This window comes from Manis pentadactyla, chromosome 9 (assembly GCF_030020395.1).
Source record: "Manis pentadactyla isolate mManPen7 chromosome 9, mManPen7.hap1, whole genome shotgun sequence".
In the NCBI taxonomy this organism is placed as follows: domain Eukaryota; kingdom Metazoa; phylum Chordata; class Mammalia; order Pholidota; family Manidae; genus Manis; species Manis pentadactyla.
Genome location: NC_080027.1, coordinates 99,604,498 through 99,748,676, shown reverse-complemented (window position 1 = coordinate 99,748,676; position 144,179 = coordinate 99,604,498). Strand labels below are relative to the sequence as shown.

Here is a 144,179-nt window from a genome sequence, read left to right as displayed (position 1 = left end):
CAAACATGTAATATCATCAGTGCATCATTACAGTATCCTACAGAATAGTCCCACTATCTTGAAACTGCCCCTGTGCTCCACCTACTCGTCCCTCTTTCCCTTTTCCCAAACCCCTGGTAACCACTACCTTTTTCATGTCTCCCTAGTTTCCTCTTTTCCAGAATGTCAGATGGTTGAATTTGTATAGTATATAGCCTTTCGAAACTGGCTATTTTTATTTTCACTTAACACCTTTCCCTGAATGTGCACTTGAAGTTCTTCCATGTCTTTATGGCTTGACAGCTCATTTCTTCATATTGCTGAATAATATTCCACTGTCTGTATGCACCACAATTTGTTTATCCATGAACCTATTACAGGACATCTTGATTGCTTCTACTTTTTGGAAAGTAGAGCTGCTACAAACTTTGGGTGCAGGTTTTTAATGGGGACATAAGTTTTCAACTTACTTGTATAAACACCAAAGAGTACAATTGCTGGATCTTATGGTAAAAAGTATGTTTATCATTGTAAAACGCTGCCAAGTGGCTGTACCATTTTGCATTTCCATCAGCAATAAATGAGAGTTCCTGTCACTCCACACCCTCACCAGAATTTGGTGTTGTCAGTGTTTTGGATTTTCACCATTCTAATAAATGGTTACAGTGTCTTGCTGTTTTATCAGTCACAATATAATGTTAAACATCTTTTCATATACTCACTTGCCATTCGTATACCTTCTTAGTTGAGGTATTTGCTGAGATCTTCTGCCCACTTTTTAACTGATCTCACTGTCCTAAAACTGCCCCTTGTTTATTGTTAAATTTTAAGAATTCTTTACATATTTTACTTTTTTAATTTTTCAAAATAAAAGTTTAAATAATTCACAAGTGATTTAAATAATTGACCAGTAAAAAAGTATAAATAATTTTCATCAGATCAGAAATTTTCACTAGCAATAAAAATAAAAGTAATCTCTAAGTGAGGAAATGAATTGCAGTTTTCTGCACTGTAAAATATGTTGGCTTAGATGAGATTTTTTTTCAAACACCAAGAAACTTACAATATTAAATCACTAACCAGTCAAATAAATAATTTTCCTCCTTCCAACTTCGGTTAATAAAGATTGATTATTAATTGATTAGTGGTCAGAACCAAGTAAAATAATATTTGCTCATTAAACAATCAATTTATGTACAAAAAAAGAAAGAATTTAGAGAAATACATACAGATAATCAGGTAGAGAGCCTCATCTTGTATATCATCCAGTTGTATCTAGAAAACCAAAGCAGTTGGCAGGTTCTGTCAATTTCTCGAAAAGCAATTAAAACTACTTACCAAACTAATTGTTTAACTGAATTCAATGGCCAGTTCTTTCTACATCATTATTTGGGGGTATTTTTCAATTTCTCTATATGCAATTTATGTAAAATAGGACTCGGTATTTTTTATATAGCTCCTATGAGAACTTATTTTGTTTCTAAGTGCTTTAGTAATTTAAAGTGTTAATTATGATGAAATAGAAAAACCTAAGTCAATTTCTGAGAAACAGAGGTCATACCTCTTAACCCACTTAAAACTAAAAGGTATACAACAAAGTAATACAAAAAATAAGGTTATTTCAAAGCTCAAAGTAGTGTGAGCTAGACATCTAACCCAGCCAAACTATAGATATAATGATGGAAAGATGGCCTTCTACTATATGGAGAAAAGTAGAGCCCTAAAGTTCACACACCTTCCCCTTCCCACCACTGCCATACCTGTAGAAGCAGGTGGAGGTCAGGGATGAACAAGGTTTAGTTGTACACATATTGTTGGTTATAAAATGAAACTGAAGGCATATGATTTATTTTTCAGGCTGCTTCAAGTGTTCATGAATCAAAGTGCTAAGTGCAAAATATATGTGTATATCAGTAATTTAGTTTGAGATACTGATAATAGTTTTTAATTAAACAAAATTAATGAATCACCATTCAGGTCACCTTCCTTGGCTGTCCTCAAATCCTTGACCACCCCCAGCTGTGAGAAGTAGTGGAAACAAAGTCACTACCACTAGATGTTCCATTTGTAATTCATTTTCCCACTAAAAAGTGAAAGTCATAATATTGTGTTGTATTTTGATGTGTTATAAGATAACTAGGGAAGCTATTTTAATTCTTACAGAAAAACTATTTGATCTATTTATCATGTTTGAAAACAGCTCTTCTGCTCATATTTTTCAATAGCATGCTATGCTTTATGGATGCAAATGCTTTACTAGTCAACCAACACTTGGTGTCTGTCTCCTCTGGATGAAAGTTTCTAAAAGCCTGCTTACTATGTCCTATTTCAATAAGAGACTGAACCAGATAACTTTATATGTGTTCCAGCTTTACGCTTTTGTGGCATAACAGAGCACATCAGGGCTTATATCCAGTAATGGTACTTAGTTGTCCTGTAGAGTAATCCTTCCAAACCACATTCATCATACTGGGGAGAGAAAATTGAATTACTAAGCTATGGAATCCAAACTGCTTATCCCTGAAACACAGGACTGCACACATCTGGGCTAGAATAATAGGGCAAAACAGGGCAGCTGAGCATTGATAGATCTGGAAATCAACTTTTTAAAAATTTGCTTTAAAACTGTGATTAATAATTCCAACTTTAAGATTAAGCCAGATTCTTCTCACTATGAACATTTCTTTCCACATCTTGTCCCCCTGCCTCCCTCCACAGTAATGGTTTTGTGACTAAGATTGGTGTCACCATAATGTTCTTGAGACAGAATGATAGTCCAGTGACTCATCAGGCACTTAGAAAGGGAAAATATTCAAAAAATGTAATGTCATTGGCATTTGAAATATTTCAATACTGTGACTGTCTTCCTAAAAATAAGGGCAACTAAATAACTTTATTCGTGGACAAAAGCCACAACTCACAACAACTGTGACAGAGTACAGAACAAATTATAATTACTTAAAGAATCATCATGATCACTCATAAAAACCTTAACACTTCCAACCAATTTTTCTTGTCAAGATACATTGTTTCTTCTGGGGTTTGAACCCTCCATTTACCCAATTACTCTCCATAAATGTTCTTTATGGTGCCTGAGACACCCAATAGTATTCAGATTCTAAAGACTTCTTTCCATAAGAACAACCCTTGAGAAGCAGAGGAGTACCTTTCAAAGGCAATTAATTGTAGTTGAGATTGTGGGTGAGGCCTCCTGTCCAGGCCAGCAGTTGAGCAGAGCAAGATCCCCCTGAGTGTGGTCAGGGAACCAGCTGAGGCAGGTCTCAACATTGCCAGCCTGCTGTTGTTTCCTCTCCCTTGTTTTTTCCTGCTTCCCCCACCCTTCACTCTGCCTAAGTGTTTGGCACGTCTCCTTCCTATCCCCTCTCCCTCCTCCTCCTCCTGCTCCTGTGCTTCTCTCTGTGAATGTTGGCCTCTGAGGTCCACTCTTCAAAGACAGCCTGGTTGGGGGACCTGCAAAGTGGTGTCTAGCCATTTCTGAATGCACCTCCAGGAAATACTGACCACACCCAAGATATGATTAATTCCATGATATCTTAATCCCTAGTAAGATAGAGACTCAAACACATTCAAAGTTGTATGGGCACAAAACTCACCCTGGGAAATTGTCCACATTTGCTTTAAGTGGCTGTTTTCAGAAACCTCCTAGTTTTGAGTGCTTCTCTTCCAGTGCAGCCTCCACTGCCTCCCTATGGGCTGCCCAGCAGCTGCAGGCCCTGACCCCACAGCCACACCTGCCTGATGCCTCAGTATCCCATGCTCCAGGCCTCCTTTATCAGAACTGTATCCCATCCCCCTGAGGTACCTCTCCAGTAGGTGTCACTTCGGATTCTTCCTGAGGCCCCTGGGTACATGCCAAGCAGATCAGGCATGCCGTGCCACTTTCCACTTCTCCACTGATGCTCTCCATTCTCTCCACTGAAGAGATAAAGCTGCACGGCAGTTGTAAACTCTTATTCCTGCAAAAAGCTCCATTTTATAACGTATCATTCTTACAGCATAAAGTATGCTGGCCAGCCCCATGCAGCCATCACCCACTACCACCTCATTACCTTTCTATTTGTATTAACTTACTCTATTCCTATGTTTCCCCCAAAGTGTCAGCATTGAGGGTTGATTCCAGGTGGTCTTCTTCTGTCTGGTATTTTATCTCTAGGCTCAGATCTGCCATCCATTACTTACCCTCCTCTGCGTCGGCTGGTCAACAAGTTGCTTAGCTTCCCTCCAGCCCACCCTTAATCGCTCATCACGGTGGTGGCACTAGGGACAATGCAGCATGGAAAGAGCCCCTCCCTCATAAATTTCAATTTAATTCATGAGAGATGGAGCAGGACATTGATTTTTTTTTTTTAAGTTTCCAAAGAGTTTCTAATGTGCTGCTCCTAGCCCACCAGCCAGGGTGAGAATCACCACCACAGTCGCTTTTTGTTCAAATGTATTGGTAATTTGATATGCAAGATAAATACTGTAATCAAAAATTACATTTTGGCAAGATATACCATATTTCAGTCCTTAAAGCAATATTCTTGGACTTTAATAAAAAAGGATGCCAGAAAATATGCTAAATAAATTGAATCTAAATGATTGAAGTATAAACATGACCAAAAGATGATTAAAATAAGAATTTAGTTTATTGTTATCTCATCTCAGGAGAATAAAAGTTCACCCTATTTCATTTAAGATGATTTTGGTATTAAAAATGTGATCCATTTAAATGCCACCCTCAAAAGGATGACTACCGGATATAAATCTAAACCTGTATTTTTGTTTTGTGTGTCCATCCATATATCAAATAAGAACCATGTACAGTTACATAATCCAAAATCCAGAATTCATCGGTTATACTGGTAATTTTCTTGATTAATGCATTGATTGAAAAACAAAACAAGGGAACAATTCTCTACTATGTTACTTGTTTGCAAAGCACTTGCCACCTTGTAAAAACCGTGAAATGTAACTGAAATAGTTTTAATTAAAATTAACGCATCTTTAGCTACTGTTGGGAGAAGGGGACCATTTCTATCCTCATTGCTGATTGGTTTGACAATTACAAGAATGTACAAGATTTATTTTAAAAAGCCTTTACCATCCTCCCTGTACACAATACATGGAGGTGATGTTGATAAGGAAAATATCAACACAGCTGTCAAGGTCACCAAACCGTTTTTTTCCTCCAGTGGGCAAAGCACTCCCAGCTCCCTACTGCCCTCTTCCAGGCTCCTCTTTTGCCCTGCGCATGCCGAAATGCCACATATCAAAATAACATAAATTGCTCCCCTTGCTTGTGCTCAGGGCTCAGACCTTGGGAGATTACTCCCCTCTGAGCCCACTGGTGTGAAATAAAACCTCAGCACTCCAAGACCTCCAAGTGCCACTTGGTTCTTCCATCAGTGATCCAGTCCAGGCTTTCCAGTATTTTCTGTAACATTTGGTTCCCTGACCGGGAAACCAACTGCGCTGGCCCATTGTTACCACCGGTTTGGGGCAATGGTGGGGCGGTGATGGAACAGGAGATGGCAACGGAGAAGGGGCGCCCTGCCTGATCTTTCTGCAGTCCCCCACCTGGTCGCCCTGGGCCAGCCCCGCTCTGCTGTTCCCGCCGGACTCTAGGAGGCTTGGCAGGTGAGGACCTGGTTCCAACGTTGAATCTGGTAAGGCCCCGGGGCCCTGAGCCAGTACCATCCACTGGGGTGAAAGGGGAGCCTGATCACCTCCCAGAGACTTCTTAGAAGTCTCACAGGTAGACATTCCCGGCGGGGGGACTGTTTAAACTCTGGTCTGAGTGTGCGTGAGTCAGTGTGCAGGGTGGCTGAAGCCAATCAGTCTGCACTGAATGTGTGATTCCAGGGCCTGCACTACGGAATCTGAGTGGGCCCTCACCCGCTTTCGCCGTCAGCCGTCATGACGTAACGGTGATTCAGCTTCGGCTGACCCGGCCCCGGACTTATACGGGTGCACCTTAGTCAAGGCTGGACAAAGTGTCCAAGAGGAGCGTGAATGGAAGGGCATCTGACTGGTCTCCTCTCTAGAGGAGGCACCCCTCCCTTTTCTGTTGTTGTGGCACTGTCCTCGTACATGTCACGGGGTCAGGGCACAGTAAACCCACAGTCCTTTACACTATGATCAAGAATTTTAGTAAGGGATTTTCAGAAAACTACAGAGTAAAATTAACTCCTGGCAGGTTGAAAATTTTAGTAATCTTTTAATGTTTCAGGAATTACTTTGAAAATCAACTTGTGTCCTACAATGGTATTAAACTTGTTTTGTAAACAATACTTTTAAACTTGGGTTACATTCTGTTTAAAATCAACTGAAAATATTTAATCAATTTATTAAAGAAATGGAAAAACAGAAAAAAAAAAGGCCAGCTTCCTGGCAACTGCCCTAAAAGAAAGAGAGATGACCAAAAGGCAGAGAAAAGCTGGCTGCCAAGAGTAGGGAAGCCTAGGATGCTCCTAGCCAGGGACCAGTGTGCTTACTGTGAAGAGAAAAGGCATTGAAAGAACAAATGCCCCAAAGGAGGCAAAGCCCTGAAGCCTGGTAGCTGCCGGGAGGAGCCCCACGGGGAAAGGCTCATTAGTCTGGCAGGAACAGACTCAGATTGACAAAGACCAGGCTCTCTCACACTCGGCCGCCATGAGCCCACAGTCAGATGAAAGTGGGGGGACAACAGATGGCTTTTATGGTTGACACAGGGGCAGAACACCCTGTGGTCACCCTCCCTGTAACTCCTTTCAGTGAAAAAACTGCAACTATTCTCAGAGCAACTGGGACATAAGCAGTCCAGCAACAGTTTTGCCAAGCCCGCCATTGTGGACTTGGAAGCCACAAAGCCCGACATAAGTTTCTCTACCTGACAAAGTGCCCATTACCCTCCTCAGCTGAGATATACTCTCAAAGCTCGGAGCCCAAATAACTTTAGAACCAACTGAATGCACCAGCCTCAAACTAAACCCAGGCCAAGAAGAGCCAGGGTCCCTCATAGTGGCAATAACCGCACTTAGGGAAGAGGGGTGGAGGCTATTCTGTGCCCAGACCCTCTCAAGTAGCCCACCTGAATTCAGAGCTGCTTTCCCCTCAGCATGGGCTGAAGACAACCCACCTGGACTTGCTCATAACCAAGCCCCTGTCATTGTAAAATTGACTCTGGGGGCTGAGCCACAAAGACAGCAGCAGAAACCCCTCTCACAAGAGGCAAGGGCAGGCATCCAGGAACACCTGATCAGATTCAGAGAGACAGGCATTCTAACCGAGTGTCGGTTGCCCTGGAACACCTGGCTTCTACCAGTCAAAAAGCCAGGAGGTGGGCACCAGCCTGTTCAAGACCTGTGAGCCATTAACATAGTGACTGTTTCTTTACACCCAGTGGTCCCAAATCTGTACACCATCCTCAGCCAGATCCCGGAGTCTGCCAAATGCTTCACTTGCCTAGACTTAAAAGATGCCTTCGAATGGACTGAACCAGATATGGGGCAGCAGATGCAATTAACATGGATGCGGCTTCCGCAAGGGTTCAAGAACTTACCCACTCTCTTTGGAGAGGCACTGGCCTCAGACCTTGCCAGCTTTCCAATGGGAGCCATGCACTATGCCCTCCTGCAGTAATTAGATGACCTTCTCCTTGCCAGTGACACTCAGGAAAATTGTGCAAAAAGCACAAAGGCCCTCCTCCAACTCCTGTCAGATTCAGGATACCAAGCCTCATAAAAAAAGGGCACAAATCTGCCAGCAGCAAGTCCAGTACTTGGGCTTCCTCCTCACCCAGGGAGAAAGGGCACTAGGGCCGAAGAAGAAAAAGTCATTATCTCCTTAGCCCAGCTCCAGATGAAGAAAAGCATAAAACATTCCTGGGAGCTGCCAGGTTCTGAAAAATCTGGATTCCCGGATTCTCAGTAATGGCAAAACCCCTCTGCAGCCTCCTGGGTGCGGGGGGTGGGGGGCATACCCAGAACCACCTGTCTAGACAGAAGAGGCAAGAGCCACCTTCCTGGAAATAAAGGCTGCTTCAGAACAGGCACCAGCCCTGGGCCTGCCAGATACAAAAAAGCCCTTCAGTCTCTTCATACATGAAAAAAAGTAGCCCTTGAAGTTCTCACATAAACTGTTAGGCCCTGGCAGCAGTCGGTTGCACACCTGTCTGAAAAAAAAAAATCTAAACCCAACTGAGGCTGGGCACTGCCTCAGGACACTGGCAGCCACAGTTCAAATCTTAAAAAAAAACAAAAACAGATAAATGTACTTTGGGAAAAAAAAATAAATGTCAAGGTCCCCTATACAGTTGTGTCCCTCTTAAATGCACAGGGACACCGATTCCTCTCCAACTCTCAGTTGGCACAATACTAAAACTCCTCAAGGGCTGTCTGGATCCCAGAAAAAGTAGCAATTCTGCATTGCAAAGAACACCAAAAAGAAAACAACCCTATAACACAGGGGAACCAGCTGGCAGATAAGGTAGGTAAAAGAGCAGCCAATAAAAACAGATAAAGTGAGCAAGAGGATTAAAGATGGCAGCATGAGAGGTGAGACAGACGTTTCTTCCTAAAACTGCATATAGTATGACAATATAATTAACACAACTAATCCTGAAAGAGTAACAAGAAAGAGGACTGCACCAGACTGCATACACCTGGAGAAAAGAACAGACCTCATGGAACAAGGTAACATACAAAGCCATGCCCTGGCAGGGCCCAAGCCCTACCCCCACCCCAGCTCACCAGCAGGAGGAAGAGAAACAGAGTGGGGAGGGAGTGGAGGCCTGGGACTGCTGAATACCTAACTCCGGAGATCTGCTCTGGGAGCACAAACATACATTTCATGGTGCTTGCATGGTACTCTCCTGATTAGGGGATTGGAAAGCTAAGACAGGCAGAATTCCTGGAGAGACTGAGATTCACCTGCTGTGGAAAGCACGGATCCATATCATATCCAGCTGCTCTGGGGCAAAAGAAAGGCAGGCAGTCTGAGAGACTTCCTAACAAGGAAGCCCTTAGCAAGAGGGCTGCTAAAGGGGCAAGGATTGCACAGAGCTTGCTGCTCAGGAGTAAGGACAGGTAGACAAAATTGTCCAGGTGCACTCTGCCCAGCAGGTTGGGAGCTTTCACAATCTTCAGGTGCCCCAGCTCCCTGGCTGGCTACACAGCTCCAAGGACCCCCTCAGTGATACGCAGCCTACTGCACCTTTCTCCCAGCCAGCCCCACCTGGTTTGCAAACCAGCAAACCCTACCCTGGTCTTAGGCCAGCCAGAGAGAAGACCTGTCTACAGCAACTACAAACGCAAAGCATAGAGGCTTATACCTGTGTGCGTGGCCCACTGGTTCAGGCAGTGGAGACAGGCATAGCAGCCAGGAAGCAGGAAACAGCTCTTTCCTACCCCCAGGCACCAATACCACTCCCCTGCAACCCCCAACATTGCTTCAGGGGCTGAGCACCTCCACAAAGTAGAGCTTCTGGACACTAGAGGTCTCCATATACAAATATGAAATGCCAAAGGAACCTAAAAGTAAAATTATTACTACAACTCCTGAGAAAGATTTAAATGACATCGACCTCATGAATCTTCCTGAAAGGGAGTTCAAAATAAAATTCATTAACATGCTCATGGAAGTACCGGAAGATATTCAAGAACTCAGGAATGACTTCCGGTCAGAGATCCAATCATTGCAGAGCACAATGGAGGGTATTAAAAGCAGATTAGATATGGTGGAGGAGACAATAAATGAAATAGAAACTAAAGAAGAAGAATACAAAGAAGCTGAGGCACAGAGAGAAAAAAGGATCTCTAAGAATGAAAGAATATAGAGAGAACTGTGTGACCAATCAAAATGGAACAATATTCACGTTATAGGAGTACCAGAAGAAGAAGAGAGAGAAAAAGGGATAGAAAGTATCTTTGAGGAGGTACTTGCTGAAAACTTCCCCAATCTGGGGAAGGAGATAGTCTCTCAGGCCATGGAGATGCACAGATCTCCCAACTCAAGGGACCCAAGGAAGACAACACCAAGACATATAGTAATTAAAATGGCAAAGATCAAGGATAAGGACAGACTATTAAAAGCAGCCAGACAGAGAAATAATATCACATACAAAGGAAAGCCCATCAGGCTAACATCAGACTTCTCAGCAGAAACCTTACAGGCCAGAAGGGAGTCGCATGGTGTATTTAATGTAATGAAACAGAAGGGCCTCAAACCAAGATTACTTTATCCAGGAAGATTATCATTTAAATTTGAAGGAGGGATTAAACAATTTCCAGATAAGCAGAAGTTGAGAGAATTTACCTTCCACAAACCATCTGTACAGTGTATTTTGGAGAGACTGCTATAGATGAAAGTGTTCCTAAGGTTTAATAGCTGTCACCAGAGGAAATAAAACCATGGTAAATAAAGTAGAACAGCTAATTACTAAGCAAATGCAAAATTAAAAGAACTATTCTGAAAGTCAATCAAGGGATAGACAAAGAGTACAGAATATGATACCTAATATATAAAGAATGGAGGAGGAAGAAAAAGGAGAGGAAAAAAAAGAATCTTTAGATTGTGTTTGTAATAGTATATTAAATGTGTTATATTAGACTCTTAGATATTAAGGAAGTTAACCTTGAACCTTTGGTAACCATGAATCTAAAGCCTGCAATGGCAATAAGTACATGCCTATCGATAATCACCCTAAAAGTAAATAGACTGAGTGCACCAATCAAAAGACACAGAGTAATAGAATGGATAAAAAAACAAGACTCATTTATGTGCTGCCTACAAGAGACTTACTTTAAACCCAAAGACATACATAGACTAAAAGAGAAAGGATTAAAAAGATATTTCATGCAACTAATAGGGAGAAAAAAGCAGGAGTTGCAGTACTTGTATCAGACAAAATAGACTTCAAAACAAAGAAAGTCACAAGAGACAAAGAAGGACATTACATAATGATAAAAGGGTCAATTCAACAAGAAGATATAACCATTATAAATATCTATGTGCCCAACATAGGAACACCTACATATGTGAAACAAATACAAACAGAATTAAAATGGGAAATAGAATCCAATGCATTCATTCTAGGAGACTTCAAGACACCACTCACTCCGAAGGACAGATCAACCAGACAGAAAATAAGTAAGGAGACAGAGGCAGTGAACAACACATTAGAACAGATGGACCTAACAGACATCTACAGAACTCTACACCCAAAAGCAGCAGAATACATATTCTTCTCAAGTACACATGGAACATTTTCAAGAATAGATCATATACTAGGCCACAAAAAGAGCCTTTGTAAATTCAAAAAGATTGAAATTGTACCAACTGGTTCCTCAGACCACAAAGGTATGAATCTAGAAATAAATTAAGCAAAGAAAATGAAAAATCCCACAAACACATGGAGGCTTCACAACATGCTCCTAAATAACCAATGGATCAATGACCAAATAAAAACAGAGATCAAGCAATATATGGAGGCAAACAACAACAATAATTCAATACTGCAATATCTGTGGGACGCAGCAAAGGCTGTGCTAAGAGGAAAGTATATTGTAATACAGGCCTACCTCAGGAAAGAAGAACAATCCCATATGAGAAGCCTAAACTCACAATTAATGAAACTACAAAAGGAAGAATAAATGAAACCCAAAGTCAGTAGAAGGAGGGACATAATAAAGATTAGAGCAAAAATAAAAATAATCAAGAAGAATAAAACAATAGAAAGAATTAATGAAAGCAAGAGCTGGTTCTTTGAGAAAGTAAACAAAATAGATAAACCCATAGCCAGACTTATCAAGAAAAAAAGAGAGTCTACACACATAAACAGAATCAGAAATGAGAAAGGAAAAATTAATACAGACACTGCAGAAATACAAAGAATTATTAAGGAATACTATGAAAAATCATATGCTAACAAACTGGATAACATAGAAGAAATAGACAACTTTCTAGAAGAATACAACCTTCCAAGGCTAACCCAGAAAGAAACAGAAAATCTGAACAGACCAATTACCAGCAACAAAACTAAACTGGTAATCAAAAACCAAATAAGAACAAAATCCCTGGACCACATGGCTTCACTGCTGAATTTTATCAAATATTTAGTGAAGACCTAATACCCATCCTCCTTAAAGTTTTCCAAAGAGTAAAACAAGAGGGAATACTTCCAAACTCGTTCTATGAGGCCAGCATCACTCTAATACCAAAACCAGGCAAAGACACCACAAAAAAAGAAAATTACAGACCAATATCCCTCATGAACATAGATGCAAAAATGCTCAACAAAATATTAGCAAACCAAATTCAAAAATACATCAAAAAGATGATCCATCACGATCAAGTGTGATTTATTCCAGGGATGCAAGGATGGTACAACATTCAAAAATCCATCATCATCCATCACATCAACAAAAAGAAGGACAAAAACCACATGTTCATCTCCATAGATGCTGAAAAAGCATTTGACAAAATTTAACATTCCTTCATGATAAAAACTCTCAACAAAATGGGTATAGAGGACAAGTACCTCAACATAATAAAGGCCATATATGACAAACCCACAGGCAACATTATACTGAACAGTGAGAAGCTGAAAGCTTTTCCTTTACGATCGGGAACAAGACAAGCATGCCCACTCTCCCCACTTCTATTCAACATAGTACTGGAGGTCCTAGCCACGGCAATCAGACAACACAAAGAAATAAAAGGCATCCAGATTGGCAAGGAAGAAGTTAAACTGTCCCTGTTTGCAGATGACATGATATTGTACATAAAAAAACCCTAAAGAATCCACTCCAAAACTACTAGATCTAATATCGGAATTCAGCAAAGTTGCAGGATACAAAATTAATACGCAGAAATCTGTTGCATTCCTATACACTAACAATGAACTAGCAGAGACAGAAATCAGGAAAACAATTCCATTCACAGTTGCAACAAAAAGAATAAAATACCTGGGAATAAACCTAACCAAGTGAAAGACCTATACTCTGAAAACTACAAGACAATTATGAGAGAAATTAAAGAAGATACCAATAAATGGAAACACATCCCATGCTCATGGATAGGAAGAATTAATATTGTCAAAATGGCTGTCCTGCCTAAAGCAATCTACAGATTCAATGCAATTCCTATCAAAATACCAACAGCATTCTTCAACGAACAAGAGAAAATCAGTCTAAAATTCATATGGAACCACAAAAGACCCTGAATAGCCAAAGCAATCCTGAGAAGGAAGAATAAACCTGGGGGAATTATGCTCCCCAACTACAAGCTCTACTACAAAGCCATAGTAATCAAGACAATTTGGTACTGGCACAAGAACAGACCCATAGACCAATGGAACAGACTAGAGAGCCCTGATATAAACCCAACCATATATGGTCAATTAATATATGATAACGGAGCCATGGACATACAATGGGGAAATGACAGCCTCTTCAACAGCTGGCGTTGGCAAAACTGGACAGCTACATGCAAGAGAATGAAACTGGATCACTGTCTAACCCCATACACAAAAGTAAGCTCAAAATGGATCAAGACCTGAATGTAAGTCATGAAACCATAAAACTCTTAGAAGACAACATAGTCAAAAATCTCCTGAATATAGGCATGAGCAGCTTCTTCCTGAATGCATCTCCTCGAGCAATGGAAACAAAAGCAAAAGTGAACTCATGGGACTACATCAAACTAAAAAGTTTCTGTATGGCAAAGTACACCATCAACAGAATCAAAAGGCATCCTACAGTATGGGAGAATATATTCGTAAATGACATATCTGACAAGGGGTTAACATCCAAAATATATAAAGAGCTCACCCACCTCAACACCCAAAAAGCAAATAACCCAATTAAAAAATGGGCAGAGGATATGAAGAGAGAGTTCTCCAAAGAAATTCAGATGGCCAACAGGCGCATGAAAAGATGCTCCACATCACTAATCTTCAGCAAAATGCAAATTAAAACCACAATGAGATATCACCTCACACCAGTAAGGAGGCCAGCATCGAAAAGACTAAGAACAGCAAATGCTGGTGAGGATGCGGAGAAAGGGGAATCCTCCTACCCTGCTGATGGGAATGTAAGCTAGTTCAACCATTGTGGAAAGCGATATGGAGGTTCCTCAAAAAACTAAAAATAGAAATACCATTTGACCCTAGAATCCCAGTCCTTGGAATTTACCCAAATAATACAACTTCTCAGATTCAAAAGGACATATGCACCGCTATGTTTATTGCAGCACTTTTTATAATAGCCAAGATATGGAAGCAACCTAAGTGTCCATCAGTAGATGAATGGATAAAAAAGAGGTGGTAAATATACACAATGGGATACTATTCAGCCGTAAGAAAGAAACATATCCTACCATTTGTAACAACATGGATGGAGCTGAAAGATATGCTCAGTGATATAAGCCAGGTGGAGAAAGACAAGTGCCAAATGATTTCCCTCATTTGTGGAGTATAACAACGAAGCAAAACTGAAGGAACAAAATAGCAGCAGACTCAGAGACTCCAAGAAGGGACTAGTGGTTACCAAAGGGGAGGGGTGTGGGAGGGCGGGAAGGGAGGAAGGGAAAAGGGGATTGAGGGGTATTATGTTTAGTGTACATGGTGTGGGGCATCGTGGGGAAAACAGTGTAGCACAGAAAAGGCACATAGTGGATCTGTGGCATCTTACTACAATGATGAACAGTGACTGCATTGGGGTATGGGTGGGGACTTGATAATATGGGTAAATGTAATAACCACATTATTTTTTCACGTGAAACCCCTCATAAGAGTGAATATCAATAATGCTTTAATAAAAAATAAAAAATATTTAAAAAAACACAGAAAGCTCCTTCCCTCACCATGCCCTAATGCCCCCAGTGGAGGCCCCTCCACCCATGTACACTGAAAAAGAGAAAGACTGGGCCATGGCTGAAGGAGCCACCCTAACTAAAAAAATAAAATAAAATGATGGTTGCTGCCCGATAGACACATCTTTGTTCCAACTGCAACTGGAAGACATCTAGTCAGCAGATATCAGCTCACCCACCTAAGAAAAACCACTAGAAGACCTCCTCAAAAAGCAATACTAACCTGCCTTTGTAGCAGATGCAGTACAGATTTTAACTAAATCTCTCAATATTACCTGGAAACTCCACACTGTATACAGGCCACAAAGTTCAGGGGAAGTGGAGCAAATAAATTGCACCCTCAAAGGGACCCTAGCTAAGTTTTGCCAAGAAACTGGCCTCCTGTGGCCAGACCTACTGCCCCTGGCTGTCCTGCATGCTCACTGCACAGCTGGGACTCAAGGCTTTTCCCCTTTTGAATTATTATATGGACGCCCTCCCCTGTGTCTAGGAAGCCTCCCAGGGAACCTACACCAGATAAGAAATAAGAGAGTAAGAGAACAGCTCCAAGCCTTAAAAGCCACCCTAAATAAGCTGCAGCAATATACCATAGAAAGAGCTCTGATCTCCTTAGGGACCCAAGTACATTCCTCCCAGGCTGGGGACTCAGTCTGAGTCAAACATTGAAAAGGGACCCCCTCAAACCTCATTGGACTGGGCCCTACATTGTTGTTCTAACCACTCCTACTGCCCTCAAAGTTACAGGCATCATTCCGTGGGTCCATCATTCCAGAGTGAGAAGAGCCCATATGCCGGACAAAAAAATACATCAGTAGAAAGCCCAGCCAGACCTCTGGATCCTCTCCATCTCTGCATCCAACAATTACCCTCTGACTAAGGAAGACGTGCATGCCATGGATCCTGGCCCTCGCCGGAATAGAATCTCATCCTGGGCATTAAACTCTCTGCTACTGCCCCCTCTGACTAAACTGTTCCTCAAAAAGTTGCCCTTTCTATTGTCTATTGGGTAATCATTAAGTTGTTTTGCTGTGCTTACCTGTCTCTCCTAGCTGAACTCAAGTCTTAGCCTGCATTTCCAAAGTACCTCACAATATTGTTTAACTGTACCAAAGTTACAAAGTGCATGGTCATCACCCAAGGGAGCTGCCCTCAGTGGCCCTACCCCCCTAGCACCTGTCCTCTCACCCTCAAATAAACCAGTATGAGTGTAATGCTCAGATGCATAAAAATAAATTAGGACTGAAAAAAACTGAGTATTTTTTCTTAAGCACAGGCTTATCAAGGGTCTGAAGGACTCATTTCAACCTGTACACACAAGGCCCATACAGACAAATGCATAAAAACATAATCATCTGTTCTTCAACAGCTGGTATTGGCAAAACTGGACAGCTACACGTAAGAGAATGAAACTGGATCACTGTCTAACCCCATACACAAAAGTAAATTCGAAATGGATCAAAGACCTGAATGCAAGTCATGAAACCATAAAATTCTTAGGAAAAAAACATAGGCAAAGTCTCTTGGACATAAATATGAGCGACCTCTTCATGAACATATCTCCCTGGGCAAGAGAAACAAAAGCAAAAATGAACAAATGGGACCATATCAAGCTGAAAAGCTTCTGTACAGCAAAGGATACCACCAATAGAACAAAAAGGCATCCTACAGTATGGGAGAATATATTCATAAATGACAAATCCAATAAAGGGTTGACATCCAAAATATATAAAGAGCTCACGCACCTCAACAAACAAAAAGCAAATAATCCAATAAAAAAATGGTCAGAGGAGCTGAATAGACAGTTCTCCAAAGAAGAAATTCAGATGGCCAACAGACACATGAAAAGATGCTCCACATCACTAGTCATCAGAGAAATGCAAATTAAACCCACAATGAGATATCACCTCACATCAGTAAGGATCACCACCATCCAAAAGACAAGCTACAACAAATGTTGGCGAGGTTGTGGAGAAAGGGGAACCCTCCTACACTGCTGGTGGGAATGTAAATTAGTTCAACCATTGTGGAAAGCAGTATGGAGGTTCCTCCAAAAGCTCAAAATAGAAATACCATTTGACCCAGGAATTCCACTTCTAGGAATTTATCCTAAGAATACAGCAGCCCAATTTGAAAAAGACAGATGCACCCCTCTGTTTATCACAGCACTATTTACAATAGCCAAGAAATGGAAGCAGCCTAAGTGTCCATCAGTAGATGAATGGATAAAGAAGATATGGTCCATATACACAATGGAATATTACTTAGCCATAAAAAATAAAACAAATCCTACCATATGCAACAACATAGATGTAACTAGAGGGTATTATGCTCAGTGAAATAAGCCAAGCGGAGAAAGACAAGTACCAAACAATTTCACTCATATGTGGAGTAAGAACAAAGAAAAAACTGAAGGAACAGAACAGCAGCAGACTCACAGAACCCAAGAATGGACTAACAGTTACCAAAGGGAAAGGGACTGGGGTGGATGGGTGGGAAGGGAGGGAAAAGGGGGGGAAGAAAGGGGGCCTTACAATTAGCATGTATAATGTGTGTGTGGGGCACGGGGAGGGCTGTGCACCACAAAGACAAGTAGTGATTATATAGCATCTTACTACACTGATGGACAGTGACTGTAATGGGGTTTGTGGGGGGGACTTAGTGATGTCTAGTAAACATAATGTTCCCCCCCCAAAAAAAAAACATAATTATTTGTGTTCTTCACAAAGTACTCAGGTCTTTGATGAAAAAGTCACAAGGAAAAAAATCCTAGCTCAAAGCAATTAAAAGTATAAATACAAGCCATTATGACCCTATCATAAACCAAAAAGATGATGCACCCTAAAACAAAGTGTTTAAAGGGGCATCAGAGGGAGGAGTGATAAGGAAAATATTCAACCCAGCCATCAAGGTCAGCAAACCGCTTTTTCCCTCCGGTTGACAAAGCACTCCCAGCTCCCTGCTCCCCTCCTGCAGGCTCCTCTTTTGCCCTGTGCATGCCGAAATGCCACATATCAAAATAATATAAATTGCTCTCCTTGCCTGTGCTCAGGGCTCAGACCTTGGGAGATTACTCCCCTCTGAGCACACCAGTGTGAAATAAAGCCTCAGCACTCCAAGACCTCCGAGTGCCGCTTGGTTCTTCCATCAGTGATCCAGTCCAGGCTTTCCAGTATTTTCTGTTACAATGTGATACATCGATCTGACTTGATCCACCAAATCCTGGGTGGTGACTTTCTCAGCAATTCAGTCTACAGTACAGAGCCAAAGTCCTGTAAGCCAGTCTCTGACTGGAAAGGCAGTTAACTTTCTGCCATTGAGCAGGTACAGCCTAACCAGAAGATGTTTCCTTTCACTCATGGCTTCTAAATAAAAATATAGGGGATAACAATTGCAACCAAGACTTTTCATTTCAATGAGCTAACAATGTACCTATCTATGGTGCTGTTTCAATCACTAAAATACTCTTTCACATACTCACTGGGTATGGCATGGCACTCAGACACAGAAAGCTCTTTGTACTACTGGAAAAAAAATGTTATACCTCAATACAGCTGTAATTTTTTTTTTTAATTGTGGTCTAACAAGAGAGTCCTTGATCATATGCTATGCCTTCAACCTTCAACTGCTGAAGAATTGGTTGAGCACCCACCAGCAGGCGCCAGGCCCTCTAAAGAACGGAAACTCCAGAAAAGAAAGATCTCTCACCTCAGGCCACCTGATTGATCTGAGCTTCACCACCTGCTGTTTAAAAGATACACTGTGTCCTATTTCTTGCCACATCTAAATTGTCCACCACATTCGTTCTTTATTCTGGAACATTACTTCACCCAACACACTTTCCCTTGTAGCTTTGATCTCTTCAGATCAATTTCTCTGTTAATAGAAAGTTCAAGTTTTAGCATCTCTCTGTTCTCAAACTATAGCCCTGTCTTTTATCTCTGTTTCCAAATATCTTAAAGGATTCTAAGGGAAAACTTGATGGATTTGAGAGCTTCTTAAAAATGCAAACTTCCTGCATGCCAAAACATTTTGCAAATTCAGCTGGAAGACAAATGAAAACTGGGAAAAGATATTTATATGAAATGTGTCAAAGAATCAGTATACTTGATATATACAAAGCTTGCTCAATTTGATATGGAAACACTAAAATCTAAATACAAAAATGGACCACGTTCAGGAACAAAAAATTTATAGGAAAACAAATTACTAGTAAACGTGTAAAAAAAAATTCAACTACAGTTATAAGAGAAGACATTCCAACTAAAACAGAGGCACCTTAAGAAAAAAAAAACAATTCAGCAATGTTTTTGAAATGACAATGCACACTGTTAGCTGAAAGAGTACCCCATACAAATGCTACTGGCAGCATAAATTTGTACAACTTTTTTGGAAGACTTCGGTAGGACAGCCAGTTCTCATTATTTGTGGATTCCATGTTTGCTAATTCTCTCACTCTCTGAAATTTATCAGGAATCTCTGAAAAATCAGAACTGCCAACATTCGGGCACAGGCGTTGAGTGACGAAAATTTTGGGTTGCTTGATGTACATGTTCCTAGAGAGAGTCAAACAGGGTGAGCTCTGCCTTCAAGTATCAGCTCTTGTTCTGTAAACGATGTCCTTTTCATGGCCTATTTAGTGCTGTTTTTCTCATTTTTGTGCTTTTTTGGGTAACTTTGCTGTTTAAAATGTCCTGCAAGCCTACTGCTGTCTGGTGACCCTGAGTGCGATAGGGCTATCACGTGCCTTAGAGAGAAAGTGCACGTTAGATGAGTATCATTCAGGCCAAGCTACAGCGCTGTTGGCTGTGAGGTCAATGTTCATGAATCAATAATATACATGAATAAGAGGTTTTTAATCATAAACCCTTAAAACAAGGTTATGTATTGATTGGTTGACAAAAACGTGTTGACCAGAATCTTTCAGGATCCTTTATATTTCTCATAGGAGCAGTGGTTCAGTATTTACTAACTCCGTCTTTGTTGTGACTCTATAGGACATAACTGCCATGAATACTGAGAAGCAACTCTATATAAAATAGATATATGTAAAGTTAATGTTTTGACCCCAAATCCTCTCCTTACTGCTGTACCTAAGAAAATAATTAGAAAAATACCCCAAATGTAATGTATGCAATAGTTCATGGAAGTGTTATAATAATCAAAATTGAAACACTTACTGGTGGTGGGAAAATATATTGATGCAGCCATCCTTGCCAGGATAACTAGTTAGGAAATGTGAGACAGAAGCCAAAGGTTGGAGCATTTTGAAGAAGGGCCAAGGAGCCAAGGGGCACAGGCTGCCTCTAGCAACTGGAAAAGACTAGACAACAAACAGGTGTTCCCTGGAAGCTCCAGAAGCTTCCACTTGTCTTGCCAACAAGTGAGACTGATTTTGGACTGCTGACCTCCATAACTACAGGAGAATAACTTCGTGTGGTTGTAAGCCACTAAATGTGTGGCGATTTGCTACTGCAGCAATAGGAAGATAATACAGGCCAATCTCATGCACATGCGAGAGACTGAGCAGTCTTGCCACAGTGGACGGACTGAATAATGTGAGTGGCTTTGATGCTTATTACATAGCATAAATCTACAACTACTTTTTTATTATTTGGTAAATTGTTTAAAAATTTTTCATGAACCTATTTCATAAACTCAAAGTACATTTTGAATAAAAAAAAATTCTAAGTACTGATTTCATTTATCAAGGGTGTTAAGGATGAACATGGCAACCCCATTTAACATGCACCCTGGAGATATCACTGACCATGTGAAAACCAGAACACCAGTCCTGCTTAAAAAGGTTCCGCATCTATTTTAAGAACTAATATTTACTTTAAGAGACAGTGTTTAAGGATGACCAGTTAAAGTATGCAGTCGCAAAAAGTGCATTTACACGTTCTGTGAAGCATGGCTTCTTCGAGGTCTGCTGACTATCCTACTGAATGAATTTCATTTGTTTCTGCTTGCAAGTTTTCTTGTGCACGTACAAAAAGTGAAGCCATGATACATGTCATTATACATTTGTGCAAACCCAACGGATGCACAACCCAGAGTGAACCCTGATGTAGACTATGGACTCTGGGGGATAATAATGTGTCAGGGTAGGTTCAACTGTAACAAAGGTACCACTCTGATGGGGAATATTGATAATGGCGGAGGCCACACATGTGTGGGGACAGAGTGTATGTGGGACATTTCTGTACCTTCTCAATTTTTCTGTGAACCTCAAAATACTAAAAATATTAAGACTTTGAGTTAAATGATGCTATCTTTATCTCAGTCATCAAATGTTTCAAATAGAAGATCAGTTTCTCCAACAGTATCATGAATATTATTGTGAATTCTATTAAAAGTTCAACATTGAAGATAAGATTATTTGACCTTGGGGTAATATGGGTACTTCTTTGGTGGAGCAAAGTGTGGTGTCCAAAGACAGTGTTTTCATGAAATTAAGAAGCCTGTGGAGTAAAAATGTACTTGGAACTGGTTGTGGTCCACACAATTCAAACAAGCTGTGTTATTTTCCCAGCTAAATAGAAGATGTTCTTGTCAAAATGGTTAAATATTTCACATATTTAGTGAGTCAGACATTTTTGTGAAAAGGCTGACATTGAGAAAAAATTATGTAAGCTGCCGGTGCACGCATTTCCTTGAGCTTTGAAAGAATTTCTTTATGAATCATCCTAAGTGTCCTCTTATAATGGAATTGAAATTTTGTGAATGCATCTTCTAAATTGGAATTGCATTTTGTTCTATATGATTTGGTATAGTAGGGTAAATAATGATCAAAGATATCTAGATCTTAATTCTTAAGAGCCTAGAAATGTCACTTTATATGGCAAAAAAAGGACTTTGCAGATGTGATTGAGGATCTGGAGATGTCAGCTTTTCCTGGCTTATTCAGGTGGACCCCCAATGCAGCCACATATATCTTTATTATTATAAGAGAGGCAGTGGGAAATTTGACACGTTTAAAAGAGGAGGCAGTTTCACCATACAGCCGTTGGCCAAGGATTGCTGGCAATCACTGGAAGCTGAAAGAGCAAGGATTCTCCTGTCTTGGTGGAGCACAGCCCTGCAGACGGTTTGGGCCCCATAAAACACATTTCAGACACTTGGCCTTCAGAGCCGTGAGAGAATAGATTTCTGTGTTTCAAGCCACCAAATGTGCAGCCATTTGTTACAGTAGCCACAGGAAACTAATAAAGTTGGAGATCTTTGGTCAAGGTACTTGATGAATGGAGCACCAACTGCTTCAGGTGGTTTGGCTTTAATGGCAATGAGTGAATGGCAATGAGTGAAAACAAAACTTGGGAACAGGAAGGCATTGAAATTTGTCCCAACAAAACCAAGAGAAGACTAAGCACATTAACTGATGAGACTTCAAAGCATGAATGATTTCACTTGGACTGTCTCAACTTTTCAGAAAGATCTTCCTACTTATAACCGTGCAAGTTTATATTCTGCACTGGACTTGAATGAATTGAGAAATCCAACGGTTTCACAGCATCTAAATCAATAAAACAAATCATGCATAAAACAACTTATTGGACAAGTTTTGCTTTTAAAAAATGTTTGTCAAATAAAGCTAGTCTGAATGGAGGCCAAAAGACAGAGAACATTGGGTTAAGATATATATACATGACAATCAAAAAAAAAAAAAGAGTTAAATCTCCATTTAGGAGAATTTGCTCTGAGCTAATCAGGTACATTGGCAGATGTTGAGACTAATTGCTCAATTACAAACATTATAGTCTACAAAGAGTCAGTTGAAAATGTCAGAATTTCACATTATTAGCCATCAATGCAATTTCTAAAAGATTACAGGCAATTTTATGGAAAATTTGAAAATAATAAGACCCTACTAGAAAAAAATACATTCTTTAGAAAAATACAAATGACTTTATTAGAGACATAATAAGAAAGAGATTATGCAAATATGTACCAAGAGTAATTGTCATGCTTATTATTTTTAAAGTTCAGGTAATCAGTAGAAGTTTTTTAAATTCTGCTTTTTAATGTACAAATGCACATGGCTCATACATATGTTTTTATTATTTTGGAGAAAATTCCATTTTTGAAGTTAGCTTTTGAGCAGCACAACTTATTGGCCCACCAATATGATAAAAGCCATTTTTTGGTCAATAAACATTTCAAAAATCACAGTTTTAATCATTTTAGTACCCCCTTTCATTCTACAAAGCATTCCAGTTTGGATGATAAATTATATACCTGAATGCTCTTAAAGGAAAAAATGGCCTAATCCAATTTTGCCTTAGTCTCATCCTTCTAAAACCCATTAAGTATTTGGTGTTTTTGCCAATTCTCTTCAGGGAACGAAACTCAGAAGCTAATTGAGGCAGGCATTGTGCCAGGTGCTGCATATAGACATGAACTTGGGAACCCAAGTATGAAATAAGAACCATTTAGAAAGTGAAGGTTCCTGTGGCCAGGATTCTCACCTGGTCCTGGTTGACTAGCTCACTACACACGTGTGGAAAATACATTGCTATTGACTCTATATAAAAGAGCTCCGCCCAGTGCTCTGGGTGACATGGTGGCATGGCCACACGGGTGCAAGAGAGCAGAAACTGGAGTGGTGGCAGCACTGAGGACAGAAACTGAGACGCCTGTGGGGGCAGAGGGGCCCAGAGGCAGAGCAGCAGACTTGCTCTAGGGCGGGATTCTAGTGACTGACCTGGCACTGTGGGAATAAAGTTGGGTATAAACCCTTTCACCCCAAAAACATTCCATTGTCATTCTTTGGTCTCATTAAATCCATAGTGAACTTCGGGGCTGACACCCACTGACAAGTCATACCAATAGCTCCATTTTGAGGGAACGGAATGGCTTTAGAGCCATAAATTAGTGGCCAGAGCCCATGTCTTGCCAATGAGTTCCAGCCCCGGGCAAGTTCACTATGAATTCTATGTGACCAAAGGAATGACAGTGGAATGTTCTTGGGGCAAAAGGGTTTTTATTCAGCTTGTTCTCCCAGCAGTAGGTTGAGCACTAGCATCTCTGCCTCCAGGCCTCTCTGCCCACACAGCCACCCTCTGGGCCTCTGTCCTCAGCACTGCCACCACTCCAGGCTCTGCTCTGCTTTCCTGCAGACTTGCAGCCCTGCCACCGTGTCGCCAAGGGCTCTTTATATAGAGTCAATAATGGCACATTGCCCACATGTGTGTAGTGAGCTAGCCAACCAGGGCCAGGTAAGAATCCTGGCCACAGGAACCTTCATTTTATCCACAGACCATAAAGTAGCTGACAGCAGAGGTGGAAGTGACCTGCATGGACCACCAGATTTCTCTCCTCCTCCCTCATGTGTCCAGAGCACCAGCCACTCCACACTGACCCCCACAACCACATCTGTCTCCCTCAGTGGCTCCTTTCATTTTCCTTCCTCGTCAGCTTCTGCCATTCTCTTTTATAGCTTCAAATTTCACCTGTTTAAATGTCTTCATAGAATGAATAGCCCTGAATTACTGATGAAAACATAGCTCTCATCAAGAACTTGAAATTCCTTTCTTATCCAGTTGAAGCAAAATTAAGCACACTTGACCACGGGTCATAAAGGGCAGGCTCATCTATTAGCATGAATGTGTACATAGGAAACCCTTTTCATTCTCCCCTACCCCTTAACTGGGACAGAGGCCGCTTATTCTCAGGTTCCATGGGCTCGAGTGGACGTGTGATAGGAATATAGCAGATGGGGTGGAATGAGGTCTTTTGGTTCTCCTCGTGGCATGCCAGCCTGTAGCTGGGTTCCCACAAGTAGTCTTTTGAGAAAAGCCCTGGAGTGCAGGGTGAAGTCAGCAGTGGCAGGGTGATCAGAGGACACCAACACAATGGCCTCATCTGGCTGGCTTGGCTCGTTTGCTGCCCACCATTTGTGATGTTCAGAAATCTGCAGCTTCTCTCCTCACCCAGACTGCACATAGGAACACCTGTGGGTCAGCTGCTCAAAGGCTGCTTACTGAACAGCCAATGTAATGAATTTGCTTTAAAAAGTTTTTTTTAATGATGCAGTTGCAATTAGCATTTCTTCCAAGCTTTTACAAAATTATTGAAGCTTAACATTCAATATCCAATTAGCTCCAGGTGTACATCATGGTGATTCTACATTTATATACATTATGAAATGCTCACCACACTAAGTAGTTACCATGTTACCAAAGTTACTACATTATTACTGATTATATTTCTTATGCTGTACTTTTCATCCCCATGACTTAGTTAATTGGAAGTTTTACCTCTTGACCTTCTTCACATAGCCCACTGGTCTCCCAATTCCTCCCACTCTGGTAACCAGCTAATTCACTTTAGTTTATGTTTTAATCTTATAACACCTTATAAATATATTAAAATTTTCTCTCCCAGATTTCTTGCTGTTCAAGTTATAAATCAAAAGGACAGCTGAAGAGGAAATGGAAGAGGTACAACATAGCCATGATCACAGAGCGTGATCTTTAACGTATGTGGGAGTATGAAGTATTCTCATAAGTTTTTTGAATATCTATCTTTTTCTGTCAACCAAATTGAAGTTACATGAGTAAATCTGGCTTTCCATGAATTTCTCTGCTGCTTCTGGGCCGAGAACATTTCCAGATTGGTCAGTTCTTAAATCCTATGACTTTCTTCCTCTGAAATTTGTTTGCTCAAGAAAAGTCCCTTGTCATTCTACATGTTTGCTCACGGGGATCAATGGATTGTTTTTGTCTCCATTTTAAACATATTTACCTGACACTTTCACAAGTCCTTGACCCTCATCATCATGTTTATCCAGCACAAATCTTTGGACACGCTGGGTTGGGTCACTTGAAGGCAAGAGAACCAGGATCACTTGCTGATTCATTAACACTTTCCTGTCCATGTGCAAATCTAAGACACCTCATAGTTTCAATTACTAGTCACTGCGAACATGCACATACATAAACAAGTAGAGAAGCACAGGTAGAAAAGCCTAACTAAATGGTGAGCACCTCCAGAGATGCTTTTTGGGTTTAAGGTTCTTCGTTTGAGCACTATTGATGATTTAGGCTGGAAAATCCTTTGCTGGGGACAGGGAGTAAGGGGAGCTGTTCTGTGATGGCAGGATGTTAGCAGCATCTCAGCGTACCACCCGGCAGATGCCAGGGGCACCCTTCCCCAGCTGTCATGACCAACAATGTCTCTGACGCTGCCCAATGTCCTGAGAGACAAAATTGTCCCCGTGTAAAAACAATGAAGTTGACTTTCATACAAGCCTTCCACAGGGATTCAAAACCCCAGCACATCATAAAACATAATTTTACTTAACTAACATCACACAAAGACGACTGTGAGCCCAAAGGATTCAGTGATGCTGGGATATAGGAGATAGCTGTGCAGAACTCTTTGTGGCAGGGACTTGACTTGGACCTATCTTCATTACCTAAGTAGTTCTGTCTCTAGCTGGACACTCACGTAACAGCCTGTTTTAGTTTGGGGACGTCTGCTATGGCAAAATGTCCAACATACAAAGTTCCACAACTACACAATAGTTGCCAGTTTGGTTGCTGAGTTCCCGGTACTGTTAAGCAATCAATTGATTGTGTTTTATGTTACTTTTCAATAAAAAAAAGCCTGACGTTTTAAAGCAAATTACACAAGCATCACATAGCACACGACAAGAAAAACATCGGCACAAAGCACATGGTGTGGGCTGCAGCGTAGATCACGCAGGCCTAGCAGCTCCAGAAAAAGGTTTGCAACCTTTTGTTCACTGTGAGGAGGCTTTAGAGATGAGTTACAAGAATGTAATTTCATCTTTCATCACAATGTTTCTAGAACTTTTAACTACCTTTAAATGCTTTATATGCTATCTTCTAAACACCATAGGGGAGTTAGTGTTAATATAACTAATTTTCTAAGACTTTTTAAAACATACTTGATAGAGCACCACTTACAGGGGAGATGCTTTAGCTGGTGGAAATCTCTCTTCACCATCCTGTTGTTATATACGTAGGAGGGGAAAAAAAGCACAAACCAAATTGTTCCAACACCCCACATAACTGAGGTGGTGCCTATGCTAATAAAGCCTTTAGCTTCAGGTTTAGATCAACCAGGCTGGGATCTCCCCTGAACAGATAATCCAAAATCCCGAGGGGTATCAGATGAACTTCTGTGGTGCAGTCCTGGCACTGGCCGAGATGCAGCACTCCTTTCTGACCCTCATGCCTGCTCCCTGCCCTCTGACTCCTGACCCCAGTCTTTGCATGGTAACTTAAGAGCAGGACAGGGGTGATCAGCATATAGGATATACATGTCCCGATTTTTTAGCCGATAATACATGTATATATGTATGCAGATGTGTACGCACATGCACACACTCACACACACGCACATTCCCACGCAGAAGGCCAAGGGCTCCGTCAGCTTGTTCCCAAATCACAGGAAAACTAAAGATGTCTGAGGTTTAGGAATGAGGTAACAAGTAGTTTTTCATTACAAGAGACTTTTTTTTAAGTACCACCAACCCAAAAAACAAAAACTCTTTAAAAATTGATATGGCTCTTTTATAAAACATGAAGTGAGAAACGTGTACAAAAAAATCAGAAATTCAACTATAATATAAGCCAATTAACATAAAGGAAAAAGAAAAAGGAGTCTGTTTCCTTTTTTACTTTACACAATTTAATTTTCTTATTTTATACTTTTTAAATTCACTTTGGACATAGCGCATCCTTGGGTTTCACACACTGACCAAACTGCTCTGCTAGAGATAGTCAAGTACAATTTATCCATCTTTGTTTAAGAAATATAAGGAGGTATTTTTATTTTTTCATTTTATACAACATAATTATCTCTGTCATAAGTTTATTTAGATCACTTTGGACCCAGCATGTCCTTAGGTTTTACCCACTCCTCAAACTGCTCTGCAGTGAGATAGCCAAGCTCCACAGCAGTGGCCTTTAGGGTTGACCCGTTTTTGTGTGCTGTTTTAGCAATCTTTGCTGCCTTGTCGTACCCTGAGGAGAAGAAGGCAAAGAGTTAGCAGGGAAATGTGGTTTTAGTCATTAGTATTTACTTGGTACTGCTGCTAGGGATCTCTTAAGTAACACTTTTTAACCTTAACAACATTTAACAGTGATTATGTTGATAGTTGCCATTTCTTACATAAAATTAAACCTTTACTTTTCTTTAGTATAGACTTAAACACATCTCACTTTCTACAACAGATTTGTTCCTAAATTGAAACTGTCCCGAACTCAGGTTATTTTCACAGGGAAGAGAAAAACCATATAGCACCCAGACATGAAAATGGAATCTGAGTGATACAGATAGATGTCCTCTCAAACTACACGTTTGACCAGAATTCCCTTCTCACGAAACCCAAACGAGCTAAATGCTGCAGGGCTGCAGGAAGCAGCACCGTGTGCCCAGGTGCTGGGTGGCTGGCTGGAGGTGCCAGGAGGGTCCGCTCACAGCTGGGAGGACAGACACACCCTAGAGCTGCTCCCAACAGCTCGCTCTGCCTGGCACTCCAGGCCCTGACTTCTTTGCAGACACTGCAAAGACGCAGGCGGGGAAGCGCTGACATGAATAGGTACCAGTGACCACAGGGGTACTGTTTACTTCAGTATTTGTCTTCACAATCCATAAAGGCAGGGCAGGGCACTTACGCAAGTTCTCTTCACTTAATGTAATTTTAAAAAGTCAGAAGCCAAGAGCAACAAAGAATAGGAAAAACAAAAATCAACCCTATGAAGGAGAGAAAAAAACCCCAAGACCAGAGAGCTAGGATCACAGGGAAAAAGCATGGTGAGGAAGTATGCTTGGCAACCAGGCAAGATGTCACGTGTCAGTATGCAATTAGGCATCTATAAATCAATTATGGGCACAGCTCATTTTACTACTTCACTGAATTTGGGAATGCTAGACATGCTGAAAAGGGCATTTACTGACTTTGAGGAAGCATTCTCATTTTATACTTTTGGGGTCAATATTAGAAACTCTGTACTTTCATGTTAATAATGACATTAAAGTCAAATAAGCATTATGCAAACCACTTTCAGTTCTCTTTAAGTTCCACAGAACGATTACTCTCAGCCTGTGACACAGCAACACACAGAGAAGTCACAATGTGGAGACATGTGGCTCACGCTGGCACAGGGAGGGGCAGTTTGCCCGCGTGTCCCTGTGCGGCTCTTCCCTCACATCGGGCTGACTCTAAGAAAGACTGAGCATCATTCTGCTGTCAGAGCACCTCTAACTGACACGCTTTGGCAAGAAGTTCTGAAGCACAGATGTAATGAAACATTTCTCACGTGTGTCTTTGGGTTTCCCTGTGTATCTCTCTATCTGAGTGCTGATGGGCACTAATTTTAAAGGATCAAAACAGCATTACCAATTTCAGTATCACACCAAAGAATAGTATATATATCATATCAGGCTCAGAGTTACCTGAAAAACAATGAAATGAGCTCTAACTTTAAAAACTGAAATTACAGTTTGATGTGAGGCCAAGAATATACAATCTTCCTTGAAAGGTCAGGATTACAGAAGTAAGAATGTTAAAGTAGTAAGCATGTCATGACAAGTGACTACATCACAACTTGTTCTAAAATAGGAAATCAGAGTATGTTAAACAGGAGGTGGGAAAAGATTTTCAGGACATCATAGCATAATGTAATGAATACCTCTGAACCTACAAGTCAAAGCAATGTATTTAATGGGGATCACTGGCCAGTCTATAATCCAAGTTCAATATGTGGAATTTACATAATATTTACAATTCTGGAAAAGGTTTGTAATACAAGAGCCATGGTTTTAGACAAAATATTTACATTTCCCCCCTTTCCTTACAAGCAATGAATACCTAACCCTTTTTCTTTTGTTGCAACCAGTAACATTCTATCTCTGAACTGAATAAAACAGCAAAGTGTAACAGAGCACCTAGAGCATATAAAAATGAATTCACTCCACATTGCTAGTCAGCCAGTGCCACCTAGTGACATTACCAACTGAGGTCTTACATCTGAAAGAAAGCGTCTGCACAGAATATTAAGCATCTGAATTCCATTATGATTACAATTAACTTTAAAATACTACTTCTGAATTTATTACATTTCAAATAAAATGAAGCATAATCAATGAATTTTTTGAAAGAACAATGACACTAGAAGTTATACATATATTTTTTTGTGTATATGTATATATGTACACACATATATAGTACCTCTCAACACAATTTCAAATATTTTAAGAGATTTTACTGAAAGAAACTGCTCAAAAGGAATCTGCTGGTCACACAGTAGTCTCTTAAAAATGTTTTAGCTCTATTATTTTGTATCCAAATGACATTATTCCTTAAGTCCTTACCTATATGCGGATTAAGAGCTGTCACCAACATGAGAGATTCACTCATTAGCTTGTTGATCCTTTCTGTGTTGGCCTGGATTCCCACAATGCAGTTTTCTGTGAAGGAAACTGATGCATCTCCCAGCAGCCTGGCTGAGTGTAACACATTTTTAATCTGAGAGAGAGAGAGAGAGAGAGGGAGATATATATGATGCCTACCATTTTCTGTCCAGTATCATATACTGAATAAACCTAGAGGACTCCTACAACCGGTAAAGCATGGTACCCATGAAAACAAATTATGAAGGCAAATCTGAACATGTGAACATAGAAATCTAAGAGGTGAAAAGCCATAAACACAAGTAAGTAAAACACAAGGGTGCCTGTGGAGTTATAGAAAAGGTGTGAAATGCTGGCACAGAGAGAGAGAAATTAATTCCAGTTGCAGGAACTGGAGCCCAGTTGATGGGGAAGCCTCCAACAGCCAGCGGTGGAGAGGCTCCCACACAGAAGGAAGAAAGGCAAAGAGGCAGAGGTCAGGAAGTTCAGCACATGCTCGAGGCAGTCAGTGAGGTCAGGGCCTCCCAGTTCTAACGGCCTCACCGGAATTGCTCCTCCCCTTTTCTGTAACATTTCTAATGTATGTAAAGATATGTCAATATTCTAATCTCTTTCAGTCTAAAACCCCAGGTTCTAGAAACTATATTCTCAAGGATGTACCCTAGCAGAAGGCAAGGAACTTCAAGGTTTAACTTGACATTAATAGCTTTAATATATAGAAAAAGACGATTGCCTTGATGTAGTTACTATTAGAAAAATTAGATTTTGTTTTTTAAAGTAAAAAGATTAGCAAGACATTTGTTATACACCCATATTTGCCAGGCAGTTGGAGTTACTTGGAATCTGACCCAGAAGCAAAAGCTTATAGGTCTGAGTTCTGCTTTGGCTCATCTGTTCTTCCACCAGAATGCAGTCCAGGAGGGCAAAAAAAATGTCATTTACTGTCCTATCACCAGTACAGTGCCTGACACAGACTACTTATATAAATACTTGACGAATACACTAAATGAATATACTTAATATTTGTCATCTGCATGTTTTTATCAAATTAGGATCAGACTTTACACCGGATGCAAACTGGAAATAAGCCTCTAATCATCTTAGCTACAACATTCTACTCCATAAAGAACTCCAGATGAGGACAACTCTGTTAGCTGAGGCTGAGGAAACTGGGTGAAATGATACTGTCTTGTGCCACCTTCACAGATGAAGGAAAAGAACAATTTTAGTGGACACAGTAATGTTTTCAAGGTATATAAACAAGGTTAAAACCGGTGAGAGAAAGCCTGGGAGAAAGGGCAGTGAGCTGGGGACAGTGCTGAAGAAACCAAGGACGAAGAGCTTCAGGGAGGGAGGGGTCGAGGTCAGACGTTAGGAGGAGTGGCTGTCCGTGGACCGAGGCCACAGGTGATGTGACCGTGGCTCGCCCATGGATTGAGGTCACAGGTCACCCTGACGCAGCTCACAAACACGTGGAGGGTGTGGCAACTGCCACGTGGATGAAAGTGAAGACGGGTTACTCTTCTACGACGTTCTGCCCTTTATTTAGCAAGAAGAAAAAGGCAGTGTGAGAAGGACACAGGGCTGATGAAGGATATTTTTTTAAACTGAGGAGACTTGAACTTATTTCTAATCACTGGAATCCCCAGTGGTGAGGGACAAGGAAGAAACATACCCTACTTCCAGAATTTTCCTTCCCATTAAAAAATTCAAAACCATCAGTCACATTACTTGAGCTTAAAGTCACCTAATTAAGTATCTAAATTTAATTATCTTATATTAACATATGCTTGACTTCCAATTGCTACTTCTATCATCCGAGTACCTAATGTGGAATCTCTAGAAATCTTTATGAAAGGCAAAAACCAAGACAACTTTCAATGAAAAACATTAAAAATCAATCTTAAAGCTTACCATCATTGGCTTGAAAACATTCAGCTCAAAATGTCCATTGCTGCCTCCAACAGTGACCGCGACGTGATTCCCCATGACCTGAGCGGCAACCATGGTCATCGCTTCACACTGGGTAGGGTTCACCTTCCCTTCAAGAAAGCCACCAGGCACATTCCACATCAAACCTTCATTCTGCTTCAGGCACCAGTTATGATCAGGTATTTTATCAGATAAGCAAGAATGAAACCTAAATTCATTAAATAAAGCCAAATGTAACAAAGCAAGGCCCCAACCATCAGTGCTGGCTTAATGAAACCAACCAACGGACCAGAGGGGGCTACTTAGCTCTCCCCCTCTAAGGGCTGATGGGGGGACCCTCAGCTACACCTTAAGTATAATTCTCTCCACCTCCACAGCTTCCATTTGTTGTAAGGACTTACGGAGCCAGGCACTGACTACACATCAGTGAACCAAGAAAGACGTAGCCCTTGTCCCCACAGACCTGAAGCTAGGAGAGAGAAGTGGTGACTGCAGTCTGCATAGTAAAGACAGGAATGCGGGCCGCCACAGGGACCACCTCACGAGGCTTCCGGGGAAGCTGCCATGAAGCTGGAGTTTTCTCCACCGCAAGAATCTCCAGACACACCACCCTGGTCACCGTCCTCTGACAAGCTCCCGTTTGATCCAAACATCCCAGATCCCTCTGACCCTTGGGCAGGTGACTTACCTGTGACTCTACACCTCTTTTTTAGGCAAATCACCCTGAATTTGCAATCAATTAAACTCACATGACATTTCCACCTGAGGCACTCTAAACTTTCTCATTCCATACACATGCACAGATTTATAAGAATCTATAGTCACTGGTTTTTTCACTGTTGAAAGTCACCTTGTCAGTTTTAGACCAACCTGCAGAGGCCTTGATGAATCTCGATTCTGTCACGTGGCATATTGCTCTCAACTGTTACTAATATGATCTGCACATACCCACCAGAAGATAGAGAAAGACAGAACTATTACACATTTTCAAATACGGAATCAAAAGATATGCTGCGACCTAAAGTTCCTTTTTCCTGTGTTACTGGGTGATGTTCCCAGAAGTCCTGATCAAAGGTGGCCCACAAAGACATTCTGAAGGAAGTCTGCCACACGAGTCCCCACCCATCTTTGGGACTGTGTGAAACAGGAGCCGTGCTCTGTAGGTGAGAACGCCTGGGTACTGGTCGAGTCCCAGCTCCCGCACGCACCAGCACTGTGATTACCTGGCATGATACTGCTTCCTGGCTCGTTTTCAGGCAGGATCAGTTCTCCTAGACCTGAGCGAGGCCCGGAACCCAGGAAACGGATGTCGTTTGCTATCTTCATCAGACTGCAGGCAGCAGTGTTCATGGCTCCACTGAGTTCAACCAAAGCATCATGAGCAGCCAGTGCCTCAAATTTATTTGGAGCTGTGACAAAAGGCAAGCCTGAAGAAAAAGCAGTAACTTATATATGAGTTAAAAAGTAAAATTAAACATTTTTTCTAATATCAGCCAAGCTAAACAGAAAGTTGCAGCATACGGAAAGCAAAAACAGAACATGATAAAAATTTTACTTCAGAAAAAATGCTTCTTTCAAGCTTTGTCTACAGGCTTTTAAGAAGTCATGAAGGAGAAGGAAGAGCCTGGTGCTACTAACACATTTAAAGAATGAAAAACAAATACAATAAATATATCAAAAGAAAAAACACTGACTGCGAACATGTATATGATGCCTGACTTCTCTTACATAAAAGTGAAAAGTAGAGGAAGAAACAGATGAAGGGGGTAAAGAAGTGTAACCTTCCAATTACAAAATAAATACATCATGGGGATGAAAGTACAGCATAGGGAACACTGTCAATAATACTATAATATCTTTTTATGGCAACAGATGACAACTACATTTTTTGTGGTAAACATTTCATCATGTATATAATTGTTGAATCCTTATGTTGTACACCTGAAACCAACATAATATTAAATGTCAACTATACTTCCATAACAAAGGGAAGATTAAAAGTTGGCAAAATTCACTTTATTCCAATTCCTTTTCCAGTACTATTTCCCCATCTTGTTCTCTTCTTTCTTCCAGCTGGGGGCTCCACGATGCCCCAAGAGAACAGGAAGCCAAAATCTGTTACATGCTCTCAGTCAGCTCTCCCTGTTCAAAATTTTAAAGATATACATATTCTAATCTCTGTAATATAATTCTTCTCAATTAAAATTCGATTTAAAAACAAATTTCTTCGGGAAAGCCATGAGCATTATATTTCTACCCTGGCCCTCTGGTAACACATGCATCTTAAGAGTTTTCTGGAGATGATAGCTTGGTTCTAACCATAGTTACCATTATCATGAGCATAGCACTCTCTCTTCTAAAGGAAAGATGGGATTCAAAAGGGTGAGCCATTCAAAGCAGCAGCACAGCAGGGCACAGGAGAAACAGCCAGTCAGTATCTACACCCCATCATTCACATGAATTTTTCTACCATCAGCTGGTTATGCCTACTTTGAAAACAGGTATTTTAAAGAGCTTAAAAAGAAAATAATTGAATACTACCAGATGGTAACCAAAGTTAGCATTGATAATTATTTGCATGATGTATGACCTCATATATGGAAAACTTTAAAAAGCAAAAGGATAACATTACAACTTCTTAAGTAAGCATAAAACACACCTGATGGGAAAATACTTCTAATTTTAAATTTAAAAATTTCAAAGCAGAAAACACCTAGAAAATATGTAGAGAGCATAACAAAAATGAGTAACAACTCATATCACGGCTGACCTGTGAGGGCAGCCACTTTTGCAGCAACCTTTTCCGCAAAGCCGACTCTAGTGTTGAGGCCAGTACCCACGGCGGTGCCCCCGGCGGCGAGCTCATAGATTCTCGGCAGGGCGGCTTTTACACGCGTCATTGCATATTTCACTTGTTGCACGTAGCCACTGAATTCCTTAAAAGAGAAGGAAATGAAGGTGAGAACATACAATTTCCTAATGGTTTACAAGTTCCTGTCCTTAAACACATATTGCTTCAAATACATTTCAGGTACTAAATTATAAGTTACTCAAGCACTATTTATACTATTTTAATTCAAATGATGATCAAAGGACAGGGAACAATGAGAATTTATAAAACTGTACAATAATACCACTCATGATAACATGCAGTCTATTTATAAACTAGACTTTTAACAGAAAGCAAGCAAAACAACACAGGAAACTAAAAAAAAAAAAAAAAAAAAACTTCACTACATCAAATTATTGGTTTATTTGCAAGTGCTTTCTTTTTTGTTGGTGTATCCCAGACGACCCTAAAAAACAAGTGAACTGAAGCCTCTCCCAAGAAAAACACAAATATAGAAATAGTCTCCCTGCAATTTCACTTTAAAAACCTGATTGGGACATGAGAACTTTTCCAGGTACTCATGAAACTAAGTGACTCACTGACCAGCCCAAGACGGTAACAGGATGGAGTAAGACAACAGCTTCAAGCTGCATTTTCTTCTCCTATTAATGTCACATTTGTTCCAACAGTATGACACACTCTGAATAAGGTAACCACAAAGTTTGTTTTGAACATAGTGAGGCTCTACTAAGAATTATGCAGGGACAAAGACATAAACTGGGACTCAATGGGGCAAGCTGCCATGTAGAGTGACACTAAATCTTTTTTTCCTCCCTAAAAACACTGGAATTCTATGAAGACTTTTGCTTAGTATTTGGATTTCATACTATTCTAAATAAAACATTTTAGAAGCTACAACTCCTTCCAAGTAGCCCTGATCCACCTGCTCTTTCAATCATACACATAACAGCTGGGTTCACTTAAGAAGTATATTTTTACTGGGGGTGAAAAACTGCACACATTCAATAGATAATTCCAATAAAGGAAGTATAAATGCTTCCAATAAGATGAAGTCCAACAGAAAAATACAAGTTTCTGTCATAAAAGGTGGACTGATTACAAAGGAGGCTGAGTCATGGCTCAAGTGGACTTGAGAACAGTGGTTTTCCAACATGTGACACACACAAAAAAGGAAAAATTAGAAACCAGAGGGACACCCAAAAGTTTCAGACGTACACTGTTCTTCCTGAGAAACTCTGCACGGTAGTGAGAGGCAGTGACGCAGAGAGCAAGACGCAGCCTCAAGAGGCACCTTATTCAGCACGTCTATCGGTCACATCATTTGTATTTCAATTGATCATTTGGCATTTTCCTCATTATTTCTGTAAGGAAGTTAAGCTAGGCAATCACACCTTTTCCAACATTTGCTACCATCTGAACAAAACTACAAATGAGGATCTTCCCAAGTCTGCAGTGGCCAAATCACCTTCACCTCAACTTCTACAAAACTGGCCCCTGATAACCATCACTTGATACTTGCACAGAACCACCTCTGATGTATGATTTGTTTACGTCCTGCCTCCCAAACTGGAGTGAGCTTACAACAAAACTGCTCCCTGTATTTCCCCCAACTCCCTTCATGATGCCCAGTGTTAGACAGTCCTTAAAGTCAGACACAGAAACACAAACACACTTTCTGGTAGTCTGGAGAAGGGAGTCATACCTCCTTCACGTATGGTCAACACAATCTTACAGAGTAAGGTATGCTTGTTTTAATCACTTTGAAATTAGTTTTTAAATAACCTATAACGTACAGTAAGAGGCAAAGGAAGAAACTATGATAATGATGTTGGTGAGGGTGAGGATGACGACAGCTGAACAGAAAGTGCTGACCGGGCATCAGCTCAGTTCTAAGCACTTTACACGAACCAGCACCTCCCCAGCCATACAGTGAAGGAGCTATTCTGCTCATCTTGTAGCTCAGAAAACTAAGGCACAGAAAGGCTACATCAGTTTTCCAAGGTCCCACAGCTTGTACATGGCAAAGCTAAGACTTGAACCCACGGCTGCCCTGGAGTCTGGTTCACAGCCAGCCTGCTCTGCTCCTGCTAAAGAAAACTTACTGGCTGGTTAGTGAAGAACAATCTGTCACTGAACTGAACTGCTGCAAACTCAGCCTTTTTAACCAGTGTGATTTAGAGGTAAGAATGTTGGCCATTTGTACCAATCCCTAAACTGAATTAAAGCTAGTCATGCTCCTATACCTGCCCAAGAGTGAGTGGAACAGCATCCTGCGTGTGAGTTCGCCCAATTTTGATGATCTGGGAAAATTCTTGAGATTTAGCATCGAGAGCATCATGCAGCCTCTGCAGTCCGGGCAGCAGCACTCTGTGGACTTCGACGGCTGCAGCAATGTGCATCGCAGTGGGAAAAGTATCGTTTGAGCTCTGTGGCAGAATGCACAGAAATAGAAAATGTTACATCAGGGGCAACAAAAAACAGACTTGAATGTTTTCAACTAAAAATCTCATTAAGTGACTATTCAAAACAGCCTACTTAGTTACCTTTACGTTTAAGGTAAGTCAAAGGTGGCTTAGGGTCAAGTGAGAAGGAACTTGATTTCCTATATGGAACATACTGAATTATATATACCACCCACATGGAATGTCCTATATGTTATTATTGTATCTGCCTGCTAATCACATAGAGAAGTATAGTTAACAAGTCCATGTAAGATGTAATAATAAAATAGTTATACAGTGCATACAGGTTCATAAACATTTCTTCATTTATCAAACTTGAGAATTCTATGAGGCAGGTCACCACTGTAAAAACAGGAAAGCCATGCTCTCAAAGAAATTATGTGACTTGCCAAATACTTAGGAACTGGCAGAACTGGGACCTGGACAGGTAGTCTAAACTCCCTGCTCGCTCTTCAACTGCAACCTCATATTTTAAATTATGATGCTATTTAAAAAGGTGTATTAGTTATTTATTTTTTGACTTTTTATTATGGAAAATTCTACACAAGCAGGATGAATGGTACAATGAACACACACCTACATTTAGGTGCCTATCACCTAAATCCAGTGACAGTCAGTACACAGCCTGTCTTGTTTTGGCAGCAACTGCACTCACTCCTCCACCCGGCTACACACACTGGCTTATTCTGAAGCAGATTTCAGACTTCAGTGCATAAAAAAGATAAATTTATATTTAACAGTAAGCACTGGGTTTGCAAAGTCCTTCATACAACAAATTAATGTGAAAAAATTTCCCCTTTAATAGTTAAAAATATATTAAATTACATCTAGCACCCAGATCTTGGTTTCTGGGTAGTAACCTCTGGGAGTAAGATCCTCCAAGAGTTCCCTGGAGTAATGGGCGTTCATGGGGACTGGGACAGGGAACATAAAAATGATGAGCCTGCAACATCTTGGATGTGCAAGAAAATAAAAAAGCACTTAAAAAAGGTATGGTGGTGTGTCTAAAGGATACAGTGGCCAACAGGGAGGGTTCCCAAAGCTGAGGCAATCTGAACAATAATATAAATGACAGAAGTATTGAATTATAACACTAAGAATGAAATAAATATTCATGAATCCATATTGACATACATAAATAATTGCATAAATAAATGTGGGGGAGAGAGAAAGAGGACAAATTTTCTTTACAATCAATCAATGAAGGCAACAGAAAGTCACTGTTAGAATATCAAAGTAAGCAAAATAAAAACCTTATTTACATAGGTAAAAGGCCACATCCTAAAATGAAGATGTGTCAACCATTAATTTAAAGGCATTTACATTAGATTTTCATTATTAAGTAATGAAATAAGTGATCTAAGCCTCTTAAGGAGAAAGAGCATATTTACATGGCCTCAAAGTTTTCTATTAATTCTGTGGAGATTTTAATATATGCCCCCAAATTTCTTGATATGCCTTCCTTTAGGAAATGGAACATAAGTGTCGCCCCTGCCATACAGGCAGGACTTAGTGACTCAGTTTTAACAGCGGAAGGTAGAGAAGCCTGGCAGGCACCACCTTGACCAGGTGACTAAGGGGAGCATCACTAGCACAGAGTCATGTGGCCATTCTGCACCCAAGATGAAGCCATAAGAGTCTTCACTTCTGTTCAGTCTTCACAAAACCCCACACTCTCAGTCTGATGGTGAGAAAACATCAAACAAACCCAAGCTGAAAGACAGGCTACAAAACACCTGACCACCATTTCAAAAGTGCCAAGGTGAAACGACAGACTGTCCCAGGTGGCAGGAGACTAGGAACAGGATGCCTCTGCACCACACACCTGGACAGGGCTCTGGGACGGGGGAAGGACATGGGCAGGAAACTAGGGAAACCCTGATAAAGTCCGTTAGGAGTACTATACCAATGTTGGTGTTAGTGTGACAGATGTACCAGGTGTGTAAATTGTTTAACATTAAGGGAAGCTGGGTGAAGGGGATGCAGGCACTCTTAACTATCTAATTCTTTTATCAATCTTAAACTATTTAAAAATAGTTTTTTTGAAAAATAAACCAAATCAAAATCTATGTACTAAATTCAGTGTCCTAAAAGTGACTTTTATGAAGTTTAAGACAGAGAACCAACATTCTTAAAAGAAATTAGAACATATAAGAAGTCCTTTCCATTAAATAGTAAAAGTAGAATGAACCCTCTTTGTCAAAAAGCCAATGCCTGTTTTGTAAGAAAAACCTCGGCAATTCTTTTCAATTTACAACAGAGAAGAGATCATACACTGACCTGGCTTTTATTGACATGATCGTTGGGATGCACAGGATTCTTACTGCCAAGTTCACCTCCTAGTATTTCAATTGCTCTGTTGCTAATGACTTCATTGACATTCATATTTGTCTGGGTTCCTGATCCAGTCTGCCATACCACAAGAGGAAAATGATCGTTTAGTTTACCTTCAGCTACCTGCAGAAAAAAAGGTTATAAAAAAATGAATTTTTAAAAATAAGAAACATTCAATATTCATTTAGCTATTTAAATTGAGTATGATAAAGAAACCACCATATGTGGTGCCATTTTAAAGATGTTCAGTTTTTTCATAAGCTAAATGGCTTATTGATGGTGCCATAGTTTATAGTTGTCCAGGAATCCAAGATTTGTTCCATTACTTTAAAAAGTGAATCCATTCTAAAAGATATAACAATTTTACTGATTCCAAATGAAAACTGAATCAAAGCCATCTTTCTTCTATTTCTCTAACTGCCTTTTCTGATAATATCCAGATAGACCACCTGTTACGGCTGGCAAATGTGTTTAGTCTTTGGATACATTTCCCAATAGCACTCAGCAGGAATATCCAACAGATATTACAGCTGGAGTCAGCATGATAATAAACTAGGGATTGGAAAGTGTGAGTTCTCTAATAACTATTTCCTCACACAGCTGTCCAATGAGCAGCAATTGCCAAGCAGAGACAAACACAGTCCAGATCTGTCCCATTTTTGTCATATTTTTATACTTTCAGCTAATGTGTTAGCTTTTTAACTGTAAGCTTTCTGAGAGTGGGTGCTTAACTTCATTTATTGGAATGACTTTAGTAAAGAAAATCAGCATGCAATTTAGAAAACCATTATGTTAAACAATTGGTTCATTTTAAAGTAAAACTTTTCTCCCAGTTATATAAAAACAATAATTAGTGTAGATTTTGAAAACTTAGAAAAGCGTAATAGTTATATAATATAGTTCTACCCTCAGAAATAATGACTATTAGCATTTTGACATTTTCTCATCTCTCCTCCAAACAATTCATTCTTATATGCATATATAAAAAAAACACAGGTTTTGTGTTCATTCATTTTAAACAAAATTATGATAAAAAAATACAGACATTTTGCTACCCCCCAACTTCTTATATGGTAGGCTTTGTTCTATTAGGAAACATTCTTTAAGAAACTCATTTTTGATGGCTTCACAATATAACTTACACAAGCAGCTGTTGCAGTTGGATACTGTCTGTTATTATTATATATAGTACTGCAATGAACAACAATGGATGTACAGTTTCTTAACTCTTACCTCTGGGTGCTTCCTTAAGATAATGTTGTTAGTGGATTAGTGAAATTACATTCTCCATACACATTATCAAATAACCAACTAGTTTTAAAAGGAACCACTTAAATAAGAAATCAAATATGTAAGTTTGTCTCTTTAAACTATATTAACTTAAAAGAGGTCAAGAGAATTAAGAACAAAAGGTGTAAGAACACCAGAATTTTTGCCACAATCTTTTAAGCACCATATTAATATCCTCATCAAACCATAACACTGGCCCCCTTTCCTCCTGCCAGAGCTTATAATCTCCTAGTGGATAAGGGGGTCTGATGCCATTAAGTAAACACATTTAGCACCTCCTACCTCATCTGCCGCCTTCATTATTGCATTAGCAATCTTTGAATCAAGACCATAATCCTGGTTGACTTCAGCAGCTGCTCTTTTCAAGATGCCAAAAGCTTTAATAACTGGGATCTGAAATTAATCAAAAGCATTATCTCAAATTTGCAAGTTTAGTTAAGCATGAAAATTTAAGATAATTATTTCATGCAGGTGCAAAAAAACGGTACACAGAACAATAACCTAAGTAATACAATATCCTAAAATGTTTAGAATATAGAGAAAGATAGGTATTGAATGAACCAAGATTCATCACATATCTCTTTCAGAAAACAAACAAAAGAAAATACATGGATTCTTTGTATGTCTGTCTGCTTCACACACACATCATACACGCAGTTACACATAGTAGCACCCACCCTTTTTTTAAATTACAAGTTACAGTGTATAAGTGTTTATTTCATATATATAAAAACAATGGTATTCAATCATTTCACCAGCAAGCACCATTATTTTCCCTCTTTTGATCCCATGCTACACTATAATTTTTCTTTTTCTTTCAAACAAAAAGAACATACTTAACTGCCAAAAAGTACAAAATGACAAGTTACTGAATAAGTATCATTTCATGCCAAAGCCAAAAAATATGACATTCTAGTTAGTGAAAACCTGAAACTTAAGAAGTCACTGGGATTTTTTTCAGAAGTTTTTTTAAAATCCAGGGTTCTACAGAGTTAAAGTTCATAGCTTCTGATCTACATAATCACATTTCAAACCTTTTTGGTTTGCAGGTATTTTCTACTCCAAATTTTAAAGGATAAACTGAATAACTTTTGATGAAGTTTCAATAAAATGGTACCTGGTTTTTGTAAGATAAGTGAAGTATGTATTCTTGCCAAAACTCATAATCCAGACTGTAGTAGAGATCCCACACCAGGTTTCAAAGGGGAGAGTGCAGAAAAGACAATATATAATGAATTTACAGAGAGAGGTTGCAGTCCTCAAAGGGACTCAAAGCATGACAATGAAGAAAGGTAAGGAACAACACACAGTCACCCTGGGTCACACAGAGATACTGATGGCAAAAAGCAAAGGAAATGAAAATAGGACACCTGTATTTTAATTTTAAGAAACTAAAATTAAAACATCTTATGTGCTTTACTTGAATGCAATGGAGACAAATGGCACATAGGATTAGAAAAGTAAAAGCTTTAAACATGAAAACAAATGGAATTCCGATTGGTGCAGAAACACTGCAGTGGGAGCAAGCCTCTGCTGGGGCCTCCGGTACGAAGGCTGAGGTGTAATCACGCTACTCGGTCCAGGGCACACCGCAGTCTGCTTAGTCTGCTTTACATTGTAAAAACTTCAGGAAATTAATCCAGATGAAACCAGATGTGACAAAACTAGTAACCCATGTGTCCATCTTTACAAATGCACAATTCAAACAGCTGCCCCTGCCCAAAGCGCCAGTACTCAGTGCCCGCAGAACCACACCCTGGCTGGTGGAAGCAGGGTGATCCAAATGCGGGCAGGCTGACTTCTTCCCATATTGGTTAGGACTGACCTCCTGAGTCCCAGGGGCTGAACTATACGAGAATATTTTAAGATCAGCCACTACTCTCTGTCTCCCCACCATGTAGTCTGGCCCTGTATTTATCTTCCCACCAGGTGTGGCTGTAGATGGCAATCACAAAAAGATTTTCTTCAAGAACATCAGCTGCTTGTTGTAAAACTGCAATAAGCCTGTCAAAATTTGGTCTTAAAAGCTTGGAATGAGCTAATTAGGGAAGTTAAAATTATTTAAAGATAAAAAGGATATTCAGAAAATAACTGTTAAACAGTATCTCACCAGATGAAGCCTGGCTACTTCCAGGCTACTTCTAGGCTATCCTGCATTCCTGCACAGACTATCTGTCATACTCCAGTGGGGTTCCAGTAGGATATGTAATGTATTCATCAACTCGTTTCATACTTTGACATCACTGACATCAAGATGCATCTTACAAGCAATGGCAGGTCACAACTTCACTGGGCAGCCTCTTTCTTAGTGGCACATATTGGTGCATCTTCTAACTGATGCTATCTTAGATTTAATGAAATATGAGAGAAAGTTTTCTAATCATTAAGTCATTCATGTGGTGTTGAACGAACACTTATATATTACCTATTTATATGTCAGACATGGTGAAGAGTATTTTTATGTATGTGTGTATGCTTGCTGGGAACTAAACCAAAATAGATAGAAAGTACAATATTATAGAAAAATCCGTTTTCCTTTAAACCAGTTTTTAAAAAATCAGTTTTAAATCTAAAAAAAAAAAAAAAAAAACTTAAGTATTGAAACTAAATGTTTACAAACTGTAAAATCCTGGTAAAAATCTGAAAAAAATCCCTGTGAGAATGAAGATAAACCACTTAGTTCTAACAAATAAAAATCAAATATTCAGTCAGAGCTCAAAATAATATTATACTGAACTTCAAAAACTTGACATTTTAATGGAAGAGAAACTTATTCAGAGTTCTTCAATAACTTTACATTTTAACTCTGTGAAAACTAGTTATAAAGTGACTCATTTGAATAAAGCCTCATATTTCATTAAATCTAAGATGTCATCAGGTTTTATTCGCCCAAAACAAGCCAAGATTTCCACAAAAGCTACTCACCGGCATGCGCTCTGTCACACCTCCAATCTTAAAGTTCATTGTAGATCTTACAGTCTGGGCACCATAATACTTATCATTTGGGACCTGGAGTTCACCAAAGGTATCATATTCTATCCGAAAGGAATTTTGGCTTGCCTAAAGACAAAGAAAAGACACGGTTATAGCTTGAAAACAAACCAAGTATCAAAAACAGTATGATCAGCTCTAAGGGGAAAGAAACCTTAACAAGTAGCAGAAAGACAAAAACTTCCATTTGATTCTCATTTAATTCTCCAGCTCTTTCTCTGGGGAATTTTTGTCACACAATTTTTTAACTGTAGACTAAAGTCAGACTGCAGAGTTCATTCACTACACAGATGATAAATACAAAGAAAGCCTTTGAAGTAAAAATAGTAAACTTTTCCAATTTGGGAGGATGCATATTAAGGGTCAAGTTTGGGTCAATTCACTGTACTTAGGTTACTGTTATTTTACCGGGAACTTTGGAAAACAGTTGAAGAATGATACTTTAGAATGTACAAATACCACATATTTAAATGAAACTTAGCTGTGCTCTACAATACTGTGCCTGAGAGCTACAATAGGCAACATAGATCACGCAGGCTTTGCAGCTGGACAGCGCTCTCCTTCCCCAGCAGCTGTGCCAGCTCCAGCAAGTCAGTTTTTCTCATCTATAAAGTAAAGGAAATGTACAGACCAGGGTGGTGGGTGAGGTCAGTTCCCAACCTTTTCAGCCTGACAGAACCCTTTGAGACTCTGAGGAAAGCTATAAATCCTCTCTAGAAAAATGAACATTACATATACATGCAAAATCTTACATATGATTTTTAGGGAGTTTATTTCACAAAGCCACCAAAATAAGAACCTGTGACCCAAAGTCGCCTTTATGGAGACCCTAGGAGTCTACCAAGTATATCAATTTATACTAATAAAAAAATCAGTTACTGCAACAAGTATTTTATAATACTTATAAAAATTATAAACATTAGAAATGTGGAATTTACTATGATACTTTATATTAAGGAGACTTGAGAAAGATACTCAAAGCTTCAATGTTCATCTTGCACAAATTATAAAATAAACATGGTCAGATGATTCAAAAGACAGTCTGTAAGGCACCTGGAATTACTTGCCTAGCCAAGTAATTCTGATTTAGTAAACAGTCCTCCAACAAGAAAAAATTTATCTTGTAGTCAGACCCTGGGACTAGGTAGATTTACAAAAACCCTTTACATGTTCTAAAACATTTTGTATTGCATTAAAAAAAAAAACAACACTGTTTAACACTATCTAAAAAGCCAAAAGTTCTCTAACTTCAGGAAATAGGCTGCGCACATCTGCAGAACAAAACTGAAGCCATGCCATAAGACACTCTGTAAGGCACCTGGAATTAAGAGAAAATCATCTGTCAGAGGAGGCTGGGCCTATGCAGGGCTCGCATCTGTTAGACAGGCACACGTATGTATATGGGGAGAGGAACAATGAACCAGGTGACATGGCCATATCTCCTCAAACGTTCTTTACAATGACCCACAGAAGAAAAACCCCTTATATCATGACTTGGTACATACATAAAAACATGCACACACACACAAGCCTGAAACAGAAATTTCATGAAATGATGTATGTCATGCACTCCTATTTTCTATTCTATGCTATTCTGTCAAAGAAAAAACAAAAATGCTGGTAACTACCCACTACACTGATTTCACCATCCACTAAGAGGCCACCTGAAGTTTGAAAAACACTTGTGTGGTTTTCAAAATCTTCTGACATTATCATGTATATTACCTCTTCCCAATGGTTTGGGGAAAAAGAGGAGGGGTGCTCATCTAAATCATTAGAAAATTATCAAGTGCCTTCAGTGAAAAACTGATGAATGACATCTCTTAAATATAAATATGTTTTTAGTACATATAATATAATCCTTTGCTACAAAGAAACTAGTCTTTTGAAAACCATGTTTTCATATCCTGTAATTCAGCGAGCAGAGTTTATGGGAGAGGGTGGTTTGCCACTTCAGGGATTAACACCATGGTTTAAAGAGTTTAACCATGTAGGCAGTGGTTCCTGGGAGATGGGTGCTCATGCACAATCACTTCCTCTCCTGCATGGGTCATGTGTCCAGCATTCACTGCAAGATGACTGCTCGTGGGCCCTAGAAATATCAGGTACTTGTAAGCAGCCACTAATCTAGGAACCTCAGGATTGATGGGGTTGTCTCGAAATCTGCATGTCAGTCTAAACTAGAAATGTCAGCCAAACATACAGGTCTTGGGGCCTGGAAGATGTCCCCGTGACATTCATGTGAAAGGTAACAATTAGCTAAATGATGGCATCTCCTAAAAAAAAGTTAACATGCCTTTCAGATCTCAGTCTAAGGTGGTTTAAAAGAATATTTCAGAGTTCAAGAAAATCAAATAATTTCTCATGCAAAAAGACTATCTCAAGAGATGAAAATCCAAAACTTGACTCGTGTTTGGGTTTTCAGTTTCTTTCTGAGAAAGTCTCAAGTCTTGTCTTAAAACACAGGGTGACCACCAAGTCTTTGAAATACTGGCAAATATATAAATAATGGTTTATTGCTATTATATTGCAACACAGAATAAGATATTATCTACGTTTCCAGACTTTATGTCCATCCTGAAGATCATTAAGGAAATAAAAGTGATTTTTAAAAATGTTAGATCTTCCCTATCATGCTACCATGGCGGTATCATACCTGGTCTCTATTATTGTCATTCTTACAGTACTTTTTCTTCTCTGTAGTATTTATCACACTGCAATTAATTGGTTTCTTTCTTATTTAACTGCTTTGCTTAATCTCCCCTAGCAGTCCCTAAACCCTATGCCCACAGCGACTGTCCTACACAGAGCCTGAAACAGCAGGCATTCAATAAGTACGCTATCTTCTTATTGTGTTCTTTCCATGTGTTCTTTTAGATAAGAGGTAACCTAGAGCAACAAGGTGAATTTCTCAACACTAGCAACAAGGATAACTTTGAACAAAATCAACAGACTTTGGAGCTGAGATTAGAGGGCAAAAGATGTATTTAAAATTATGGAAAAAAATATCATCTGCTGCTAGTTCATTTCAACACTAAATGCAAGGCACTGCTATTTTTTTATATTTACAGTAGAGTCAGTCCTCCAGTCTCCTGTTCCTTTAACAAACCACTAAGTAAAAAATAAATAAAAATTCTAAAGACTCTAAAATGCACTAAAATTAGAGTAGGGCCTTGCCAGAATATAAAGCCCCTCTGATTCTGTAGTTTGAGATACGGTGATGTCCTCAAATTATCTTCAAGTTTCTAGCGCAGAAAATGTCCAGGGCTTGTTAACACCATAGTTGAAAGCATTTATTTAACAAGCGCTCACTACTTGGCAAACTTGATCTTGGGAGTAATTACTTCCATTTACATGCGGTAACTGAGGCACAAAGACAACCTGCCCCAAATGCCAACTTTAAGTAGCAGAGTGAGATTTGAAATCGCACCTCTTTAACTGCAAAGCTCACACTATAGCACAAAACTGCAACTCTTGCTAAACTACCATTATTCCCCAAATTTTCCCTAAGGGTATACATTTGTGCACATGTATTCAGTGCCTGTTAAAGCCCAAATTACCACTCTAAAGAGCAAAAGGGCTTAAAGTTTGCCTGTCAGAACTTGAACTTGGACTTTTAAGTTCCTTAGGCGTCCTCTCTGAGTAAAAGGCACTGATTCAGCTAGTTCGGCCCCATCCCTCCTCTAACACACTTCAGGGCCCTCTGCCCACGTTTACAAACTGCAAGGTCTTAACAAATTTATGTGGAAAACCATCTCTGCCTAGCAAAGTAAACAGGCAAGTTCATGAGAAGTAAAAATTCTGATGTTCCTAAGAACCTTCGATCCCACCTTTAGGCCAGAGAGCAGCGCCGTGCAGTGGTGACCCAAGTGGCCACAGTTCAGGGGCGACTAAAAGAGCACCGGCTACAGCTGGTCGGGCGCGGCGGCCCCCCTACGGGAAGGGGCAGGGGCAGCGCTGTTCCGCCCCGCACTCTGCCCCTCCCCACACTGCGCCTGCGTCCCACACGGCCCTTCCTGCGGCCCCGCCCCGCACTCTGCCCCCCGCGCCGCGCCCCGTTCCCGCACCTTGTATCTCTCCCCACACGCTGCTGCTTCGCGCAGCGCCCCGGGGAGGGCCTCGGCGAGCAGGAGCGTGGTAACGCCCGATGAGGTGAGCACCGCCGAAGCGCACGAGGCCGGAGCGCGCAAAAGGACCCCCAACCCACGGCGCTCCCCGCCCCGGCGAGGCGGTCTCCGCGCTGCAGAGGGGCTCCCGGCCCGGGAAGCACTCCCGCCAGCGCCCCCGCTGGTCAGCACGCCTGAAGGTGACCCCAGGAGCCGGGGACGGGCGGCCCGCGCTCACCATTCCAGCGGTGTTCGGAGGCAGAGAAGGGCGCACAGTCCCGCCACCGAAGCCGGGAGCCGGGGCGGGGGCTGAAGGCCGCGCGAAACGGCACGGACGCGCGAAGAGCCAGAGTGCGCGGTGCATTGTGCGGTCCGCGGGCAGGACTTCCCGGGTTGAGATCACGCCCCCCGCCCGCTGTCACTCCCAACGCCCCTCACTCTTACCCAATCGGCAGCCTCCAACCAAGCGTGTGGGGCGGGACCAGCTGTGAAAAGCCAGTGAAGAGAGAGGGGACGGGCTCACTCCTCGGAGCGGGTCCTTGAAGCCCCGGGATTCGAAGGGGACGTGGGAGAAGGGAATCCTGGGAAGGAGGTGGTCTTTGGAGCGCGGAGGTTTGTGTGGCTGGCGGGACGAAGCGGCCACTAGTGACCAGGTGGCGTTCAGTGGGCGCGGTACCCCAGAGATATTCATTCAGTAATTTATCGTGTGCACATGTATTCAATGCCTGAATATCATGTGCTCATGTATTCAATGCCAGAAACCTTGTGGGACAGAAACTCATTGCGAATTCGTTCTGTTGGAATCTCTTTTCCTTCAGATAACATATTCCGTGTAGATATTTGCCGAGGCAAAATATAGAGAATGAAATAATTGTCTCTACTGCCAACTTTTAAGACAAGATAATTACTCCTTTCTTTTAACTTGTCATTTTGAGGCCCTTACAGTGTCTTTTCTCTCCTTAACAGGCACTCTCAGAGCTCTCTTTTTAAATGTAGTGTGGAAGATGTTCACAGTTATAGGTGATTTTGGAATTTTCTGTATTTGCATTTAGGTTTTCCAAGTGTTTTGCATTGATAATATATACATTTCAAATTAAAAACATTGTTTTAATATGACAGGTGATGATAGAGAGGCAGGAACTGATATAAAATTGCATCTAAACCACACTTAGATCCCCTCTCTTCTTTTATTTCATGGAAATAGATGACAGTTAAATCATGAAAGAGGACCACTGGATGATGTCCAGGAGTCAAAGGTCAGAACCTGCAAAGCCATGCTTGTAAGAGTTAAGTATCAGAGCTCTTGGTAACACCTTATATTATTTTGTGGCTTATGAATTTGACCTACAGATATTTAAAATATGAAAATTCAAACGAGTGATCCTAACAATTGAACTAGAATCAAAACACTCCAGAAAAACTACCTGAACTCTTTTTATATCAGTATATCCTCCCTCTATGAACTGGTGATACAGAAATTACTAAAATACTTGATGAAAAGTGAAACAAAGAATTATACAGAAGTTGAAGTTCAGGATCAAAAGGTAATTTAATGGTTTTAGGAAAGAAACAAAACCTGTCACATATGTTTATGTTTTCCATTATTAAAGGCAAACAGCACAAAGTTTAGTGGGAATATTATATAGTATTGTAAATGTCATCAATTTCACAAAAAACTACAGAAACAGTTACTAACAATTACCATCATTTCCTAGAAAATGTTGACATTTTAATGTATTTGCTTCATAAACTTTGCAAAATAATGGACTGTTTCTTCCCCATCTTTGTAGAAACTCATTATTTGAATACGTATCCTTTCAGTTCACCTGTGTATTTTTTCCTTCACATAGTGGAATGCAAACAGTGGTCTTTAAAATTTACTCTTAGGTTGTACCGTTCTATAACGACATGGTTTTGGGGATCTAGCCATGATCTTTTTAAATTAATAACATTTTATCATCTGATTTTACCACATTTTCTTTATCACATTTTCTTAATAATCTTAACAGTATTCCATCAGATGAATATAAAACATTTTGTTTACAGAATTTCTTAAGAGTAGTTTTTGCTATCATATACACTGCTCCAATAAACAGTAAATTTATGATTTCTTCATAGATTGTTTCTCTTCATTGGGTAACATCACTCTATTCCTATTGTTGCCTTTTATTTTAAACTTTTTAAACATACTGATATTTCTATGTCAGTTTCATATTGGCTATTATTTACCTGATGTATATTTCTCATTTTATTTTAGATAATGTTATTTCTTTTTGAGTGTATCTCTTGTTTCCACCACACAGTTTAACATTTTAAAATCCAGATTGATAGACTTTTTATCAATCTCTTTTAACAATCACCTACTGATACATGTTATGATCCAGAAATTTTTCTAAGCACTTTACATGTGCTAATTCTTTTAATGCTTAAAGCAACCCTATGAAGTAGTTTCTGTTATTATTCTTGTTTATTGAAAAGAAAACTGATGACCAAGGGAAGCCAACTGGGCCACAATCTTAACTATTTTGCAGGCACATTATGGGATTCATTTTCTGCATCATTATCAGTATTTCTCAGGAAATGGTGCCTGGCACAACAGTGATTAAAAATAATTAAAAAAAAATAAATAAGCGGGTTGTGGCAAAGTTTAAATTACAAGTAGGGTCATAACAGTATTTCCCACACTATATGCCCTTGTGCAATGTGACTTTACCACAGGTGAGCCTAAATACCCTGCCCCTTCAATTTGGGCTGCCCTTTGGCTTGCTAATAACCAATAGAATCTGAAAAGTGACTGCCCAAGCTAGGTGAGAAAAGGCCACACTGCTTCTCTGGGGTTCTCTTAAGACCCTCACTCTTCAGTAAGCCAGCCACCAGGTGAAAAGTTCAGCTACCCAGAGATAGTCATGGAAAGGCTGCCTGTAGGCACTGTAGTCAGCCCCTCCTGTGCTCCCAGAGGACACCCAGCATCAGATCTCTTGCCAGTGAGTGACCCCCTTGGATTCAGGCCCAGATGAACTTACGTAAGTGGAAATCCACAGATAGCAACTAGACAATCCCATTGTTAGGCTTTTCTGTTCTCTTGGTCCTACTCTTGTCATAGTGCAGGGTTCATCTTCTGGTGCATCAAGGTGGCTGCAGCAATTTCACACTTGCATCTGTGTGGAATAGAGTTCCAAAAAGAGGCAGAGGGTGCTCCTGAAACTCTCCCCCAAAATGAGGAAGAATTTTCCCAGAAGCATTAGCAAACCTCTCTTCAAGCTTCATTGATCCAAATGGACTCATACAACCCTTCCATGCCAATCACTGATGAAGGGAAATGGATGAAATATTGAAATGGTATGTTATATTATTTATATTTACAACATTAATTTAAATATTTTCTTTATGAAAAAATTACTTTAAAAATTTTTAAATTTATTTGTATGGAGCATAACATAGTAATATAACTTTTTTTAGAATTGTCATTCATATAAAAAGTTGTCATTGACACCTAACTGGACAGTGTTGCTCAGTGAAACTCGAAGAGTAGAGACAAGTTATAAAAACATACTTATAAAAAAATGTATATGGCAGTATGAGAAGTGAAGCAGAAAGTTCCTCCCAAAATCACATAAAACATGGAAATACAACAAATACAGCTAATCCTTGAAAGCAACCTGAAGACTGCAGAACAGACTGCCTACATCTAGGAAAAAGAGAAAACCTCACAGAAAAGGATAAAGTAGCAAAGTGGCAATCCAGTAGGATGCAAGCCTTCCCCCGACCCCAGCCCACAGGCAGGAGGAAGAGAAACTGAGCAGGGAGGGAGTAGAAGTCCAGTACTGCTAAACACCCAGCCCTGGAGATTTGCTCTGGGAGCGTGAACCCACATTACATGGTGCTCTGGAGATTAGTAGGGTTGGAAGCAAGGATGGGCAGAATACTGGGAGAGACTAAGATTCCAGCCACTTGTGGAGATCAAGTACACACAACCAGCCCTCCTGGGATGAAAAAAGGTGAGCACTGTGAAAGAGTTCCCAACAGCAAGAGGGATGCTAAAGGGACAAGGACTACACAGAACTTGCTGCTCAGGAGAAAGGGCAGGTGGACAAAATCATCCCGGCACACTCGGCCAAGCAGGTTGGGAACTCTCAGGAGCTTCAGACACACAATTTTCCTGGCTGGCAATGCAGTCCTGAGGCCCCCCACTACGCAGCCTGCTGTTTCTTCCTCCCAGCAGGCAATGGTCATGCACACCTGCTCCCCTGCCATCACACAAGGCCAGCCGGAGGGTGGCCCCACTTACAGAAGGCACAAGGGCATAGCACAGAGGCTTTTCCCTGTGCCCTTGGCCCAATGCACCTGGCAGTGGAGGCAGGTGTTACAGCTGGGAGGGCAGGAAGGAGCTCTTTCCTCCTGGCAGACACTGGTTCCACTCGCCTGAAACCCCCACCATTGCTGTCAGGCAACTCCAGAGAGTAGAGCTTCTAAGCATTAGAGGGACCCACCTACACAAAGTTATTATTCCATAGGAATCATTAAAAAAATGAAATGCAAAAGAATTTTGTCCAAACAAAACTACAGGGTAAGACACCAGAAAGAGGGCTTAGTGAAACTGAAATCACCAATGTTTTTAATAAAGATTTCAAAATAAAAATCACAAGCATGCTCACGGAGCTACAGGAAAATATTCAAAATCTCAGGAGGACTTCAAGAAAGAGAAACTTTGAAAAATACCGTATCTGAAATGAAACGTACAATGGAGGGATTTAAAAGTAGGTTAGATGAGGTAGAGGAGATGGAAAATGAAATTGAAATTAGAGAACAGGAAACAAGCTAAGGCACAGAGAGAAAAAAGGATCTCTAGGAATAAAAGAATAATAAGACAGTTGTGTGACCAATCCAAATGGGATGATATTTGCATTATAGGATACAAGAAGAAAAAGAGAGAGAAAAAGGGGCAGAAAGTCTCTCTGAGGAAGTATTTGCTGAAAACTTCCCCAATCTGGGGAAATAAATAGTCTCTCAAGTCATGGAAGTGCAGAGATCTCCCAACACAAGGGACCTTAGGAAGACAACACCAAGATATATAATAATGAAAATGGCAAAGATCAATGACAAGAAGAGACTATTAAAAGGAGCCAGAGAGAGAAAACTGATCATGTATAAAGAAAAGCCCATCAGGTTATCAACAGACTTCCCACCAGAAACCTTGTGGGACAGCCACAAGGAAGTGGGACAATATGCTTAATGCAATGAAACAGAAGGGCCTCCAACAAAAAAATATTCTACCCAGTAAGATTATCATTTAAATTTCAAGCAGACATTGAACAATTTCCAGTAAAGCAAAAGTTGAGGGAGTTTACCACCCAAAAACTGTCTCTACAATATATTGTAAAAGGACTGCTCTAGATGGAAGTGCTCCTAGGGCCAAATAGCTGTCACCAAAGAAAATAAAACCACAGTAAAGGAAGTAGACCAATTAATTATTAATCAAATGCAAAATTAAATCAACTACCCACAAAGTCAGTCAAGAGATACACAAAGAGTATAGAATATGACACCTACTATATAAAGGCTGGAGGAGGAAGAAGAAATGGGGTAGAGGAAGAAACTTTGATTGTATTTGAAATAGTATAATAAGCAAGTTAAGACAGTCTGTTATAGAGTAAGAAAACTCCCCTTGAACCTTTGGTAAACACAAATCTAAAACCTGCACCGGCAATAAGTACATATCTATTGATAATCACCCAAAATGTAAATGGACTGAATGCACCAATAAAAAGACATAGAGTTACAGAATGGATAAAAAAAACAAGACCCATCTATATGCTGTCTACAAGAGACTCACTCAAACCTGAAGACATACAAAGACTAAAAGTGAAGGGATGGAAAAAGATGTTTCATGCAAATAATAGGGAGAAAAAAGCAGGAGTTGTGGTAGTTGTATCAGACAAAATATATTTCAAAACAAATAGTCACAAGAGACAAAGAAGGACATTACATAATGATGAAGGGGTTAGTCCAACAAGAGGATGTAACCATTATAAATATATGTGCACCCAATATAGGAGCACCTGAATATGTGAAACAAATACTAACAGAAGTTAAGGGGGAAGTAGAATGCAATGCACTCATTTTAGGAGACTTCAACACACCACTCACAGCAAAAGACAGAAAATAAGAGGCACTGAACAATGCATTAGAACAGATGGACCTAACAGACATCTACAGAACAGTCCACCCAAAAGCAGCAGAATACACATTATTCTCAATGTGTACACGGAACTTTTTCCAGAATAGATCACATACTAGGCTACAATAAGAGCCTCAAGAGAAATTAAAGAGCATACCAATAAATGAAAACACATCCTGTGTTCATGAATAGGAACAATTAATATTGTCAAAATGGCCATCCTGCCTAAAGCAATCTACAGATTCAATGCAGTCCCTATCAAAATACCAACACCTGGAACCACCAAAGACCCCGAATAGCCAAAGCAATCCTGAGAAGGAAGAATAAAGGGAGGGGGATCTCGCTCCCCAAATTCAAGCTCTACTACAAAGCCACAGTAATCAAGACAATTTGGTACTGGCACAAGAATAGAGCCACAGACCAGTGGAACAGAATAGAATCTCCAGACATTAACCCAAACATATATGGTCAATTAATATACGGTAAAGGAGCCATAGACATACAATGGGGAAATAACAGCATCTTCAACAGCCAGTGTTGGCAAAACTGGACAGCTACATGTAAGAGAATGAAACTGGATCATTGTCTAACCCCATACACAAAAGTAAATTCGAAATGGATCAAAGACCTGAATTTAAGTCATGAAACCATAAAACTCTTAGAAAGAAACGTAGGCAAAAATCTCTTGGACATAAACATGAGTGACTTCTTCATGAACATATCTCCCCGGGCAAGGGAAACAAAAGCAAAAATGAACAAGTGGGACTATAACAAGCTGAAAAGCTTCTGTACAGCAAAGGACATCATCAATAGAACAAAAAAGGCATCCTAACAAGTATGGGAAACTATATTCATAAATGACAGATCTGATGAAGGGTTGACATCCAAAATGTATAAAGAGCTCACGCACCTCAACAAATAAAAAGCAAATAATCCAATTAAAAAATGGTCAGAGGAGCTGAACAGACAGTTCTCCAAAGAAGAAATTCAGATGGTCAACAGACACATGAAAGGATGCTCCACATCACTAATCATCAGAGAAATGCAAATTAAAACCACAGTGAGATATCACCTCACACCAGTAAGGATCACCACCATCCAAAAGACAAGCTACAACAAATGTTGGCGAGGTTGTGGAGAAAGGGGAACCCTCCTACACTGCTGGTGGGAATGTAAATTAGTTCAACCATTGTAGAAAGCAGTATGGAGGTCCCTCCAAAAGCTCAAAATAGAAATACCATTTGACCCAGGAATTCCACTTCTAGGAATTTATCCTAAGAATACAGCAGCCCAATTTGAAAAAGACAGATGCACCCCTCTGTTTATCACAGCACTATTTACAATAGCCAAGAAATGGAAGCAGCCTAAGTGTCCATCAGTAGATGAATGGATAAAGAAGATGTGGTCCATATACACAATGGAATATTATTTAGCCATAAAAAATAAAACAAATCCTACCATATGCAACAACATAGATGTAACTAGAGGGTATTATGCTCAGTGAAATAAGCCAGGTGGAGAAAGGTAAGTACCAAATGATTTCACTCATCTGTGGAGTATAAGAACAAAGAAAAAACTGAAGGAACAAAATAGCAGCAGAATCACAGAACCCAAGAATGGACTAACAGTTACCAAAGGGAAAGGGACTGGGAAGAATGGGTGAGAAGGGAGGGATAAGGGGGGTGGGGGGAAAGAAAGGGGGCATTTCAATTAGCATGTATAATGTGGGGGAGGCACGGGGAGGGCTGTGTAACACAGAGAAGACAAGTAGTGACTTTACAGCATCTTACTATGCTGATGGACAGTAACTGTAATGGGGGTTGTGGGGTGGACTTGGTGAAGGGGGGAACCTAGTAAACATAATATTCCTCATGTAATTGTAGATTAATGATACCAAAAAAAAATTACCAACAACATTCTTCAACGAACAAGAGAAAATAGTTCTAAAATTCATATGGAACCGCAAAAGACCCTGAATAGCCAAAGCAGTCTTGAGAAGGAAGAATAAATCTGGGGAAATTACGATCCTTGACTTCAAGCTCTACTACAAAGTCACAGTAATCAAGACAATTTGGTACTGGCACCAGAACAGATGCATCGACCAATGGAACAGACTAGAGAGCTCAGATATAAACCCAAGCATATATGGTCAATTAATATATAATAAAGGAGCCATGGATATACAATGGGGAAATGACAGCCTCTTCAACAAGTGGTGTTGGCAAAACTGGACAGCTACATGCAAGAGAATGAATCTGGATTATTGTCTAACCCCAGACACAAAAGTAAACTCAAAATGGATCAAAGACTTGAATGTAAGTAATGAAACCATAAAACTCTTAGAAAAAAGCATAGGCCAAAATCTCTTGAATATAAACATGAGTAACTCTTTCCTGAACGCATCTCCTTGGCAAGGGAAACAAAATTAAAAATGAACAAATGGGACTACATTATGCTAAAAAGCCTCTGTAAAGCAAAGTACATCATCAGTAGACCAAAAAGGCATCCTACAGTATGGGAGAATATATTTGTAAATGACATATTTGACAAGGGGTTAACATACAAAATACATAAAGAACTCACACACCTCAACACCTGAAAAGCAAATAACCCTATTAAAAAATGGCCAGAGGAGCTGAACAGACACTTGTCCAAAGAAGAAATTCAGATGGCCAACAGGCACATGAAAGGATGCTCCACATCACTAATTATCAGGGAAATGCAGATTAAAACCACAATGAGACATCACCTCACACCAGTAAGGATGGCCAATGTACCAATGTAGAAAAGAATAGTAACAACAAATGCTGGAGAGGATGCAGAGAAAGGGGAACCCTCCTACACTGCTGGTGGGAACATAAACTAGTTCAATCATTGTGGAAAGCAGTACGGAGGTTCGTCAAAAAACTAAAAATAGAAATACCTATTGAATAGCGAGAAGCTGAAAGCATTTCCGCTGAGATCGGGAACTAGACAGGGATGCCCACTCTCCCCACTGTTATTTAACATTGTACTAGAGGTCCTAGCCACGGCAATCAGACAAAACAAAAAAATACAAGGAATCCAGATTGGCAAAGAAGAAGTCAAACTGTCACTATTTGCAGATGACATGATACTGTACATAAAAAACCCTAAAGACTCCACCCCAGAACTACTAGAACTGATATCGGAATACAGCAAAGTTGCAGGATACAAAATCAACACACAGAAATCTGTGGCTTTCCTATATACCAACAATGAACCAACAGAAAGAGAAATCAGGAAAACAACTCCATTCACAATTGCATCAAAAAAAATAAAATACCTAGGAATAACCCTAACCAAAGAAGTGAAAGACTTATATTCTGAAAACTACAAGTCACTCTTAAAAGAAATTAAAGGGGACACTAACAGATGGAAACGCATCCCATGCTCATGGCTAGGAAGAATTAATATCGTCAAAATGGCCATCCTGCCCAAAGCAATATACAGATTTGATGCAATCCCTATGAAACTACCAGCAACATTCTTCAATGAACTGGATCAAATAATTCAAAAATTCATATGGAACCACCAAAGACCCCGAATAGCCAAAGCAATCCTGAGAAAGAAGAATAAAGTAGGGGGGATCTCACTCCCCAACTTCAAGCTCTATTATAAAGCCATAGTAATCAAGACAATTTGGTACTGGCACAAGAACAGAGCCACAGACCAATGGAACAGACTAGAGAATCCAGACATTAACTCAGACATATATGGTCAATTAATATTTGATAAAGGAGCCATGGACATACAATGGCGAAATGACAGTCTCTTCAACAGATGGTGCTGGCAAAACTGGACAGCTACATGTAGGAGAATGAAACTGGACCATCGTCTAACCCCATATACAAAAGTAAACTCAAAATGGATCAAAGACCTGAATGTAAGTCATGAAACCATTAAACTCTTGGAAGAAAACATAGGCACAAACCTCTTAGACATAAACATGAGTGACCTCTTCTTGAACATATCTCCCCGGGCAAGAAAAACAACAGCAAAAATGAACAAGTGGGACTATATTAAGCTGAAAAGCTTCTGTACAGCAAAAGACACCATCAATAGAACAAAAAGAAACCCTACAGTATGGGAGAATATCTTTGAAAATGACACATCCGATAAAGGCTTGACGTCCAGAATATATAAAGAGCTCACACGCCTCAACAAACAAAAAACAAATAACCCAATTAAAAAATGGGCAAAGGAACTGAACAGACGGTTCTCCAAAAAAGAAATACAGATGGCCAACAGACACATGAAAAGATGCTCCACATCGCTAATTATCAGAGAAATGCAAATTAAAACTACAATGAGGTATCACCTCACACCAGTAAGGATGGCTGCCATCCAAAAGACAAACAACAACAAATGTTGGCGAGGCTGTGGAGAAAGGGGAACCCTCCTACATTGCTGGTGGGAATGTAAACTAGTTCAACCATTGTGGAAAGCAGTATGGAGGTACATCAAGATGCTCAAAACAGACTTACCATTTGACCCAGGAATTGCACTCCTAGGAATTTACCCTAAGAACGCAGCAATCAAGTTTGAGAAAGACAGATGCAGCCCTATGTTTATCGCAGCACTATTTACAATAGCCAAGAATTGGAAGCAACCTAAATGTCCATCGATAGATGAATGGATAAAGAAGGTGTGGTACATATACACAATGGAATACTACTCAGCCATAAGAAAAGGGCAAATCCAACCATTTGCAGCAACATGGATGGAGCTGGAGGGTATTTTGCTCAGTGAAACAAGCCAAGCAGAGAAAGAGAAATACCAAATGATTTCACTCATCTGTGGAATATAAGAACAAAGGAAAAACTGAAGGAACAAAACAGCAGCAGAATCACAGAACTCAAGAATGGACTAACAGGTACCAAAGGGAAAGGGACTGGGGAGGATGGGTGGGTAGGGAGGGATAAGGGGGGGAGAAGTAGGGGGGTATTAAGATTAGCATCCATAGCGGGGTGGGAGAAAGGGGAGGGCTGTACAACACAGAGAAGACAAGTAGTGATTCTACAACAGGTTGCTATGCTGATGGACAGTGACTGTAAAGGAGTATATAGGGGGGACCTGGTATAGGGGAGAGCCTAGTAAACAAAGTATTCGTCATGTAAGTGTAGATTAATGATTAAAAAAAAAAATGCAGTTCCTATGTGGTGACCTCTAATGAGTTCTACACAATGATATAAAGGACATATAAAAGTGTAGGCAAAGGGTCTGTTTGTGTTTATACAGAGGATCAAAGCCTAATTTGGCTACCCCGAAAATGAACTAAGAAACGATATGAAAGAGAACTTCCAACATCAGCACTCTCGGGAAGACTCATGCCAGAAGATGATCATCAAAAAACCCCAACAAAGATCCACGCACTGCTACAGCTGTAGATGCACTCATCCCACCAGCTCCTGGACTTGCCATGGGAATGAAGGAGATATCTAAGCGGGCCTGTGCATACAGTAAAACAACAAATTTGACTGGATCTATACTGTTGGAACTCAACCAAGAATTTGGAGAAGTGCAAATTGTAGCGCTCCAAAATCTTACAACTACAGACTATTTACTGTTAAAAGAACATATGGGATGTGAACAGTGCCCAGGAATGGGTTGTTTTAATTTGTCTGATTTTTCTCAAACTATTCAAATTCAGTTAGATAATAACCATCATATCATTGATAAGTTTTCACAAATGCCTAGGGTGCCTAACTGGTTTTCTGGGTTTCACTGGAGATGGCTGGTAATTACAGGTATGCTTTGGTTATGTAACTATACTCCTATTATGTTAATGTGTGTGCGCAATTTAAGTAGTAGCTTAAAATCTATACATGCTGAAGTTACTCTACAAGAAGATATGTCAAAGAAATAATCAATCTTCCCATGTTTTCTCCCGCCTGCTACTTCTATAGCTTTTCTTCTTTCTTCCTAATTACAACGAATTCTTAAATAGAATTCGTGCCTCATATCAAATTTACCGAGTATCATAACTCCTCCAAGTGGTAAAGATACCTCAAGACAAATGCTGGGCATAGAAGCCACAGGGCATAAATATGCAAAGAAATAAAAAGCTAACCATTTCAAACAATAAGGCTTCTCTCTCACTTACCAACTTAACATTTCCCTGTGTGGCCCCGGAAGATGACTGGTTAGCCAGAGACGGGTAAGATTCCTCAAGGGAGGAACAACCTAAGACAGGCACAGTCGCAGGGGGGTCATCAGGTGAGAAATTGGGGATCAACAGAGGTGAGGCTTAGAACCTCACCCCCCCTGTTCTGAGAGAAATCTTCTGCATATGTGGATGTTTTATTGCCCTTGTCTAGCTTGGATTAACACATAGTCTACAGGCACACACCTGATCATCTACATTTGCTCTCTTACAACACTAAACTATGTTTTCTACCTTTATGTTGTATCTACCTACCACTTCAGCATCTTATTAAAAATAATAAAGAGAGAAATGTGGTATCCACATATAAATCAAGTATAAAAATCAAATGTGTATTCATATTTGAACTGACTGTTTATAGTTCATAATGCATGAGCAAAACCAAAAGTTTCTGTGATGACTGCCCTTGTACTGTTCACCAGGTAACTTATTCACTATGTAAGAATTAATTCTCCATGTAAGAACTTGTTCGTTATGCTTCAGAAGATTGGAGACTGACGAAAATTAGGCTTGGGGTGGATTAATGATTGTGCATTGAGCATTGACTCCCCTATACAGAATTTTATTGTTGTTAACAACCATTTGATCAATAAATATGAGAGATGCCCTAACAACAACAACCAAGAAAAAGTACACACTTCCAATTGTAAAATAAATAAGCAACCGGGATGTAATGTATAGCATAAGGAATATAGTCAAAATATTGTAACAACTTGGTATGGTGATAGCTGGTACTTAGAATTATCATGTATATAAATGTTGAATCACTGTGTTGTACACCTGAAACTAATGTAATGTAATACTGTGTGTCAACTACCCTTCAATAAAAAATAATTATCTAAAAAAAAAAAAAAAAAAAAAAAAAAGAAATACCATTTGACCCATAAATTCCACTCCTAGGAATTTACCCTAAGAATGCAGGATCCCAGTTTCAGAAAGACATATGCACCCCTATGTTTATTGCAGCACTATTTACAATAGCCAAGAAATGGAAGAACCTAAGTATCCATCAGTAGATGAATGGATAAAGAAGATGTGGTACATATACACAATAGAATATTATTCAGCCATAAGAAGAAACAAATTCTACCATTTCAACAACATGGATGGAGCTAGAGGGTATTATGCCAGTGAAATAAGCCAGGTGGAGAAAAACAAGTACCAAATGATTTCACTCATCTGTGGAGTATAAGAACAAAGCAAAAACTGAAGGAACAAAACAGCAGACTCACAGAACCCAAGAATGGACTAACATTAGCCAAAGGGAGAGGGGGCACTGGTGGGGCAGTGGGAAGGGAGGGAGAAGGGGAATAGGGGGCATTATGGTTAGCACACATAATGTAGGGGGAGGCACAGGGAAGGCAGTATAGCACAGAGAAGACAAGTAGTGACTCTATAGCATCTTACTACACTGATGGACAGTGGCTGCAATGGGGTGTGTGTTGGGGACTTGAAAATGGGGGGAACGTAGTAACCACAATGTTGGTCATGTAATTGTATATTAATGATAACCAAAAAAATGCTACTGAAAGTTTTTTTTTAAAAAAGAGCCTCATAAATGCAAAAACATTGAAATATGCCAGCCACCTTCTAAGACCACAAAGTTATGAAACTAGAAATAAATTATGCAAAGAAAACAAAAAAAGCCCTCAAATTCGTGGAGGCTTAACAACATGCTCCTACATAATCAATGGATCAATGACCAAATTAAATCAGAGATCAAGCAATATATGGAAACAAATGAAAACAACAACAGCTCAAAAATCTGTGGGATACTGTGAAGGCAGTTCTAAGAGGAAGGTAATAGAAATACAGGATTACCTCAAGAAAGGAGAAAAATTCCAAATGAACAGTATAAACTCTCAATTAATGAAACTAGAAAAAGAAGAAAAAATGAGGCCCAAAGTCAGTAGAAGGAGAGATAAAATAAAGATCAGAGCAGAAATAAATAAAATTGAGAAGAATAAAACAATAGAAAGAATCAATGAAACCAGGAGCTGATTCACCAAAAAAATTAACAAAATAAATAAACCCCTAGCCAGACTTATCAAGAAAAAATGAGAGTCTGCACACATAAATGGAATCAGAAATGTGAAAGGAAAAATCACTATAGACACTCTGGAAATATGAAGAATTATTAGAGAATACTATGAAAAATTATATGCTAACAAACTGGATAACATAGAAGAAATGGACAACTTTCTAGAAAAATACAACCTTCCAAGGCTGACCCAGAAAGAAAAAGAAAATCTGAACAGACCAATTACCAGCAATGAAATTGAATTGGTAATCAGAAAACTATCTAAGAACAAATCGACCGGATGACTTCACTGCAGAATTTTATCAAACATTTAGTGAAGACCTAATACCCTTTCTCCTTAAAGTTTTCCAAAAAGTAGGAGAGGAGGGAATACTTTGAAACACATTCTATGAGGCCAGCATCACTCTAATACTAAAACCAGGCAAAGACACCACAAAGAAAGAAAATTACAGACCAATATCCCTGATGAACATAAATGCAAAAATACTCAACAAAACATTAGCAAACCGAATTCAAAAATACATCAAAAAGATGATCCATCACGATCAAGTGCGATTTGTTCCAGAGATGCAAGAATGGTACAATATTAGAAAATCCATCAACATCATCCACCACATCAACATAAAAAAGGACAAAAACCACATGATCATATCCATAGATGCTGAAAAGCATTTGACAAAATTCAACATCCATTCATGTTAAAAACACTCAACAAAATGGGAATAGAGGGCAAGTATCTCAACATAATAAAGGCCATATCTTACAGACCCACAGCAAACATCATACTTAACAGCGAAAAGCTGAAGGCTTTTCCTCTAAGACCAGGAACAAGACAAGGAGGCCCACTCACCCCACTTTTATTCAACATACTACTGGAGGTCCTAGCCATGGCAATCAGACAACACAAAGAAATAAAAGGCATCTGGATTTGTAAGGAAGAAGTTAAACTGTCACTATTTGCAGATGACATGATATTGTACAAAAGAAAAACCCTAAGGAATCTGTCCCCAAACTACTAGAACTAGTAACAGTTCAGCAAAGTTGCAGGATACAAAGTTAATACACAGAAATTTGTTGCGTTCCTATATACTAATGATGAACCAGCAGAAAGAACAATCAGGAAAGCAACTCCATTTACAATTGCATCAAAAAGAACAAAATACCTAGCAATAAACCAAACCAAGGAGGTGAAAAACCTATATGCTGAAAACTATAAGATACTCAGGAGAGAAATTAATAAATTTCCATTAATAAATGTAAATACATCCATGCTCATGGATAGAAGAATTAAATTGTCAAAATGGCCACCCTGCCTAAAACAATCTACACATTGAATGCAGTCCCTATTTAAATACCAACAGCATCCTTAAACAAATGGGAACAAATAGTTCTAAATTTCACATGGAACCACAAAAGACCTCAAATAGCCAAAGCAACACTGAGAAGGAAGAACAAAGCTGGGGGGATTATGCCCCCTATTTTCAAACTCTACAGTAACCAAAACAATTTGGTACTGGCAGAAGAACAGATCCATAGATCAATGGAACAGAACATAGAGCCCAGATATAAATCCACACATATATGGCCAATTAATAGACAGTAAAGGAGCCATGGACATACAATGGGGAAATGACAGCCTCTTTAACAACTGGTGTTGGCAACACTGGACAGCTACACGTAAGAGAATGGATATGGATTTTTGTCTAACTCCATACACAAAAGTAAACTTGAAATGGATCAAAGACCTGAATGTAAGTCATAAAACCATAAAACTCTTAGAAGAAAACATAGAAAAAATTTCTTGAAAATAAATATGAGCACTTTTTTCCTGAACACATCTATTCAGGCGAGGGGAACAGAAGCAAAAATTAACAAATGGGACTACATCAAACTAAAAAGCTTCTATACAGCAAAGGATACCATCAGCAGAACAAAAAGGCATCCTACAGTATGGGAGAATATATTTTAAATGACATATCTGACAATATCCGACAAGGGGTTAACTTATAAAATACATAAAGAACTCACACACCTCAAGACCCAAAACACAAATAACCTGATTAACAAATGGGCAGAAGATCTGAACACACACTTCTCCAAAGGACAAATTCAGATGCCGAACAGGCACATGAAAAGATGCTCCATCTCACTACTCATCGGGGAAATGCAAATTAAAACCACAATGAGATATCACCTCACACCAGTTAGGATGGCCAACATTGAAAAGACAAGGACAAGAAATGCTTGTGAGGATGCAGAGAAAGGGGAACGCTCCTACACTGCTGGTGGGAATGTAAATTAGTTCAGCCATTCTGGAAAGCAATATGGAGGTTCATCAAAAAACTAAAAATAGAAATAACATTTAGCCCTCAAATTCCACTCCTAGGAATTTACCCAAACAAAACAAGATCCCTGATTCAAAAACACATATGCACCCCTATGTTTATTGCAACACTATTTACAATAGCCAGGATGTGGAAGCAACCTAAATGTCCATGAATAGATGAATGGATAAAGAAGATGTGGCACATATATACAATGGAGTATTATTCAGCCATAAGAAGAAAACAAATCTTACCATTTACAACAAGATGGAATGAGCTAGAGGGTATTATGCTCAGTGAAATAAGCCAGGTGGAGAAAGACAAGTACCAAATGATTTCCCTCATTTGTGGAGTATAACAATGAAGCAAAACTGAAGGAACAAAACAGCAGCAGATTCAGACCCAAGAAGGGACTAGCAGTTACCAAAGGGAAGGTGTTGGGAAGGGTGAGTGGGGAGTGAGGAAGAAGGGGATTAAGGGGCACTATAATTCACAATCACAATATAGGTCACGGGGAAGGCAGTACAGCACGGAGAAGACAATTAATGACTCTATAGCATCTTAGTACGCTGATGGACAATGACCGCAATGCAGGTAGTGAGGTCTTGATGGGTGAATGTTGAAACCACAAAGTTGTTCATGTGAAACCTTCATAAGACTGTATATCAATGCCTTAACTTTAAAAAATTTTTTAAAAACATAGTTACAAATACTCAAAGTATGTTTAGAAGTTCTGGCTTTCCCCCTATTTTTTATATCTCTTGTTCATTTTTTCACTATATGTTTTTAGCTTTCTGCAACAGAAATACTAGATGGCATAAAACAGATTATAAATTAAATATTTTGCTCTACCTTTATAGCATTACGCCTCATTTTCAGAATTTCAGCTGACTTTGCCACTCTCAAGGGACTTTCTTAGGTTTAGTTTTCAGGTTGGATTCAAGGTTGCTAATGCGGCCTTATAGTTGTACTGAGTCACTAAGAGAAGAGCATTTAAAATTGTATACTTCATTCTCATTTCCACTCACAATCTCTGCCTTCTCCTGGAAGATTAAGACCAATTCACACTCATTCTTTATATAAGGAGTCATGTGTGTAATTTACTGTCACCCTATGTGCAGTTTATTCCAGGACTATTCAGGATGGACTTTTGCCCCTTTCTAGGATGGCGCTCAGCTTTGTGTCCCATGCAGCCCACCTCTCTCTGTCTGCAAGCCCACTGAGCCATCTCTGCCTTGTTTGCTTTTCCCCTTAATTCCTGGTTTTTGGTCTTACAGAAGTCATAAAATTAATTTTTCAAAAGTTGCAACTGGTTGCTATTATCCTCTTTGACTCATCTTTCTCAGCCTTTTAATTTCCTTTGAGATGATTTCTTCAGTAAGTGAGGCATTTTCTCAGGATAAAGAGAAGACACCTATTGCCCAGTGTTTGTCAGCAGAGGAGCTGGTTCATCACACACAGCTTCCCATGACAATCTGTATTTTCTAGAAATCAAATTATGTTTCCGTATATCAATTTGTTTTATTAAAATATTTCTTTTTGGTTATTAATTTCTTTTTTCTTATTTGTTCATTTTGTATTTTCTTTCCAACTTTCTGGTTGACTTCTAGCTCAGTTTCTACAAGGCTGGGATGCATATCAGTCCTGATTCCCCAGTGACTGTAGGTGGCCCAGGAATGAATATTAAATAACATTGATCACCATTCCATTTTTTATTCTCTTCCGGTCCTTCCCATTTGGTAAGAAAGAGTCTCTCCTTGGTGTGACTGTATATTTCACACCTCTCTAACACTTACTAATATCTTTTTTAAAAATAGAGGGAAAGCCTTTAACTAAAGTTCATCTATAGGTATAGAATTCAGCTACAATTTAGCATTTATTAGTATGTTCCTTTTCTATTTACTAAACTAATTTTCATCTGCAGCAGCAATACAAAGTTTACATTTTTATTTAACTAAATCGATCTGAAACAAAGTATTAAATATATTGTAAAAGTGCTATACAAATTATTGAAATTTGGGAAACATTGGCTTTGTTCATTTATTTCATTATTTAACAAAATTGTAATATAAATACCTTTAAATTAATGGTTGACATGTCTTCATTTTGGGATGCAACCTTTTATTACATAAATAAAGTTTTTGTTTTGCTTAAGAGTTTTTTTTTAACCTTGAACTTTGTCTGATAATACTATCGACCTGCTTTCTTGCTGATATTTGCAGGGTTAGTTTGTGCTTCTGTTTTACTTTCTTTCTGTTCAAGTTATGGGACTCAATTAAAAATGCAATTGTTTTCTCTTTTCTGTGTTCCAAGCCTCTATACCTTGTTGACAAAATTGATAATAAGTTCTGATTCCTATAAGTCAAAATATTCTCAGTATTCTAAATGAAGTCTTGAGGATTATAATTTAGGATACCTCTCAGCCTGGGAGATTACTAAGGGATTTTTTAGAAGAAGCTAGGTGGAAAGGTTGGAAGATACAGCTATAAAAGCCTCCCAGAAAGTAGAACAAATATTCAAAATAAAGGGAAATAGGAAAGAGAGGTTAATAAAATTAGAGAAACAATCCAGTATGTCCAACATCTCAATAATTTTGGAAGACAAAGTGGAGAAAACCATTAAACAAGTCAGTTCAAGAAAATATCTTAGGACTAGCAGACAGGAATTTTTACAGTAACAGCCCACCAAGTGCCCAAAACAATGGGGACACAGGAGAGAACAAATCATGTCATCAAGACATGTTAAAATACTAGGAGCAAAGAGAAGAGCTTCCAGAGAGAAAAATTAATAAGCTGAATACAAAGGATCAGTAGCAATTTTAATGACTTCTCAACAGCAACATTGGCAACTAGAGGTCAGTGGATTGATGTCTTCAAATTGTTGAAGGAAAATTATTTCCAGCTTAATATTCTATACCTAGCCAAGTGTGAGATTAGGATAAAAAAATATATTCACCTGGGCAAGTCTCAAAAAATGTACCTCCCATCTACCCATTTTCGGAAAACCCCTGGAGAAAGTGCTCCACCATAACTAGAAAGTAAGCCAAGAAAGGAAGTCAAGAGCTCTGGAAAATTGGTTCTCCAACACCAGCAACAAAGACATGGAAAATTCCCCAGGTGAACGTATGACAGCTTGCACTCAACACAGGGAGCAACCCCCCAGACTGGAGCAAATTGGAGCCTTCAGGTGACATTTCTTCAAGAATATAAACTATCTAAAGCCTTGAATGTATTCATACAAGACATAGATGATTGGAGAGAGTTTGGGGATTGAATTTGTGATGTCTTAATTCAGCACAGCACAAGACAATTATTAAACTGAGAAATGAAAACAGTTGTATTTTGCAGGCTAGGAAGAATAACCATTAAGAAAGTTTAATGGGCATAGTTGTAATAAATAAAATATTGAACACTGGTCTAATAAAACATGTCATAATGATATTAAAAATAATGAGGTGAAAAATATTAATTCTCATCTTTGATAGTGAAGTCATGACCTAAAACCACAAACTAAAAAAGCCAAGAAATAATAATAATAACAAATAAATAAATAATAATATTGGCACATTATTTAGAAATGTGGAGTTGGATTTCCTGGAGTTGGATGGTGGATCTGCGCAGAGACAGATGGCAGAGAGGCAGAGAGATTACTGTGTATGTCAAATGCCTCATAGAACTTTTTGATTCTTAAAACAATGTGCATGTTCAATAACCATGAAAAACAAAAATCTTAAAATTAACAAGAAAACTAACAAACACTCTCCCCATGCCCCTAGAAAAAAATTATTTCTTCCACAAATGTGCCAGATTCTACAGCCTCCCAAGGAAACTGCTTCTTCGATTTTCCACCCTCATTCCTCCATCACCAGTATGTCCTTATTGGACCTCTGCCCTGAACAGACACTACACAAAAGAAGTAAAGCAAATGGCAAATAAACAGTAAAAGGTGCTCAACTTCGTCAACAAAGAGTGCAAATTAAAATGCCAACAAGATAGAGGACAAACTCAGTGATCTGCAAAACCTAGGAAGTCCACGTGTCCAGTGGAAGTACAATACTTTGGAACATAACTTTGGCTTATTTAGGAAAGTTAAAAATAGGCATAAACAGCATGTGAAATCTAGAGATACTCACACATATGTGCACTACATTGTATGTATATATGATTGGTCATGACAGCAGTATTGTAATATTAAAAAATTGGAAACACCCAAATGCCTATCAAAAATAGAATATGAACTAGAACTACATCCAACAACACAGATGGATCTTAAGAAGCATAATATTGAGAAAAAGAAGCAAGTTGCAAAGGGGAAATAAAAGGCCTGAATTTATTTATAGTAAAGTGGCAAAACTCAACTATTATAAGGATGCATGTATGGCAGTAGAGTTATAAATAAAAGCAAGGAAGTGATAAAGTCAGGATGGCAGTTACCTCTATGAAGGAGGGTGTTAGGCAAGGCACACATGAAGATTCTGGGTTTCTGGTGTTACCAGAAGCCCAAGATCAGGTTCTTGAGTTTCAGTATTACAGAAATGAACACGGAACTGGAAATGGAAAGGAAGCAAGCAGGAGAAGCCTTTTAGAGACAGCTCACATCCACGGGAGCCATGGAAAGAGAGAAATCAGGACCCCTGGAAAGGGGGGGTGTGGAGTTTAGAAAGGCAGCCTTTGCAGACCCAGGGGTTCCAAGGTGTGACAATGACTGCTCTTTCTTGCTATCTTCACACCATTGTCTTCAGTGAGGCACTAGTTTGATGTTTAACAGACATCAGTTTATAATCTCAGTCTGTTAGTCAATAAGTTTCTTAAGACAGAGGCTTTTAGGAAAAAAGAATGTGAATAGTAAGTCATCACAGGTCAAGTTAACCTAAAACTTGTGTTTGGTCAGCCATGAGGCTAAGGATGTCTTCAAGTTAGGTGCATGTCGTACCACAGAGACGTGTTCCTGAGTGGAGTCCCTCTTGTCCTTGTGTCTTTCTTTGTGTTACAGCCCATAATTTTTAAAAAAGGAAAGAGACAGTTCTGTCTATATATTGATAATGACGAATTCCCCTAACTACAAGAAGAAAAAATAGGGTGTGGAAAAGGGCCTAAGATGTGCTATTACATATGGAAAGAGAGGGAGGGAGGGATGGGGAGAGAGAGGGCCAAAAGCCTTGAGGAATAGAGTAACCCAACGCCGAAACAGCGGTTGTCTCTGGGCAGGAGACATGGGGGACCAGGCGACAGGGTCAGAGGAAGAATGGCCGGCTGTGTACCCTTTGTGTCTTAAATTTCATACCACACGAAGATATTACCTATTCAAAATGAATAAATTAAAATACCTAACAAAACGTTTTCCGGCCGCTCTAACCACACTTTTCCACAAGGGGTCGCTATACAATGATGTTGAACTCAAGTTCTCACCAGGGCAAACCCCTCAGCGTTCTCCATGCCCTCCCCAGGAATGAGATCGCGTCCTCATGATGTTCTTACTTTATCTTACGCCTCATGTTCCAGAGGGGGAAAAAAACTCAATACACAAATGTGTGCAGAAAACAAATAAGACGCATTTAAAATGGAGTGCAAAAAGACAAAAGTGGAGAGGTGATATGAAGCCAGGAGTGAGTTTCCGAGAAGCACGGTATTAACCATCTCCCCTTTTGTTAATGCACAAACTTAGATTCTAAGGTTTCTAACATCCGAAGCAAAAAAGAGGAAGTATGGTCAGTCACAAATTACAACTCTTGCTCAGGAGAATAACTAGACAAAAACAATTTTTTCCCTGGTAGTCTGCTAAGGACAGTCCATGAGGACCCTCTAGGTAACATTCCTGCCGTTCTGAACAAGAATAATCTACAATCTCTAGGGAAACCATGCCGCCTTACTCTCGGAGAGAAGTATAAGGTGCTTTGGACTTAGAGGAAAAAGGTTTTACTCATGGTTAAGCATGAATGAAAATGAAAGTAAAAATACACGCTATAGAAAAAGAAGAAAAGCCAGAAGACTGTGCTTTGAAAAACATTCCGTGTCTTACAGGTAAAATAAACCTGAATGTTTTCACTTGGCTGGATTTTTCCAAATTGGGGAATTGCTAAATCCCTTTCTCTTAAAGCTGAGCTGATGGTACTTGCGGCTACTAATGGGTTAAACCCTGTCCTCTAAGTTCAAGGGAAATCAGCCCTGTTCCAACATTGCTACTGGCTCACAAATGCTGGGCGTTAGAGTATAAAGACTGGGGAAGGTCAGTGTGTAGGAGACAGTTTTCTCCTACAGAAGCTACAGCAGTTACAAGAAACACTGACAATTATGGATCCATCTGACATTCAAAGAATAAAGATAGCTGTCATTGGTGGTGGCTTGGTAAGAATCTGTTTGGACATCTTATGCCTCCTAGTGGTATTATGTTAATTATCATTACTCTTAATGATTATTACTAATCACCTGTGTGGATTATTCACTTTCTTGTGAAGCTTTTTTTCTGATATCTAAAAACATGCATTTGAAATACGGTATTAGTTTTAATTTGCTCTTTTCTAGGAAAGGTATTTTATCCAGTCGATACAAAAGTGTCTTTTTTCCCTTGTCATTTTAGTTTAACAGTTCTTAAAAACAGAAATAGAGCAGATTGAATTTGATTTATCCCAAACTGGCTGTGCTTTTGAAAACAGACATTAACGTAAACAGTCACTGTAGCCAGAATGTTTGCTTTGCTTTGGTTACTAACTCAGTGTATACCGTCTGATCAGAATAAAAGGGCCAAGAAACATGAAGCTGATGCAAAATTATCACATTGGATGTTCACTAGTTAATTGGGAATTATACCTATTTGGTCTCCTATCTCATTTGGCTGGTTCCAGTGGAGCCAGAAGGGGCTGGAGTAGCATGTTCCCCTTACAGGCCCGTGAGATGAACATGCGGCCGTTCCCCTTCCCCGCCTCCCCCCCACCCCCACACCGAGCAAGTGCGGGGGGGGGGGTGTCTCTCCTCCTTCCCGTGTCCCCCACCAAACCTAGTTCTGTTTAACAGAGGGCTGCCTCAGGTAAACTGTATTTTTCTCCTCTCAACACAACTCCTATTTTGGAATTAAAATATCCCATTAGTTAAAGTTTGATCATTGTGTTTTTATCTTTGGCATTTCAGGGAGGAGAAACACAATGGGGAGGACAGCAAATAAGTAATTTCAGTGACAGATAAGCACTATGAGCATCACTTGCAGGCTTTCAGCCCCTTTGCAGGTATGCATTCATCCATTTACTCAACCAAAATGTATTAAGGGCCTAATATGTGCCAGCCACTGTTCCAGGCTGTATCTAAATCTCATACATATATTTATCTAGTACATGCTAATATTGTTTTTTGTCCTGCCTTCCTTACTGTCTTTCCCAAAAAGTACTATGACAGTTCCTCTAACATCTCTGGTTCTAAATTTCAAGATGGCAAAGGAAGTCAATCACATGTCATTTTGCTCAGTGCATATGACGTATATAGTCATTTCTTCATACCAGGCTTCAATCCAAGTCTTATCAAAATTTTGCATAACATGAGAATTCATGAATTCAACAAAATGTTATTGCATGCTTGCTGTGTGCCAACATCCTTCCTAGGTGAGCATTTCAGGAAGGAGAAAGACTGGGGAAGGCAGCAAATAAGAAATTTCAGTGAGAGGTAAGCCTGATAAAGGCATGCAAGCAGGCTAATGCTGTATAGAGGGTATCAGTGGGGGGTCTACGCACAGTGTGGTCAGGAACAGCGCGCCTGAGGAGGGGCACCCAGGGACAGGGCTACAGAAAGCATTTACAGTGGAATGAGCCCAGGAAGAGAAACCTGGGGTGATAATGAGCTGGCTCTCGGCCAAGGTGCAGACAGAAAGGCAGAAAGAACAATGCTGCAGGAGTGGCTGGGGCGGGGGTGGGGGTTGGTACCGAGGTAGCCCGGCTTCCCAGATCTCAGAGGGCAGCAAGCTGATTGAGCTGTTCTGAGCACAATGGGAGGCCACGGGAGATTTTTAAGCAGGAAAGTAAATTGTGACTTTTAAAGATTCCTCAGGCTATTATGTTGAGAAGGACTGAGAAATTTTAAGAAGACAACATAGAGCAGTTAGGAGACTGTTGTGTTTGTCCAAGACTTGGACTAAGTAGGGTGGCAGCAGGGACATCGCTTAAAATATCTCATGGGAACCCAGAGGGGGTAACAAATATGTGACTGGGGGTAAGATTTTGGAAGGCATTAAAAAATGTGGGATGGGCTTCTTCCCGAATAACATTTAAACTTCATCATGGAACCACTTCATTGTCTGGGCACACATACGTGTGCTAGAAAATAAAAGACATAAATTAATATCCAAGTGTTAAGAGGCAACTAAAACTCCTCCACAAAGGAATTCTGCCCCTCTTACTGCTCAGGCCCTTGCCTTGGGATCATCATTGTCTCCTTTTCTCATTTTATGACAACCTTCATTCCACTTTTACTCCACCGGGAGAGGTTGGTATCCAAAATCTATTGTCATCTCCGGCCATTGCCACCATCCGCCTCAGGCCATCATCACCCCTCACCCCGGTCTGTAACCACCTGCTCAGGGTCTTCCAGCGTCTGCTCTCATCCACAGACGGCTCATTCTCCATACAGCAGCTAGAGCGCCCTTTTAAAACCTAAGTCTGATCATTATCACTCTTGGCTTAAAAGCTTCCAGTGATTCCCATTGCAAAAACAATTTCAAACTCTTTACCAAAGGCCGTACATGAACAGAACCGATCTACTTGCCTAGCCTCCCCTTCCCCCTTATTCTATGTTTGCTTTTGGTTTTTTACCCATTTATTAAATGTCTAGTCCAACTAGGATATAAATTTCCAATGTATTCCAGTGGCTGGCAGCAGATTTAACATTACTTCATGTTATTATTTAGGTAGTATTTGATAACTAAATGAATGGGAAGAATGAAAAAAAATTTTTAAGGATATGAAGGACATTTCATAACAGATGAAATCTTGAATATTGAGGATATTATGAAAAAAGCATTACTAAAGCAATTCAAGAAGGTTCAATTAAATACACAGAGGACCAAAGTATTTTCTCGCCCATCTTCTTCCTTACGTTTTTTTTTCACCTTTTCTGTTCTTTTCCTCCCCATGGGGTTGTATCCTAACTAACATTTTAAAGGCTCTCCCTGGCCCTTAGGGAAAATGGAGAAGCTTTACTCAGAAGTCCCAAGAGTAACGTGAGTCTGCCTCATTGTTCTCAGTGGTAACCCCCCTGGGGAAAAGTCACCCTAAGAATCTGTCCTTGCTCTGCCCTAGCGATCATCTGATCCTGGGGCAAACCAGTTGATTTCTGTTGTTTGAAGACATGTTCAGTCAAAGAGGTCAGAGGAATCAACAGATGAATCAATAAGGGAACTAAAGGTGATGGAAACTGTAAAGCATGATCACGAACTGGTGAAAGTGTAACCGGGAGAGTAGGAAAGGATGATAACACAGTATTACAAAAACATGAATCTGGATATGTGGGAAAACCGCTGCATTTATGGCTGAGGACTCGACTCAGGCATTTTCCAGCGGTGTGATGCACTGCTCCCCACCCCTCCCACCGTCCTGGGAGCTGGAAGGGCGGCCGCTCCCCTCCTGTAAAGGCCCTGGGTTTTGTTTGCCATCATCGCTAGCTGCATTCTATTAACGTTGTTAATGTGCAGAGTTTATCCCCCAGAGAAGTGTTTTTAGTCTAGAGGTTATCTTATCTTCGGGTCCTGCTCCCTTCCCTTTTATGACGGTGGTCCCAGGGCCTTGTACTGTGAAACACGCCACGCACACATATCCTGTGTGCATGAGTTTGCTTTCAGAGCAAAGTGGGGATGGAGCTCTTGGAAGTCGTGGGCAGTTAAGAGAAAGACAAGTGTTTTTCATCACAATGGTGGCGTGAGGAATTGGGGCCTTCAAAGGACTAACTCACAAAAGGATGCAAAGAACAAGCTCTCCTTTGCAGGCTGGAAGGCATTTGGCAGGGGAAGTTTTCCAGTTCTACCAAGTCAGCCTTGGGGAGAAACTGGCATCCGAGCTGCATCACTTAGTGTTTCTTCTTCACCAAGTGGCAAGTCCAAGAAGTCAGAAGAGAGGCGACCTCTCCTGTCCATGTATCTGGAGCTGTGTCAGTACTCAGGCCCTTGGGAATCAGAAATGCTGCTTCCAGGGACTGTTTCCAGTGTGATGGGGATGCTCAGAGCCAGGAGGCCCTCCTGGTGGCAGCGACAGTGACTTGAGCCCTCACTTTTTGGGCGATGCCAAGGACCTTGGCTGAAAGGACCATTAAGCACTCCAGGCTCCTCCATGGCCGTCGGTCGCAGAGCCTGTCCAGGCGTCTGGCATACACGCCGGCGATGGATGTTAGGCTCTTACTGAAGCATTTCTTCTGTCTCCCCGGCTGACAAGCAGCCCCATTCTCCGTGTGTTTGGCCCAGCGAAATTCTCCATTAAGAGATATTTAGAGGGTAAAGTCTTTCAGAACATCAGGATAAGGACACTCATGCATTTTATGACTTTCTGCTGATAATTGTGCCCTGCCCCCAGTAGTGAAATCAAGTTAGTGGCCTCTGCTGATGAAATTGCCTTGAAGCAGCTTGGCCTTGACTCTGAGAGGTTATGTCTCACAACGATAGATGTTAGATGCTGTCACAGATTTATAGGCTCACATGGCCTGGATGCTACTGCAGCCCTAGACAGGGTTCCTCCCTGCTCTCTTAGGCCCTCTCCACCTCACCACTCACTCTTCCCTCAGCTTGGGGGTTAGAAGCAGCACGAGGCAGAGAGGAGATGGAGTGAGTGTAGGAGGGTCTGCAAGCAGCTGCCAACCCAGGAGGTCTTATTCTGTCTGGGCCTCTGTTTCATCTTGGGCTAAAATTAGCCTGTAAGTCTTTTGACTCTACAATTCTACTGTTTCTATTTCATACTTCCTCACTCACTGATCTCTCCTTTGTTCTCAATGTGGCCTACATAAAAGCAGAAATCAAATGTTATCTGGAATTTTCACTTCCCCCAAAGTAAATAACCTAGACACAAAGTATATATCCCAGGCATAAAATCTCATAATTTTGGGTCATGGTGTATATATAGCTTGGTTCAGGGTATATACTTTTATTTTATGCAAATGTTAGTGAGTTAAACTGAGTGAAAGGACTTAATTATTATTAGCCTTTATTCTTATTTTTATTTTATTGTACTGAAGTAAACAAAACTCCATTCACTCCATTCTTGTTTTCTACTCACCAGGCAGTGAACCTTATATAAGGAAAACCCTCATTATCCAGCTCCTTTTACAAACAGGAGGAGGGTGGATCTCTCTGCCGCTGTAGAGGTCATCCTGAATTTGCTTGATATCCAGGACCAGCTTTGATTTTACTCTGCTAGCTTTCCTCAGTCTTTTGTATTTTGCTTATGCTCCAGTTCCTCTCACCAAACAAGTTTTCTTTTGATCTCTTGCTCATGTATCTGTATTTCTCTACCAGGTTTATCTAACATTTTGAGATTCTTTATGCTCCTTGATGGACTGCTAAGATGCCTGATACATCCCACTTTTACCCACATAACTGAGAAAACTCATCCCTCAGAGTTTACTTCATTTAGTACCTGGTGAGCTGTAACTACAACGGTTCCAATAACTTTCAACAGCTCAAAGCCTTGTTAGCTGCCTGCAAAGATGTGTTTTTCTTTCCTCTTCATTTGTCCCCAAACACTCTCAGTTTGTGCATCTGTCCATTCAGATCCGTCCACCCACCTATTCAATCTGTCCACTCAAAGAGACTACAGCATTCTTACAGACTGTGGATGGTAACCTAAACTGGTACTTTTTTCTGGAAGACAATTTGAAAAATATTTATATTAATAGTCTTTAAAATATGGGGGAATTGCAGAAAGTAACAGGAGCTATTCTTGAGCTGGCCTCAGCAAGGCATTGCATTTAGAGAACAGCTGCCCTTCAACCTAAGAGGAATGAAAAGTGAGAAGAATCTATAACACAGTCTCTCAGGAACACCAAATCTGGACTACTTTCAAAACCCACAGCAAAACCTTATAAAAATAATCTTGCCCCACTCACTCTCTCAATCTTTTTCACAAGCTTTGCAACTATTCCATAAACAAAACCAAAGGTGATCAGACAAATTCCTCCCTTACTCTAGGCTATCAAAACCCTCCCTGCAGCTAATTGCAGACTGTCTTCTCTCTCCTTCCCCATTCCCCAGTTATCTTTATTCCTCCCCAGTACTGAGGCTCAAGAGCCAACGGGGAAGGTAGAGAGATGGTGTGGGTCTCAGGAGTTTCTCAGGCAGGCTTGGTGCTTTTCACTAAGACTTGCCCTTTGGTGGACCATTTCGTCGAAGGAAGTGGGTGTGCTCCATATGATTGTGTATATCCAAAAAATTAAAATGCCTTCAATGTCCAAATACAAGAGCATTATATGAAACAAAATGTAACATGATTATTAAACATTATGATTTAAAATATTTTTGACATGGAAATAGATTCACAGTATATTATTCATTTTTTAATATGAAATCATAAAATAAAACATACTTGCTGCCATTTTTAAAAGAAATACCGTGTTTTATATACATGGGAAATGTTAGCACTGGATCTCCCAGGTGGTAAGATTGTGGGAGATTACTTTTTTCCTTCATGTTTATCTGTATCTTCTATTTTTTTTAATAAAAAGAATACTGAGTTCTTACTAAGTATCAGGTATTGTGGTTCGTACCAGAAATAAAAAGAGTGATAAAATACAAACCACATAAATATCATTATTCTCTGAGCACTCACAGCCTGGTGGGAAAGTCAGACAGGGATGTAAGGAACTCAATTCATTTTGAGAGACATTAAGACACATATATACATCTGTGGAGTTACGGAAGAAAAGGCAAAAAAACCTTTTGGAGGAGGAGAGGCATCAAGAAAAATTGCACTGAGGATGAGGTTTGAAAGAAGGCTAATGTTTCCCAGATAGGGCAGAAACAGATAGCTCAGGCAAAGGAACATTATATGCAAAAGTACTGCACAAGTAGTGTCGAACTGCACAACATATTCAGGGAATCTACAGTAGCTTGGTTGTGCCCTTACAGCCAGAGCAGGGGCGAGCAGGCAAGGAGCTGAGCAGTCAGGCTGCGGTTGCATTTAAGAATCTTTCTTGTCATGTTGAAACTATGGACTTTTTCCTGAAGACTTAGGAAGAGCTAATAAAGGACTTTAAGTCAGAAAATGCATTATCCAATTTCTGTCTTACAAAATACCTAGCTCTAATTCAGAGTATGGCTTGAATAGGTGGAGACTGGGAGGGGAGGATAATTAGAAATCTGTTGCAGTGGTCCGGGTGAAAGATGAGAGCTGCATGTAAGGCGGACTGGGGTATGGGTGGGAGATGTATTTTGAGAGAGATTCAAGAGGAGTAATCAATAGGACTTGCTGCCTAATTAAATACTGGCAGGTAGAGAGGGTGCTAAATGTCCTCTGAAGTGTCCTGGTTGGGGAAACCAGTGGGCAGAGTTGCCATTCTCTAAGATGTAGAATACAGGAGGAGAAGGCTTTGAAGTACCTGGGATGAGAATAAGTTGAATTTGAGGTATGTTGAGATGGAGATGTTTGTAAGACACCCAGATAGAGAGAGGTTCAGAGGCCAGAGATGACGTTCAGGAGAAGGATGTAAGTAGAGGAAAAGTCATGAATAAGCTTTTCTAAGAACTCCCAGGGAAGGCCTGGAGGACGCTCATCTTTTCATCATCAGGGGAGGGAAAATCAGACTACTCTTGGCCTGGGAGACCAACTCCAGATGATGCAGGTCAGAGAGCCCTGGGTAGGTGTAAATGATCAAACAGTATTTGGCATAACGTGCAGTTCTAGCCGAGGTAATAGTTACTAACAAAGTATGAAGGCATTTTTATGTGCTTATTCACAGTAGGTGTAGTTAACAGCTCATTCTTCTTACTATGTTCAAAGATCGAATTCTTGAGATACCAGTTTCCATGATAAGGAGGTATAAACAGACTTTTAAAAAGTCTGGTGACAAACTCAGAAACACCTATGATTCTTCAGAAGAGTTTTATATGCTTCATTAAGTCAGAAGTAGTTGACACATGTTTAACATTACATTATCATTTCATTTCAAGCACATTACAATAAAGAGGCATAAAATGCATGAAATTTTTATAATCATGATGCCCCTTCCTGTGAAGGTCAGCATCTGTAAATTAAAAGGTGCAGTTTTCTCATTATCATCAGACACTTGAGCAGTACACGTGGACAGGCCACATGGGAACCAGCAGAAACTTAGCGTATCCTATTACGTAAAACCACAGCAGCTAAACCCTAGAGGCACACCTCAGTATTTATATAAAAGAAAATTTCAAATTATGTATTTTCAAATTGGTAAGTTAGGCATCAGTATAAATGGGCCAGGGTGGGATCAAAACACATAACCCTTAAAGAAGGAGGTAAGAGGAAACAAAAAGAAATTGGAAAAAAAGAAAGAACCCTAAACTGGTAAATCCATAATTACATATAACCAAAGGATCTCCTCTGAGCTTTGCTTATTCGCAAACAGACTAGACCAATTTTTAATAAAACTTTTAATTTACAAATTATTTTATGACCAAAACTGTTTTTCACTGTGCTCTTTTGGTGCCTTAAAACAGACACTTTTTATAATTGTCCGTGTTCTTAACAGAACTGTCCTATCTCTATCAAGTCTTAATGCCAAGAAGGCACCTGGTGAACGCTGTGGATTGCTCCCTGCTGTCTTACCCTGCCTGTTTCTTCTCTCCTTTCACTACCCCCACACCCCATCCCCACTGTGCTCAGGAACCAGCTGCGCCTCAACCAACAGTCTGTAGTAGGCTCAGAATGGTGTGCACACATTTTCTTTTCCTTTTATATCTTCATGTCTTGTTAGCCTTTCTTCCAGGAAGTTAGAAATTACTGACAGTTATTCCCAATGGAGCACATTTTACAGAAAGCAAGAAAGGGAAATAAAGTTAGAGTTGAAAGAATACTTTACTGATCGCATTATTAATCCTTCCAGCTAAACTGACCAGTTTCTTTTTCTTTTAGTTTTATCGCAAACCCTAGTTACACAGAATTGGAATTGTCATAATCTTTATTTCAGGACACAACTATTATGACAGGTCTTAGAGAAGACATTTTTCCTTACCTTTTTTGCTTGTTGGTTTATTAATAATAATAAGTGGCAGCAGTGGCTTGGGACTCACCACTCAACATGAGAATTAACATATTGCCAATGACTGTCATTGCTACTGCCCACCCGTTAAAAGCATTGCCCTGAAGCTTGTGTTTATCATTCCTTTGCTTGTGTGTGTGTGTGTGTGTGTGTGTGTTTTATGCATATATACATTTATATGCTATTGCATAATTTCAGAAATGGCTGCATGGGAAAACTTCTAGAAATTATATATATGCATGTATCTATGGTACAATTTTAGTTGTCATTACTTTTAAGTGTGTCATACAGTACAAATCACCTGGAACTTATTCTTTTCACGTGCAGAATTACTAATATATTCATTCTGCTGCATTTTATTGTGACTGCACCATAGTTTATGTGTCCATTCCTCTGTCCCTTCCATCTGGCTATTTCCAGTATTTTTGTTTGTCTGTTTAGTTCTGAAAAGTGCTGCTGTGAATCTTATGGCAATTTACCTCTTTGAATATCTCTAGGGTATATGCCATGAAGAGAACTTGTTGATTCATCATATATGTGAAAATTCTACTTGATGAGATAATTTTGAGCAATGCATGAGATCCAACTGGTCCTCATCCTCTTTAACATTTAATATTTTCATGAACTTAGATTATATTTCATCCTATTGTGTCCATACCACCAGCGGTTCTTTTTCTCCCCCCATCCCATATTGGTGCACATTCGATTGGTGAACATATGAGATGTGTTGGAAGGCCAGGGATCAACACTGCCAACTTCAGAAAGGACTGGAGCTGAATCTCCACCCAAAGTAGCTTCCTCTCCCCAGTCCTGGAATCAGTTTCGGTTAAGAAAAGGAATGCAACCCTGTGACAGTAGACAGGTGGCCCGCCAGTGGCTAGAATGGAGCAATTCTGAACAGAGTCCCTGAGACTCAAGTTTGTCCTCAGTTTGTTAGAGCTCGTTTGCTATAGCTGAGTTTCCAGGAAGTGGAGGAATGGATTTCTTGCTGCTCTACTCCTAGATGATGGCCCTGCATGAGACCTGCACTGACCACCTGCTGTTTAGAGTATAGCTTGCCTGTCCTACTCGCTCCCTCCCTGGCCTGTTTTCCCACTTAGTTAAGAGCCATTTCTAAATTACTTCCTCCTGCCTCAAACCAACTTTCCTGACCCTGGTGGTCCCTCCTCAATATCCTCCCCCTGTTCTGGTTTCTGGAATTGTAACACTGCAGAAGAAAGGGGAGTTTCACAAACCTTTTTCTTTTCCTTCAGTGAGACTTCAGCTATTTAGCCTTTAATCTCTTCTTTATTTTTTTCTAAATGCTGTAGAGCAATTTAGCTTTTGGAAGAAATTCACTTTATTGTATGGACTTCACTGTAAGCTGATTGTTTTTCTTTTTCTTGATACAAACTTACCACTACTACTGCCTTTCCAAGATTTTCTTCAACACACAAGCCAAAGGAACACAGACAGGCAACTTTTCATAATTTGGAGGAAAGTGGGGAAGGAAGGAAGAGTTCTAAGAAGATGCTCATGTTTGACACGAGGAAATCACCTGCAGTGAAATCAAAGGAGCTGTGATCAGTGAAACTTGGACTCCAGGATGCCGCTGGAAAGGAGCGAAGGAGGAGATGAAAGGTGTTGAGACACACAGTTTTCTGTGCCAGATATCAGGCCATACCTTTAGCTCAGACAGCTTGGTCACTGCCAGGAAAATGACAATAGTCATAGAAGGTGAAGTCGCTTCCGAATGAGGGAGTAAAATGATCTGATCAGACACACCGAGTGTCGACAAGTGATATGCTCATAATTTCAGAAATGACTACATGGGAAAACATAGTAGGTTGGTTGGCTTGTTTATTATGCCTATTTTTTTAGAGCAGTGCAAGTTGCACAGCAAAATCGAGGAGCAGGTACAGAGATTTCCCACACACACCCTGCCCCATTTTCAACATCCCACCAGAGCTGTACATTTGCTATGTTTGATTTCCCTACCATGACACAGCATCACCCAGAGTCTGTTGTTTGTACTGTGGTTCACTCATGGGTTCAGACAGATGTGTAATGACATGTACTCATTGTCAGGGTAGCATGCAGAGTGTTGTCGATGCCCTGGAAATCCTCCGTGCTCTGCTTACACCCCCAACCCTGGCATATTTATTATAACAAAATAATTGAACATGGATATCTTGGTTGGCCTCCCAGTATATTAAATATGTGAATTGCTTTGCAAAAGTTAAATTTGAAAACTTTCCATACACTTACTGGTTTAAATAGGGACTAAGGTTTTAAATAACCATCACCAGTCTGCCTAGGTGGAATAATATGAAAAAAAAGTTAGGGGCTCATGGTATCACTGAATGGCAAGAGGAGACGCAAGTCCTGAACCACTAGATTTTTTAAAAATAATTATGTAAGTGATTAGAGGCTAAGATGCCTTGGAGCAGAGGAGTGAATACTGGTGTGGAGGAAATAAAAGAGGGTAGGGCTCCTGTGCCTGCACCTGGTCTGACTAATAGACCCTGAACATTGAGCAGGTACAAGGCCCTCTCCTCAGCCCCAACCCCAACTGGAGCTGCTGAGAACCTTCCAGGCCTCACATCTCAGAGCTCCTCTGGTCAAGTCTCCTCTCCCAGATGGGTGCTTCTCCAACTCTTTGGCTCCTCTCTCCCAACTCACCTCCTCATTGCTGCCCTCCCTCCCCAAGTCTTCACAGGGCCTCTGGATCCCAGTTTCATGGGAAAAAAATTCCCAGGGCTTTCACTTTACTCATTGAATCCCTCCTTGAACTCCTGGCCTTAACTTAAACCAAAGATCAAAGACTACCTTGCAGCCTTCTGAAGCTCAAGAATCTCAAAACAGGGTTGCCAGGTATTCCTACTTACACCACAACTCCCTGCCCTGTGAGTCTCCATCTGTCCACGCAAACCCTTTGAGGCTTGTGTCATCTCCTTATACTGCCTTCTGTCACTGACCATCATTCCAACTGATCATCAACTCCTCGCTTTCCATCCCATCCACATAGCCAAATCCCATCCTGCTCGATTCTGGTGGTTTTCTTTCTCCACCTAGAATCCAGCTGGTTCAGCACTGTGAATCAAAAATATAGCCTCACGTCTTGGTGCCACTATAAATTCTTCATATCCATCTTCAACTATATCTTCAATGCTATTCAGTCAGATCTCTAATTTATTGATGAGGAGCTCACATCCTGGAACCAGACTGTATCCATCTGTATCTCGACACTAACTCTAGCACTCACTAGCTGTGTTACCTTAGGTGACCCACCTAACCTCTCTGTGCCTCAATTTCCATACCTGAAAAGAAGACAATAACAGCACCTTCTTCAGAGTGAATGGTACATAACAACCACTTCGTGAGCATTGTGCATAATTACTATTATTTCTTTAATCAGATTTCTCTGTTTCATTCTTTCTAGGAGTTATTTTTAGCCTTTATCACATACTTCTAGTAGAATCTTCTTCCTCCTGACCCACCCCACCCTTATATGGCTGACTTCTATTCATTCTTTTAATCTTAGCTTAGATTTCTTTTTTTTTTTTTTCTGAGAAGTCGCACCCTAACTCCACACCCCAACATTTGGGTTAACGATCCTTCCTCTCTTAGGTTCGCTCTTAGCTGAACTTCCTGTGTTATGACTGACTGTAATACCCTTGACAGGCCTGGGCATATCTTGCTCTCTGTCATATTCCTAGCACATAGCTGGCACATAGAAAAAAATCAGTAAGTATGTGTTGAATAAATATACAAATAATATTTGAAACAAATGAAGACCCAGACAGGACTGTGAACTCAGCCATTGTGTATTATCTTTGGGTTACTTTTAATGCCTGAATGGGATAGAGGGGATAGATTAAAGAAAAAGAGGGGATAGATTAAAGAAAAAAGGGGATGCAAACTCAACAGTCCAAGCAGGTTTATTGCTGAACCTGAAAGGGCCCCCCTGTCCTGGCCAGCAGAACAAAGGAAAAAAGAGGGTCTCTAACATGTCAAGAGGCTTTTTATGGCCAGGGTTTTGGGGCCTCTTTGAGGGGAGGGCTCAGGGGAAAGGTGGGCTTGTGGCTTGCTGACATGTCCTCTGGAGAATGCTTGTAGCCTAGGGTAGATGACACCTAGGTCTCTCTGAAACTATGGGTGGGCTTATTTAAAAGCTGATACTCAGGTCCTGATTCGACCAGTGCCTAACCAAAAATCTTGTAAAACTTAGGAATTATAAATATTTTTCAGAATAATAATTTTTGTATGTCTCTTGAAAGTTGTTTTTATATTTCCAAAAGGATTCACTGTCTTTATCAACTTGCCTCTTCTCTAAGTGTCAAAATAGTTGCAACCTTCAAAGCTCTACTCAAAAGTAATCTTCTCCAAGAAGCTTTTAACCAATCCCTCTGTTCCGGTTATCCACTACTGTGTAACATAGCACCCCAAAACTTAGTGGCCTGAAATATTAATCTGTTACTTTGCCTCAGAATTCTGGGTGGACTGTCATGTGGTTGGGGCTACAGCCATTTGAAGGCTTGACTGGCAGGGTGTCCAAGACGGCACACTGCCATACCTGACGGTTGGTTTTGGCTGTTGGTGATTGAAGAACTCAGCTGAAGCTCTTGCCTGGAGCTACTGCATGTGGCTTGTCTATGTGCTCGGGCCTCTCACACATGGCAGCCTCCAGAGAGTTACTCTTCTTACATGACCACGGGCTTCCGAAAGGCAGAAAGCAGAAGCTTCTAGGCCAGTAAGGACTATGTGTGGGAATAGCTCGAGTGTCACTTCTACTGCATTTTATTGATCAAGTCTGTCACAGGTTCTCCTAGATTCAAGGAAGTGGAGAAATAAAACCCATTTCTTGATAAAGGAGTATAAAGGCCACATTGAGGAAGAGCCTGTAGGATGGGAGATACAGTTATGGCCATCTTTGAAAAACATAATCAGCCACACCCCTTGAGGCGAAATTAATCCCTTTCTTGAGTGTTCTCTAGGCATTATTCCTTTTTTTTCCCCACATTGATTTCCACCTCTGGGCCCAGAATTATTTTATAAGGAAAGATCTTTCCATCTGTAGCACAGAAAACATTGGGTAAATGGAATAAAAAGATAAGACTCAGACATGTAATTATTTTTATATGTAATTTTATATATACATATAAAAACATATAAATGTTTTGTGATTAAATTTATGTTGTAAATTTTTAACCAACCCTTTTTAGAAACTCAAATAATGTAGGGGATCGACAAAATTTTCATGTGAGCCTTCATAGTCGAAAGTAGTTTACTAAGCACTGATTGGTTTATATTTGTTTCTTCTTAACTAAAGTAGATGTTACTGAACCAAAGACAGCCTGGGAAACCTTAGATCTCTAAAGTTATAATTATATAATAGATGCTCAATAAATTTTGGCTTGGTTTGGACACAAATTTAATTTGAAAATGTAATCACTACCATTCATTTATCCATTCACCAAATATTGATCAGGACCTCACATTGCAAACACAATGGTGGAGGTTAAGGATAAAATGGCAAGCAAAAACAGTTTGCAGCCTAGGGAAGGGTAGGTAGATATTGATTACAAAGTTACCATAAGGTGTAAACTTTCAACTGTGTTGAGCTCTTTGTATTCGTTTCCTGGGGCTGCCGTATAAAGCACCACAAACGAAGGGTTTAAAGGACAGATATTTGTTGTCTCACACTCTGGAGGCCAGAGTCCAAAATCAGGGTGTTGGCTGGTTGGCCCCTTCTGAGGGCTGGGCGGGAGGGGTCTGTCCCAGGCCTCTCTCCTTGGCTCGGATGTGCCATTGCCTCCCCGTGTCTTCACATTGTCCTCCCCCTGTGCATGACTGTCTCTGTATCCAAATTCCCCTTTTATGAAGACTCCAGTCACATTGGGTCTGGGCCCACCTGATGACTTCATTTTATTTAATTACCTCTGTAAAGACCCTGTTTCCAAATAAGGTCACACTCTGAGCTGTGGGGGTTAGCAGGACTTTGGCCTCTTATTCTGGGACTGGGGGTGGGCCCAATCCCACTCTTACCTATTCTCAAAGAAAAAGCCCGTAGTGCTCCCAGAACTCACAAGGGGAGGCTGGAGAAGTCAGCGCGGCCAAGGAAGGCTTCCTCGAGTAGTGAAGCCCAGCAGAGATCCGAGGAGGAATGGGCACTTACTAGGTAAGGAGGGGAGAGAGGAAGATTCTTAGCCATGGAAATAAAAAGCTCTGCATGCCCTGGTCAGGGAAGCACAGGGTAAAGAGCTAGCGAGGCCGTGCAGAAGAGAAATGTGACCATCATTCCTAAATAAGACAGAGAAAATTTGAGGCCTACAATGTTGTTGTGTTTCTCTAAAGAGGATTATTTTTGCTTCTGTCAGGCAGCTGGGTTACAACAATCCCAAATTAATGTAATTCATTCAGGTTTATTTCCAGCTTAGCCTTCTTCTAGGATGTTCCTGTTTACAGTGCTGACCAGAGCCTGGGGGCTTATTGAACCCTCCAGAGTCAGGATGGGTGTCCTGAACTCCACATTTTGTCCTTCTAGCTTCAAGAGACTGTCAAAAATGCTGCTGAAGTTCTCAGCCTGTCCTGCAGCCAGTAGATATCCCTAGGCATGGCTCCAAATGCCTGGTCCATCTCTCTGTGATTCCATTTGCTCTTAGCAGAAAACTTAGTTCAAATGACCTATTTCACCATTCCATCAAATGGAGAATAGGTTGGCAAGAGGTCAGATGGATGTGGGTGGAGTAAACAGAAAACTTGACATCAGTCAAGCATGATGATAATGACAATAGAAGCAGAATGGGGAACATGAGAAGAGGTGGGCAGACTGAGGAACATTCTGAGGTAGAACTGGCAGAACTTAGAATGGCTTAGTGGAGAGAAGGCCAAGGATGAAGCCCAAGTTTCTAGTTGGAGCAGGTGGTGGGATGGGACATCACTTATTGGTATAGGGAATGTACGGAGAGAACTGGCACAGTGGAGGCAGGGCTGTCAGGCTTCCTTTTGGATCTGTTGATTTTGGGGTGCTCTGAGGCACTGAGGAAGCTCACCAATTAAACACTCACATGCATGAGCTCAGGAAGGAGGTCTGGGAAGGAGGTGTGTTTGCATCACCATAGAGGGGGGAGACAGCCCAGAGTGGAGTTTTAAGAAACTCCAATGTGCGATTGTCTTTCTTTGCAAGGGTGAAAGAGAAAAAGAGGAAATGGCCAGAGATGTGTGATGAAAACGAGAAAATGAGGGAAGATTAGTGTTTCAAGAAGAAAGGTTAGTTAACAGTATTGAACACTGCTGAAAATTCAACTGTGATAATTGAATACAGATGATGATCCAACCAAATTTCACTTACCAGTTATGAGGCAGTAAATACATCACTGCACCCTATATAAAGCTGTTAGGAGGACACCACCATAACGTTTTGGAAGACAATAGGCAAAAAACTGCATAATGTCAGGGTAAGAAAAGATTTCTTCAACAAGATACCAAATGCATTAACAATATTGTAAAAGATGGATTGAGGTGAATATGTAAAATGAAGAGTTCTCGTCATTAAAGGTACTACAGAATTTAAAAAGCAAGCCCCACAATGGAAGAAATTTGCAACATGTAAAAATGACTAAGGCTCCGTAGTAAGATCTGTGAATAACTCAAATGATCAATAGGAAAGGGTACAGAAATCCCCACAGACAATGGGTAAGAGAAGTAACCAGGCACTTTACAAAAGAGGAGATCCAGACACAAGAAGAAAGGCTCAGCCTCTTTAGTAATCAGTCACATGCAAATTAGAACCAGGTTCCACTCTCCACAGCATTTAAAAGTTGCAAAACTTCAGGTGCTGGCAGAGATGATCTCTTAGAAACTGCTGATGGGGAAACACAGTAGTACAAAGTTCTGCAACAGTTTGACATAAAACGTGAAAATACATAAACCTTTGACCAGGGATGTCCCTTCCTGGTATAAAACCCAGAGAAAGTCACATGCAGAGGGACCAGAATGTGTGTACAAAAATGGTCTTGGCCACATTGTTAGTAATATTCCCAGACCATCATTTTGCAATACATACATTGCAATATATACATTATGAAATCATTGTGTTGTAGTCCTTAAATTTAAACAATGTATGTCAGTTATATCTCAAAAGAAACTGGAAAACAATATTCTCAGACCAGAAACAATTCAAATGCTCTTCAACAGTAGAATGGCTAAATAATCAGTGAGATTTCATACAGTAAAGAATCATACAGTCAGGAAAATGGATGACATTGAGAGTTTATGTGCACCCATAGAGATGAATCTCATAAGCATATTGTTGAGTTAAACAAAGATTCAAAAAAATAAGCAAGTGTGATTCTAACTTTGTCAAAAGCAGGCAAAATTCAACTAAATCACCTAAAGGCATATACCTAAGTGTTAAAAATGATGAGAAAGCAAAGATGGGTTATTATGAAAGTCAGAATAATGTTTACCTCTGGGTGAAAGTTTGGGGATTATAACAGGAGCTGTGGGGTGGCAATGTTCTACTTTTTGACTTTTTGATCAGAGTGTGTGGTTATATGAGTGTTCACTTTCTAAGTATTCTGTAAACTGTACACATGTGTTAAGATCTTTCTGTATGAAAGCTGTATCTCCCTATACAAAAGAAAGACAAGAAAAAACTACCTCTAAAATTATACCACTTAAACTTGAGTTAATCCCATAATTTTTGCAAATGATACTTCCCAGTAGTGATTGAACAGATCCATGTGTTAACTGAGGCCAGCAAAAGTACAGCACATGCAATGTTGCATTTTGACAGTAAAAATTCACTATTAATATCTGGGACCAGATAAAAATATGAAAAAAAATTGCTTGTTTTCTAGGTTGGAGCATTAAATGCATGCTTCCTTGCAAAGAGAAATTTCCAAGTTGATGTATATGAAGCTCGGGAAGGTAAGACAATGCTGAACATTGCGGGATATGGTTCTAATTCTTTGATCTCTTCCTCTTCAGATTTTCAAAAGAAATTTTTGAAAAAAGAGGATGTTAGGCTTTTTTAAAAACCTCAGCTGTCTAAATTTAATTTCATACAAATTTACTGCTTTCAGTGTTTTCCTTAGGAGTCAACCAGGTCTTTTAATTTGGATGTGATGGCACATTGTTCAGGTGTCCATGCGCTCATCCAGTCCTGGCATATAAGCAGGTGTGTAACATGGAGCCTCCTTCCAATGTCTCAGATATCCGAGTGGCTAAATTTGCACGTGGAAGAAGCATTAACTTGGCGCTTTCTTATAGAGGACGACAAGCCTTGAAAGCCATTGGCCTGGAAGATCAGGTACCTTGTTAATGCATTTTCCTTCTAGAAGATAACACCCAGTGTTTTTGAGCAATTGCATGGTCATGATTTCATCCTGCTTTTAAACGTCATTTACCGTCAAGAACCTCTACATGAAAACTCATCTTAACATGCTTTTCAAACTTCTAAATTTGGCAAGAGGATGAATATTTGACACTGAGCACCTGGGGAGATGGGGGCATTACCTGGGGCAGCGGGATATTGGCCTCTGATGCTGGGCTCTCATGGAGGTGGTGACTCTTCTGCCTACGTTAGTGTGGCCAAGCTGGTATCCGTCTGTTGACTGTACAGGTCCATAATCTCTTCTCCACCATTCTGTACTTCAATAAGCCAGACTATGCTGTTTGTTAAGTGGTACCCACATAAACACTGCTTTACCTATCTAAAATTTGAAAACTTCTGAATTCTGAACATAATAGGCCTCAATGGTCTGGATAAGGATAGTGGGCTTATAGATTTTATTCATAAGGGCTCAATCCTACTGAAATTCTCACTATCATGTGGCTTGAAAATGTCAACTGAAATATTTTTCTAATAGTACTTTTGCTGACAATGTGTCTTTGGAATGATAAGTCAATACAAGCGGCATTTCTATCTCAATTTTTGCAGGTGTGTGTGTAGGAAAATGCTTAGCAGCAGGCTCAGGAGCCCTGGGTTCTTTCCCTATACATTACTCTTCTCTTGTGATCCTGAGAAAATCACTTAACTTCTCTGACAGTGAACTGCTTTCTCCCATTATGCTATGTGACTCAGACCATATAAGCTTTAAGTCGATTCCACAATCTAAAGGTTAAACAAAAGCAAAAAGCTAAAATTTGAAGAAATTTAGTTTCCACTGATTATTTACACCATACTGTGTTTTCAAGGGCCCCTTATACTATTTTCCAATTTTTTTGAAAAAGCACAATTTAAAAATAGTACCTGTCTTATTTGTGTGATGCCACATTACAGAAATCGAAATCGGTATTTCTGGTTTTATTTCAGATTGTATCCCAAGGTATCCCCATGAGAGCAAGAATGATTCATGCTCTTTCAGGAAAAAAGTCTGCAATTCCCTATGGGACAAAGTCGCAGGTAGGTGAACCCTGAATTACTGTTTGGTTACAGCTGAGTCTAATGTCTGGAACTTGTCGCTTGCTTGGTGACCCTTTTTGTCATCTGTAGACCTACCTTTGGTGTTACCTGTCCCAGTCTAGAATTTGGGGACGTATACTAGTTAACAAGGGCCCAGCCCTTAACCAACATTCAATAAGAGTTAGTTACATCACCATCGCTATTAGGATGTTTTTTTCCTCTATGCTTTGCTCACACTGGCCTGGGACACCCTTTCCCTCCTGTTGCCTTCCCATTACATAGAGAAGATTACCATGTATCTATCAAGCAGCATAATATGCAAGAACAACTCTAGAGGGTTTTACAATGTTGTTGCCAACCCCAAACTGACTCTCTTGCCCAAAATTTATTTAAAATAGTACTTAAAGAATGAGCCAGAAATGGTTTCAGTGCTGTATAATTTCTAAAACAACAGAGGCCAGATGGTGATGTAGAGTTTACAAAAGAAAATCCATTATCCTGCTTTGTATTTTTCTTCTTATCTTCTGCATAGTAACATGGTAACTACAGAGTTGGGCAAAGTATATATTTTTTAATCTAATTATACCTCCTAAGTTGGTTTCTTTGAGAGAGAATCAATGTACCAAATATCAATCAGCCAGAAAGAAACCCCAACTTTCTCTATCCATCAAAGCCTCATCTTATTAAGTGTAGAGTCCAGGTGAGGTCCACAGCCCTCTGGATCTCTGACCTTCTGCTGAGCTCCCATTACAGGTATTATCAGTGCTTCTCAGACTCACAGGGATCTTGTCAAAGTGCAGAATCTGGTTCTGGAGGGCTGGGGTGAGGCTGAGGTTCTGCATTTTAAATACATTCAGGTGGTGTCCAAGCTGCTGGTCCAGGAACCACACTTTGGGTAGCAAGAGATAAAGTACATATGCTAATGGGAACAGGGTCCTTAAGCAACTTATGATGATAAAAACGTCTGAACCACACCCAGTAGGAATGTCTCCTCCAAGTCTTCCTCCTCCAGCTACAGGTCTGTCTGCATTTTCTCCTTTGCGTGGTCCAGACTCCTCCTGTTTTGAGAGTTCTTCCCATTTACCCCCCAGATTGCCTTGGGAACTATCAAAATATTCTCTAAAATCTAGTGCAGGTCAGCACTCCCCAATTCTTATTCCTAACCCCCTTGCCCAGAAGGAGAAACGGTGGCCCATCACCAGAAAGCATTCTCACCTGAAGGCATTCAGGATAATGCAAACATTTTTTCCTAATATATTTGAAAAAGTCAGTACTGTGGCTATTGTCTTGCAAATCTCCAAAGATTCTCCGACTTTATTATGTCTGTTTAGGTTTATTATTTTTTTGGTTACAAAGGCCACTTTTTAGCTCTTATTCTTTTTTTTTAATCTGTTTTTTTTTTTAAGGACCTTTTTAAAGGTTGATTTGAAACAATTTAGTCTGTCAAACATAATCAAGTCACTAAGCAGCATCAGGTGGTAGCCAGTTACAGTATTGGATTAATAATGTTTAATTCATTTATAATCACTCTAATACATGCCTAGGAAGCATACACAGAACTTTATAAAATGCAATATGAAGAGTAAGAACTGTTAATGATGAATCATATTATAGATTTTTTTGCCATGCTTTGAGCTAAGATTTGAAATGGAGGGCTGCCAGCTTGCAACCAGAGGCTTGTTCCTGTTTTTGTCTTCTGATAAACTAAATAAGTTCAGTAAAGTTATCCAGATAGGAAATCTGGAGCTGGAATATGAACGTTATTTCTTTTTATCCATCACCAAAAATGAGGGTTTTTCTTGTTTTATTGAGAAATAATTGACATAGATCACAGTATAAGTTAAGGCATAGAGCATGGTGGTTTATTTTACATGTATTGTGAAGATTTGCTTATTCTTATTCATATTTACTCTTCATAAAATCAGCCTTTTAGAACAGGTGTTGGAGAAGCTAGATAGGCTGGGAGTGACTCTAACCATTGTTCACGGTACTGCCCCAGGGTGGGGGGTAGGGCAGACAGGGGCTTCACTGCTCTCCCTGCAGGACCCACGTGTCTGTCCTTCATTCTCAGATAGTACAGGTGTCAACTGGGCCTGGTAACTGAAGGAAAGAATATCTTCCCCAGGAAATGAGCAGGTCCTGATTTGAATGTCTCCTACCTGACTTTGAATAATGTGCGTGGTTTCCATTGAGATGAGTTGATTGATGACACAGGAGACCAGAAAACAGAACTGTGAGGCAGAGAATTAAGAGGCCTGTGAACTGTAATTTGTAGCAAAGACACAGGATGCTCCCCCATAGCATGACTGAGTCACTTTTACACTGTGGGTTTAGCTGTCAATTTTAAATGTCTGCACTTGGATGAGGTGAAGATTCATCAATTCGCCTATTTGTCTTAAATGTTGTGATGTCCTGTAATTTGGGGAAAAAAATATGCTTTAAATTTTTAAAGCAATGGATTCACCCTGACTAATGAAGCTACATTACAACTCTGGTGGGCTCACTTGTGCCTTTGTGGGCCTCTCTCCCTATAAAACAATAAATATGAAAATTTAGATTTTATGAGTGCATTGGTATAAAAATGAATATAATCCAGGCTGGATTCATTTTATATACTCATTATATTTATTTATTTTTCACCTGATTTTAAAATAAACTAAAATTAAACGATTTTCATCAGCCCCTAAAAGTATTGTGGATACCGGGGGCTGTGCCCACCGTGGGTCATGGATCAGCCCTGCTGACGTGTTACAAAGTCGGAACAACCCACAGGTGTCCTAGCAAGAGTTGATCCTCCTCCTGCCACAGTCCCCCGCCCACCGCCACACACTGACATACACTCCATTCACATGGAAATAAATGCTTTCGAAGTACTCTCTTTGGGAAATAGCACATTGATTCTAGTGGTGGCGTCGTCCTACTGACGTTTTTCCAGCAGCTCCATTTGGAGACCCAGAATGAAGATATGAGACTTACGATTTTGTTGTTGAAATAAAATCATGGTAGTGAAAATAATATTTTTGCAACAGGAGAAGGGTTTGGTTTGGTTTTATAGTATCTAACTTTGGAAAAACCTAAGTGTAAACTTAAGCATTATATTATATGTATTTGATTTTAAAAAGACTACTTAGTTCAATGCTTATAAAACTAAGCTTGCAAACTTCTGCTAAATAATAAATATTTCCTATTGCTGCGTGAATAACACAGAATCATATTTATGCATCCTCCAGACAAACAGTATTCACTATGTTTTTCTTGCAGTATATTCTTTCTATAAGCAGAGAAAATCTGAACAAGGAGCTATTGACTGGTAAGTGTAGGGTATTATTGACCAACCTATTGTCATTTTCAGTAACACATGTGAGACCGATCTTGTCACATGATTTATTGGGTTTTGTTTACTATTCCTTTGTATAGGTTATTAATAGCAAGACTATGGGCAGTACACAGTCCTTGAAAAGTTGCAGTGATACATCCTCTAGCATCTCTTTTTCATCTTATCACTGATCTAAATAAAAATCATTTGTTCCACATTTATTAAATCCCTATTGTCTTCGAGGCATCAGAATGAATAGTGCTTACCTCCCCGTGCAGAGCTCATGGTCTCCTATAATGACAGATAATACTTGAGCCATTTGCACAGACACGATGAGATTTGTCTTCCAGAAAGATGGAGAGCAGTAGTGTGGAGGCCACAGAGAAGCAGTTTCTAGAGTGTGATGGACCACAGCCACCGAAGAGTGGCTGGAGGGGAGGGTGCAGATCCATGGCATTTGGAGGAAATAAAACAGACAGTGGGTGTGGGAGGCTGAGAAAAGGAAAGTATAAACATAACCCTGAGGATTCTAATGTGACTGACTAAAAAGGTCTAACTACCCATGAGCAGAAAAGCCCCTGGGTTGCAGAGGAAATTTCCATCTTGGATCATCAGTCCAGTCACATCCCATGTAGCCCTGGATTATACTCAAGATTTTCTCCTTTTCAGTAGCAAACTGGTCACTCCCTGCAAAGCATGCCACTTGAGTGTTTCTATTAGTTTTTGACTCAGTTCCTCTAATGCAGTCCCACAGCCTCTAATTTTTAGAGAGCAGAGGCTCTGCCTGATTTTTCTGCATGTCTACAGTCCCCTCCCCAGAAAGAGTTTGCAATGTGTCCATTGAATTTTATTGAATTGATCAGAGCAAAGGAGCTGGGGGGAATGTCACTCTAGTTGATTCACCAGGGACTTAAGACACAGAACTTAGTGTTCTTTGTAATTTCATATATTTACCTATATTTTTAAGACTGAATTTTGGATGGGTAGATAGGTAGGGTGGGCGTAGGTGGCTAGATTTATTCATGTTCATCTTAAGAAAAGAAACCACAAACCAGCTTTTAAAAAAGTAGTATTGCAGCAGATCTGAGACAGTCTCTCTCTAGAGCACGCTCTGAATTTATTAAGACAAAAATCATAGCAAACCTTCACTGAGGCACCAGGCACTATGTCAAGTATTTTACATGCATTGATTTACACAATCCTCCCAATGACTCTGTGAGGAAGGGATTACTTTTATCTCAGTTTTACAGGTGGTAAAGGAGGCTCAGGGAACGTCCCGTGTAGAGCTATCCTGTTAACAAGTGGTAGAATATGGACTGGAGCTGGAGTCTGTTTATTACTAAGTCCATGCTTTTAACACTTATAGTCACTGCCTCCAATCATATATGTAATATGTGATATATTATCATATAATACTAAGGTGGGGAAGATGCAACTGGGTGTGCAGACAGAAGCCCCCCTCCTGGTTTTCATCAGGGCCATGCTGCACAGCTCCCATCTCCCTCAATGTCACAAATTTGCTCATAAGTGGAGCCAAATCTCTTGACTCCTTTGCTTAGCGAGTATATGTGAGCTGCGCACTCCACGTATAAATACCCATTCCTCTGACTGCCAGCTCTCCAGTGACAGCTTCGGAGGACGTCATTTGCCACATCAGCACTTCAAGTAGGATTGTTTCATGGCTCACTGTTCTGGGAGTTGTTAATAATTATTCAACAAAATGAACAGTAAGTGGTGGTCAGTACTGATAGATCCTGCATCAAACAAGTCTTCCCTTAGGTACTTCTCAGGGCCTTTACTCTCGACGTCTGCATTGTGGATCTTACAGAGCAATGCTGTCCACAGTGTGGCCACAAATGCCAGCCACGTCTATAATTTTAAATTTTATATTAACCACATCAAAAGCAATAGCTGAAATAAGTTTAATAATATATTTTAAATGAATATACCCAAAATACTATCATTTCAAAGTGTAATCAACAAAAGATAGCCATTCATGAGACATTTTATTCTTTTTTCTTTTTATACAAAGTTGTTAAAACCCAATGTGTACAATACGTCTCCATTCAGACTGGCCATGTTTCAAGCACGTGAGAGCCACATGTGGCTGTGGCCAGAACAGCTGGGGCTGCAGGGTCAGAGTATTAGCATTTCTCTAATGGCTTTGACCACAGAACTGTTGTTTTTTTTTAAGGGAATCTATCCCAGGACTAATCTTCTGTGGAAAATTCTTTGGGATGTATCAGTATACACTTCCGTAAAAAACACAATAAAATTTTATTTAAATTTAATTTTAAAACCAGCTAATACCATAAACACATTTTGTGTTTGTAAAAGATACCCTTAGTGGTTCAGGTCAATCTGATTTCTCCAAAGTTATTTGCCAGAAGATTTCTTAAACGTACATAAGTCTCTGTTTTAAGCGCTCTCCGTTTTCAATATTCTAAAAGCACCCATTCTGTATCCAAGAATCTTAGTCTTCAAACCCCAAACCCAACTCCAGCAAAACAGAAGAAAAGAAGACACAACCTGGGATGAAAAAGGGAGGTAAATGTAAATAGGACTATGGAACTGGAAACCAGAACCTCCAGCTTCTTTTTCCTAATTTTTTACTTTTCATTAGCTTACCTCTCCCTCCAGGATCTCAGTTGCTCCATTTATAAGATCAGGGGTTTGGGGCTGAATCATCTCTGAGGTCTACTCTACACCTGCCCTCTGATTTGTAGCTTTAAGAACATCATATTTTGCTACTATGACAAGAATTGATTAATAGTTCCAAAAATGAAATGCACTAAATTCTATAGATTGCTAGCAGGCACAACAAACAACACTAAAATAATTTGATTCTGTTTATTGAGAAGTTTCAAATCTGCTCACTCATTTTTTCCCTAAGGGTTCCAGTGTTTGTTTACAGAAAGAATTTATGTCTGTAATTTATATTTGTGACAACTTGAGTCACAAGTCTAAAAGACTTGCCAAAAAGAGATAGGCAGGCATAGTAAGGGAGAAGGAGTTTGCTATTTGCAACCACAAATGATACCTTAAATTAGAGGCAACTTTAAAAATATGGGATTCCTGCTTCTTTTCCAGGGTGCCAACAATTACATAGATATAAGAATTTATGTAACGGAATTAGTTGGATTTCTTTTTTTTTGAGATGAGGATAGTTTTTTATTCATCTCTTTTACTACCAAGTTATCCTGGAATATTTGCCAAATAGTTGTCCCATTACCATGTTAACAAATTCATTTTTACATTGCTAAGAATAAATGCCTCTATTACACTGTTCTCAGAAAATGACTCCTGTTTCAATTTAAGTGAAATGAGAATTGGAATTTCTATTTGCTTTCTCTCTTTGTTTCCTCAGCTGTTGAGAAATATCCCAACGCAAAGGTGCACTTTGGTCACAGGCTGCTGAAATGTGACCCCAAGGAAGGAATGATCACAGTGCTTGGGTAATCCCCTGGCATCTTTGGCTTCAGAGGTGATGGGACAGAACGGAGAACTGTCTCTGTAAACTTTGGTCCTTGTCTCTTTGGAACACATTATATGATTACTGAAAGGCTGATTCAAATAGTTCTAGATTCAAAAAATTTCAGGTTGAAAATAGGCTTCCATGCCTTCTGAATATTAGCACCAGTGATCCTTCTTGATGCTCACACTCACCCATCTGCCTGCATGACTCCTCCTGGTGCCACACTCTGCTTCAGACTTCCCTCCCCCGGCACAGACGAGTCTCCTCCAGGCCCTGGGTCTCCTCTCTTTCCGGAGGCGTGTGTCTGCCTTGCCGTGGCTGACTCCATTTTCCTTCCCGAGCCCCGTGTCCCACTATTGGGATCTGTCATGGATTCACAGTCTGTCCATTCTAGCCCAGGCTCTGTCTTCACTCTCAGTCCTTTTTCAATACTAATACTGTTAATTCCCGCTAAACACCTTCACAGGTGCCTCTCGCCATGACCTCAAACACATCTGACATCATCGTGTATTTCCCTCGGAGCATGTCTACTCCTGACAGCCCTAGTACTGTTCCCCAAATGATTAGAATCGCCCTAGGTGTGCCCTTTTCTCTGTATTCTCCCGGGAAATCTAGGGACACCACCCAGACTTCCTTCCTTCCTGTGGGATGCAGAGCCTATGTCCCCTTCTTCCTGAGCCCCACGGCCCTTGGGTTCTCCTCCCTATACACGGAGGCCACTGAAGTCACCATGTCCCCCTTTCCTTCCCTTCTGCATTCTGTCTCCACTCAAAAATGTCTGCTGCCAAGTGAGTTCTACTAAATCAGCACTTTTCATACTTCATTGCCTCAATGGAAAACAAAATATTTTCTTCCTTTTGCCAGAATAATGGTTTAAACCTTTTGTCCTATTCGTAATTATCTTCTACCCCTTGCCTTTCCCATATCGTATTTGTTTCTTAAGCCTATCTTCTGACACCCACACTGAAGCTAACACGTTGCTCCGGAAACTCCTGGGCACGCCCAGGGTGGTTCATACATTCCCTCCACTGGGAACACTTCGCCTCCTCTTCAAGATTCTCTTCCTTCATGCCGTGGCCTGGCACGTCTTTACTAATCAGTGTGGTGGCGGGTCATTCCCCCCGGTGCACACAATGCCTTGACAGGGACGAGTGTTACCATCTTCACTGCCTGGCCGTCGACTCAAAGGCCTAAGCGAGCTATGAGCAAGTGGGTCGTGGCGCCTTGGAGTCCCCTTCTTTGTACCGGGTGGAGGCACGCCATCATTTTCACCAGACTGTTGGATGATTCATCTTATTTTTCAGATCTGACAAAGTTCCCCAGGATGTCCCTTGTGACCTCATTGTAGGCTGTGATGGCGCCTTTTCAACCGTCAGGGCTCACCTCATGAAGAAGCCCCGCTTTGACTACAGTCAGCAGTACATCCCCCATGGGTACATGGAGCTGACCATTCCGCCCCGGCGCGGGGACGTAAGCCCTCCCCTTGCCGCCCACCGCCCTCCTGCCCGGGAAGGTGCACATTCTGGGCAGGTCCTTGCCGGTAGCTCGTCTCGCTCAGTTTTTGAGGTCTGCCCCAAGTCCTCTGTAATTAACAGTAAAGTGGGTATACAGGCATCTTGTTAATAGCATCCCTCTCACTCCCTGACCTTTGGATATGCTTTCTTAAGTGGGAAGGAATGGAGAGGAATTACAACTATCCAAATGGGAATGCATGGGGGGCTTTTCTTACATGATATTGTCATTTTTCTGTATGTTTTGGGGAAAAAAATGAGTTGGGAATCACTCTGCATACTGGCAATCCAGAGTTTTTATACTCACAATTCAATCAAATAATAGTTATTGGGTAAAGTGAATACCAAGTGGTTTCAAAGAGCCTTCTATTGCATTTTGCTCCTCCCTGGCTCTGAGGTTAAACCCTACAATGGCCCAAGGCAAAAACTTCATAGGTGTATTTTATATTGTCATAAGCAAATTAATGTAGGAACTTACTGACAAAAATTAAAGTCCCAAAAGAGGCAATAAGGATCTTGGCCTGTAATTTAGGATAAGTAAACAGCATTCGCTAAATTTTTGATTTGCATACAAAACATCCATTTTTAAGGTACTGATTTAAGCAACCCTATCTGAAATTCAGACATCTATAAAATACCTAGTCAATTCAGGATAGTGGTATTACAAACTGTGTCTGCCAGTCAAATCCTTATTTTAACATTCAAGTCATTGATTTATTCTTTCTTCCTGGTCATAAATGTATTTAGTAATGCTCATATGTTGACTTTGTGGTTTTGAGATGAGTCTTTTTCTCATGTTCAGGATCTGATAATTCTGGGTTATAAGATGAAAGGATTCTACTGAAAAATTGTCCCAGACCTGAGTGATATCATGCCTCCTAATGTAGATTTGAGGTAGTCATATATATTCTAGGTATTCATATTTAATAGTACTGATTAGCAGTTTACAAAAAGTCTCTGCTCTTTTAAGGAACACTGTTTTGACATAGCAATGTGATTGGACTTGGGAATATTCTGACATATCCCCAAACAATCTTAGGAAACCTGTCTTCCTTTTGCCCCTCCCTCCGTCTCTCTCTTTCCTTTCCTCTCTTCCTTTTGTCTCTCTCTTTCTTTAATGTACCGGATGCTTTCACTCCATCTCTAGTGGTTGGAGGGGGAGAGAGACTGGTGAGTGACAGGCTGGGTGAACATGGGGTGCTGCTGGGAAGTGGATGTGAGGCTCATACTATGCTGTGTTTGCACAGCAGGCAACCTGATTTGCTCAGACTTTGGAGCACCCAGAGAAGAGAGGACCCTTGGGGACTGTGGCAAGCCTGCCCCTGGGGCTGCTGTTGGATAAAGCTGTCTATTGAGAGTATGGCTTGGCAATAAAGAAGGAGATTTTATGGGGTTATTTTCTAGAGTCCTGGAATAGTGCTGGTATCGTATTTGCTATATCAAAACAATGTATAAACAATTATCTATGCTGATGGTGAAGACAGGAGGTGTACGTATCTTTCAGATGGTTGTTAATCAGCAGTTTTAACCTTTACTACCACAGTAAATGATAGATTGGTTTCAGCCGTCACTTCTCTGCCCTTCCTGATCTTTTGGAGCTCTAAAAGGTTGTTGAAGTGATCGAAAGGTAGCAGGAGGGGAAAAGCAAGGACAGGTGCCTCATCCAGACTGGTCTCCTTACCACCTACCCAGACCACTGTGCTTATTTATGCCACCTCCACTTTGCCCAGCAGGTTCACAATTACCCAGAAGCCCCTTATCCTTATCTAACTCCTTATCTACCCTATGAATCCCTTGTTTTAACCACTCCAGCCTCACAGATTTACCTACCTAGCCTATATTTCCTATTCTTCCTCTCCTTCAGCACCAAATCTGCTGCTGTCCCTCTGCTCCTGGCTGTTAAGAAGCTCCAGGCTCTTCACATGTGCACAGTCAGCTATTCAATTCCACCATAAACTCTGAGGCCAAAGGGTTACACACGTTTTCATTTCTGTCTGTGTGGTGGTCTTTCCTTGGGACTTTGGCGATAAAAAAAGCCAGGAAGGGACAGTTTCTGGTAAGACACAAATAAGTCTACCAGGGTATAAAAACGTTAGCTGGAGGCAATGCTATGCTTTCTATGTTCTTACTATGTGAGATACATACACAGTAGGTTCTCTCTAAACCTTTGGAAAAGTAATACAAACTTGAAATGGTTGGAAAATTGACTACATCTTCTTATGTATATAACACCCCTGGGAACTGCCAGCATCTGGGTCAGCTGGGGCTGTGGGTCAGTCGATCTCCCCAACTACTTACTCAGGCTGCTATTGCATCATAGTAGGTCAATCAAAAGACCAGATTTCTCCCTACTACTTATGTTTTAGGAAACAAGTGGTAAGAGGCTTGTTTGTAAAATTTTGTTTTGTTCATGAAATTTAAACTTAGAACCTCTCTATGTATGCAAAAGAGTCCCTGAATAAGGTGAAAAATAAAGTATAACAATATTATACACACATATATACATGTATATACACACACCTATATAGCTGATGTGTGTATACATTTTCTTTATATATGTATGTACATGTCTGTGTATATGTGGGTGTGTATAGAAATAAAAGGAGGAGAGAGAGAACATCTTCTTATAGAATGTTCTTAAGTCTTGGATTATATCTGGTATAAAAACCCACCTAAGTTATTTGAATTTATAAAGACAGGACACAAAGTATTTCCTAAGAAAAATTCTACTTTAAATAATGGTAGATATACATATCACGCATAGATATGATACTATGTAAATCGCTGTTGAAGCAGTTGTGACATAAACAGTCAGCTTTATAGGTGTGCTACATTAATACACTAATCAAACGTATATACACTTTTTTTTCCTTCAGTATGCCATGGAACCAAATTATCTACATATTTGGCCTAGAAACACCTTTATGATGATTGCTCTTCCTAACATGGTAATATAGAATTTATCAAGTGTAATTTCGTATCTATAATTCATGTTTTTTTTTACTTACTTTTATACTTAGTATTTGTATACCTAACATAATTTCATCTATGTAGTGATCATATCATTGAAACTTTGGGATTACCCAAGAAAAATTCTGAGGGAATTTCTGTTATTTACATTGGCAAGGAGATCTAACATACATGAAAGACAACAGCCTTCAAATAAGACCAAAGAGATTTGGGTTACATATTAGGTAGTCTTCCATCTTCTATGTCTGTAGGACATGGGAGAATGCATTATCAAAAAAGAACACAGCTCTTCTTTCATTAGGCCCCACAGACTTTTTAGCTGTAAGGCTATAATGATGTGTGTCTCTAGCTGGTCTTTTTCTTTGTCTGGCTAGCAGTCCTATGGGTCTTCATTACTATCTTATAAGGAACCATAGAGAAAAATAGGAAGGAGAAATTCAATTGAGCCAACCTATTAGAAATCTAAGGACTGTAGTGTTTGCTTGGTAAAAATGGGCCATGTTCAGGGCATAGAAATTCTCCTAATGACCAAGAAGCTGGGGAGACCCCTGGAATTTGGCAGAGCTTTTCTCTGGGTGTCGGGGGAGAAAGTGAGGTTGCCTCCCAGGTACGCTGGGCCATGGCAGGAACCCTGAGATTTAGGGGCCACTCTCGTGTGGCCTTGAATCAGCCCTCCGGACTCACACTGTTCCTCTTCTTCTCACAGAACAAATCCTTCACATGTACTTTGTTCATGCCCTTTGAAGAGTTTGAAAAACTTCTAACTGGTAGCGATGTGCTGGATTTCTTCCAGAAGTACTTTCCGGATTCTATCCCTCTAATTGGAGCGTAAGTTTCAAGATGTACAATTGTGCCATTTGCTCCATTGGTTAGAGTTATTCATTGAGTTAAGTTCATGTGCCTTATTTCAGTTTTGATTAAACGTGCCCAATCGTGTCGTTACCTGGACGGAAGCCTGTGTTAAAGCAAAAGTCTAAGTGGATATTGTGCTCTGAGCAGGAATTCTCAACAGCCCCATGCCTTGGCCAGTTTCCCGGGAAAAACAAGTCACCAATGTCCCGAGGACTTCCCGTATTCTGTGCAGGCTCACAGGTGCCTTGCGGCTTGACGTGACCCAGAGGCGAGGCCGCGCTTGTTTCTACTGGTGAATATGCACGTCTGCGCTGTGGCAGACACAGCCGGCAGCCTCGAGTCTCACGCCCACCACTTACTGGCTGTGCGTGTTCCTACATCTTGGCGCCTCGGGATAAATAATAAATAGTACCTGTCCCAAAGGACTGTAGAGAGGACTGAGGGAGAGCATGCCCATGAATCATTCAGCATGGCCTGGCACCTATCAAGACCCCCAGTCGGGAGCTAACCGTAGGAGCTGCCTGGTTCATGACCCGCCGCTCCCCTGGCCCGTGCCGACACCACCCACCATATGAGCCTTGTCTTTGGGACCCACTCAGGGCCTCTGCTTCCACTGCGCCTCCTCCGGGAACTCAGCTCACTTTCTACGTCCAACATCTCCCATCTGCCGAAAGAGCAAGTTTCTAATCCCGGCTGCCCGTTACTTCCCGAGCCTCAGGTTTTTCATCCGTAAAATGGGCATCAGGACGCCGCCCTTCCAGGGTGGATGTGAAAATTCAATGAGCTAATTGTGTAAGGGATTGCCCTTGCCAGCCCACAGCAGGTCTTTTAAAAAGGGTCAGCTTTCATCCCCCCTGCAGACCAGTTCCGTCTGCAGTGATCCTGCCTTCTCCGACCTTGGAGAACCTGCCTGCACACCCAAACGTACTCCCATGTTCCATGGCTATTTCTTGCCTCTCCAACCAGATTTAAAATCCTTGCTGGTATATACTATTTCTCTACTTATAGCTTCCACAAAACCTGGACAAACACTAGCTTGATTATTGTTGTCAATCTCAAATACATGTAAATACATATGGATTTTAATTTTGGTTTGTTGTGATTTAATCCGATGCACAACAGCCTCTCCATTATTCCATGAGAAACTAAAATGCACCAACATAGTTGAACATTGCAGAGCCCTTGTGCATGATAATGGAATTTTCATGACATATGACACAAACCTATTTCAAGTTATTGACAAGCAGCCAAATGTGTTCTTTTTGACTGTGGTTAACATTGGTGTAAGCCATTCTTGAAATTTGGAGACTAGAAGAAACTTTCCTTTCTCCCTTTCCTATCATCTCCCTGGCATTCTTGTGTATTTTTCAATAAAATCCTATGGTAATAAAGTCACTACATCTGAAAGAATCAGGCAGTTTTTAATAACAAATTTAACATGTTTATAACTCATTGTTTTCCTCTGCAGGCAAGCCCTAGCACGAGATTTCTTTCTGTTGCCTGCTCAGCCCATGATATCCGTAAAGTGCTCCACTTTCCACTTCGAATCACACTGTGTGCTCATGGGCGATGCAGCGCATGCCATAGTGCCTTTTTTTGGACAAGGAATGAACGCGGTAAGGTCTTTTTCCCCAGGTAAATCCCTGAAACTTTTCTGGGTCAGTCTCAATGAAAATTCTTAAATTAAAAAAAATGTCTAAAACTCTCCCCGTGTAATTTCTGGGAAAACAATCAATTCAATAATCATACCACTGTTTAACTAGATTGATCACTACCTATAGTCAAGTCTTGGATTACTTAACCTAGTAACCTGATGTAGAACAAAGCACAAAGCCTAAGAGTTTTCTGTACGGTGAGAAACATGTACTGATAGCTTGAAATTTGGTGACTTAACTATTAAGACACTTTTTAAAATAGGCTTTTTTCTAGTGCTTATGCATAAATATATAAATATTAGGTTCAGAAGGAAAAGAAGTCCCAAATCATTTGTTTTTTTCTCCACTTTTTCTTTCCAAAAGGAAGGAAAGTACAGTTAACAGGATTAAATATAACTATAAAACAGATCAGATGTTGAATATTACTGCCTTCATGGAAGTGTTACCATTATGGTTAGAGAAGTATTTCAGAAAAGAAATAATATTCAAATACTGACCATTAATTTCAAGGAATTCTAAAATAATTGTCTAGACAGACAATTATTTCCTGTGTATATGTATTTGATAGCTAATAGCTATATGATCATTGTTTGCTATCGTTTTGCTGACTGGGATTTATTTCAAGTATAAATACATTGTGAATCTAATCGATTATATTTTCCAGAAAGTAGTGGAAAACATTTTGTATTACAAAAGCATAAGAACACACCAAGTTTATTTAGCATAGTGGATAAATAAATGCCCAGGCTCTGGCATTAGAAGGCCTGGATTCAAATCCAGCCCTAGCATTTATTAGAACATGTTCTCACGCTAGTAACTTATCTTTACTTCCTTATCTATAAAATTAAGATATCTAAAAAAAAACAACAAAAAAAACCAGTACCCACCTCACAGAGATTCTTGAGGAGTAAATGAACTAAATAAGTAAAGAATTTCCAAGTGTTATCATCTCAGCCCTATACGATATCATCTCTAAATGCCTATAGCAGTAACAGTACATAAATGACAAGTAAATTTATTGGCATCAGATGTAATCTCTATGGTTGACATGAAAAATGTCTTCTATTTTAACTTTTACTTATTTTATGTTGTCTCTAAAACTGTAATTAGAATTGCTAGAAACCAGGAACCACTGCTTTGATTTTCTCCTCCCCCACTGCACTTAGTGTAGCACCTAATTTTTGTGGACTTACTGATATTGGAAATTTGCTTTAATCTTGCCTTATAGGAACTAAATTAATATGAGAGTTCTATCCTGTCATTAAATATTGCTCTATATATGAATCTTAGAGATCTGAGTAGTTATGTATCATTCTAATACTCATGGTAGAGCAGTATAATTGTTCTTGCTTCTTGAAGAAGCAATGGAATCAGAGCTATGAGTAATTTAAAATTCTGATCACATTTCAAGTCGTTATAATCATATATATATGAATTGGACAAAGACAAAACTATCACACATGTTGGCTTGTGGTCTTTTCATTACCGTAATTTAATGTCAAGTGTAATAATCAGCTGCTGTGTGTTGGTCAAGGGTTACTTCTTATGAATTCTACTCACTGATGGGAAGTCTGTTGAAAATTGCTAAGAAGCCTTCAGTAGTTTCAGTTTATTTTTTCCCATTTTTTCTCATTTCAGGGCTTTGAAGACTGCTTGGTATTTGATGAGTTAATGGATAAATTCAATAATAACCTTAGTAAGTAAAATTTCTCGGATGGACATGGAGTAGCTCTGCCAGTTAGTTATGGACCCATTTCAGGTCCTCAGTGATTACAAACCCATGATGTGTATTTCCAATTCAGGATTACAAATTCTTCTGTCAATAGCCTATGCCACTGTGGTTGCCTATATCAGACAAGGAACACCCAGAGAGGGAAACAGAGTTTCTTTTAAGGTTTGTACATGAAGGTCTATGTAGTGATGCACACAAAGATAAACGTCTCAGTACCAAAGCTTGGTGGATATATGCTCCTTTCTCTCCCTGTCCACCTAGGTGATCTGCCACCCACATGCTCAGAGACACTTCTAAAAGCCCTAGCTCTTTCTTACTTTTGACCTATCAAACTTTGCACATGATACTTCCATTTGCTTTTTCATTAAAATAGATTGTGCCAATATATTAATTTTACAAATATTGAAGTCTAAAATTTTTGTGTGTAATTCTGAAATTAAATTAAATAGACACAATATTCATATGTAAAATAAATTGCAAACACTGGCCTAAGAACTGGATAACTTTTACCACTTCCCAGCATCACATGTTCCCAAGGGCTACCTCTGAAACTACACCTGTCTCAGGTAAAGAGAGGTGTGGGGCACTGGCCTTATACCCACACCCAGACGCCAACCCTGACCCACCAGTTCATGAGCTGTGTGACTTGGGACAAGTCACTTCATCTTTTCAAAGTCTCAGGATTCCCCACCCACCCCCATCAATAAAGTGGGGACAATAAAACCAACTCTAGCAAGTTTTTGCGAAGATAAACAAAATGATCTGTGTAAAGTTTCTTTTGTTTTTTAAAGCCTGTAATAGGGTGAGTTCACAGTAAATGTTTCTTGTGGTGGCACAAGAGGTCATGGACACTGTGGCATCTGGGCCGGAAGCACTTGTAGGTTCCAGGGCAGATTCCCTCTGGCTTCTTCTTTTCTCTCCGATCATCAACAGGATCCAGAGACCTGTCATTCCCTCCTTTCCTAGCCCTCGAGTGATTGTTTTGCATGTGATGACAAGGATGAAAATGGATGAAGGGTTCATGTATCAGAACATACCTTCAGAACTGGGTTTGGTTACTAGCGACAAAGATAGAACTGTATGACAATAATTATACCTAACATCACCCAATGCCTCCTACATGTTGGAAATCTTGCTCTTTAAAGAAATGCATTTTCTTATTTGGTCCTCATGAACATGTGGCATAGGTGCTATTCTTGTCCCTATTTTACAGCTGAGAAAACTTAAGTTTAGAAAGTATGGAACATGGCCAAAGTCAGGTGGCTCTAGTGGTGAGGCTGGGACATACAGTCAGGCTCTTGGACTTCAGAAATAGCACCCTTAGTAACTAGAGCTGTTTGGCCATGTGAACATTTTATTAGTCATTAATTCATCAAATATTTGTTCAGCATTTACCGTATAACAGGCTAAGGTTCCCAACATAAAACATGGGGCCTGCCTGTGGGAGGTCGCGGAATAATGGCAGAGCTGATGTTTAAGTTGATGAGGTGTCTAAGGTGCAAGGACACAAATGCATAGGTGTAGCAAGAGTGAAAAGGAGAGAGCAAACCCCAAGGGCGTTGCGTGTCATTCAGTCATTTACATGAACTGCTTTCCAGTGTTGAAATAAGGAAAATAATGATTTATTCATTACGAATATATTATATTCACTTTAAGTTTCATTTAATCACATTAGGAAATACCTATGCATTTTTGCTCAAAATTCATAGATTACTGGTCATTCAGCCTGGTTACCCATTGTTTTAAAAGGTTAGAGACAACACTGGTAGGGAATGCACCATTTAATTTATAGCATCCGGTACATTTTTATAGACTCCTTTGGAAAAGATGTATTATTTAACTTGGTTTCTAGGTATGTGCCTTCCTGAATTCTCAAGATTTAGAATTCCAGATGACCATGCGATTTCAGACCTTTCCATGTACAATTACATAGAGGTGAGTCAGAAGGCTTTGGCTCTATTGTGAGGTCATTTACTGATATTCTAACAACATTCTCTTCTTTGATTTTTCTATGTTCCATGTCATAGGTGCTGAATAAGAATAGGTACAGAAGAATTCACCCCCGCACACAGACACACTCCCCATCCGTCCCCACCCTGGCTTTCCTCACACGTGGGTGGACTGAGACTCTGTAGATAGAGACAATGACGCACACATATCATCTCCATTTCCACTTCAGGAACATTTAGGAGGTAACAAAGATAAAAATTATCTGGTTTCAATCTTTGATAATTCACAGGCTCAAACCTTAGACATTTAATAGACTTAGTAATATGCCATTTAAAGGAAAACATAATAACTTTGATGAGTTTTAACATATTTGGAAAATCTAAGAAATGGCAAATGACCTTTCCACTCAACAGTATAAACTGAATGGTAATTCAATTAGATTACCATTGAATAATATCCTTTGGGGCCTTTTGCAGTGAAAAAAATATGTAATGCCAGAGAAATTAATAGCCAGAAGATTAACATTCAGAAGAAACACAATTCCATTTTTAGCCAATGACATGAAAAGCTCATGATAAATGGTTATGGTTACAGTTTTTTAAATAATTGAATGAAAAAATTTAGAAGTTTCAAGAAAAGAGTATGTCTTCCATCTCTCCCAAAGACAGAAAGAAATAAAGTGGACTTCAACTTGAGCAAGATTGTTTCATACGTGTTGAAGGAATTCCTATAAGTTCCCTAAAGTCTCCACCAATGTTTCTAGACTGTATCTTTAAAAACAAGACAGCTGCAACACAATATTTATCTTGAATATGGAGTAGGTCAAGACAGACAGCTTTCAGCAGATCCCTTTCTTGTCATAAACAATATTCCCAAGCAACCAGAAAGCAACAGAAATTAGTCACATCTTTGGGCTCAAAGACTAGTCACAGATGCAGTTGAACAACTACCTTGACCTCTGAGCCAAAAAGAATTTTCCAACCGATTTTGCTCAATTGCTGTACCTTTCCAAGGTCATGTTCTAGACTATTGACATTTATGAACAAGGAATGACAAACGACTGGCAGGTTATTTCCCTGCTTTGCGTCTAGCTTTATGATGAATGGGAATGAAGAGTAATAATAACTGTAGTAAGGAAATCAGGGTACTTTGTTGAGGTTTTCTGTAAGACTCTGCATGTTGCAGATGCGAGCGCACGTCAACTCAAGGTGGTTCATCTGCCAGAAGGCCATAGAGAGGTTTCTTCATGCCATTATGCCATCTACCTTTATCCCTCTCTATACCATGGTAAGGTCTGGATTTAAGATTTTTCTTCATTTTAATCTTCTGTTTGGCCATTAAAGAATACACAGGAATACTTTTTAAACCTTACAGGTCACCTTCTCCAGAATAAGATACCATGAGGCTATGTTGCGCTGGCACTGGCAAAAAAAGGTTGGAACAGATTATACTTTCCTTTTTTAATATGATGTGTTTGCATTCATAGTGTTATGGTTATGTTTACTTCAGGCAAATATAGAAATGATATGACAGACACCTAATACTTACCTTCCAAATAAAAGCTGTTCTGGGTACATAGAGGGCAGAGTGCCTAATGATTAAAATACAAAGAGGCAAAGAGAGAGCTTTCAAAGAGAAGAAATTCTAGAAACAAACAGATGCTAATATTTCTAAACCTTTATTTTAGCAATGTGACTTACTATTTTTATTTAGCAATTGATTTTTGCTTCATGTTAAACTCTTATGGGTTTAACTTGTAACATTGGGCAGAACTGAATCACTAAGCAAACATAGTCTAATTTCAGTGTAATGCTGGGCATTATTCTGCCATTCATTTTGGGCAGCTGACCCAAAGATGCCAGGAAATAGACATTCAGAATCCCGATCTTCCACTTTGGAAATTTTACAACTTCACTCATGGATAAATTATTTTATTTAGTGTGTGGAGATTGAGCTGGGCACGGAGGTGGAAGAGAAGCAATCCTATTCTCCACATAGCACAGAGACTGGTGGGGAGTGGCCCCTGCAGGGGAGAGGCGCACATGGCCCCCAGGGGAGAACGGGGAGGGTCAGGGGACTGGAGGCTGGAGAAACTCCTCACGCCCCACGTGGGAATGGCAAGTATTGCGGTCCAGCCCGCAGGGCGGCAGCACAGATGCGTGAGGATGGGCAGAGGTGGAGTTGAATGGTGAGCAGGGCATTAAGCATCTTGAATATAGAGCAGGGAGCCCAAAGGCAACTGTGACTCAGGTGTGGGTTTTGGAAAGATTACTTTGCTGTGTGGAAAAGGGACGGGAAGGAACCTAGATTCATTCACGCAAAGATGAATAAAATAGGGTCCCTGCCCTCAAGAAGAGCACAGTCCAATAGGTGAACGAGAGAGGGGCTGTTAGGACGCAGGAGGGGGTGTGCAGTGTGATAATGAGGCCAGGAGGACCCGGGCGCGCACCTGCGCGAGGCCGCAAGGAGCCGCCTCTCATGGGGCTGGTACTCCGCAGCGGGTGAAGGCACTGTGTCTAAAGGTCTGCGTGTGTCTGTCTTCCGTGTCACAGAGGTCACCAAGCTGACCGCTCTTCTTGGGGAGACTGTGCAGGGCCTGAATCATTTGGGACTTCGGCTGGAGTACTCTTCTAAGAGTGCTCATAGCCCTTTTCCCTAAATTCTGGGTTTTTAAAAATTTTGTTTTAATGGCTCTACAAAGGCTGACTGCTAAGAATTCCTTATACAGAACACACGAATTCGGGTGTTTCTGGAAGGAGGGAGAAGAGGGAGAGAGGAAGGAGGGAGGCCCACGTTCTGGACCCTGCCACCCAGCACAGCACCTTGCCTAGGGCTCAGGCAACCCAACTGCTGTTTTAGGCTCGAGAACAAGAGGAAGTTGTATACTCTTTGTTTAAGAATGAAATCTGTGTTTAGATTTTAAATAAGTGTTCTTGCTGTCTTTACAGATGATAAGAAAAGGACTCTTTCTTTTTGGAACACTGGTCGCAGTTGGTAGTCCCTACCTACTGCTGCACTCCGGGTTGCCTGCAGCCCTGGGCTACTTGAGGAGACCGTGGGACTGGGTCCCTTACTTCCGGAGTACAGCACACATCTCCCTGCCCACTCTGTGGAGTCACTAGAACAAATTTCCAATGTCATTAGCAGATGATACAAAGGTCCTGCAGTAGCAAATTCTTGATTTCTCTGTGAACAAAACTAAGGATCAAAATCATTGTTTCCATCATCATATTTAATTTGCTACTGGAAGATATTAGTCAGTTTACAGTTAAATTCAATGTAGAATTCTTCTGTGTGTTCATTGCAATTATTTTAAAAAAATAAACGCCACCTACCCCTTGAAGTTGCAAGGTGCAGCTTCCCCACAACAGAACAGCCAGGTGCAGTCAAGCTAAATATACAAGTGCAGTGACTGAGATCTTTCACTTCTCAAAAAAATAAGGCCCCAGAGGCCTCATGGAAGGTACTGATCACACTTTTCCTTAAAGGACATAATGATGCCGTGATTGGATTGACTCAAAACCTGGGACTAAACATTAGAATTTGCCTAACTTGTTAACTGCATATTTCATCACGTGGATGGAATTCAGCTAAGCACAGGACTCAGATTCACTTGACAAAACCAGAAGAGTAAATTGGGATTTGGGGGGAATTCTAGAGAGTTACAAAATGAACTGATTCTATCTCCTAGGCTTCAAGTGCCAGTGTTACCTTTTGCAGTTTAAAAAATGGTATTAATGTCCTAGAAGTGAAGGATAGGAAGCGTTTTATTTATCAATGAAATAGCTCTATATACAAATGTGGAAAAGAAACAAGGGGAAACAGTTTTCAGGGACACATGAAGCCATATTTTAGTCCATTTCAGACTCTCAAAAGCAATTTACTAACTTATCCTTGAACCCCATGCTGTATAACAGAATGACCAATAACTTGGTTTTTTAAGTTTACTTAGTGAAACTTGTTTTCACTAGTGAAAATGTTTTGTTTGGTTCTTCTTTCTTCAATAGGCTGATCAAATTATTTACAAGTCTTTCAAACATGATTAATTATGAAGATGCAACATTAGCAGGACAGTCATCTAATTAAAAAAATGATTCACTGGTTTTTTTTGTATATTGTCAAAGAAATCCTTGAGTTCTCATAATCTGAATTTAGTCTAAACTCGTGGAAATGGCTCATGGAAAACTGGCCTCTTCACTAACACTATCAATTATCTGATGGATTGTGGAAGGGGGATAAAGATTAAATAATACATTTGATGAGTACAATTCTGCTTAATTTTTACCCCCCTTCAAATATAGGTTTGTTCAGTTCATTGCTTGGAATTCTTTTCTAAATCTAGAACTCTTGGCAAAATTGTGGGAAATTACTAAAAGGAGAGGATAATCCTGCCATGTTATATTTGAAATGAAGTAAATGGAGTTGCCATCGACACCATCTTCTCCACGTACATCCTCTACTTGGGTATGATTACCTATACCCCATCATTTCCTTGAAATTTGCCATCCTGTTTTCTTTACCTGCTAGAGACTGGCCCAGCAGCACATTCATCTGAAGCTCCTCTTACCATATTGCACACATACAATAGTCTTTTATTTCAGATAAAGTGAAGAGGATGATTTTCTTCTTCATCCTAGAATTGTCTCTGACAAACTTGACTGGGTCAAATATAGGACAGGACACTGAACAGGACCCAACACTATAAAAAACTTCAAAGTTTTCCAGCTATTTCGCACACATGTGAGACAAAGGTATTTTTTCAGGTCAGTATTTTTGAGAAAAATGTGTTATGTGCCTTGGAAAATACTGTCATTCCGAAAAGATACTTGAAATGAAAATTTCCAACATGTGAGAAGTTGGTGGTGCCAGGTGCCCATCTTGTGCCACGAGAGGGTTTTCATTGTGTAAAAGCACCCATCGAATGAAAAGAATTTGTCTTGTTCAACTGCTCCCGGAGGCTGGCAAGCATGGGGGCAATTACAATTTCCTGCTGGGCTACAAAAGCCCTGTTGCTATTACATAGAATGGATTCCCAGAGTCCATATATCGGAAATCTAAAATTGGTGTCCAACATAAGGCTCATCTTTCACTACCACTATTCATTCTTATAAAGGACGAACTTGGATTACATCAACTTTTGACCCCCTGGTTTTGTCACTGTCCTCGGCAGAGAGTGATTCATCAGTGGTGATGATGAAAATGATGGAAGAAGAGTTGAAAGTCACTTTTTTCTTTGGCCTGTCCCCGTCTTTCTGTGACATCACAATGGGCCTGGTCCGCATTTCACTCCCAGCTGGTGGGTCTTCTACAGGCCTCTGGCACCTCAGCAGCCGGAAACACAGCAGCTGCAAAAGGGACCTTCGAAACTGGGCAGGGAGAAAATAAAGTTGAATGTTAATTAAAAGTTTGGCCCTTAATGTGGATAAACATGCAAGAAAATCAGTAGAGTTTAATTTGGGTCATTTTTTATTTGTTAGTCGATGTGGGTGTAGAGTTAGGTGGCAATGCTCAGATCTACCTAAATAACCCTGGAGTTTTATGCTTCTTAAACCATATAGGACAATTTCAATACCTTATAAATTCCATAGATTCAAGTGCATGTACCTTCTATGAGGGTGGGTAGATCTGCTTCTTTAAGGGGTTTTTGAGTGTTAACTCATTTCATAAGTAGAGTGTGAGTACCTACCAGGTGACAGCCATGGTGTGGGAGCCCTATTAGCAGCAAGGACAGGCCAGACCCTACCTGGCAGCTTAGAGTCTGGTGTACTCACTAATGTGCCTTTAATTAGGCAATGATTTTTTTTTTCCTATGAAGATTATGAATCATTTTGGAAAAAAGTGCCATAGCAGAGAGAGTGAATGCTCCCTGGAACCCAGGATCCTTTTCCATCCTGGCTCAAAATTGAACCATATCTCCAGCCCCCTTAGGGGCTCCTCCCCACTGCTTCTCTACTTCGACCAGACCATGCATGTCAAGTCTGAAGATGGCAATATCACAACATGAAGGGACCTAGATTCCTTAAGGCCTGTAAGAAACATCCTTGCCTCTTCCACCAAATAGACTGTGGACCCTGATCTAAATAAATGAAACCTTTTTCTTGTTAATGGACTGAAATGTTGGTTGGTTATTAAAATAGTCATTCTACAATGGCCAATAAAACAGATACATAAACAGTTACTTAATTTGTATTCTCTTTGTTAGAGCAAAATCAAAGTTTAATATGTGGGCTTTCCCAGATCAGGAAGGATCAATGAGAAATATAATAACCAGCTACATTGACTTCTGTCTTCTTTAAACCCCGTTTACATACAAGTTAGCATGTAGTTTTTACTCACATTTAAAAATAATTATTTGTTCAAGACTTTATTTATTCATTAAACTATTGTTTGCTATATCAGGTTAAGTGCTAAACATACATTATTATAAGGAATAGAGTGTGTATGCCAAAAAATGTTTTCCTGTATAAATGGTAACTTCCTTGTGGATGAAGATTGTTGTTTTATTTATTTGTTTGTTTCTGTTTCTTAGAAATGCTTCTTAGAATCTTGGGCACCCAGACACACTGAATCAGAATATGCACTTTAAAAAAAAAAAAAGATCTCCAGGTGTGGTAGGTGTACATTAAAGTTTCAAAAGCACGAGTTTATAGCCCATTGACCCAAGGAAAGGATACTAAAAATAAGTATTAGGTAACATATTTAAAATGTGACAATTTGTTTGTTGAGGTGGTAGTTCTTAAAATATGGAGGTCTTACACTGCTTTGGAAAATCAAAGTTATAATCTATCCTACTAGAAAAAGTCACATATTCATATGCTCATAAAGTTTTATGTCCAATTTCAGGGGTTCCAATGGCTCTCCAGAAGCCAATTCAAGTAATTCTCAGATTCTAAGAACTCCAAGTTTAAAATCTCTGAGTTTAAGGAAATAGATAGATGGAAGAACATATGAAAGGGAGAGAAAGCTATCAGCGCAAGGAGATGGAAGCCACGTGAGAGTAAGCCGGCGGAGGGGTAGTCCCGCAGCATTCAAGAAAAAGGAAAGATACAGCAGAAAGAGGGACATTTAGCCATGAACATTGCAAGGTTAATAGAAAAGTACCCTCTTCTTCCAAACTCCTCAGCATTGGAGGTGAGAACAGTCATAGTTGCCTGTTTTTAATATGACCTATTACTTAAAAATTCCAATGGAGTAATTAACCATTATTCATGACTTTTAAATTCTCAGACCTTTAAGCTTTGTAACTTAAAGGCTCTGCCTCATGTCAATCATAATGAGGGCTCTCCTAGTCATGACTGACAGCCATCAAGTCAAGCCTTTCTACTACAGAAACAGATAAGAAGATTCCCAATGGATCTTGAGGAACTCTCTTGAGTCAAATTAATTTTAGCTACATATTGGCTGTGGCATGTGAATAATAACCAGACCATATGCTACCAGAATTTATAAGCCCAGGTGAGGAGTTATGCAAATCAGGTTCAAATCCAGGCACCAATTCCTAGATCAGGCAAGTTATGTTACTTCTCTGAACCTATTTCATAATCCATAAATAAAATAAGCAATAATATTAGTGCCTATTTCATGGTGTTTAAAAAGACAACATGGATTTAACCTGCATAGAAGAGTAAGAATTTTAAATGAATTAACTTTGATTTTGGCTATTATTACTAGACATAAAATGCTTTCTGATGAAATAAATATTAATTTTAATGAAGTGTGAACCTCCATTGGTAGATCTCAGAATTGTTATTATTTTCCTTGAGAGTGTCCTACATTTCTTCCTGAACCCTTTACTTTCCTGTAAAATTCTTGATTTATGGCTTTATCTTTGAAGCTGCTCTGAATAATCTCTATGAAAGCACATTTTTCACCAACCCCACCCACATGGTGAAAACAATCAGTTAATTACAAAGCTTACCTTTCTGATCATGAAGAAATAAATAATGGGATTATATACACTACTTGATTTAGCAAAGAGATAGGAAATCACAGATACTGTTGGAGTGACCAGGTGTCCATAACCATTAACCACCAAAAAACAGGTCACAATATAAGGCATCCAAAAGGTCAGAAAGGTGAATATCATTAAAAAGCACATTTTGGCCACTTTTTTTTCATATTTTAAAATCTTGATCACTTGAATTGTCTGAAGATCCTCAACACAACGAAGCTGCAGAAAGGAGAGGAAAATGAAAGAATCATGTTCTTTTGTTGTTTTAATAGTAGACATTCTGATAACATTCTTGCCCCCTCCCCTCCATAGTCGAGAGAACTGAGCAGGAGCGGTTGCAAAGTCCCACCCCTCGGCTTCTGGGACCCGGCCTCCTCAGCTTTAACATAGCCTCATAGACCCTTTCCTGGTTTTTAATGTTTTCTAATTATTTTGCCTAGATCTCCAAGTCACTAAAAGTCAGCCTGCAAAAGTCATGATAAACTGGAAATAGTTTCTCCATGATCCTGGACACTCTTTTATCCAGAGCATTAATCCTGAAATTAGCAAACCCAGCAGCTGTATGTCTGATGTCAGGGGTTCTGCATGGTTAAGCCTGCAGCTGGTCTCGATGAGAACTTAATTTCCAAGTGAATCCTTGCTGGAAGCTACTGGGACTTCCACTTTGCAGCTCCAGACTACACAGTGGGCTTTGATGAGGAATCTGTTTGTAGCTGGAGGAAGAGCACTTGGTAAAACTCAGTTACCCAGTCCCCCGTCCATCAGCACCTCTCCTCCTAGCTGGTCCCACCAAAGGTATGGAGAACCTTTGTGGCCTACCATCCCAAAGCAATTTGGGTCTCTCAGATAAAAGGTTCTTTAGACAGTCTTCCTATTATTATTACAAATGCATTATTAAGGTGAGGGGGAGAATATTCCTATACACCAAAAGTGAGTTTTTAGATACAGTGGTTATTTCTGACCAGCCTAAGGAGCTATTGTTGCTGCAAAATATAAATGTTCCATATGTTGATTTATGAAAAAAAGCTATCTGGCATATTGTTTACACTTAGTCTATAATTTTCAACTGAGAAATTGATTGCATTTCAATAAACTCTAAGTGTTCCTTCTATTTCTAGCATTATCATAAAAATTAAGGAAAAAAAATTCCAAATAAATCTGTTAGAAAATGTCCTCCTAGTTTTTAAAAATGTTTGAAGTGATATATCTAAATTATTATCATCTAAAATTATATTTAAGAAGCTATATTTTTATTAGGGTCATGTATGCATATTGACAAAGAACAGAAGAAAATATGGATAATTAGAATGGTTGATTTTTCTTTAGAGTAGATGAAATGTGTGGGAATGGGACTATTATCTGTGTGTGCAATTCTATTTTAAAAAGAAACTCTTATTTAATGTGATAAGGTATTATTCTATTATCAAAACAGCATTTTGTGGGGTGGGAGTTTTTCCCTGGAGTTTTTAGGGAGGTTGTAGTGTTCCATTGAAAGCCTTAGGTTTACAATGGAAGATCTGGGTTCATGTCCCAGATCTGCCACTTTTGCTTCCTGTGTGATATTGAGCAACTAAGTTACCTCCTCTAAGAGGAAAGATTAAAGGAGGTTGAAATGAATGACCTATTAAGAGTTAATAGGAGCTGGGTCCCAGTTCCACACGTGACTTCATGGGATTGTTTTTGAGATTAAATATTTACTTATATTTGAATCATTATTTGAAACCAGCACACTGAAAAGCACATATATTTTCATTATACTGTAAGACTTTTGGAACCTTGATTTTTGGCTCCTTAGAGTTTCAGTTAACCAGGAACATAACCACCTCTCAAAGATCTGCTGCCCAAGGCCCCAGGCCCCTGGGCTGCAGTCTGCCCTACACCATTTTCTGGGGGAGTTGATCCTCATCCCATGTCAGCTCTTGTCAAGCAGGCATGTGGGTGTCGTCTTGGAGCCACTTGCGTGTGGCAGAGGCTGACATGAGATAACACTGGCCCACCTGTCCCCAACGTTCTCTCGTGTGAGGACGCCCTGACTGGTGTTTCCAAGTATTCAGTTTGGTGACATTTCCATGACTGTTTCCACAGGTTTCCTTTCAGCCTCTTTGTTTCATCAGCCTCTGCTCCTTCCCTCTGCCTGTTCAAAGTTTTCCAAATAAAAAGTGCTGTGTGTACCTCACCCCTTTATTCACTCATTTGAGGATATTTTTCAAAATTGTGGATGAAGCAAAAGCACGTGCACAGCCAAATTTCTTCTACAGGATGAACCACATTAAGACAGACTCCCCAGAATTCCTTCCAACAGTGTCCTCTGCCTGGGTAAACAATGGCTGCCTAGATCCAGACGTCTGCAGGTTGTATGGGCATCCCCATGAGTCCTCATTCTCAAGTCCCCACTGCTGTGGGAGTCACCCCTCTGCACAAGAAAGGGGAGGGGACTGCAGGCACCAGGCTCTGTGTGTGCTTGTTGCACAGGCTATGGTCAGATCTCACCCACTTTCATCCCTTCACCTTCCTCCACCCTCTGCCTATAACTCATTCCAAAAAATTGTCTCTGACCACTGTGTGCATGTATGTTCCAGCTGTGGGTGACAAATCAGACTGGGCCTCTGCTCTTGAGGAATTCTCTGTTTGGTGAGGGTGACTGGTGCACAGACAAGTGGGTGAGGGAGGTGCCAGGGGTATGGGAATGTGTGGCATTGGTAATGATCAGAGGTGGGTAAAAGCCAGGAGACCTTGCGCTCAGCCTTCTGAGGTGAGCAGGAGTTGGCTGGGTAAGGAGGCACAGGGTGTTCTTGGGAAAGGCAGTGTGTGCAGGCAAAGAGGGAGAAGAACCACTGTCAAGCTGTGGGAATGAGAAACGTGGTAGGTAGCGGGCTGCAGCCTGAGGTGCCACACTCTCAGTGCCAGAAAAAGGAAGAAAGAAATGTGTCCATTGGATCTAATATCTGGAAGATCACTGGGGAGGGTGTGTCAAGAAAAGAGGCTGGACAGGCAGATAAGAGACGGATACATGGGACCTGGTGGTCACACGCAGGGCTTGGTTTTCAATCACAAAGGCAAAGGAGTCCCTAAAGGTTGTAAGCTGGGCAGTGACAAAAGGAAATCTGCATTTGAGAACAATTACTTTGGTGGCAGGGTGGAGAAAAGCCATGAGCAGAAAGCAAGAATGAGGGAGGAAAGCTAAGGCCCTTTGAATGGAGTCTGGCAGTGGGAGAGGAGAAATCCAGACACCTGGAAAACTATTTGAGGCTGAAGAGATAAATTGGAAGTTGGGTGGGTGCTGGGGGAGACATGGATGCAGAATAGTCCAAGATTATGCCCCAACTTCTGGCTTGGGTAGCTAGGAATGATGACCACTCACTGAGAAAGGGGAGCAGTAGGAAGCAGATTTGGGGAAAGACAACCAATGCAGTTTCACACATGGTGAGTTTAATTAGTGTGCAGGCCGCCGAGGTGCAGGTGTCCCACAGGCAGCTGACTGTGGCGACCTGAGAGAGGGCAGCAGAGCAGCCTGGATCAGAAACAGATATTTCAGAGGAGGAATCCTGGCAGAGCATGAGATCCATCCTCAGCTAGTGGGCAGGATGAGATGAGAGGCAGGCACAGAACGCCAGAGGTCCAAGGAGAAGATCCCTTGCAAGAGACCTAAGGGGATGGGCCACAGAGGCCACAATAAAGGCAGGAGGGAACAGGCCCCAGACACTTGGGAGGAGGAATCCCCACAAAGCAGAAGCTGTCCATAATGCCACAGTCTCAGTGCCAGAAAACAGAGGACAGAAACATGTCCATTGGATCTAATACCTGAGAGGTCATCAGTGACCTTTTCCATGAGGCATCGAGGAGGGATGCACCAATACGGAATAGGTGGAGGAATAAACACTGAGTGAATTTACTAAGCTACAGACTCCTTGAGGCAGGGGCTCTGTCTACACTGCTATAGCCTCAGAGCTTAGAAAATGTCCTAGTCAGCTCAGGCTTCCATAGCAAACTACCACAGGCTTGGGGCCTTAAACAACAGAAATTTATTTCTCACAGATCTGGTGGCTCAGAGTCTAAGATCAAGGCACTAGCCAGGTTTCATTCTGAGGCCTTTCCTCAGCCTGGAGATGGCTGCCTTCTCTCTGAGTTCTCACAGGATGGAGGGAAAGAAAGAGAGAGAGGGAGGGAGGGAGGGAGGAGGGGACAGACGGAGGAGAGGAGGGGGAGAAAGCATGTACCCCGGCCTCCTCCATTTCTGGGCGCCAGTCCCATCCTGAGGTCCCTCACCACCTCGCCCTCATTACCTCCTGCAGGCTCCGTCTCCAATACCAACCACTCGGGGGAGGCTTCCACATATGAATTTGATGGTGGGGTGGGGGACATAAATGTTCAGTCTGTAACGGTAAGTAATTGGTACATTTTAGATGCCCAGTAAATACCACTCAGATAAATGCCAAGCAATGACGTAGCACTAAAAGCCACCAGTGGTTCCCCAGCTGGCAGCAAGAATGTGGTAACAGGAATGGAGAACAGATGTGCTCTTAAATCAGCATGTTCTATGCTAGGAGCCAGCAGGAGGGGAGACATTGACCATGTAAGACTGAGGCTGAGACCCCCAGGGGCAGGGAGTGGCTTTCCCTTGGGGAAAACCAGAATTGGGGAGCAGCTGGTCCCTGATAGCCCCCCCTTACTTTGTAACTAAGGGGGTTCTAAGGTTGAGTGTGAGCATGGAGGCCCACACAGGGAGGCAGAGTTGATGAATTTCTTGATAATGACCTTATTTTGCCCAATAAATTAGCATGATTGTTTGATAAAAATGAGGGGGGAAGAGTAGGGTAGAGATTAAAATGAAAGGCGAGGATTTATAGAGGTAACTGATTAGAGAGAATGGAACATCTAGGGACTCAGGGATCACCAGATGCAGGACGTCGGGAATGGACCCTGGGAATCTGGTGGGCCTTTTCTCCAGCGCCTCTTGCAGTTGCCTACACGCATGGAGAAAATAGAGGGCTGGACTGATATGGGTTCTTGTTGTTGTTGTTTTTAACAAAACAGATGGGTCTTAAAGCATTTAAAACATGGGAATTTCACGCAATGGGTCATGACTTAAAGGGATGTATGAGTTCAAGTTTGATTTTAAAAAATTTAACAGGTGAAATGAAAGCTAGAGAGCTGCCAGCTCTGTTGGAAGAAGGCAGGAGATGGTGGGAGCAGCGAGGGAGCCCGGGCCGGGCCAGCCCCAGACCTGCCACCCCAGCAGCCTTCCTGCCCACAGCCAACAGGAAACCTGCTTGGGCAACTCTGGTCTCTGCAACTCTAAAGTGATTTCCAGGCAAAATATCTGTACTGCTCTCCAGTGGTTTATGTGACCTTTAAGTGAATAAAATTATGGTAAGTGTGGAATTCCCTTTGAGTTCTTAAATTCTAAGAGTGCCGGAGAATGCAGGTGCTTTCTGTTGCTGACTGTATCTGTCTAGACCCCTTTCCTTCTTTCTAGAGAGTAGAGAGTGAATGTTATTCCTCATTCATGTTTTCAGAGGGTGACTCATAGGACAAAAGTTTATCAAAGGGGAAGTCCCCTAGAGCTGTTTCAGCTGTGGCCAACGACTCACCACATAGGAAGGGTTTGAATCTCTTCCACATTAATTTTCTACCCTGGACAGGGTCTGGGGCAGGGGCATTTGCAGTCTCCAACTCACCCTTCGAACAGAATACAGAATATGGCCATAGCAATGTGTCATGATGCCCACAGGTGCCACCAGGCAGCCAAGAAGTAAGAAAAGCACAAAGGAGGCATCGTTGGCGTCCTTGGATTTCCAGTCCACGGCGCAGCCTAGTCCGTGTATGTCCAGGATGTACCTGTTCCAGCCCAGGAGAGGCGCCCCTGACCACGCCAAGGAGTACAGCCAGATGTAGGTAACGGCTCGCCAGGCCCAGGGAAAACTGACCGCTCGGGCACGGACCACGCGGACATAGCGTTCATAGGCCAGCACAGTTAGGGTGGCAATGGAGACAATGCCTGCAAGAACAGAAAGTGGGACAGTGTAGCAGGGCACCCAGCAGACAGGCGCGCCAGAGACAGTACCAGCGCCTCCACTGGAGGTGCCTACAGAGCACCTGGACCCAAGGGGGCGCTCTAAAGGCTGAAGTATCTGGAGGGATTCCGCCTCACAGTCCCCAGGAAATTTCATGGTAAACATACTTACCCGTGAAAGAAAACGCAGACTGGAACATGGATTGTGACAGCACAAAAGTGGAAGTCTGAAACCAGCCCCACTGGCGATGCGGCTATGGTGTTAACCTTTCTGCCAAAGAGGGACCCTGGGGCGAGTTGGGGCGCCACCCCACCAGTGCCTCTGTGAGTTCTCCTTCTCTCAGCTGTGTCTGGCTCAGCCATCCAAGATTAAGTCAAAGTGGGTTTCATATGTGTGACTGACCCTGAAGTTACAGCAGCAGGAGGCAGGGGCTGCCCTGACTTGCCTGCTAGCAGATGGCACCATGACATGCTCGCGTGCAGGCTTGCTGATGGGGGAGTCAGGTCCTCAGTGCTCCCACAGTCTGCATTTGTACCTCTACTGTGCAACAGATACACTTTAACAGCACTGATTTATCTCTCTGCCTCTCTGAGAGTGATTTATTCACTCCACAAGGTCCTGTTGAGTGCCTACTGTGTGCTGGTCACTGCAGGGACACAGGAGCTTCAGTGATGAGGGAGACACAGAACCACGTGTCTGGAGGGACTACAGATGTGTAAATGCTGTTAGACTCTCCAGGGTGTAACGGCTACAGTTCTGATGTGGTATATGGCGGGGGTCAGGAAAGGGACCTTTGTCAAAAGGATACATTCTCCTCCTATATGTCCTGTTTATAAAGTTAAAGAGAGGTTTCTTGATCACATATATATTTCAGATGCAATGAGAGGCATTTCATTATTTCTATCTGTACTGAATGTAAGAACATTCCCTTTGTAGTCAGTAACTTGTAACACATATGCCAAAACTCAGTGTTTATTATCAAAACTTATTCTCAATGATCTACCAACCAACATTTCAATTTTGTTCAAAGCAAATAATCGGAACCACTTGAGTGCCCGTTCACTTCCTTATCATCTTCCTCAATGTTGTCAACTGTCCCTTTGTTTGCCATACCGGAATGTCCTCCCACCTCTCCCACAGTAATTCTCCACAATAAGATTTATTTGGGAAGGCTGAGTCTGCCTTCCTGTGTGACATGGGAGAAGGGTGACTGAGAAAGAGGTCCCTGGAGGGCAGGCAGCTGAGTTCTAGGAAAGGACGCAACAGGAGTGGAGAATTTAGAGACTGGCTCGTAGGGCTGTGTTTGCACAGCTGGTGGAAAGAGTCTGTGTAGTGCTCATGGAGCAGCCATGTAGAAAGAGCTCGCAGTATGCAGACTACACTTTGAAGGCAGTGATCTGTCCAAACTAATCCCATCAGCAGATTATGGGGACTGCTCATTCATGCTGCAATGCTTACATCAGGATACACACCCCATGCCTCAAACTGCCAGCTAGTCAGTGCTGACTGCCATGATATTGCCGTTCCCTCTGCCTGAAATGCTGACAAAGGTCTCACAGTCTGGAGGTGCAGACAGATGTGTAAACAAGTAATTACTGGAATGTGATAAGCACTAAGACAGCTGTGCCTGGAAGCTAGAGCATGCAGTTCATGGGGTATTTCTCCCTGCCAAGGGAAATATTGGGGATGGTTTTAAGGGAGAGCAATATTTGACTTGATGAGTGAAAGGGAGTTTATCCAGTTGTCGTGGGTGAGGATACCTAAAGGCCAAGAATACAGTGTATTCAAAATCACAGAAGTGAAAAGAGGTATTCAACTGTTAGCTCCATGCATCAGCTTGAGTCAAGAAAGTCTTCATGATTTAACTTGATGATTGTGTATAATTTAAAACATTTATCAACAAACCAACATCCTGCACTCACAATACAAGGAGAAAGAAGAATTACGAAACAAATAATTATGAAACAATGGGATAAACTCTATAGCAGAGGAATATCTGAGGCTGAAGTCCTGCATTTAATTTCAGATTCTATACACAATTACTGTGACTCTTGAAAAATTAACATATCTGAACCTTTATCTGCTCACCTGAAAATAGTAATAACAGTACCAAAATGCTGTCTCCTTGTGAGTGCATGTGTGTATTAAATGAGACTATGAGTGTATTTAGTAAAATGGTAATATATAAGGTATTATTATTATTGAATAGTTGAGTATTGAGAGAAAAATTGCTTCAAGTGGTAGAAAGTTGGCAGCATGCACGGGAGTAAGTCAATCTCTGGAGCTTGAATATACAGTCTGTTAATAGGTGCAAAGCCACTTCCATCTCTCGCCACTAGATGTTATGCTTCAATGGTCCAGACTCAGTGAGCAAGGTCACACGACATAGAATGAGTGCTTATAACAGACATTTCCTGGACCATGGCCCGTGCCTAAGTCTCAGACAGATTCTCTGATAGTCAAGACACTGGCAGCCTCTGACTCATATCCTTAAAGTTTAACAAGCCGTGAAGGAAAAAACAGGGTGTATACCTAGGAATCCTAGAAAATGAATCTTCTGTGTCCGGGACTAATCCAGGGTGGGGGCTTCTATGTCAAACCCACAGAGCACGGTGCTTGGTTCCCAGCAGTCCCCCCCAATCCCCAGCTCTTTCTCTCTGCCTCCCGGTTCCTCTCCTTGGTGCATGGCTCACATCCCATCAATGTAACAGAGGGAAAAGCTTGGCTTCTCTGCCTCCATACTATTTGCCTCTTTTGCTGCCTTAACCTTTGGGCCAAAAGAAAAAAAAAAAGGAAAAGTTCTGCTCAACCTGCAACCTTGCACGTAGGCTTGTTAATCATCAAAAAGAATCTTGCTTACAGCTTGAGATTCTGCAAACAGCCCCTTAACCAGAAGCTTGCCTCCCCCAAGGAGATAACAGGTACAAAAATAATGATTATCTTACCAAAGATTTATAGGAGCATTGTGACCAGACCTAGGCTAATGAGTCAGCTCAGCGAAGACACGCAGTTTCTCAGCTCTCCTTGGACCCTCGCTGGAGCCCGGATGGCTGCGGCAGTGTGTCACCTCCTGCTCTGCCTCCTGCACCCCTCTCCCTAGCATGAAAGCAGCTCAAAATCAACCCTGAATTAAGATGGTGCTTTAGGACATGAGTCCACCATCTTCTTGGCCTGCTGGCTTTCTGAATAAAGCCTTTCTCCTTGTGCCAGCATCCTGTCTCTCAGTTTATGGGCCTCTCAGGCAGCGAGTGGACGGGCTTGGCGCAGTGCTGTGGATCATGCGTCATGCTGCCCGGATCTCCTCAGCATTCTCCAGTCTCCTCTCTGTGCCAACCACTGCTGCCCCCGTCAGACCCTCATCATGTCCTGCCAAACTGTTTCATAGCCTTCCATCTGGTCTCCTTTCTACGTGGGCCCCATCACGTTTTCCTCTTCGTAGGCCTCTGCACCTTTCCCTGCCGCCCTCCACGCTCCCGCCGGGCTAGCCTTCCTAAACATAAGCCTCGCGAGAATTCTCCAGAGGCCCCGCCCCACCCCCAAATGACCCCTGGTGCCCCTCGCACATGCCACTCCTCTCACGCCAGGTCAGGCTTCAGCCTCGCAGTGTCCCCCAAACCCCTGGGCTTTTATTTGTTTCTTTGTCCCTGCGTGGGATGCGAGTCCTCACATCAGTTATAGAAATCCTTCTCAACCTTCAGGGCCCAGGTCTTATCTTTTGCAAAGTTTCCCCAGATTTCCCTAGTCAGACAAAATAACCTCCCTGTGCATTTGCTGAAGTTCATTTACAGCTCTGATGAGAGCCTGGCCCACACGATGGCTAGCTGTGCATCAGTGTCAGCCTAAGTGGACTGGGCGTTCCGTTACTTACCAGTCCTACAACTTTGGGGAAGTTACTGAACCTTATTTCTCATCTATGCAGGGAAACATGAATACCAACCTCACGGAGTTATTTTAAAACTGAGATAACGTGTATAGACATCAGAACAGTCTCTGCCATGTATTACTCAGACTCACCCTGACACCTCAGAAGACGGCATTGCTCCTCAGCCATTGCAAGAGGTTTACAGACTCTGACTGCCTGGGTTTGCTGCCTGGTTCTGTCACTTACCAGGTGTGCAATTTGGGCCAAGCTCCTTGTGTTCCCAGTATCTCTCTCCCCATCTGCAAAACGAGGGTGATAAGAGCACCTACCCAGCTGGCTGTTAAGAGGATTAAACAAGACAAACACAGAAACAAGACAAACACAGCCGTTAGAGCAGTGGTTGGCATATGCTAAGTGGACAGTAAAGGTTAGCAACTATTCTTCTCTCTGCACCTGCAGCATCTAGCACAGAAATGGGGGACACTGCCCAATAAATGCTACATGGTATGGAACCCCGTGTTCCACTTTGTGGTGGAATCTAGATAAGGTTCTCTGCATTCAGAATACCTATTCTGTTACAATTAGGTATTTTCTGTAGTTAACCCCTATCTATAAAATGTCAAGCTACTGCTTTATCTCATTGCTTGCTGAGTCATGAGTTAGTGTAAATCTGAGTACAATTCAATTATGGGTGGTTTATTTAGTCTTGTATTAGCTTCTCGGAAACTCACAGCATAGTATTGTATGCTCATAATTTGATTAATTTTCCCATAGCCCGTGAAGTGATTAGCACTTCTCCAAAAAAAAAGAAAAAGGATGTTACAACATATTTACATTGATTTTGAGGTAGTTTGCAGTGTATAAGGACTATAATCTAAAATGACAATAAGGGATATTACCAACAAAACAAAACAACAAAGGTATCACCATCTCATTTCTATAACTGCTTTGTAGAATTATCCTATTTTTGATGAGATGCATGATTTTAAAAAAATCTCTAATATATATCTGACAATTGGGGCAAGATGATTCTCTGAATTTCATTTTGGAATTTAAGTTATTGTAAACCCTCAGAAGGAAGCCACTCTAGACTAGTGAGGGGAGGCACGAGGGAGCGTGGGGGGCCCCCATGGGGGCCCCAAAGACAAGGTTCCTACCAACAATGGCCATCAGGACGAAGCACTTACGGAGTCAGATGCTGAGGAAGAAAGGTAAAAGTGGGCAGCATAATAGACAGGAAGGCAGGTTCATTGTAAATATTCAAAACTTCAATGTAGAATTCCTCAACCTTGGCACTACTGACATTTTGGGCTGGATAACTCTTGGAGGGGGGCTGTCCTGTGTATTGTAGGATGTTTACCAGGGCCCTGCTCTCCACCACTAGATGCCAGCAGTGCCCCTTCTCAGCTGTGACAGCCAGAAATGACTAGACATTGCCAAGGGGCTCCCGAAGAGCACAGCCACCATGGATTGGGGACAACTGCCTTGGTGGGAGATAATTAAACAAAATTCTTAGATGACATGTTTTGGAGATTATTTAAGTGTTCCCTCTTTGTAAGTAGTTTTATTGGCTCACACAGGCTTCCATAAAACAGATTATCTGTACTACTAATAAAAAGACCCAGGACTAGGGCTCGGATACATTTTCCCAGAGATTGGTCCCAGGGGTCCTCTGTTTCTCTTGTAACCAAAAGGCGGTGATAGAGATAAAGGGGTGACCTAGAAGAAAAGAGGTGTGGAAACTGCAAGGTGGTGTTCAGATTAGCCAATCTTTCTTTGGATGCCTATGAAGTGCAAGACGCTGTAGGGAATATGGAGGTAAACAGCACAGACTTTGTTTTTAAAGGAGATTACAATCTCATGATAAATTATTTCCAGTGTGGTTCTCATCCTTTAATAAACACCTGGTTGGTAGTTGTGTTTCAACAACAGCATTACAAACACTGTTGTGTGGCCATAAGCAGGACTGACAAAGACAACAGGAAGACATACAGCCCCTTCCTCTCTAACACTTCCACCAAATCATGGTAGGAAATTAACAACCATATTAATTGCCTAAAAGCAAGATTCCCTGCTCTCCCTCAGCAGCACATCCTCCAAAATTTCTTCTTTATAATGGGTAATAAAAATACTGAAATGGGTGTAATAACTATAAATTAAACTTATATAATGAAGTTAACTTAGTGATGCAAAAATAAAACTTTCCCAAACTGTATTAATAATACTTGTTATTTTTAAATATAAGGGATGACTAAAGGAACAAATAAAAGTCTCAAACCAACAGAAATGGGGTACTCAGGAGCTTTAATTCTATGACCTGTAATAAAAAGAATCGGCATCCACCCCCTTACATCCCTGAGGATTCCTATTTCTTTGAAATTACAAAATACTGAAAGATGTATCTCCTTCTGACTGAACTACAAACTGCAGTTCTGCATTTTCCTCTTGTACGGGGTCAACCCTGCCCTTCTTAATCCAAAATCATTCCTTTCCTTCTGATCATGTGTATCCCTTTATTCCTATTAGTTATTCACAGAGTGTACTAGAGTTAAATATATATACTTAGCAACAAGCAAATGCCAAAGTCACAGGACAACAGCGTAACTAATAAAGACACTACATCTAAGGGAACGAAGCTCTTGAAATGAATACCAGGATAAAAAAACAGTTTGCTGTGGTTTCAGGTGTGAGCTTAACCAGCCAACTCCCTACCCACTTTAACTGCACAAATTTTGACTTATAGGATGACTTCTGTAAAATAAATGAACGCTAACATTCTAGAAGCCACCACTTTAAAAACAATGATTTATATATGCAACACAGATGCAATAAACAACTCTCTTGAGATGGAGGTAAAATGGGACAGTTACATTTCAATTCTAATTCAGGGACCTAAGTACTTACTAGGAGTGAGTCCAGGCAAGTGACTAAATTGTTCCCAGCCTCATCTATAAAATGGGTATAAATACCCACCCTTTCTTACCTTAGAGAGTCATCCTGAGGGCCACATAAGAAAAGGATGGATTCACAGCAGCTGCACCATGGGCACAATATTCACGTTAGAGTCAAACTTTCAGCTGGAGCACTCTGTTTCTTGGGCCTGCCTTACAGAAAGCCGGGCATATTGTGCCCCCTGCTGTTGAAATGTGAATATGTTTAATTGTGGGTTAAAAGGCTACGAACTGCGTTATACTTCAGAAAATTGGAGACTGTTGAGAATTAGGCATGGGGTTGATTAATGATTGTGCATTGAGTCCCCTATACAGAATTTTATTGTTGTTAACAACCATTTGATCAATAAATATAAGATATGCCCTCTCAAAAAAAAAAAAAGGCTACGAACTGTACTGGAAACAATGCTGCTTCATCAGGAAGGTAGAAATACTGAAATAAAAATTTGAAGTTCTCTAAATACAGAAGCACCTCGACGCAAAAATAGCATAAGCCCTCCATTTGTTCTGCCAAGAGGAAGGCACGTAAAACTAACCATAATCAGCATTTCATGGACTTGAACCTTTATGATCTGCTCGTCCCATTTGGCTTCCTACTGCTTCCACTTCCCACACCCTGAGCACACAAGGCTCCGGCTTCTGGGACCCCATCTCTTCTATCTTCTCTTCCTCCTTCCCAGGTAACACGGAGTTTTTGATTCATGTTGGAAACTTCTTAATTAACTGAAGCTGGCTGAAAGAGATTTCAGAAAGTATTAAACGATCCACCTTTTAAGTTGTGTTTCCAACTGTGTGATGAAAGGTTTGGGCACACCCATGCATCCCAAAGCAGATTTCTCTTTTGTTTTTTTTTCTTTTCTTTTGAGGGGAGGGTGTTGGTAGTGACGGTGGGAAACGTCTTAGACTCTCCTTCAGGTAAAAGGTATGGGTATGTCCTCCCACAGAACAGTTCTCAGGTACAGAGGGCCTGTCCTACTCATTTTTCTTTTGTAATCCCTGGAATAATACTGATTCACAACCCACAGTTGCTGTTCAACTGATTTTTGTTTAATTAAATTAGCTTGCTTTGGATCTCAGGCTGATGGGAAGGAAAGGTCGGCTACCATCCTCAGTCCCCTGGTCTCCCTGAAATGCTCCGCAGACCCAGGGCCTGGCCACCTCCATACAAATCCAAATCCAACAGTCATTCCCCTGGCCTCCAAACCTCATAAATGGAGAGGATGTTCTTGGATTGGGGGCCATACTTTAATTAGTATGTAATGTGTTTTCATGCTGACGCCCTGGAATTAATACTCTTAATTAATGCTATTTCTATAATTTCTACTTGTGGCTCCGAGGTTTCCATTCCATTAAAAAAAAAAAAAAGTATCGTCACAATATACCTTCTTATTTAATGCTGGCAACTGAGAAAAAAATACAAAAGATACAAAATTCACCTTAACCAAGAATTTCTTCCCACCAAGAGTTGTAAAACCTTCTATCCACATTTTTGGAAATTATCTTTTGACTTTAGTATTTTAAAATATATGTATTTTTTAATTTAAAGGAGAATTTAAGAAGTTTCCAAGAAATCAATCATTTTCTCACCAATTCAGTAAACCACTTTACCAATTAATCTTTTATTTTTTTATTGCACACATCAATATTTTACAGAAAAAAATAATCCCTTTTTGTTAAACTCCAATTAATTATTTAATTCTGAATCTTTTCAACACAGAGATCTAGATTTTTACACAAATATAATTAATAAATACAACAATCTAACACTTTTGAGTCTCATTTAAACATTTCTTCCAGTTTTACATATACTAAAATTACTTAATGCTTACATAACAGTCTGATAGCACTAGCAATACACCAAAATTTACTTATCCATTTCCCTACTGGGCCTTTTTTTAAAAAAAAAAAACCTCATATGAACAGAATTGCTGTACAAGGAGCTTATTTTTCTTTTAAATATTTTCCTGGGCATATCCTACTCAAAGTGAGTTAGATCTATCAAAAGACAGATTGGTTATATAGCTCTTGTTACAGTCATTGAGATAATTCTTATAAAAACCTACAATAACAAATACTACTGATATGAAGACATACAATTTGGAATTCTTTTTGCTAATGTAATAGCATGAACTAGGTCAAAGGTGTTTCAATTTGCATTTTTAATATTAGAAAATCTGATTGTCATCCTATGAGTTGACTTTGGCTTTTATTTTCTCATTTATACTCTACCCTTTCATAAATTTGCTTAGTAAAGAATAGAAAGCCTTATAGATTTGCATCTGCTTTTTAAAGAATACTGAGCACTTTATCCATGTGTAATGTAGGGAAATAATAAATTTTTAAAATTCTCTCTCTTCTATCTTCTTCCTATTCAAGATATATTTTTCATTTTTCTTTTAGTTGGTCTCCTCTGCCTTGTCAACAATGGTTTTCACTACCATAATGTTCCTTTTGTACCACTGACATAGGCAGTGTAGTTCAGAAAGATAGCCAGGACTTAGGCAAGTCAAGAAACCCCAGATATTAGTAGCTGAGGCCAGTTCATGTAGCGGCTAGTAAAACAGGGTAAGGGAAAACAAACCAGTAAGACACTAGGTAGACAGCTGATGGCAAAACAACTTAAGCAAAAGCAAACCAGCTAGATTCCAGATGCAGAAGAAAGGTAACCCACAGTTACCCCAAGTACATTCTGTGCTCATTAACATATTAAACATCACACCCCATGGCGCCATGAAAGTTCTAGGCTGACTATGTCGGGGCATAAAGAGGGTGTAGCCCTTAATCCTCCCACCTGCAGAAAATACCATCCCTTGCTCACACTCCAGCTGTAAGACCACCCAACCCGAACTCCAGCATGCTCACACACTGACTTCCTCCTTGAGTGTGTACTTTCACTTTATAAACTACCCTTTGCTTGCACCTGCTTCACTTAGGCATGAATTATTTCTTGATCAGAGTCAGGAACCCAAATGCGGCAGTCTCTAAGGAGAGGTCTCACTGCAGTGCCCAGGTGAGTCCTCCCTTGGCACAGGCCACCGGACAACACCATGATAGAGATGACAACTGTAGTCTTTTAATTTTTACCTTTATAACATTTTAATTCATCTCGAATGAACTGTCTTATCACATATGAAACATACCTAATTTCTTTTTTCATACTGACATCCAGCTAGTCTTTCCAATAATTTCCAATCGTCTTTCCAATAACTTTCTAATGATTATTATATATTTCTTGCTTTCTTTGGGTTTTAGTCTTAAACTTTCTATTCAGCACTATAGTATATTTAGAAAAGTTACTTAACAGCATGTTTTAAGGATTTGAAGGGCAAGATTTCCAATTTCTTCCCCAAAGTTAAAAGAACTATCTATCTGTGCTTACTTATTTTCCCAAATAATTTACCACAATTCTGTCCAATAAAACATCAGTTGGGATGTTAAGTGGAAGTGTTTAAGTCTTACACACTATCACCTCTTGGGATTCCTTTGGAAATGAGTTAATATACGTTATAAGATCTAATCCTCACAATAATTCTTCAAAGTAGTCTATTTTATAGATGGTGAAATTGTTTTGATAGGTTTAAACTTTAGGACCTACCCAATGAAAACTTTTTTTTTACTGTATTTAAGAAGTACATAAATATTAATACCAATTCGTGAGTTCTCTACCTTCAGTGAGCTATACATTACTTCTTTGTTTCATTTTCCAAGTATATTAAAAAGCAAAAAAAAAGACTATTGAGAGCATATTTTGGTCTAGCAACCTCTGTATTTTTTATAACATGATGTTCAGATCAAAAGATACTTGTTAAAAAGCATTATCTTTTTAAAACTTAGCTAAATTTACTTCAATGAGCTCCATATCTCTAAAGGATAGTTATTTTTAATCAATGCTGATCTTCGCATCTCTGCCGTTCAGTAATGCTGAGAGGCCAGCGTCCGTCTACTTGGCCCTGCCAGCTCTGTGGGACTGACTTCCGTGAGCATGTTTTCCCTCACCTACGGCGCCTGAGCTCTTCCAACAGTTACTGTTTGTGGAAAGATTCTGAAATCCTGATGGCCTGGCTTCCTATGCTGGCTCCTCCACATACCAGACTCTGAGCAGATTATCAAGGATGAAGTCTTTATTCCCTCTTTGAAACTATACTTAATAATATCTGCCTCACAGGGTTGCTGAGAAGCTGCAATGTGAAAGCACATTGTAAAGGCTGTTCGAGAACAAAAACTGCCATCAAGGGCCCTCTTCCTAAAGGATCATCCTTCTGCCTCTGAGGAATGAAAATGGGGACTCGAAGGAAGTAAGTTCACCTCTTCTGACAGCTCCACTGGTTCTCACCACTAGAGGACAACTTTTTTTTTTTAATGACTTCTAGTTCTAGGAAAAGAAAATGTTTCTCTCCTCCAGTTAATAGTCAAGAGGCAGAAGCGATTGTGAAGGCAGCGACCTCCCTCTTTGCAAGGCAGCCACAGATGAAGGGACGTGGTGAATTCTTTGACTCACTCCTATCAGGAATGGTGGATAGAGCCCACCAGGTGGTACATGTCACACTCACTGAGAAACCCTGGGAAACCTATTTAATCCCAGGTTAAAACTGCCTCGCCCAGTGTCTCCTTAGGGATTTCAGAATGGCCATTCTGAAAGATTCTTTCTTGGGGAAATTAATTTTTCCTTTTGACTTGAGTTAATTGTTGTAAGTTGAGTTATTTCAGGTGCCAGAGCAAGGCTGTGCAGAAGTTTTCTTAAGTATTAAACCAGAACTAATCTTATCTCCTAGATTTTCTTTGGAATGAACCTCACAAGAAGGAGCTCTTCAACCACTAACTGAAATCTCTGATGCTTGGTAATGTAGGTGGTGGTGGTGTCACTGCCTCACAGGTTACAAGGGTCAAGCAGGAGGATCAAACTGCAAGACGTATTGCAAAGATCAGACCTTCACAAATAAAGGATCATGCAAAGTCAATCTCTGAACAATTACAGACAAAGGTATTTTATCATACTTGAAACTTACATTAGATGCGATTGCCACTGTGACATTACATATGGCCACCACATCTGTATGTTTCTATTACATACAAGAGACCCACATAATTTATTCTGTATGTGTGTGTTTCACTATTTAGAGGCGGTAGCAATTGTAATAGCTCCAAAAGTAATTAAAATATTCCTTAGATATTATTACTTGTTATTGTGGACAATAATAAAATCTGATGATCATTAGCAGATACAATATTAACTTCCTTTAGGCACAGTTGATAATATGGAACCGTCATATATATATATATATATATATATATATCCACCACTCAATTAAAGCTAAGCTTGTTTAAGATCTTGGATCATGAAGTCCATTCTGAAACAAAAAATGTCCAATAACCTATAAATCAGTTACTGATAGATTAACTAAGACAAAGACCGAATGTCTCAAACAGAATTAAAGATAACATCTGCATAGCATTCATTATACGACCAGTTGTTGTAACTCATACAGGAAACTGTCCTTTCGATGAGAATATTCTGATGCCAGGATGAAGACCCAAAGCAGTATTTCCAGTTTGCTTTTCTTCTAATTTTGAAGGTGCTTCCTGGGGCTTTCTAAATGTTTTCTTCCCTCATTAAGATTCTAGTCTGTCTGGTATTATAATATTGGTTCCAGGAGCCTCTGGTTGCTTATCATCAGCATCAAAGATGAGGTCCTCCGGATTAGGCGGTGGGGGCCAGAATTCTTCGTTTGGAAAGATCTCCTGGAAGATTGCTTCAGCTTGCTTCACTGCATGCCCACTTCCCAGCCCACAGTCAGGCCCAGAGCAGACATAAACATTGGAAGGCAAACCATCATATGAGCTTCTGCTGATGGCCGATGAGTCCCTCATATTAAAGTACAGAGCCCATAAGACCCTTGGCTTTCTAAGTTCTTCCTTGTCTATTTCTGTTTCAGCATATGGGGTGAATAATTTCTTCACCACTGATTCTAAGTCTTCTCTTGCTGTTTTAGAAGATGAGCATGTCAGATGTACCATATAAGTGTCTTTCATGCATGTCATGGTTGAAGAACATAATTCAGTGACCCGAACAGCACATGTTCCTGGTGCCATGGGAGGCACTACCAAAACGGAAATCTGCTGATCTGAATCTGCCTTTAGTACAGACTGATCTGTGATGAGCACGGCCCTGGAGATGTGCTTATACTGCACATTTGAGCATGTTTCCTCAGAAAGGTAACTGTCCTCCACAATGAAATACTTGGCGTTTATTCTTTGACCAAGGTGATCTATAATGGCTTTACATCTTCCTGATTCTTTGTCAACTACAAGGCACTGTACTTTATGGCGAAGGCAATAGATTCCACCCAGAACTGCGCACATCCTGCAGAAACCCTGGAGAATTTCCCCTTGGCCATACAAGGGAAATAAAAAGGGAGTGTTGCCAAATCGTCCAAGACACTGAAGGAAGTTTTTTGTTGCTTTGAGTCCATCGATTGTAGTGCAAGATGACTCTGTCATTGCGATTGAGTGTAGTACAAAATGTTGAAGGTTGGGGGTTAATTTTTTAGTTTTTAAGTACTCTGAAAATGAGCATTGCATGAAAGCTTGGTATTCATCTGGATATCGTTCATAGTCTAAACAAAATGTAAGAAATTTCATTAACACCCTCTTTTCAACCATAGTGAGTTCTTTGCTATTAAAGACATCTGCTCTGGAGCAAGGTACCTGTTCCATTCTTCCTTCTCGAAATGCAAGAATCCTGGTGACATTTTTAAATTCTGTGTAACGACTAACATTTGATTTAATTAAAAGATCAATTAGCAATCCTTGAGAATACAGCAGCTTTGATACCAAATCAATATTAAACCTCCTGCCTTCTTTAACTATTTGAGAGTAAGTAATCCTATTTCTCTGTGGTTGATCCATGTTGTTTTCTATTATAGGCTTTTTTTCATCTTTCTCTCTGTCTGACACTGTGTATAGACCAGTGTTATCTCCACAATACTTCTCTTTTGCCATGGTGTCCTCTACACCAGTTACTTCCGGCGAAATCTTTCTGTCACATTTTGGAGTGTCTTTGGCAGGCATTTCATAACTTGTGACATTTAATGTGTGTGTTTCTTCAGACAAGTATGTAGAATCCAGACGTTGAGTGAGGGTGGTAGATGTCACTGAGGAAGGATTTTTTTGCAGATCATCAGTCTCTTCAATGCCATCATCCACATCCTGACTGGTATAGCAAAAAACTTCTGTGTGTTGAATGGTGTTATCCTTTCTGCGAAGAGTGATGGCTTCTTCTGTGTCCTGGATCAGGTCTTGCCATGCAGCAGTACTTTCTTCCCCAGTGTCGCTGTTTTGCTGATATTCCCTCAACCAGGAGAGCAATCCTGAAAAGCTGAAACTAGCCCAGTTTCCTCCATAGTAACTTCTCGAATCAAGATGCAGAACCCTCTGGCCACTTCTTGAACATGCTGCTGCCAGGATGGATTCAGGCAAACCTGTTCCTAGTATAACTACATCAAACTCTGTGGGGAGACTGTCTGCCATCCTGGGAGCAAAAGTCTCTGGTGACAACTTCAGATGAAGGTACGGTGTATGAGTCTAGGCTGAGGGCTCAGAGGAGGTGGGAATGTGCTGTGCTGTAGTAAAATCTCTCCTTGTGACGTTCCAGTGCATCCCCAAAGTATCAGGGTTGCAGGTCCTAGCGGTTTAACCGGTACCCTTTCTAATATTTTTTTTTCTTAGAGGTCAGTAGCATAAAAACATAAAAAGTACATCTAATAACATCTAAGAATACTAAAAAATGATGGGTGGTTTTCATTTCTGCATTTCATCTTAGCAGTATATGTCAAAATGCACCATATATATATTTGTGACTGGAACTCTTCTCTGAAAGAAGAAAATTCAAGAAAGAATACAATTGTAAACAATATTAGGAGAAAAGTAATTTAATGTGACAGCAGTTATAATCCATTGGGGCCTGACTTGTTATTAGGACATAAGCCTCTACTAAAAGCAAGTCATTAAATGCTTTCTTACGTATTTTCTAGTTTCTTGAAAATGAGCAATAGGGATTTCCCCCCCAAAGTCATGCAATTCAATTATGAAGAATGGATTAAAAGCCCCCCCCAAACAATTAAGAATTTTCACAATACAGTTCTATAACTTTTGCTTTTAGGAAAACTAATATTTGAATAAACGTATGCACAACTTAGACTGTAAGAAACGTGTAGCTCCACTGTGGTTAAGGAAACAGACTATACACCATGTGCACATTGTCACAGTTAGGAATATGTCTATGGCCAATTCAGTCTGTGGGCGATCTTAGAATAGCTGATGAGAGGACTTTTCCATGCTGCAACCACCCTTAAGCTCTCATGAAACTGAACTAACCAGTTATTTCAACTGAATTAACAGTTAACAGTATTGCAAAAGGATTAATTCAGTAGAGCAACAGCATTTTAAATATTTAGGTGCATAAAGATTAGGTCTACTGAAGAGAAAATGCATTTACAACAAATATTTATATGAATGTATATATACACATATGTGTGTTTTAGGTGTAAATTAAAAAGGTAAAATTCCTGGGTATGCTAAAATATCTTAACATAAGTAATAACTTCTTCTAAAACTTCTTCTTTAGAAGAAGTAAAAACTTCTTCTAAAACAACATAGGGTGAACTGAATTTTGCCAGACTCTGGCTCTGCAACCCTCAATCTCTGTAACCCAAGATAAAGACCTGTCTAAATATTCTTGGCCAAGATTAACACGTTGTCTGTTCTTGTTTTTGAAGGGGTAGGAGGCAGTAATAAAGAAAAGCTCTCCTGCTAACTTCTGGCATAATACTGGTTATATCCCATGTGCAGAACCTTTGTGTGGCGCTAGGTGTCGCGAGAGGTGGACCAGCCAAAGGGTGAAAAGCCCACTCACCTGAAGCCTGGCGCTGAGCACTACACAGCACATGCGGGGGGCCTTTCTACCATCACCACCACAGCCCCATGAGAGCCCCATCAGAGCCCCCTGAGCTCTGATTTTCCCACCGTCACACTTCCTGAAATCTAGAGCAGTACAACCTGGGCCTGCCTAGGCCAAAAGCATTTGTAAAACAAGTCATTCAGTTGGAACTTAGATGAAATTGACTAGCTCACGGCACTGAGTGGTCCGCTGACGTGACATGGAGATCGTGACAGTCCCATCCAGGCCTAGCCTCTGCCTCAGGAATATTGGGATTCCACTTGTTTTCCACATTCCCTCAACAACCAGGAATTGAGCACAGAATGAAGCAGTTGCTTGGCACTCACGTATGTATGTTAAGTATGCATGAATTTCTTTTTCTGCTTCCTTCCTCTAGGCTGTGCAAAGAACATATGATGATATATGAAGAAGTGTAACCACAGTATGTGCTGATACTTGGCTTAGAAGGGGACAGAGTTGAGAGTGGGTGTAAGAGGGGCGGACACAAGCCATAAGTGCTAAAACCAGGTACCTACTCACTTACAAATATTGAAGGAGTCCTCAAAATGCCAAGCCGGTAGGACAGGACAACCTTAAAGAACATTTACCTCAATTAACCCAACAGAGGCAAGAAAACTGGTGGCTGGTTGAGGAAGTGAACAGGAAAGTCCGCATAATGGCTTAGCCACATGAGCAAAGCAGGGCCCACCCTCAGGCTGTCAGTCCAGGCGTCTTCCCACTGACAGGGCAGCCTCTCCAGAAGGGTCCGTCCGGAGAAAGGAGCCACTTTCAGGGTTTTTCTTTTTTTTTTAAATTTCCTCCCCCTCAAAACTTCAGGGTAGGCTAGTTCTCATTCAGGGATAACAATGGGGAAGGCACCCTCCCTACATGTTTAAACTTATGTAGAAGTACAATCCTTGGAATTAACTCCCAGCAAAAGAGTTCTTCATCTTTGCTAAGAACTTAAACGTCATCATCATTTACCAACTAATCTCCAGGATTTACACTAGTCTTTAAATCTTTTATCCTAGAGTCCCCACCTCATTTAAAAACAGGGATAAAGTCATGATTAAAAGCACTAACTAAATCCCAGAGAAATAGAACAGTCATCATCAGCAAAACACAGTGTGGGGGGAACATTACTACAGGTCTTAGGGAATCCCTTCTGAACAGGATGGGGCCCAAGGGGGATGACAAAGGAGAGAAAAGGATGTTAGAGACAAGGAGACACAGCAGGGTGGGGTCACGGAGGAAGTGAGGGAAGGCTAATACTGATAAAGAACTCAATGTACTATTGTTTTCAGCCTCCTGGGAACAGAGTTAAGATACAATTTACCAGCACAGAAAAAAAAAAAAACTTCTTGGAAATTAAGAGCTTTCCTATCTGTGACCAAGCACCTGTTGCCCTCCCTGGGGACCATTACTGGTTAACACTTCAGACTTGAGCTTGAATCACCCTCTTTAAAGCTTAGCCCCGCCTAAAAAGTGGCCTGATAGGTATTTTAGGTTAATATAAAGAGTAAATTAATACAGCCATCTATGATGCCACCCACAAACAACTGTAGTCCTCTCCCAAGTTTCGAATCTTTGTCAACCAAAATTCTCAGATTCATGCTTATTGAGGAGGGAGGTTATCTTAAAATGTTAGAAACATTAAGGCAGTCACAAAAATCAAATCATGATCTCTATGACTTCATTTGTATCCTTCCAAATATCAAAAAGTGAATCACAACAAATACAATATTTGGATCTGTCACAACACAGGAGGCTGGTGAATAAGAACGTTTTTGATGATGCTACAAAGATTTTTGTTCTCAGGAAACTGCTAAGAAAAAGCAGTAACACATTATCAGTGGATTTCAGGATTATTTTTTTAAACGAAATTTAAGGCCTGAGAAATACACATTTCTATTTCAAATCTTTGTACAAATGAAACTCCTGGAGCACAAAAAAGGCTTTCTTTCCCTCACTTAGAAAATCATGTCTTCAGTGATAGGCTGGGTGGATCATCCTGCAAAATGTCAGGTCTCAGTGAGACTTGAATCTTCCCTACGGATTAGGAGTACTGTTGAAATAAAACTTGAATTAATAATCAAGCTCTAATTTCATGAAATCTACTGGCTACAAGGCTAATTATTTGTTCATGAGAATTGGGATTATCGGGGCCATTTGTAATCTTACCTGAGACTGTAGTGTGTTGGAAACAATGAGGAGGAAAACTTAATGAAAGTAGCTTATGGGGCACATGCCAATTTGCATCCTGAGGACCTGGATCAAACTATCTCACTTCCTGGGAAGCATTCAAAGGTTTGCCATTGCCAATAAACAAAAAGTTTATTTTCTTTTAAATTACACATTGCTACTCAATTACGTTTCTATTGTCATTTTAGGAACCAAATAGTGTGTGAATTAACTCTCTTATCATCCTTCCAACTTTCAGAAGTAAATTACTTTTTTCTTGAATGTAGGACTCTCTACAACCCATGTTTCCTCAAATTGTACAGGCCGTGTTTCTGCCGTGGTGAATCACATTAGGTGAAAACAGAGAAATAGGGTGCGCTGGGCAGAGGCTGGAGAGGCGGGGGGACAGGAGGGCTGCGGTGCGCGGGGCAGCGCAGCTCGGGGAGCAGGACTGCGGAGCCTGGGGCGCAGGGGCTCCAGGGCGGGGCGCGGGGCAGCACAGCTCGGGGCGCAGGGGCGGGCGGGGACGCTGCCGGACGCGGAGTGAGCGGGGCAGAAGGGCGCACGGGGCGGCGGCAACGCGGGAAGGCAAGCTCGCGGAGGAGGTGGACGGACGCTGTCTTCCCCCAGCCCAACTCACCGAAAAGGTTCCTGCTGAACCCGTCCCACGCGCAGCCCGCAGAGTCCCACACCCAGCCGTTCCGCAGGCAGGACACGAAGGCGAAGGTGACCCCGAGGAGGGACACCAGCAGGTCGCTGAGGCTGATGTTGACCAGGAGGAGGTGGGTGGGCGTGCGGAGCCGCCGCGCCTTGGAGTAGAGGATGAGCACCAGCAAGTTGCCGCCGGCGCCCAGCAGCCCCACTCCGCCCAGCAGCAGCGCCAGGCGCTCGTAGGTGCCCGGGCTGAAGGGCGGCGCGCGGCTCAGAGGCCCCGCCGGCCCCGGGCTCCCGCCGCCCGCCGCCCCGCCGCCCTCCCAGCTACTCGCGCCGCCGCTGCGGTTCCCCGACCACATGGCCTGGAGCCGGCGCTCCGCACCGGGCGCGGCACAGCTGCCAGCCGGCTCTGCCGGGCGCGGGGGCCGCCCCTCGGCGCTCCAGTCGCGCTCCCGGAGCCCCGCGCCCCCCCGTGCACGCGCCCCTGGAGCCCCGCCCCCGTGATGGGTCCTCGGAGCCCCGCCTCTCCGCGGCCGCGCGCTCGGTGCCCTCCCCACACCCCGCCCCCGCCTCCCCACCGCTCTGGCCCCTCCAGCCCCGCCCCAGCGTGTACCCCTGGCGTGGACGCCTGTGGGACCAGCCGGGACGATAAGGCTGCAGGGAGGCAAGTGGACCGTAGTCTTTCCTCCCACCGCATTGCCCCTCCCTCCTCAGAGTCCTTCTCACCCATCCATCCTCTCTCGCCATCACCCTTTGTCCCACAGCGCCTCACACCTCATTCCCCCTGCCACCATCTTCCCTACCACCCCGTCTCCCCTCAGCGGGCTCAAGGCACCTCTCCCTGCCCGTCGCCTCTCTCCGTCTGGCGACCCTCACTCGCAGACATCTGTGGGCGCCGCCCTACTTTACGGAGAGGCTCCCTCCCTGGCGGCAGCTCCAGACCATCTCGCACCGGGGTGAGCCCACACTGGGCTCCAAGCCGCCAACACTGCCCTTCCGTCCTGCCCTTGGGTCGTGGTCGCCCTTCGCCGGTGGGGACTGCCCAGGCTGTGCGTCCAACGTTCAACCTAAATCCGGCAGGCACACAGACGCAGGTGCTATGTTTAGCACAGCACACGTTCTCCACTGGGCCTTTTCCCAGAAGCAATGAAAATAGAGCATAAGTCAAATATAGATTGTGAACGTGATCACACTCTACAAAGCCTGCCACTGTCCCTGCACAGTTCCTAACAAGGTCCCACAGGACCGCCCCAGTCTTGCCCAGACTTGAAGGCTGTTCTGGGCTCTGCGACTAGTGTTTGTGCAAAGGAATTGCCCTCCATGAGGGTATTAATCCTTCCCGCCTTTGTTCAAAAAGCCAATAAGAAAAACTAGCCTCTTTCCAATGAACCCCCATTCCAAGTTCCCTGGAGACACAGAATCTTACCGTCAGGGTGAGTCAGCTGTCCACCCTGGTGCATGGAGCAGTAGCTGAGAGGCAGAGGGCTCCGCCCTGGAAACCTTGATATGCCTTTAAAGATTCCAACCTGGACTTGCCATTTCTGAAACTATCTAACCCACCCATTTAAAAACTCATTTAATTTTGTATTTAAAATTTATGCAACCATTTACCAAGTTGTGTATGTTTAATGCCCACTGTGTTTTCAGCATCATGCCTAGTCTATAGTAAGTTCTCAATAAATACTATTTGAATGAATAAAGGACTACTGTATTGGTTTCTAAATCATTCAATCATTCTTCACTTCTGAGTCCTCGCCCTCATAAAGCTTATGCTCCAGTTGTGTGCAACAGCAGACAATAATCAAATAAACACATATGGAGTGTGTCAGATGCTGATATGTGCCATAAAGAAAAACGAAGCAGAGAAAGGATATGGGGAAGTAGGGGAATGGTTATTTTGTGCAGGGTGGTTATGGATCACCTGAGTTCTGCATGTACACGGTACGTGTACTGGGTGGGATTTTACTTGGCATGTTGGCATAAAAACAAAGACGGAAACCAATGTGGCTGGAACAAAATGAGAATTAAGAAATGAGGTCACAGAGATATGGGTGAGCAGTGACTGGCCAGATCATTCAGGGCCTTGGCCATTTTAATGAAAAGAACTTTGGCTTTTACTCTATCCAGGTAACAGATACTCACTCCATCTGAGTCCAGGGCAATGCCTATGGAAGGGGAATAATATCAGTGAAGGAAAAAAAGGAGTAGGAGGCATTTGTCAAATGCTTACAAATTTTGACAGTCATTTTTACAATACTATTAACTGTTAAGGATATTTATTATACTAGAAAGAAACAGGCAATTCTACCATAAGTATGATTTATACTGTCAACAGTGATATACGTTTTTATTCAATTTTGAAATTATGTAAAGATAGAATGATGGCAAAATACTACAACTTAAAAAGCAAGTGCAGTACTGGCATAAAGACAGACACATAGACCAATGGAATAGAATAGTCATGATATAAACCTTCACATATAGGGTCAGTTGATTTTCAACAAAAATGCCAACTCCATTCAATGGGGAAATGAAAGTCTTTTCAACAAACAGTGCTGGGAAAACTGGATATCCACTTGCAAAAGCGTGAAGCTAGAACCTTATCTTATACCATATAGAAAAACATTAACTCAAAATTATCAAAGAGCTAAACTGAAATGCTAACACTACAGAAATCTTAGAAGAAAACATAAGGGAAAAAAATCTTCACGACATTGGTTTTGGCAATGAGTTCTTGGATATGACAAGTTCTTCCTATCACACCAAAGGCGTAGGAAATAGAAAAAATAGATAAATTGGATTTCATCAAAATAAAAGGCTTGTGCATCAAAGGACACTATCAAGAGAGCGAAATGACAACACATAAAATGGGAGAAAATACTGGCAAATTGTATACCTAACAAGGGATTAATATCCAGAATATATAATGAACTCCTACAACTCAACTGTAACAACAAAAACAACCCAATTCAAAAATGGGCAAAGGACATAAATAGACATTTCCACAAAGATGTGCAAGTGGCCACTAAGCACATGAAAAGATGTTTAACATCATAGACTTTGGGGAAATGCAAATCAAAACCACAATGAAATACCGCTTCATATCTACTAGGATGGCTATTGTCAAAAAATAAAACAAAAACAAAAAATGGAAAATAACAAGTGTTGGCAAAGAAGAGGAAAAATTATAACCCTGATGTACTGCTGGAGGAAATGTGAAATGATGCAGCGATTGTGGAAACAGTTTGTTGGTACCTCAAAATGTTAAACAGAGAATTATTGTATGATCCAGCAACTCTGGTCTTATATATATAGCCAAAGAATTGAAAACGGGATGTACATTTATGTTCATGGTATTGTTATTCACAATTGCCAAAGGATGGAAATAACCCAAATCAGTCAAACTGGATAAACAAAATGTGGTATATACATACAATGTCGATAGGAAAGAATGCAATTCTAGTACATACTGCAACATGGATGAACCTTGAAGACATACTAAATGAAATAAACCAAATACAAAAGGACAAATGCTGTGATTCTGCTTATATGAGGTACCTGGAATAGGCAAATTCATGGAGACACAAAGTAGAATAGAGGTTGCAGGGGAATGAGGGAGGGAGGAATGGAGAGTCAGTGATTAATGGGTACAGAGCTTCAGCTAAGGATGATGCAAAACA

The 144,179-nt window shown here is 40.7% G+C and overlaps 4 protein-coding genes across 6 annotated transcripts; 1 reads left to right on the top strand and 3 right to left on the bottom strand.

Moving 5' to 3' along the window:
* Positions 1-27,349: 27,349 nt before the first annotated feature.
* Positions 27,350-48,598, bottom strand: FH (fumarate hydratase). The gene is made up of 10 exons (XM_036918433.2): positions 48,421-48,598; positions 44,011-44,145; positions 41,368-41,478; positions 39,742-39,918; positions 37,243-37,425; positions 34,919-35,084; positions 33,372-33,575; positions 32,131-32,258; positions 30,178-30,331; positions 27,350-27,824 (listed from the first exon to the last, which is right to left on the bottom strand). Exons 1-10 carry the CDS (start codon positions 48,544-48,546, stop codon positions 27,682-27,684), a joined length of 1,527 nt encoding a protein of 508 aa, XP_036774328.1. The 5' UTR covers positions 48,547-48,598; the 3' UTR covers positions 27,350-27,681.
* A 22,525-nt stretch (positions 48,599-71,123) lies between these two features.
* Positions 71,124-111,321, top strand: KMO (kynurenine 3-monooxygenase). Its single transcript, XM_036918428.2, is given in 16 exon segments — positions 71,124-71,253; positions 88,944-89,013; positions 89,298-89,395; positions 90,401-90,490; positions 93,752-93,800; positions 97,174-97,261; positions 98,586-98,751; positions 101,669-101,740; positions 102,469-102,590; positions 104,083-104,230; positions 105,908-105,965; positions 107,854-107,936; positions 109,137-109,238; positions 109,326-109,385; positions 110,900-111,037; positions 111,040-111,321. Coding segments are annotated over 16 exon segments (1,461 nt in total). The 5' UTR covers positions 71,124-71,199; the 3' UTR covers positions 111,103-111,321.
* A 44-nt stretch (positions 111,322-111,365) lies between these two features.
* Positions 111,366-140,958, bottom strand: OPN3 (opsin 3). Of its 3 annotated transcripts, XM_036918429.2 has the most exons (4): positions 140,486-140,958; positions 121,581-121,900; positions 115,870-116,121; positions 111,366-113,317 (listed from the first exon to the last, which is right to left on the bottom strand). In XM_036918429.2, the coding sequence occupies exons 1-4, from the start codon at positions 140,856-140,858 to the stop codon at positions 113,057-113,059; spliced, it is 1,206 nt and encodes a 401-aa protein (XP_036774324.1). In that variant the 5' UTR covers positions 140,859-140,958; the 3' UTR covers positions 111,366-113,056. The 3 variants fall into 3 exon arrangements, with proteins under 3 accessions (XP_036774324.1, XP_036774325.1, XP_036774327.1); XM_036918430.2 differs by having other exon boundaries at positions 111,366-116,121; positions 121,741-121,900; XM_036918432.2 differs by lacking the exons at positions 111,366-113,317; positions 115,870-116,121; positions 121,581-121,900 and adding an exon at positions 136,457-136,598.
* Positions 130,329-136,333, bottom strand: CHML (CHM like Rab escort protein). The gene has a single exon (XM_036918427.2). It carries the CDS (start codon positions 136,254-136,256, stop codon positions 134,340-134,342), a length of 1,917 nt encoding a protein of 638 aa, XP_036774322.2. The 5' UTR covers positions 136,257-136,333; the 3' UTR covers positions 130,329-134,339.
* Positions 140,959-144,179: the final 3,221 nt, after the last annotated feature.

What these genes read in the sequence shown, in the direction of transcription:
- CHML (XM_036918427.2), bottom strand. Translation starts at nt 136,256, where the DNA reads ATGGCAGACAGTCTCCCCACAGAGTTTGATGTAGTTATACTAGGAACA.
- OPN3 (XM_036918429.2), bottom strand. Translation starts at nt 140,858, where the DNA reads ATGTGGTCGGGGAACCGCAGCGGCGGCGCGAGTAGCTGGGAGGGCGGC. An exon ending in TTCTGTATTCTGTTCGAAGG is followed by an intron (nt 116,122 to 121,580) that starts GTGAGTTGGAGA and finishes TCCTTTCTGCAG; the next exon opens with CTTCGTTGTGTTGAGGATCT. An exon ending in ATTTCTTCATGATCAGAAAG is followed by an intron (nt 113,318 to 115,869) that starts GTAAGCTTTGTA and finishes CTCCCTGCCCAG; the next exon opens with TTTCGAAGGTCCCTTTTGCA.
- FH (XM_036918433.2), bottom strand. Translation starts at nt 48,546, where the DNA reads ATGCACCGCGCACTCTGGCTCTTCGCGCGTCCGTGCCGTTTCGCGCGG. An exon ending in CTCCGAACACCGCTGGAATG is followed by an intron (nt 44,146 to 48,420) that starts GTGAGCGCGGGC and finishes CTTTGTCTTTAG; the next exon opens with GCAAGCCAAAATTCCTTTCG. An exon ending in AAAAGTGGCTGCCCTCACAG is followed by an intron (nt 33,576 to 34,918) that starts GTCAGCCGTGAT and finishes CTTTTTCTTCAG; the next exon opens with GCTTGCCTTTTGTCACAGCT.